At 32.6% G+C, this 144,179-nt stretch overlaps 6 protein-coding genes across 6 annotated transcripts in view; 2 read left to right on the forward strand and 4 right to left on the reverse strand.

Moving 5' to 3' along the window:
* LOC134264293 (uncharacterized) overlaps nt 1-5,252 on the forward strand; it is a 21,438-nt gene extending 16,186 nt beyond the window's left edge. Inside the window, exons 4-5 of the mRNA XM_062746594.1 lie at nt 4,847-4,984; nt 5,164-5,252. Of these exons, the coding sequence (XP_062602578.1) occupies nt 4,847-4,984; nt 5,164-5,252 (227 nt within the window). The remainder of the gene's footprint in view (nt 1-4,846; nt 4,985-5,163) is intronic.
* Nucleotides 5,253-54,339: 49,087 nt separating this feature from the next.
* On the reverse strand, nt 54,340-60,023 carry LOC134264288 (uncharacterized). Its single transcript, XM_062746590.1, has 4 exons — nt 59,840-60,023; nt 58,249-58,307; nt 55,239-55,376; nt 54,340-55,037 (listed from the first exon to the last, which is right to left on the reverse strand). Exons 1-4 carry the CDS (start codon nt 59,974-59,976, stop codon nt 54,607-54,609), a joined length of 765 nt encoding a protein of 254 aa, XP_062602574.1. The 5' UTR covers nt 59,977-60,023; the 3' UTR covers nt 54,340-54,606.
* Nucleotides 60,024-63,190: 3,167 nt separating this feature from the next.
* On the reverse strand, nt 63,191-71,777 carry LOC134264289 (uncharacterized). Its single transcript, XM_062746591.1, has 3 exons — nt 71,044-71,777; nt 69,886-70,015; nt 63,191-63,722 (listed from the first exon to the last, which is right to left on the reverse strand). The coding sequence occupies exons 1-2, from the start codon at nt 71,750-71,752 to the stop codon at nt 69,948-69,950; spliced, it is 777 nt and encodes a 258-aa protein (XP_062602575.1). The 5' UTR covers nt 71,753-71,777; the 3' UTR covers nt 63,191-63,722; nt 69,886-69,947.
* Nucleotides 71,778-89,302: 17,525 nt separating this feature from the next.
* On the forward strand, nt 89,303-108,461 carry LOC134264294 (uncharacterized). Its single transcript, XM_062746596.1, has 13 exons — nt 89,303-89,356; nt 89,511-89,712; nt 90,703-90,810; nt 95,882-95,948; nt 96,302-96,456; nt 97,968-98,057; nt 99,772-100,311; nt 101,134-101,361; nt 101,478-101,972; nt 102,440-102,694; nt 103,026-103,259; nt 105,982-106,103; nt 107,078-108,461. The coding sequence occupies exons 1-13, from the start codon at nt 89,303-89,305 to the stop codon at nt 107,540-107,542; spliced, it is 3,015 nt and encodes a 1,004-aa protein (XP_062602580.1). The 3' UTR covers nt 107,543-108,461.
* A 4,549-nt stretch (nt 108,462-113,010) lies between these two features.
* LOC134264291 (glioma pathogenesis-related protein 1-like) lies at nt 113,011-118,675 on the reverse strand. Its single transcript, XM_062746592.1, has 6 exons — nt 118,614-118,675; nt 117,540-117,719; nt 116,927-117,056; nt 116,308-116,414; nt 113,575-113,687; nt 113,011-113,169 (listed from the first exon to the last, which is right to left on the reverse strand). The coding sequence occupies exons 1-6, from the start codon at nt 118,656-118,658 to the stop codon at nt 113,070-113,072; spliced, it is 675 nt and encodes a 224-aa protein (XP_062602576.1). The 5' UTR covers nt 118,659-118,675; the 3' UTR covers nt 113,011-113,069.
* A 9,885-nt stretch (nt 118,676-128,560) lies between these two features.
* On the reverse strand, nt 128,561-133,960 carry LOC134264292 (uncharacterized). The gene is made up of 6 exons (XM_062746593.1): nt 133,684-133,960; nt 132,248-132,626; nt 131,759-131,997; nt 131,101-131,376; nt 130,622-130,712; nt 128,561-129,716 (listed from the first exon to the last, which is right to left on the reverse strand). The coding sequence occupies exons 2-6, from the start codon at nt 132,621-132,623 to the stop codon at nt 128,647-128,649; spliced, it is 2,052 nt and encodes a 683-aa protein (XP_062602577.1). The 5' UTR covers nt 132,624-132,626; nt 133,684-133,960; the 3' UTR covers nt 128,561-128,646.
* Nucleotides 133,961-144,179: the final 10,219 nt, after the last annotated feature.

Below are 144,179 nucleotides of genomic sequence, written 5' to 3' on the forward strand. Positions count from 1 at the left end.
ATTTAATTTTTAAATAATTAAACAACTGTGGATGTAAAATTGTGCTGCTTTTTATGAGTTCAAATTTGCCGCTCAATAATACATCCCTAGTAACGGAAGTGATTTGAAACAAGGGGACGTAATCACTGATACACAGCCCTAGCAGCCATGATGTTTGTTTACACGAGGTAAGAGCGATCTACTGTTTGAAATTAAAAGTACATTTATCAAATGTAGAATTTTCCATGTAATTCCATGGACTGGAAATGCGGGATTGCATCGATACAGATGAATCAGCTGGTTGTCAAGGGGGTGTGTCCCCATACCAAACCAGGTTATTACCTTTTATTCTTGTGTTCCTTTTTGGAAATCAACCAATGAGAGACTAGAATATAACCAAAATTAAATTATTGTTATATATTTTTCTTATTAAAACCTACCACCAACATATACGCATGCCTTATTAGGTAAGGGGTGATATTTTGGTAAATACCTAGTGCTTTTCACAATCTCTTACTAGTTTGTCAGTGGAGAAGAGGTATTGTTTTTGTCGTCCTGAAATGGCATTATTTTATTGAAAATATTTTATTTGAAATATGAAATAAAGATTACAGAAGTGTTAGAATGGGTCTCAATTAAAAAAAAACAATAGTAAGAAGAAAAAGTCAACACCAAGGATTTTTTGTTTTGGAAACATTGGCGGTTATTTTTTTTTGAAAATGAATTTTTCGTACAAAAAATAAAATGCTGCTTGTTATAGTAACCGTCATTGCTGAATAAAAACAACAAAGAACAGCAACAAAGGACTTTGATGAGAATTCAATCAACTGAATCAGGAAATTAAAAATTATATCGATACTCGTTGATGTCGAACGTATAGTATAGTCAATTCATTGCAGCTTTTAAACTTGTAACTTCACATCAGATTTGACGTCTTGATGTAGAAGAACACAGCAATTGCATGATTACGTTACCTTACAAGTTTATTCAATAACGTGTCACTAAACCTCTATTGTAGAGATAAGAACTATTTAATAATAATTATATTACCTTGCATTAATAAATTACCAGAACTCTCTCTCTCTCTCTCTCTCTCTCTCTCTCTTTTAATTCAATCAAATTCAATGAAACATCCTCTTTCTGTGAAAAAAAAAATCATTTTTGTTTTTGGTTCACCAATGTCTAGTTAATGAAATTAAATGTAACAATATGAAAGAGAAGCACCCAATAATAAAATAACTTTTAAACTTGAAGCTATTTCAAAAATGGTTTTTGCTGTTCCTGTCTTATGCGATAGTAAGTTGTCCGTCATTCCCCCAGCCGTCTGTCTGTCTAGCTGTCTGTCAATCTTTAAACAATTTTTCAACATACTAGTTTTTGTCTGAATTCAGTATTACTTGGCACACAAGTAGATTACACTGGAATCATCCTCAGGTAGTTGAGATTCATGCTTGTTCAAATCATGATCCAGGGGGTAAGGCGGGGCCACAATAGCCGATCAAAGTTTTACATAGAAATATATAGGGAAATTCTTTAGAAATATCCTTCCCAAGAATAGCAAAGGCATAATTGATCATATGTTTATGGAAGCATCCTCTGGTAGTGAACATTCCATTTTGTTCAAATCATGACCTTGAGGGTAGGGCAGGGTCAAAACATGGAATCCACGTTTTACATAGAAAATGTAAAAAAAAAAAAAAGAAAATCTTTAAAAATCTTCTTTTCAAGAATAGCAAAGCCATGATAAGTCATGTTCATATGGAGGCATTCTCAGGTAGTATAGATTCAATTTTGCTTTAAGCTTGACCCCTCTTGGTACGGCTGTGCCACAGTGTAAGTTCAAATGTAAAGGGCAATAAAGCCACATGTAGTCAGAGAAATATGCAAGCATCCTTAGTTAGTTTAGATTCAAGTTTGTTCAAATCATACTCTTTCTACGATACCAATGAATCAATTCATACTCTAAGGATTGGTTGGGAACTTTTAAGTAATAAACTTTTTTCTGATTATTTCCTAGCCATATTGCTCAGGTGAGCGACGTGGCCATGGATCTTTTGTTGTTGTATAAATTGTGATGTATAGTTTAATTATTTTATTGTATTAAATATAATGAAGGATTGAATTCAAAATATATCAACAACTCAATTGATGCTTTCCTAATTATACAAACAGAATACAAACAATATGAATGTGTTGAAAATTTCGGGTTTTTTTTGCTCACAAATGAAATTGAACCAGTCTAATGTGAACAACGATAAACCATTCATTTCTGTAAATGACGGGATTACTCTCTTTGCGGCAATATCATCTAAAGTGAAATCCAAAAATTGGTCAAATTAGTTTATGATTTTTACGGTGTCTTTGCCGCACTATAAGGGAAACCTTCTTACTTTGTCAATATCCCCAGGTCTGATCAATTTGCAACAAAATCCAAAGACGAAAAATCCATTAACAAATTAATCAGTGGACTGATGCCTTTTTAGTTTCTGTGTGCGTTACAATTGAAAAAAAGATCCATCAGAGGCCCCGAACGTATAAAAATACATGAGTTTTGTGAGGCAACTTTACAAATCACATGGTGATTCAGCCGGGGGGGGGGGGGGGGGGTGCTTATGGCAAGTATTTTAGAATTTCAGAAACAAACAGCTGAACTTCCCTGGCAAAACAAGTTGATGAATTGAGGGTAAAATGTATCTAAATGCACCTGCCTTATACAGTCAGATCTTCCGTACCAAGCAGACGGGGAGTTTTAAATCCTGCTTCACTGTTAAATAAGATGACAAATATAAAGCCACCATGTCCCTTCACATCAGTCAAATATGCAGGGTACAGCACCCAAAACACAAATGCAGGTCTCAACAATCAACAGAGTCACGCACTTTCCCACGACAGTTAACCGAATGCAGGTGGTTTCGCTCCCTTTCCTTGTTCGCTCTGAGTGGATTCGTCCCAATTGAGTTTACCCATATTTATTAATGTCTGCTTGTCCGGTGATCGCTTGACCAGCAGTCTAATGTTGAGCAGCTAAATAAACATTAAAGAGGCCGCCCGATTTTAACAAACATGTATATCTATAAGGAAGTTTATTCAATATACCACAACATTTTACAATGGCTACAATTATTTGGAGCTCTGTATTCATCGATATCCATGAATAAACTATTTTTTTCAAACTGAAAAACTATGGGGAAATATAAATTTGTTTTGTCTTTTTTTATATAGGCCCTACTTATTTATCTTCGTGATGAGAATGCCCCAGAGCAGGATACCCAAAACAGCCTTTCTTTGGACACAATCTGGAAAGAGGAAGCGAGGTAGACCAAGAACAACATGGAGAAGAAACCGTAAAATCAGAGTTAGAGGAAATGGGCTACTCGTGAGGGCAGGCACAGTATGTGGCAAAGGATAGAGGAAGATAGAGGCAGCTTGTTGAAGCCTTATGTTCCATCGGGGACGAAGAGGAAAAGTACCTAAGTAAGTTTATCTATTTAAATAAATGAATCGGTATATATTGCATTAAATCGGGGAGAACCAACCTGTTACCAGTAAACCAAAACAAACTTAGTGAAGAATTAGAGGGTTATGACAAAAATCTGTAAACATCTATCAGCAGAAAGTCTCAAATTTGGTTTTTATCTAAGTTGTACATGTAACTCTACACCATCTTTCCCTTTGTCCCATAACCATTTTTCAGCATTGAATCATGGTGATGTCATAAGTGCACATATCCACAAAAGCTTAGAGCTGAATGACATTGCAGGCAACTTTTCTTATCCTTTATTTGATTTCTGCGTATCATCCCCTATAGGGTGTTGCCCAAGTATGAAACCGGGCAATTCCGAATTATTTATGACATCTTATCCTCGGGAAATCCAGTCAATTTTTATATTTTAAAGAAAATTCATTTGAACAATATTACTCCATTGACTGGGTTATGCATCTTGTCTAACAAGATACATGAATTGAGCCCATTGCAATTGTCCCATGGCAAGAACAGATTTTCAAGACTTTTAGAATTATCATAGTCAATCCAAATGACTAACATTTGTTGTATTCTTCATGGCGAGGCCAATTCATTTTTGATGAATTTTTGCAAAGGGGACTAGTAGTTTCTGTCGAATTTTTGATCAATTTAGAATTGCATTACAGTGGAAAATGTAATTTAGATATCAAGCTTGGGAGTATGTCATATATTCTTGATGATTTTTCTTCGTTGGTCCCGCTGACTCTGACAATTGCAAGAACGATCTCACAAATTTTCTTTTCCTTTGCAAAAATGGGGTACCCATTAAAATGTCAAAGACAGACCCCCCACTACTATAATTTTTATTAAAGGCATAGAAATTGACCCGGGCAAAATGGAGGCACGTCTACCTCCTAACAAAGCAGAAAAATAAGGAAAAACTTAAGAGAAATGAAGAACAAAGCACATATCACATTACATTATCTACAGTCTAGGATTGCTCAATTTTGAATCCTCAGTGGTAAATCCAGGTATGACTTTCCATAAACTTTTAATTGACCTAAATTGTAAATTCAAAGCCTTAATTATCAGTTAATTAACCTAACAGAAGAACAAAAGCAGATATAAACACTTGGCTAATCGTTCTCGATTCATTCAAGGAGAAATCTGTTTTCAGTCCCCAAAAATTACTGCTTGATCACTTTACTCTATATACGATTTACGGATGCTGCTGAATCTATAGGGTTCGATCGCAGCCATCTTGTTTATGAATGCTTTGCATCACCTTAAACTGATCACATGACAAAATATCAAATAGCTATTAAGATAAAATGTGCATATCAGAGCGAAAAACATCCCCAGGAAGCACAACATAGCTGCGTATCATCTCGTTTTAATTTTAAGACTGTGTTCATTTCCAGACCACGATTAAACCACCAGCAGACGTCAATACCAGTGAAGTCCTCAGCAATTTAAGTCAGCAAGCATACCACCTTCTGTCAGCAGCCTTGACGAACAAAACCAAGTCTTCCTACAAAAGAGGTTGGAATTTGTTGCTACAGTTCAAACCCACCGTGACCTCACTACCAATATTCCATTTAGTGACATCCAACCTCATTGTTACATGTACCGTTAAATATTCCCCAAGTAGCCCATTATCTTATTTATCAGCTATAAGTTATGTACGTTATGTAAGTTATGTAAAATTCTTGGTCTTTCAGATTCATCAGAGTCATCATCGGTTTGCAAAATAGTGAAAGGATGTCACCATTTGGCTACATGTACTAACAAAGACACCAAGTTCCATTAATTGGTCCCATTCTACATAACTTAAGTGTTTACATAAATGAGTGCAAAATCTAATCTATAGAAAATTGTTAAAGGCCATTTTTCGATTCGCATTTCAAGTCTTTTTGCGCTTGGGTCAACTCGTGTTAAAAACCAATGGTTCGCTGAACACAGTCATTCAAAGAGAAGAAGTTTAATATGAATTTTCCAATAAGTCCCCATCTGCAGTTACCTTGTTAAAGAGAAATTTCAAAACAAATAAAAAAGACCCGTTTAATCGTTCCAGATTCACATGAAAGTTTTGGATAACACTGACATATGCCTTTTTTGGCATTATATCTCAATCTTGAAGCCTTCAATTAGCAGTCTTGTCCCCTCTTCAAATTCATGGGAGGTGACCCAGTTAATTATGCGTTTGTTTCCAGATATTTACACAACAGTCTTATTCATTAGCGTACACCCTACCCTCTATAAAAGTCATAGCTTTCGCATGGGAGATGCAATTCAGGCAGCCCATCAAGATTTTTCAAAGAATTGCATACAGAAAATAGGCAGGTGAAATTCATATGCTGTATGGAAATATATCCGTTTGCAAAGCTTTGTTACAGTGGCTGCAGCGTTATTGTTAACAACCTACATGCACGATCACGTTACACGAACTACTCCGCACGATTAACGCACGATACAACCTGTTACAGGAACGATCCTTCACGCAGACGATTCTACACGTTACACGATCTTACACGATATCAAATGCACGATTCTTCACGCAGAATGGTTCAAAATATTTAAAAATGATATATTCTCAAAACGAAAAAAGACAAAATTCCTTTATATAAGGTTCAAATAATTATTTTTATTATTTCATTGAATGAAAAAATATTTTAAAAAATGAACTGGGCGTTTCTGGAAGTACATACATCTATGTATGACTTACCAATTATTTCTAATTGAAAAGAATTATTTGCCTATTTATATCTTTTCAATAGTTTTAGCTTAAAAAGAAATATTAAATACGTAAATCTTCGACTTAAGAAGACTGAATTTCCTTCTTCTTTTAGAAGATTTACATGTAGGCGGACCGTGAATTTTGATTGAATTAGATTTCTTAATGCGCGGTAAGGGGGATAAGATTGAAAAAAAAAAGATATTAAGATGAATTTGATCAGAATTTATGCGTATATCTTTGTTTTCATTTGTTAATCTCTGAAATTCAACATTTTAGAAATCATTTTTTATTAAGAAATTTCAAATTGAAAATGATTGAACGTATAAGCCCCGTATATAAACACCGGTAGAGGAAACTCTGACAATCATGTCGCGTAAAAAAAACATACGCCGAATAAATATTGATGTAAGAATTGTTTATTTATTTATATGTAAAAATATAAATTTGGATGTCTTTATTTAAAAAATATCTTGACCTTAATTAATTACCAGTAAACGCAATGAACATCAAAGAAAAAAAACGGTTACACTTCTAAGTACGGTTTATCACAAAAAATCACGCTATTAGCATTAATAAGAACATAACAATGTATGACTTTCTATATTACTTATTAAAGTAATTCCACCCTTCTATGATGTCATAGGTTTTATTCAAAAACTGTTATTAGTTTTAATTCATAACTAAAACAACAGTATCTCTTGGAAGAATGCTTTACAATAGGTGTAATGATAAATATTGTAAAGTTAAAGAATTTTAAAAAATGCATATTTTTTTATATTTAATCAATTATTCAATCTTTAAAATAATTATGTTGAAAAGGGCAATAATTCCTTCTATAGTCTTTTCATTCAGGCATTTGCTTTATTGATCCCTGACATTCACAATTCAATTTTTTTAAAGTAGGAAGTACCTATTTAGGAACACTCAGCATCAGAAATATGCATTTTAACCAGTTTTTACATATTTTTCGTAATACTGTTCACAAAAAAGTTCGATTTTTTATATTGACATACACTTCTGTTTATTTATGTTTCGCATCTTTAATAATATGGTGACCTATACCTCTTTGCAATAATTGAAAAGTTTAAAGCATATTTAATGAAAATAAATGCAGTTTTTGTACTCTGAACCTATAAAATTGTGAGGATGGAAACACCTTAACAGCGATAATTAGTTCGTTCCAATTTTTATTATGTAAGTCGCGCTTCATTTATTTTATTTTAAACGCCAAATGTATATTAAACAAAAACATTCCAATAAAAACTTACAAAAGGAAATTTACACGTTTCTTTACGCACGATCACGCACGATTAAAACTGCAAACGAATGAGTCTGATACACGCACGATCTTGCACGTTACACGAACGATTGTACACGATTGGTTTGTCAACAATAACGTTGCAGCCACTGTATTACGATGTTAATTTGTAAAGCATCAGCATTAAATATATTATGTTTGGTGGATCCTTCTGTATTTTTTGTCTCAATTTGTTTCCTTTGTGTTAACCACACAGGCCAGAAGTTAACTGCTGTGTGAATTTGAATCTAGTCCTGTAAGACCCTATGGTTACATACTGTCACATAGGTCAAAAGTAAACTGCTATATGAATTTCTTAAGAATTTTTTCCATTGTGCCTTACTCGTGAATGTACAGGACAGAAGTAATAACTGCTGTTTTAACCTGTACAGGTAGAGTGATGTGCAAAAATTGATGCAACTTTTCACGAAGCTTTTTATGTTTGTTTTTATTCTCTATGCATTTTGAGATGTAATTCTAAATAAACTCACTTTTTAAATCAATTAGGGTTGATACAAATTATATGGGGTATGATTTCCCCTTGTACCCAGTTTCAGTTACCTCCCTTGTTTTAACTTGCTAGAGTGTTCATTGTAAACAATGGAGAACAGACAATAAATGTCAGAGGAGCACAGAAAACTGGTTTAGATTTGTACCTACGAGGTGAAAAAACAAAGTGATTTGACAAAAACATTTTCTTTGATTAAGTCAACAATTTCTAGGCTTGTGAAGAAATCTAATTATGGGGAAGGTATGGGAAAGAGCTCAAATAAAGGTAGGAAGAGGCTGATTGATGTAAGGGGTGACAGAATTAAGACAGTGAAGAAGAATAGAAGACAGACTTTGATATAATATTAATTTGGATAATTTTAACCAATATGTTACGCACAAAGTGTCTGTTAGGACTGTTCTTCATTCTCTTGGACTTTATAACACAACGTTAGGAAGACCTTCACTGTGTTCGACGTTAACCAAAAAAGACCGTGTTCAATTTTGTAAACACATTAAAAATTGATGACTATTGGAGAAAAGTAATTTTTTTCAAATGAATCTAAGATCGTGATCAAATGGAAATTGTCTGTACTGTATGTGTGGAGAACTCAGTGTCCAGAGTGTGTTGTTCAACATGGACATAAAGTAAAGTTGAGCGAGAAATCTGACTTATTCTGGAGGAGGAAAATAAGTTCCAATAACTGGAAATATGAACTTTGAGAGGTTTATAGATATACTGACTCTGGATGAACATTTCTGGGCAAAACATTTTGGAAATTCATTTTTTTTTCCTGGATGACAATGTCACTTGCAATGCCTCGCGAATGACTACATCTTGGAAATGTGAGAATCATTCAGATTGTCTTGACTTGCCATCACAATCACGTGACCCCAAGAAAAAAAAACTGATAAAAGATTTAAGTCAAAATTATGATTTTCTATAGCTCTTTATTTATAATACATATAATAGGATATTAAAAATTTGTAGGTTTGTAGAATATTTAACATATTATGGTAAGTATTAATTTTGCTATCAAAATTATTCAAAAGCTATATAGATTTAATATTTCGACTTAAGTTTGTTCACAGTTTATATTATGGTCTTGGGAACTGACCTCAACATCATTGAAAATGTTTTGCTAATATTAAAGATTCGACTGAAAAAATCACTGCAAGCAATTAAATCTATAGATGATTTTATCTCTGAAGTAATGGAATGTTGGTCCTCTCAGACTGTCCCTTATATCAGTAACTAATATCAGACTATTTCAAGGAGATTAATTACTTGCTGTAATTTCTACAATAGGCCACATCACTATATTCTGAAAATATCAAGTAGGTATTTTTTATAGTTTGAAAAGGCAAGAAATTGTGTCTTAGAAACAATGACGTTAGGAAAAAGTTGCATCAATTTTGACACAACGCAGGTAGGTTAAGGTCACAACCAAATATTCTACTTGCCTATATGATATGACGTCAAAGAAAGCTATGTGACGTGAGATTTAGAGATAACAATTTCTTTAAATCGATACCTTAGATTGATGTAAGGTCGTAACAACGAATCAAAATATGTATAGGCATAATATAAACGGAATTATGTCATTTCTGGGTCTCTGTAGTTATCCCAGGGGTTAAATACCAAACCCGTGACGTTATAACTGTTGATCATGCAGTAGCAGAGAGGAAATGAAACGTAACGAAAATTCATGTAAACAAACACAAGAAATCGGAGTTTAAAAGTATTTACAATGAATATCATGTGTGATTCATGTGGGAATAAAGCTTATGAATAAGGTATGGTAATATAATTCTACAATTTTTTCGTAAAATTAAAGCAGGGAGTGTATTTACTTGCCGATGAGCCTTTCCTCTGTTGTTCGTAACAAAAAAGATCCAAAAGTTCAACACTTCGCCGCATACTTTGAAACATAATTTTTGTTTCTATCGAAAATTCATTCTAATTTTTTTTTTGGAAAGTGCTGCTAGAATCGTATGGTTAACGGGAATTAATGCATTCTTTTTATCTTATGAACAAAATGTGAAAGTTGTGGGAAGGTTTCGTCCGAAAGTGTTGAATGATTATTTCTGTGATAGTAGGATTCTAGCATCACTTTTCATGGTACAGAGATGTTTTTACATAATTATTATTACAAATTGAAATTAATTTTCCCCGGGGTAGTGTTGAACTTTTCACTTTTTCATTAAGGTATATTTTCTAATTATTGACGTCACGTGGTGACGTCGTGATGAAGTGCTTCCTGTAATATAAGTTCCATTGAAGTCTGTAGAATACATAATTACAGCAAAAGTTTTATCCTTGACTGTTCCGATTTATTAGTGTTACATTATTATAAAAAAGTGCTAATTCGCCGAATTCTGATCCATGTACTGCCTTAACATACACGCGAATTTTATTTCTTATCACTTTCGACTCAAACGCCAGTTCCTACATATAGTTTTTATTCAATCTGGCTGTTATATAATAAGCAAAAAGTACAAGATTAGATATACTGTTACTTTGTCGTATTTGACTCATCCTGTGACTTGCTATAACTTTTACTTGTTTTGCAAATAATAGTTTATAGACTGCCAGATTTTGTTGATCTTACTAGTCCACCTGTTTTGGCGTTCTGTTTTGCTAACAACTTTTCATATGAATTTTCATTTGGTGGAAGCTTTTTGACAAGTTTGTGGTTGATATATTTTTCTTTGTCAAAATATTTAAGCTACGAGGGTTGTCCCGTAAAATCGTGGACAAGTTGTCTCGCATGAATAATAATCATCACTGCGTTCTGAAATTTTCACTACATCTTAGTACATATTTTCTGAATAAATATAGCAAATTTCAAATAGATATATGCATATATAAATGATTTATAAGATTTAATATTACGTATTGTATCGCCTTACGGCGCACGGATGATAACGTCAAAGTGCCTAAAACAGCGTCAGGTACCTCAAGTTTCATCTTTGCACTATAAATAAAGTTGGATAAGTCCCACTTAAATTTCGAAATTTCATTTGAGGCACACACGTAAGTCTACAAAAACAATTGGGGAACCAATCTGGCACAAATTTACGATCTTCTGATGATTTATTAGTAAGATACGGACAATATTCCAACATCACTCAACTAATAGACAATCTTATATTGACGCGGTCAACATTGACAGCGTCTTTAGCTATTACAATTGTAGTTTGTCTGTATGCCTTGCACTACCTCGGGACTCGATCAAGAAAGACTTTACTCAGTAAACTCCCATTTCATATATATACTAAAGATTTGGCAATTTTTTGGGATTTCTTCTTCTTCTGTATTCATTTAAAGTTTTATACGGCGTTATTAAGCCATCTAAATCATAGCGAACTGATCTCCGGTGCGCCGTAACGTCACCAAACGTCGTCATTTTTCGTGTGTTGTGTTAACCACTTTCCCATTTTAAATGCCCAGGAAACTGTCAAAAATTGACCAAATGCATTGAAAATTTTAAGAAGACAACAAAATGAATTGTGGAATTGAATAAGGGTAATTTTAACCCTAATCTTATCTATTTAAATCTTTTGTTTCAAATCAATACTCATCTATTCTCTTATAAAACCTTCGTTTTTTGACCGTGCGCCGTAGGGCCTTACCCTGTGCACATTCAAGCATTATAAAATCTATATTTTTGTGTATATTTTATCCAAAACATTATAATTAACTTAAATCTGATAAATAAACATTCCTTTAAAATTTCAGCTTATAACGTCCATTATTTTTCGAGAAAAACGCTTTGTCCACGATTTTACGGGACAACCCTCGTAATTTGATGATTGTTTGCAACAGGGGAGATACATGTACGTTGCCCAATTTATTTGTTCTTTGTACTCTGTTACATGTATATTTCAAGTACAAGAGTAGCCTAGCCAGATCACTAAGAATTACATAAATAGTAAGCATTTCAACTATATTTTAAAGTTGCACATATAGAAAAACATTTCATTGGTAGACTTAAAGGTACATGAAATTATCAAAAAAGATTATAACTTATGCATACATTTAATTAAATGATTAAACAGTTTTTATTATTTATAATTGAATTTTACGATGTTGTGTTTTAAGGACAGGTAACTCAGGTGTGAAAAATGACCAACTAAGTTCCAATTTATGGTTTATCTTTTATATGAATGACATATAGGCTGCTTCAGCATTGGCATTGGTATGTACACAAAATGGTTTCTTACGTTGTTTTGTACATAAAGGCGTTGACCAAAAGAAGGAGACTGTCTTCACTTTACCTGAAATAACAGGGTCAAATGAATGGGGATCAGACTATATTCAATATTTTAAACTATCTTTGACGATTGTTATGGGGATAAAAATTTAATGACATGGTTTTTGTGTGTGTGCGCGCACTTTTGCGTTTCCTATATAAATATATATATTTTTACAAGTAAATTAAAAAATAATTACCTTATTTGTGTTACCTAGCACGAAGAAGATATATAACAATAACCGAGTATAACAATATAATCAGGTAGAACCGAGAGGGAGGGTAGATTTTAATTTTTATTTTGATAAAAAAAATTACTTATTAATCTAATTAATCTAATTAAACGGTGTCCGCAACTATATAGTAATTTAGTTTAATATCAGTGCTCAATCTTAAAAACCACTTGATTCTATTCACAGCAAAAAAAAACACTTGGGAAAATCTGAAAACTCACTTGCGTATATACAACCTGTGTATATACAGTTTGATTCCTCTGACTTGCTCTAAACAAGTTTCAGCAACAAGTCATCGTTCATAACAGCGAACCCTAGGGGGAGTTGAAAGGCCTATAAATAGTATTCGGTTCATTATTGACATTATAGCTAAAGGATTTGTTATGCTATAAAACATATGTGACATAATTCTTAAAATCATACTTTTGACATTTTTTTTTTCAATTAGAATATCAAAAATTGATTTAAATATACTTGTAATCACATTGATAAAAAAGTTTCTGGTTGTTATTTCTTCTGCCTTTCAAAGGTGACATAGTACAAAACGATGAAGACGTATTAATTGAAGTTGTCAAACAATTAACTGCATGAATTTTCTATACTTGTTTTATTTTAAAATAAGGTTTGAAGAGAGAAAAAAAGAGACTTGATCATTTATTGATTTCTTATATGTACTATTAGTTAATAATTCATACAAAAAGTGTTGGTTCCGAAGAGATTGGAAATATGCATTCAAATGATGGAGGTTTGAATTATAATACATGTATTTAAGTTTTTTTAATATTTGTGCTTAAACGTGTGAAAACCAGGTTAATCCTAAATATTAAATTAGGGGAATCAACATTTCAAATATATTTATTTATTGAGCATATTTATTGTAAAATGCATATTTTACAAAAAAGTGTAATGAAATCAGGTGTTCTGAAGTTTGAAATTTTATTTCATGATTTCAAAGCAGTGTTCAATTATCAAATTATGCTTGCACCTCCCACATCCTTGCCCCTAAAAAGAACCAAGAATTGAGGAAATATTCGTAACTTAAAGTTGAAAAAATGTAAAATTCTGAAAACTTTTAATTTTCAATGAAACATTGAGGCTTCTCCAGGCTGTGATCAGGAATATAAAAAAGAAAATTCCTGAGCATCAGCACACTTTTAAAATCTTTTCTCTTTCTTATTCGAGTATAAATATTTTACACAGCCAATGTTGGTGATAGGCCTTCACACTTAATAGTTTCATAACATTCATAGATTTCACGTTGCATTTGTAATTTTAAATGATCTAATCCTGTTTGAAAATAAAATTTATATTGCATATTACTTTGAATTAGTTTTGAAAATAAAATCTCTAATATGTTTTTTTTTTCATATCACGTGTATGTAATCGTAAAAGTAATACATGATACATTTGGTAGTTTCAAATGCATTTGAAGAAATTTAATTGAGCATTGTCAAATACTTCATTGATATGCTGATTGTGTTTTTATTACTTTGTCGTATTAAATTTATTTATTATTAGTGCAAACAAAATCAGCAGTCGAGGATTATTATTTTATTTGTTGCTGTTGCAAAGTATCAAATCCAACTGTAATTCATATAATCTTTTCTCTTCTTATCATCAATATAAGTACAAAGTAGTAGAGCTACAGTCTTGACAAAGACTTCTGTTAAAAATATTCCAGTCATGTACGTATCAGTGTGACATTCTAGATAAATATAAACTAATTTCAGCCATAGGGAATGAAGGTCATTCCCCTGAATTGATGTACAGTTAAAAATTCAAATACTCATGTAGTGGATCAGTATACCTTTTTACCAGGAATATGTTGATTTTGCTTGAGTGAAAAAATCAACAAATTCAAGTGTGCATCCAAATTGCCTCTTATTTCTACTAAAATATCTCAAACAAATAATTCTTGATAAAAATATTATCACTGAAGCATTTCTTTAAATTGTGTACCTGTTTTTCTACAGTATATCTCTTAGATTTTTGCATTTTCAAGAGTGTAAACTCCATTAATTGATAATTTAAATTTACAAACAAAATTCATTTCAAACTAAATAAAATATTTTAAAAAATAACTTTTTTTGAGATAATGAAGAGCTATATTTCCCCAGATGGAGCTTGTGTACTATGAGGTACAGATCCGTCGCCATATATATATTTAATTAATAGTAAGAAACTGCTTTTTTGATAAATCAACGATATGCCAGTGTAGTATTGCTCTGTATCTATGTATTAACATAAGATAGGCGCGCATCTGTTCCCTTTGAATCCTAATTTTAGATTAAAATAACGAGTTGCAATTCGAAGATTGGATGTAAAAACACGAATATAACGGTAGCCAGCTGCGCACGACTGGGTGTGAAGCGATCACCTCACATCCGATGATTACATTTAGTCAACACTACTTTGTTAGTCCGTTATTTTAATCTAACTGTTGATCTAATAACTAGGTTATTTTGGTTAGAAATAATTCTAGTTCAAAATTATCGTAAACGATGGTAGTTTGACATAAATCTCTATGCATGCTCAGTTTTATACCATGTGCACTGGTCATAATAGCCTAACGTTAATATACTGTTTTTATACCTGACGGTTTTCGATGTACCATTTACATTAACATATGGAAGTATTGTTTTAGCTCACCTGAGCCGAAGGCTCAAGTGAGCTTTTCTGATCAAAATTTGTCTGTTGTCTGTCGTCCTTGTCGTCGGCGTAAACTTTTCACATTTTCATCTTCTTATAAAGAACCACTGGGCCAATTTCAACCAAACTTGCCACAAAGTATCCATAGGTGAAGGGGATTCAAGTTTGTTAAAATGAAGGGCCACGCCCGCTTCCAAGGTAGATAATAATGAATTAGTGAAAAATAAATGGCATTTTAAAAAAATCTTCTTCTCAAGAACCACTGGGCCAAGAGAGATGAAACTCAAGTTGAATCATCCTCAGGTAGTGTAGATTCAAGTTTGTTCAAATCATGACCCCCGGGGCTAGGGTGGGGCCAAAATGGCCGACCAAAGTTTTACATAGGAATATATAGGAAAAATCTTTAAAAAATCTTCTTCTCAAGAACCTCTGCACCAAGAGAGATGAAACTCAAGTGAAATCATCCTCAGGTAGTGTAGATTCAAGTTTGTTCAAAATTATGACCCCTGGGGCTAAGGTGGGGCTAAAATGGCTGACCCAATTTTTACATAAGAATATATAGGAAAAATCTTTTAAAATCTTCTTCTTAAGAACCACTGGGCCAGGAAAGATGGAACTCATGTGGAATCATCCTCAGGTAGTGTAGATTCAAGTTTGTTCAAATCATGACCCCCGAGCTAGGGTGGGGCCAAAATGGCCGACCCAAGTTTTACATAGGAATATATAGGAAAAATCTTTTAAAATCTTCTCCAGAACCACTGGGCCAGGAAAGATGGAACTCATGTGGAATCAACCTCAGGTAGTGTAGATTCAAGTTTGTCCAAATAATAACCCCCGGGCTAGGGTGGGGCCAAAATGGCCGACCCAAGTTTTACAAAGGGATATATAGGGAAACCTTTTAAAATCTTCTTTTCAAGTACTTCAAAGCTATGATTAGTGATATTTATATGGAATAATCCTCAGGTAGTGTAGATTCTAGTTTGTTCAAATGATGAATGCCAGGGGGGAGGTGGTGTTAAATTCAAGCCCAATGTGCTCAGGTGAGCGCTGTGGCCCCTGAGCCTCTTGTTTACTCATCTAATTAAAAAAGAGAAAATAAATTTGAAAAAAAGCAAAAGTCGATTTCGTTTTATTTTAAGGAGAGGGAATAAGACTTTACAAGAAGCTGTTCAATCTGTCTTTCCGTATGCATGTACATGTAAGAATGAGTTACCTGGCACAAGAGAGCAAAGATACAGTAAAAGAGTCAAGTGTGATACAGATCAGAGTGAAAATGTTTCCAGTAGTGAATGTGTGGTAAATGAAGTGGTGTTGGAATTACATGTAGTGCAAGAAGTGTAGATTGTGAATAAGAATGTTGTAAAAATGATACATGTAAAACAAGCTGCATGATCAATCAATTTATTGTGATATTGGAGAAACAGTGGGTTTTTTATTGCAAAATCGCAGCATAATGATAAAATGGTTAAATATTACAAAGGTTCTCGAAATCATGATCGTTTCATGATGTTTTTTTTTCAGTTCTTGGTCCCACAGCAAATCATTTGAACCTTAAGAGCAACTTACTTTACTCACAAGACCAGGTTATCTTTAGTTTTGATGAAATTGAGACAAGCAAAAAAAGATATTGAGTTTAGTTATTTGTTTCAAGTTAGTGAAAGAACTGTTTCAAATAACATTGATATATTGATTAACTTGATGTACTTTCAACTTAAAGAGCTTAACAATTGGCCCTCTAGATCAGTAATAGATGAATATATGTCTGATGACTTCTTTGCGAATTAAAACAGAAACAAGTCTAATACTTGATGTCACCGAGGTACAAACGAATTAGCCCCAGAATGCAAATTTCCAGGGTGCTACATTTTCCAAATATAAGAATTAAAAAACACTAAAATTTATGATTAGTTGCAAACCATATGACGCTATTAGTTATATTTTAGATGCTTACTGTATTGCAAAAAGTGACAGGTAAATTATTGAACGATCTGATTTGTTAAAAGAAAAGGACAAATTTCAAGACCTTGGCAGTATTATGGCCGACAGGGGCATCATAGTTCGATATTTTTTTTTTTTCTTCTCGTAAGATTCCAATAAACACACCAACAATATTTTTTTAAAAAGCCAGTTTGAGGCACAATATGTCGCCAAAGACCTAAGAATCGCCCCCAAGCGTATTCATATGGAGAGCTGAATTGGACTGGCAAAAAATTCAAATCCTCAAAGAAAAGGCACCTACAGCTCTTTAATTAAAGGCTCCAGATTTTTTTCATTTGCTTTTTCAGTCTTGGATTTTAGACCTCGCATTCTTAACAAATATTCATAATAAAGAACCAAGATTCCAAATAATGGTGGATACATCATTTATTACATGCTGTATTTAAGGAACATTTTATTGTTTTCAGTTACAATTTCATTATTCAAGGTAACATCTTCACCTACTAGGTACTACTTCTTAAACTTTCACTTCTAATACAGTTTTGGTCTTAAACAGCAAATGAATAATGATATATGATGTATGATACTTGTAGGAGTCATCATTATTTATATAAATAATAAATGAAAATTTAATTAACAATAGCTTCAAATGCAGATTGATATTACCAATTTACATTTTTTCAGCAAGAAACTTTCGATAATTTTTTTTTATAAAACAACTCTAGCTTTGGTAACATGCAACCAACCAGTAATCGATCTAAACATTAATTTTTCCATTAAAATATGTAACAGATGTGTAAACAACAAAGAAACACGTCTTTTTACATACATTCAGCTGCCCTTATCCCTGCATGTAATTATTATTTTTTATACAGTATACCAAAGTATTTATTTTTCAATTTCATCAAGTATCATTCAAACGATTTCTTTTTTTATTTTAAAGAATATTCTATTCAACAGTATTTTGCACCTTTTGAGCTTCATCTATCTGAAATTCAGTGAATGGCGGATCCATATTATCATGGTATAGTACTACAATGTTCAGAAAATGCCTTGGGCTTATGTACCTGAGCTTGTAAGATTCAAAGGTTTAAAATAAGTTGGATGTAAAAAAAAAATCTATGAAATGACACATCATTAGTTCATCAAATATATATTCCTGCAGTGTTTTCTTTAGAAAGGCATATACTGAACATATAAGTAAGTGCAATTAAACATTGTATTCAAATTAACTTTTTGATCAATTTGAATTTCATTGTTAACTAATGATGTACATGGATTGGAAATTTAGGCTCAGATGAATTAATCAAAGGAGTTTAATGTTGAACACAAAAACACATTTTTCATGCATGCAAAATAATCTTTCAAACGTTCAAAAATAACCGAAAGAGCTGTAATTTTTTTTTTATTTCATCGATAGATCATTGAACTTTAAAACGAAAGTGATACAGGTATCTTTAAAATATTGTGACACATACCTCAGTGTTAAAGTTGTATATATATATTTAATAAATGATAGCATCAAAATCAAAAATTATGTTGAAAGTCTTTTTGTATCCCTGAAACTTGTGTGAAAAACAAAAAATCTCAAATATTTTACATACATATTGTCAAATTGACGAAAAAAGGAAAGAAAAGTAGCTCAAGTTTTAAAGATTTTTTTGGCTGTTAAAAAGTCTGAAGATTTTCTGTACATCCCCTAAGAATGGCTATTATATGTGTTTATCGCAATTTCACCAAGAGCAAAACAACAGCAGCTGCATTAACATGTTTACAGGTTCCATTGGGGTCCTTCCCAGCAGGACATTCACAATCTGATTTTTACGATAATTGTAATATACCTGTTAAATACAGGCATATATTTTCAACCACATAAGAGTTAATTATGTTCCCCAAACGAAGTTAGGGAACATATTGTTTTTACTCTGTTTCTTCTTCTCATTATTATTATTATTTTTCTTCCAGGGAAAATTTTGTACTTGAGTGATCTTGCAAACTACACACCTGACTAAGGTAAAATGTTTTTAGGGTCAGTCGACATGTTATGTAGATTTGCCGAACAAAGGTCATTTTGCGCGCACGTGCTTGCAAGAGCGCGCACGTGCAACACTTGAAATGACCGATTTAATTGATATAGGCATATCTTTACACATTTTTTATGAAATGCTTTGAAACTCATAATATAAGGATATATTTGTGGCATAGACAATATGACATGGTCAAAAGAGCAAGATCTTACGCGCATGCACGTGCGCTTCGCTCAGATTGGCTGAAACTAAAGTCTCTATATCTTTCTTGTTTTTGGACGAAATCCTTTGAAATTTTGAACATAGCCATGCATTAAGATATCCTACAATATGATGTATAGCAATTATCACGAAAGCACGTGCATGCACATGCGCTGCAATCTGATTGGCTGAAACTTTAAATAGCTATAACTCCCTTGGTTTTCAACTTAACAAGATGGGATTTGGAACATAGATAGATATAATGAACTTCTACTAGAAGGTTTGTCACCATGCACATGTATACACTTAAGTGTACGTGCGCTGCAATCTGATTGGCTGAAACTTTAGACAGCTATAAGTCCCTTGGTTTTCAACCAAAGGGGTGGGATTTAGGACATAGATAGCTGTAATGGAGTTCTACAAGAAGGTATGGTCACCATTCCTATGTATGCAGGTGCGTGCGCGTGAAATGGGTAAAATCAAAAATACACTTGAATGAGCGTTTTTTTTATACTTTTGGATTAAATACTTTAATGTTTAGCATATTAAAATATATAGATTGTGTAGACAATATGCTATGGTCATTACGCACATGCATGCACATGCGCACGAGTGCAATGCTAAAATTTGAATAAACTTGGCGTTGTTAATGTCTCAAATGCAAAGATTTTGTCCTATTTAATGAAGCTTATAGGGAATATGGCACCAAAAGGGAGATGGGGAGCGTTTGGGGAACATCTGTAACGGTCCCCGTTACAATCAGCACTAGTTTTTATTGGCTTTACATTCACACAATAAACACACAATGATTGAATTTGCTGAAAAACTACCTTTTTCTTCATTGCAGCTCTGATAGATTTTGTAAGGAAAAGGTCCCCATTTTACAGTAAATGCTTAGTGCTTCAACTCTCTTCGATTCCAGATATAATTTTCCTTTCACAATGGCCTTTGTATTGCCTATCATTAGTCTGTCGATTTCTTGTCTTCTTAGAAAATATCATAAGAATTCCAAAAAAATATGAGTGATACTCCTGCATGCTGACATACTTATATCTGATATAAAACTTTCAAGACTGTTCATTTTATGTGTGACATAAAACACATTTCATACACAAACTTACTTCGTTTCTTTTGATATCCCAATTCATACATGTAGCGAGGCCAGGGGGGTTTAAGCTTTTGATAGACCCTATTAACGACGCTCGATCTTGATATTTTAAGTCTTAAACTTTTTTGCCAAGTATATTTTAAGTTTCTACTTATATAGCTTAATTAGAATTCAAATAAAATACTGGCGGTCAATATTCTCCTTCTGCGCTGCAATACATGACCTTCTGGCACTGAAATTTGTTTCTTAATTGAAAATTACATCTTCGACATTTTCCCTAGATATGAAAAAGAAGACATTGACACCTTGTCAGAATGGATTAAATGTATCAGATCCATGTTAAAGTCACGTATTAAAAGATTGAGGGGCAAAATGAAAACCATCTATCCTTCTGTGTTCAATAAACCAGAAGTGAAAAAAGAATTAGATAGATTACACGATCAGTACGTACTGCTTCCTGCCGACAAAGCAGGTAACAATATTGTCTTCGTTTGTAAGGCTCATTATATAAGTTGCATTCTAGAAGAACTTGGATTTAATTCTACAGGTGGTAATCCTACTTATACATATACTTCTCTTTCTAAGGAAGAAATTCTTCAAAATCACCTGTCAGTTTTGAATACTTTTAATATTCCACAGAGCCAAAATGAATTTAAACTACCTTATATATATTGGATTCCGAAACTTCATAAGAATCCTTACAAACAAAGATACATTGCAGGTTCCAGTAAATGTTCAACCAAGCCTCTTTCGTTACTTCTCACTAAAATATTGACAGTAGTGAAGGAAAAACTTCAAGAGTACTGTACAACTATATATTCTAGAAGTGGTGTAAATCAGATGTGGATACTTAAAAATTCAAAAGAACTTTTGGACAATTTGAAATCACAAGACTTTACAAAAATCAACAGCATAAAAACTTACGACTTTTCAACTTTATACACAACAATTCCCCACGACAAATTAAAATCCAGGCTTTTTGATATTATTGACAGCTGCTTCTTCAACAAAAATGGAACTCGTAAGTTTACTTACCTCGTCATTGGTCATTTGAAAAATTATTTTGTTAAAACAGATTCTGATTGCACACATAAGTACTCTGAAGTTGACACCAAGAAGATGCTTGAGTTTCTGATTGACAATATCTATGTGGTTTTTGGAGACCAGGTATTCCAACAATCTATTGGAATTCCCATGGGTACAAATTGCGCCTCGTTATTAGCAGACTTATTTTTATATTCATATGAAGCAGAATTTATGCAGAATCTTTTGCGTGAAAAGAAGAAAACACTTGCTGTGTCCTTCAACTCGACATTTAGATATATCGATGACGTATTGTCAATTAATAATGATAATTTCCATTCCTACGTCGACACGATATATCCTGGTGAGCTTGAGATAAAAGATACCACAGAGTCCGACACTTCTGCTTCATACTTGGATAATTTACTTGAAAAAGACACTAATGGTAATCTAACAACCAAGCTATATGATAAACGTGATGACTTTAACTTTTCTATCGTCAACTTCCCTTACTTATGCAGCAATATACCTTCATCAGTTGATTATGACAACGAGCACACAGCGGGTGTGACCGGTCAGCAGGGGATGCTCACTCCTCCATGGCACCTGATCCCACCTCTGATGTTTCGGAGGTCCGTGTTTGCTCTGCTCTTATTTTGTATATTTGTTTAATGGACGTTGAGATTGAATACTGTTCGTTATTTCCATATCCTTCTCTGCAATATTGTTTTCCAGTTAAAGCAAGAAACAAAATGAACTCCAAGTCTGTTTTAAAAAAAACATTTTAAAATTGTAACTAAGAAAAAGTTTAAAATCACTTTGCATAATCAATTATTTGACCTTTCTGCTCTAATAAAATTTGATTTTTCTGGCATTGAAAATTTAATAAGCAAGAAAATTATTTTAAAGTCTTTAACTTTTTTCAGAATTTCAGCTAAAAGGTCAAAGTTATCTTGAATACTTAGAAAAGAACATTAAAAATTGGGGGTATATGATGTTAATTTGTGTATATTACTTAAAAAAGTGTCAAATTTACGTTAAATTTGGCTCAATTTTCCCCGGGTTTTCAGAATATATTTGCTATATTTGTCGCACTTTGTTGATAGAATTCATAAGAAATAATTTAATAGATATTTCAGAACCAGCATGACACATTTTACTGTAAAAAAACAGCTTTGTATGCAACCAGCATTGAAAAATAGGAATCCAAAATAAAGAGTACTGTTATAGTTCAAAAGGGAAAAAACTGATGATTTTCATCTAAAAATCTTCCGCCCCAAAATATAGTCCCTAGTTTAATTCAACTTAAATGGAATTTAATCGCGGTTTTTTTTTTCATTGAATATAGTTGAATTTGCATTGTAGAATTCAGATTTAATGTTAGAATTTTAAAATGATGCAGACTTTTATAAATAAAGGATATGACCAAAATACACTAAAAAAACTCAGGATCGAACTTCCTTAAAGCGTATTTTATAGATTTTTTTCTGCAGACCATTCAATTATCTGTATTTCATACAATTATCGTGACCTCTTTGCACTCAAAGTTCTTCACATTCAAACAGATATGAGGAATAAATGCGGAAAGTATTTTTTTAATGTGGATAAAGAGATTTCCCGACGAAAAACTAATCACCAAACTTATTCAGTAAGTAAGTGACCTTGATCTTACTATGTGTGCATGTTTCAAGAAATTTTGAAAAACTTGTTTTCATAGCATTTTGCTTGGTTTTCTTTTAGACAGGCATTTAAATATCACATTAAAATGTGACAACAACAGTAGTTTCATATTTCTTTTCAAAGTCATTTTTTCAACTCAGAAAATATCATTTTTCAAGTATTAATGAAAATTTAGAAAGCAATAATATTATTTGAATGTATTGACAATTTTCTGAATTGAAAAGGAGTGGTTAAAATTAACTTATATATTCAGAAAATGAAAAAAATACCGTGGGAGTCTGTGAGGTTTTAAAACATAGATACATGCATTATTAAAAGGTGCTAAGTTTAAGCATAAATCGGGCTACTTTTTATTTTGCATAATTTACAAAATTTGATAATAGAATTAAGAAAAATGATTTTATATATAATTTACGACCAGCATAGAACATTTTACTGCACAAGAATACTATGTGTGTAGGTTGATTATAAAAATAGAAATCCAAAGTTTTGAAAACTACAAAGGAGGAAAATTTATATTTTTCTTCCAAAAACAAAAAAAAAATCTGCTACAAAATATAATTCCTCATTAAATTTTTTAATGAATTTCATCATGGATTTTAAATGAATATGGCTAAATTCGCATTATAAAATCAAAATGCATTGTAAGAAATAAAACCATATGGGGAATATCGTTAGACCGAGGAACATTATCTCGCAAGATTGAAAATATGCAGCTTCAGCTTAATTCTACCTGTTATAATCAAAACATTTGATGATAGACAATGAAGTGGGTGGGTACAATACGACACAAACAGCCGATAAAAAAACACTTGGTGTGAAACTTTAGTTTCAAATTCATTTTTAACCAGCTCAGTTTCGCTGGATGCATATTATTACAAATTGACCAAGAAGACAAATAGGTTCAAATTCGGTATAGTTTGGAAATAAAATATAAATCAAAATTTTCTGTCCTGTATTTCAAGGAAATACAGGAAGGGACGTTTACTTGATTTCTATCTGGTATGCTTTATGTGTGTGTGCGTTAAGGAGGGGGGTTACAACTTTTGAAATACCAATAAATAAGAAAGTTGTCAAACATATTTCATTGAAGACAATAGAAAACATAATCTGTCTCAACAATGTTTGACAGCCCCCACTCCTTCTAGAATCAAATGGCCAGAAAATAATAATCCCTATAGCGAGCTACTTTAGCGGGGTGCTAATTTGGGCTTATTTTGGCGTTTTGATGATAGTCCGCTAAAATTTTATCGCTAAAATAGTCAATACTCTTCTTAGTGTCCATCTGCAAAGAGCTGAAACCCTGCACCCGCTAAAATAGCAGGCAAAACGCCGATTTTTACACCCGCCAAGAAAACCCGTTATACGGTATGTCCTCTATGTCTTTTACCAGTGTACTTAAGATTATATATCATAGGATATAAATTCATATCAAAATAAATATCAACCAACATGATTGTATTTGGGAATTGAAATTATTTGTCTTTTGGATCATTCATTCACACTTTGCTTTTGAAAGCAGCTCATGTGCATTAAAAATAAATTTTAAACAAGAACTCCAATCCAGTGTTTTCCCGACCGTCCGCGTCGAATTGTACCCGCCATTTCATTGTCTATCAATACATATTTAGATTGTAACAGTCAGAAATGATGTAAAATAAATAATACTTATTTTGCCAGATAGTATTCTTTGGTCTTAAATAGAGGTCAAGATCGACAAAAACTGCTGAGCTAACCTTGTTAAAGTTCCAGTGAAGAATGGTAAATCTTCCAAGATTAGGGTTCTTATCTCTGTTCAGTTTAAGTCTGCTATCTACAAATCACCGTATTCAGTGTCACTAGGAATGATATTTAAGAGGGTAAACTGACAGCATTTTTAAAAGATTTTAAAAAAAAATATTAGTGAACGTTAAAATGTTGTATTTCGATACCACCTCCGGATTGAAAAAAACATGATGGTATTTAACAGTAAAACGCGATACAATTACGTGGCGATGTTTTTGTCAATTCAGACAATAAGACAGATATGTTAAAGACGAACCACATACTACTTCGAATCAAATTCAATTGGGTGGAATGGTGATATATTCTGATAACAGTAAGTCAAAGAGAAAACATTCATTTTCAAGTATGACTTGAAAATTAATTCAAACTGCGATTGTTTTTTTTTTTCCTTTCTTACGATATATTCAATTTGGAAGTATATTTTTATAATTATACATTAAATGATTTATCGGCAAGCCTTTTTGTTAATTCTATTTTGATACTAAAAGCAACATAAACTAGAGGTACTGTGAGCAATGAGCTCACTAAATGATACCCCCCGCCTCCCACATGGTTATAACTGGTGCAAAAGTCCATGTTTTCCTGTGGCCGGGAAACTCAAAATATGTGTCGGATCAAAAAGTAAAATAGGAGGTACACAATGGCAATATATATTAAAAGATTCTGTGAAAGTTTCATCAAAATTCATTCAGCGGTATGAGAAAAGTTGCGGATAAGAGATGGGTACCCCAAAGCGTAACAGACGGACGGACGGACGGACAGACGGATGGAATTAACGATTACTATATACCCTCCCGCTTTTCAAGCGGGGGTATAAATATAGTAAATTAGTCGGTTGCTTTTCTTAAATGTTAAATGTACTGATACTTTATACGGAATGACCGTTTTTATGCAGCCTTTATTTACTTGCCCAGTCAACAATCCCTAGCATTTACTCTTAAATTCATGAAGTTTAAGAACCAAAACCTAAATGAATCGAAGGCTTACTCTTTTATGGCATACTTAAAACAATGCATCACAGAACTGTCCCAGCATGTACCAACTAAATTTGATAAAATGGCTCAAGAGTATAGGGTTGTAAAAAAAATGTTGAAAAATGCTTTTATGTCGGTATGCAAAAGTTTAAAACAACAACGAAAACCGGGGCTAAATAGAAAAAAGCAAACTTTTGGACCAAAACAAATATGAACCCGACTTTATTAAATGGGTGGTGTAAGTATATTACAAAGCATTAGATTTGTTTCACAATAGTTCTGGCATGAAAGTTATGGCAAAAACTGATAACAACTTAAAAACAGATTGATCTTATAATTTTATATCTTATAACAAGTCACCTAGAATCTTTGTGAATCCATTCTGCTCTAAAATTTTCAGATTTTTTTTTTGTATATACGAAAAAAACACTAGACATACATTTTTAAAGTTCCAGAATTGGGATTAAGGTATACCTTTTTACTAAGGATGACTTAAAATTCCACTGATAAGAACGAAAAACCAACTGTTGCACATTGTTCACCTATGATTCTTGTATTAAATTTCAATTTCAAATAACGAGGTTAATGACCTACTTTTTATGCAAGTGGCCCCAAATCAAAATGGTAAAAATTAGCATCTATGATATTGCCCCGAAGTGGCCCCGAAGCAAAATGGTAAAAATTAGCCTATGTGATATTGCTGAATTCTTGTCATTTTGTTTGTCCTATGGCTTGGTATATTTTTCTACATTTTATATTGCAATTTTAGCGCCAAGATAACATTTTCTAAAATTTGTTTTCATCTGTAACCCAGTGTTATTTGTCTATATTTATTTGCTTTTTTTTTTAAATATAACTAACATTTTCCAAGTCTATTTCATTTCCTAGTTCTTTGGAGAAAACATTCTAAGAAATATCCACTCTTCGGAACTTGTGACATGATATTAAGTCTCCTTCAAAGAAAAAAATTGTTTGTATCATCTGTCCTTAAATATAAATTTATCATATTGGTACAAAAATGAAGGTATTTTCACTGGGAATACGGTAAAATAAGAAAGTAGCCGATGCTTTTAGTTTTTTCCGTTAGTACGAAAATCTCGAAGGTCAAGGTCAAAAGGTAATTGCCAAGAATACACATATTGAGTATGAAAGCCCTACCAAGATTAAAATATTTTAAAAATTAGTTAAACCCAAAAGTCTAGATCAAATTTATTGATATCAAATGAAAATCGTGTCATAAGGATTGAATTTTTAAAGTATTAGAGCACTAGCCTTGAGCCTTTCAAAGTATGGTTAAGTTTCATGAGTACAGGAAGAAGGACATGGAAATAACGAACAGTATTCAATCTCAACGTCCATTAAACAATACATAAAATAAGAGCAAACCGAAACATCAGAGGTGGGATCAGGTGCCATGGAGGAGTGAGCATCTCCTGCCGACCGGTCAAAGGTGAAAAGGACAATCTTGTTATGAAAACTCTTTCCACAAAAAATACATAATATGAAGTCGAAAAGTCCCGGTTTCTACTGCCCAAAGATATGGTCAAAGGAAAAAAAATAGATTTTTCATGTGAAAGTTGGTCAAACACCAAGGTCAATGTCAAAAATTCAAATTTGGTGGTACATGTACTTAAAAAAGGTCTTGTAACAAGTAAAACATATGTGAAATATTAAAATCAAAGCTCCACAAAATCAAAAGTAATGGACAAAGTTAAAGTTTTTGCGGACAAATAGACAAAGCGGCTGATAGAAAGACAAAATCAATATACCACTCGAAACTTCGTTAACCGGGCATAAAAATAACATCGCTTTAAATTCGTATCCTACAGTGTATATTGTCATTTTGTTGGCGTTTTATTTCCTTGAATGTGTATTTGTGTTCATATATTTTTGAAATACATTGATCAGCACAACTGACATCGAATGTCTTTGGATTTTTTTTCTAACCAGTCGCATTCGTTTACCCTTTTAGATAATTTTTTCCTTTAACGTATCGTGTTAGGTTTGACTTAGCATTTATACACAGTCCCTGAAACGTTCTTTTTTCCCATTTTTCCGTTCCCTCACCGTTCGTTCAGCGTGCGTTCACTGTTCGCTCTCCGTTCACAGTTCCCCGTTTACCGTTCATCGTGCGCTTGCGTTCAGCGTTCACTATTTATTGTCATTTGGAATTCCGAAGAGAAAGGACTTTTCTTTTTTGTGGTAGGGTTTTACATGTTTTTTTTTTATTTAACAACTAACATATCTTGTTTGAAGAATTTTTATTTTGCAGCAAAAATTATAGTCTTTAAATTTTTTATCATAACTTAGTACTTTCTTCATGAAATTTCTCTGGAAATAAACGTTGTTATAAGCATATTGAGTTCCTACATGTATACAGAACGTTGCTATAATGTTAAACGTTCAATTAGGGCAATATACAAATACTTCAAGCACTGCAACATTTTGCTGTTATGTAAAAGACGACAAATTAGTAATGGCTGGGTAATAATCAATGTCTTTTAATTAACCAATAGCAGCAAGTATACAAAAACATATTTCTAACATTTATTTAAAAAAAAAAATCGAAAACATGTTAGGACAAATTCGGAGAATATGAGCAGTACTGCAGAAATACAGTCAATTAAATACTTTTAGAGCGAACTAGTGATAGTGTGTTTTGAAAAAAAAAATTAATTGTTTAAAATCTAATGCATCACAATTTTTCTACATTACGTACGTAGAGTCTATGATTAGAGAGGGAAAATTCCTCCATTCACCGTAACTAGATATATGTTTGTCATTCAATATGATTTTTTCTGAATTTAAGCAAAATGGTCAATGTTATCTTGAATACTTAGACAAGAACATTAAAATTGGGGGAATATGATGTTATTTTTTGGATATTACTTAAAAAAGTGTCAAATTTACGTTAAATTTGGCTCAATTTTTCCCCGGGTTTTCAGAATATATTTGCTATATTTGTCACACTTTGTTGATAGAATTCATAAGAAATAATTTAAGAGATATTTCAGAACCAGCATGACACATTTTACTGCAAAAAACAGCTTTGTGTGCAAACAGCATGGAAAAATAGGAATCCAAAATAAAGAGTACTGTTATAGTTCAAAAGGGAAAAAACTGATGATTTTCATCTAAAAATCTTCCGTCCCAAAATATAGTCCCTAGTTTAATTCAACTTACATGGGGTTTAATCGCGGTTTTTGCATTGAATAAAGTTGAATTTGCATTGTAGAATTCAGATTTAATGTTAGAATTTTAAAATGATGCAGACTTTTATAAATAAAGGACATGACCAAAATACGCTAAAAAAAAACTCAGGATCGAACGTCCTTAAAGCGTATTTTATAGATTTTTTTCTGCAGATCATTCAATTATCTGTATTACATACAATTATCGTGACCTTTTTGCACTCGAAGCTCTTCACATTCAAACAGATATGAGGAATAAATGCGGAAAGTATTTTTTTTAATGTGGGTAAAGAGATTTCCCGACGAAAAACTAATCACCAAACTTATTCAGTAAGTAAGTGACCTTGATCTTACTATGTATGCAAAGTTTCAAGAAATTTTGAAAAAAACTTGCTTTTATAGCATTTTGCTTGGTTTTCATTTAGACAGGCATTTAATTATCACATTAAAAGTGTGACAACAACAGTAGTTTCATATTTCTTTTCAAAGTCATTTTTTTTACCTCAGAAAATATCATTTTTCAAGTATTAATGAAAATTTAGAAAGCAATAATATTATTTGAATATATTGACAATTTTCTGAATTGTAAAGGAGTGGTTAAAATTAACTTATATATTCAGAAAATGAAAAAAACCGTGGGGGTCTGTGAGGTTTTAAAACATAAATACATGCATTATTAAAAGGTGCTAAGTTTAAGCTACTTTTTAATTTTGCATAATTTACAAAATTTGATGATAGAATTATGAAAATTGATTTTATATATAATTTACGACCAGCATAGAACATTTCACTGCACAAAAATACAATGTGTGTAGGTTTATTATAAAATTAGGAATCCAAAGTTTTGAAAACTACAAAGGAGTAAAATGTATCTTTTTCTTCCAAAAACAAAAAAAAAATTCTGCTACAAAATATTATTCCTCATTAAATGTTTTTAATGAATTTCATCATGGATTTTAAATGAATATGGTTAAATTCGCATTATAAAATCAAAATGCATTGTAAGAAATAAAACCTTATGGGGAATATCGTTAGACAGCGGAACATTATCTCGCAAGATTGAAAATATGCAGCTTCAGCTTAATTCTACCTGTTATAATCAAAACATTTGATGATAGACAATGAAGTGGGTGGGTACAATACGACACAAACAGCCGATAAAAAAACACTTGGAGTGAAACTTTAGTTTCAAATTCATTTTTAACCAGCTCAGTTTCGCTGGATGAACATTATTGCTGATTGACCAAGAAGACAAATAGGTTCAAATTCGGTATAGTTTGGAAATAAAATATAAATCAAAATTTTCTGTCCTGTATTTCAAGGAAATACAGGAAGGGACGTTTACTTGATTTCTATCTGGTATGCTTTATGTGTGTGTGCGTTAAGGAGGGGGGTTACAACTTTTGAAATACCAATAAATAAGAAAGTTGTCAAACATATTTCATTGAAGACAATAGAAAACATAATCTGTCTCAACAATGTTTGACAGCCCCCACTCCTTCTAGAATCAAATGGCCAGAAAATAATAATCCCTATAGCGAGCTACTTTAGCGGGGTGCTAATTTGGGCTTATTTTGGCGTTTTGATGATAGTCCGCTAAAATTTTATCGCTAAAATAGTCAATACTCTTCTTAGTGTCCATCTGCAAAGAGCTGAAACCTTGCACCCGCTAAAATAGCAGGCAAAACGCCGATTTTTACACCCGCCAAGAAAACCCGTTATACGGTATGTCCTCTATGTCTTTTACCAGTGTACTTAAGATTATATATCATAGGATATAAATTCATATCAAAATAAATATCAACCAACATGATTGTATTTGGGAATTGAAATTATTTGTCTTTTGGATCATTCATTCACACTTTGCTTTTGAAAGCAGCTCATGTGCATTAAAAATAAATTTTAAACAAGAATTCCAATCCAGTATTTTCCCGACCGTCCGCGTCGAATTGTACCCGCCAGTACCCGCCATTTGATTGTCTATCAATACATATTTAGATTGTAACAGTCAGAAATGATGTAAAATTAATAATACTAGTTTTGCCAGATAATATTCTGTGGTCTTAAATAGAGGTCAAGATCGACAAAAACTGCTGAGCTAACCTTGTTAAAGATCCAGTGAAGAATGGTAAATCTTCCAAGATTAGGGTTCTTATCTCTGTTCAGTTTAAGTCTGCTATCTACAAATCATCGTATTCAGTGTCACTAGGAATGATATTTAAGAGGGTAAACTGACAGCATTTTTAAAAGATTTTAAAAAAAATATATTAGCGAGCGTTAAATTCTTGTATTTCGATACTACCTCCAGATTGAAAAAAACATGATGGTATTTAACAGTAAAACGCGATACAATTACGTGGCGATGTTTTTGTCAATTCAGACAATAAGACAGATATATTAAAGACGAAACACATATTACTTTGAATCAAATTTAAATGGGTGGAATGGTGATATATGCTGATAACAGTAAGTCAAAGAGAAAACATTCACTTTCAAGTATGACTTGAAAATTAATTCAAATTGCAATTTTTTTTTTCCTTTCTTACGATATATTCAATTTGAAAGTATATTTTTATAATACATTATTTGATTTCACAAGTGAGTAAAGGCTGCATATGGAGATTTCTATGCAAAGTATTATTTAAATTCCATAATTGCTCTACATACCGCACAGAAAATGTTGATACTTGTTTTCTAATACATTTTTTATACCCACGACATGCGATAGCCGGTACACATTATGACGTCATCGACCTCTACTACATAAGTTAATAAGAAACATCCATAAAATCGCTTCGGCGCAACGGCATACCTTACTTTGTTTTACAGAAACAAGGTATAAAAAACGCAGGATATTCCATAGATTTATGATATTGCTGCACAAAAGTCGGCACTGCAATTGTTAAGGTACTATTTGTGCAGTTTTAAATTTTAACAGGGTAAAAATTCACCGTCCTGTGTAAGTTTCTTAAAATTTTTATCAATTGAGAAAGTGCATAGGATTTGTGCAGCAATTTTAATAATTTTAAGAATATTCTCCTTAATATTATACATTGTTTATTTTAAATTAGATAGGATATGCCCTTGCGCCGACGTGATTTTTTTTATGTGATTTATTACCTTCACTACTGGACGAAAAAAGTGCTGAGAATCCCAAATTTCACTGATAAATTCTGATAATTACTGATAATGTGCTGTTCTTGCTGATAATTACTGATATTTACTGTTATTATTACTGTTGTTGCTGATAATTTTAGTTGTTGCTGATAAATACTGATAATTACTGTCGTCTTTTACTGTGGAGTCTGATAAATACTGTCGAGGTACTGTCGCTGCTGAGAATTGCTGATAATTACTGTTGAGGTACTGTCGATGCTGAGATTTACTGATAATTACTGTGGTCATCGTTTTTAACCTGGGAATGGATTAAAATAGCCTGAGAAAGGATTATTTGTTGTTTTTTTTTTAAAGTATTTTAACAAATTCATTACAGTCAATTACAAAATAAATTATTCTAAATAAAAAAGTCACATTTTATTAATTTGTTTTCAGTTTTCATATATTAATTTCATTATAATAATTTTTGACCATAATGTTAACATAAGCTTTCATAAGTGTTTATGTTTTTTCTTTAAATTTCTCCTTACACGTAGATGACATTATCTGAGGAAAATTATTCTGTTGTATTTGCAGTGGTTTTTCTTCCCAAGTACTTTTTTAAAAAGTTTAATTTTTGTTAAAAAAAAATCTCATCTCATATTTTTTCTCACATGTATGTGTACTGTCATCAAAAGCTTTTTGTGGGTTTCTTTAATACTTCAATACAGTCAATGGTTTTAAATTTCAATTTATTTTACCGTGTGGAGAACTGAAAATGCATGAGCACATTAAGTTGAAAACACCCCCCCCCCTTTTCAAATTACTTTTAAATTAAGCTCTCACTTGAACAAGACAGTATTAAATATTTTTCATAAAATCTAGTCTTGAAGCGTACACTTTGTTATTTTATAGAAGAATGTGACAAGGTTGAATAATTAAATTGAAGTATCTTTGATTATTTTTTTGTCCCCCGCTTGAAAAGTGGGGGATATTAATTTGGGTTTGTCCGTCCGTCTGTCCGTCCGTCCGTCCGTCTTTCTGTCTGTCTGTAACGCTTTCGTTTCCACACGATATCTCGAGAACCCTTTCAGCTTTTGCAATGAAATTTAGCATAGCATTTCCCTGTGGACTAAAGAAGACCCCTATTGATTTTGAGGTCAAAAGGTCAAAGGTCAAGGTCACAAATAAGCAAATTCTGTCTGTTAAAACAATTTCGTTTCCACACGATATCTCTAGAACCATTTGAGCTATTGCAATGAAATTTTATATAACAACTCCCTGTGTCCTAAGTAAGACCCCTATTGATTTTGAGATCAAAAGGTCAAAGTTCAAGGTCGTAAATTTATACATTCTGTCTGTGTGTAATACTATTATTTCCGGGCGATATTTCAAGAAGATTTTGAGCTTATGCAATGTAATTTTATATCAAAACTCCCTAGGACGTCTCTCGCCCCTCTCAAAGTGCCCCGCCCCGTTTGTTTTATTAGTATTTATAGTATTACATGTCGCTAATTTTAGCGCAAGGGCATGAGGAGAGTTATTGCGTATAAAACAGGTTCTCGGCGGACTTTATGTTCTTATTACATCTATTAGAACTGTTTAATAAAGGATAAATAAATCAAACACCATGGATTGTGTAAAATTTTGAGAATACCGAACATGAAAACATGAATATATACATGTATGTGACTTCACTTCTGCATATACTTCGCACCTTGTAAAGCGATTCCGTGGTCTAGTGGATATGTCTCTCGCTTCAAGTGTGAGAGGTCCCGGGATCGAAGCTCGGTCGAACCTTTTTTTTTTTTTTAAATACTTTGTTTTTTACTAAATGATAGTATTCAGCATGTGAAATGAAAAATTTATGAGGTTATAAAATCATCATTACAGTGTGATAAAAATTCCATATAAAAAATCTTCAATACACATAATGAAGAATAAGCAATCAAATCTTTATATGCATATTGACATACATGTATTTTATTTGCTTTAGTATACATGTATACATTTATTATTTCTACAAATTCAGTCAGGGGGAGCCGACTTTTTCCCTAAGCGGGGGACACGAATTCTCTGAATTAGCTTGTTTAATATATTATGTAGACAGCGCGCTCTAGTTCTCCAATGTCCTCCCTGCGAATTTTATATCGTGTCGCTTTCTAGCTTTCTTTTCTCTCAATCTCTTTTAAATTATTTGTTAAGGCTTAAGGATTGTACACTACATGACATAAATCTTATGCAGAGTGATTTTCAGTCAATGAAATATACGTCTTTATTTAGGCTAATTCTTTTTTCAGTCATTGTATGCAGTTTTAAGTCTATGGGCATATGGCTTCTAATATTATGCGCCACTCCTTAAACATGTTATATGCGGTCAGTCAGTTAAAAAACTAAATAAAATAAATCATAACTTGAATAAACTTTTTCCATTAATGCAAACTTTGTGCTTGTTGTTATCGAACATACATGTCAACCACGTGTAAAAGTTCTACTTTCGTTTTGAATCGGGTCAATTATTAGTACATTCTGCCATAGGGATATCGTTACGGCTTGCGTTTTTGTAAAATTAAAATTTTATGCAGTGATTATAATTTTTTATTTAATTCCATTTTTCTCCGACCCTTTGTATAAACGAACAGTACAGACTTGGTGCTTATTTATATGATTTTACTTGTTGGAGCACAAAAAGGAGGGGGTGAAATACTGTTTACAATTAAGTGGTAGCCGATAGGGCAAGGTCTGTTCTTTAGTTGTGTGTTTTAAAAGTCATGCAAGTTATGATATAATAATTATACTTATTGAATTTTTTATATGCGTGAATAAAATTATTTTAGAGAATCAATTGCAATAAACCATACAAATTTCAGAACTGAAGTAATTATAACATTTATTCATGAGTGCGATACACAACGTCATGTTTCTGACATTCAAAATCCATACATTTAAGGGTTTTTTTTTCTCGGATTAAGCGAAGTGGAGTTTCCCTGCATCTGAATGGGGAACAATTCATGCTAATATTAATTCAAAAAAGTGCTTCACTAAACAATCTTTCTCTTAAGTTTATATCTATATGATTGTATATTTTGCACACTTTTTTTTTTAAAAAGTGAAGTTTTGTTTAGTTTCTTATTCACGCATGCCTTTTAGACCTACTGTTATGTATAAAATCACATACATTTTATATGTTTTTGTGGTCTATGTATACTAAAGTAAAATGGTAAAAAGATTCAAATAAATGAGTGATTGATTGAAGAAATATGCGTAAAACTAAAAAATGAAATTAAATACTGAAGAAGATAGATCTTTGAGAATTGAAATAATAATGAAAATAAGTCTGTACAACGTACATAATGTACATGTATATATCTTCTTTTTTTCATTATAGTACCAAAGTGTTCTATTCTAAATATTTTTTCTATCAATTTTATTCGTCATGAAATTCAATATTACGGAATTTTCTTTTCGTGCGACCATAAACTTTAAGATTGTTTCAAAGTAGCGAGTACATGTACAGTGTAGGTAGTTTGTTTATTGAAAACACCGGTAGCCGCAGACGAAGAACAATAGGTAATTAGTGCCCATTGTTACGCTGACCACTACAATTTGCATGGAATATACTGTCAAGTTGTACCACGTTCTACCCCGGGGCTGAAGACATGTACACAATACAGCCAAATCACAGGTCGATCACCGATTTCTGATCAATTGAAATCAATTTCAAGGTGTTTTCCTTTCAACTTTTTACCATGCAAAATTAAAATCGATTAATTTGATCATATACGAATATAGTAACATATTAAATTAAGTCTCATTTCAGTTTTTATTTCCCATTCCATAAAATAACATAAAAAAATTAATGAGATTTCAAAACTGATTAAATAAAAAATGATTTTGTATCTAAATTTTAAGACAAATTAAACACATGTACCTTTGTACTAGGGATTCTTAACCTCTAATTTTTAATCAGCTCGCCCCATTTGCCGGTTGCACATGCATATATACAGTGTGTACTTGTACATATGAACATGTGGAGGAGTTTAATTCTTGGACGATCTACAAACGTCTACATAACATTAAAATAAATGAATAAATAGATAAATTATTAACTAAAATCAGTGCCCACAGATTGAACATATTCAAACTTGTCTTCACCTCTTAGTTACTTTTTAAAAGGGATTAAATTTCTAATTTCCGAGCAAATTTTCAAATATTTCGACAAAAAGAGACCAGAAAACTGAACATTTAACAAGATAAATATAATTGTTTTCGAGAAAAAAAGGCCTTCAAAAACAAAATGTTGTCCAAACTCGACCAGTTGACCTAGTGAAAACGGAACAAATCCAACTTTTCTAACCTGCAGGAAAATTTTTTTATCCCGATTTTTTTTCCCATCCATTAAGAACGTTTTCCTTATTATTGAAAAAAAATCACCGATCTCCCTACATAATTTTCTTGAAGTCGGGAAAGGCGGTGATGGATCTTTTTTAAGATAGCATAATTTTCTTTTTATTTACAGTTTTTTTTTTCAATAAGATCTTATGCAAAAGAAAAATTCCATTTTTTTTCTGCCGTTAATTTTTTTTTATTAATTCTATTTCTATATATTCATTCCATTAATAATTCATTTGATTATTGTAAAAATTTTCACAAAGTTAACGTATTGTAGAAATTGAGATCAGCATACATACATACAGTCATGTAATTTTGCCACAAGCAGAACATTTAAAAAAAAATATGAAAATTTTGCCATGATAATTCAAGTAAAAGAAAGTAATAATTGAAGGTTTTTATAGCCCTCTGTTTTATTTTAAACCAATTCGAGGTTAAAAACAATTACCACAGTAATTATCAGTAAATCTCAGCATCGACAGTACCTCAACAGTAATTATCAGCAATTCTCAGCAACGACAGTACCTCAACAGTAATTATCAGTATTTATCAGAAACAACAAAAAAATATCAGCAACAACAGTAATAATAACAGTAAATATCAGTATTTATCAGCAACAACAGCACATTATCAGTAATTATCAAACTTTATCAGTAAAATTTGGGATTCTCAGCACTTTTTTCGTCCAGTAGTGCTTGAATGGGAGAGAACTATGACGTCATTATATGACGTCATGATGTGCACTTGCATTAATAAACTGTGGGTACTAAGTATGTATAAGAAAATCATTTTGAACTTTCTCTGTACATAAAATATACAACTTATGAATTTTCATTAGCTCATTTGCATAGAAATATCCATTTCTAGCCTTAACTTACTTGCGTTATCGGCAAGTAATTTTGTTATTTCTATTTTGATACTAAAAGCAATATAAACTAGAGGTACTGTGAGCAATGAGCTCACTAAATGATACCCCCCGCCTCCTATATGGTTATAACTGGTGAAAAAGTCCATGTTTTCCTGTGGCCGGGAAACCCAAGATATGTGTCAGATCAAAACGTAAAATAGGAGGTACACAATGGCAATATGTAATAAAGATTCTGTGAAAGTTTCATCAAAATTCATTCAGCAGTATGAGAGGAGTTTTGGATAAGAGATGGGTACCCCAAAGCGGAACAGACGGATGGACAGACGGACGGACGGATAGATGGAATTAAGCGGGGGGTATAAAATATAGTAAATTAGTCGGTTGCTTCTCTTAAATGTTAAATGTACTGATACTTTATACGGAATGACCGTTTTTATGCAGCCTTTATTTACTTGCCCAGTCAACAATCCCTAGCATTTACTCTTAAATTCATGAAGTTTAAGAACCAAAACCTAAATGAATCGAAGGCTTACTCTTTTATGGCATACTGAAAACAATGCATCGCAGAACTGTCCCCGCATGTACCAACTAAATTTAATAAAATGGCTCAAAAGTTTAGGGTTGTAGAAAACAATGTTGAAAAATGCTTTTTTGTCGGTATGCAAAAGTTTAAAACAACAACGAAAACCGGGGTTAAATAGAAAAAAGCAAACATTTGGACCAAGACAAATATGAACCCGACTTTATTAAATGGGTGCTATAAGTATATTACAAAGCATTAGATTTGTTTCTCAATAGTTATGGCATGAAAGTTATGGCAAAAACTGATAACAACTTAAAAACAGATTGATCTTATAATTTTATATCTTATAACAAGTCACCTAGAATCTTTGTAAATCCATTCTGCTCTAAAATTTTCAGATTTTTTTTTTATACGAAAAAACACTAGACATACATTTTTTTAAAGTTCAGGAATTGGGATTAATGTATACCTTTTTACTAAGGATGATTTAAAATTCCACTGATAAGAACGAAAAACCAACTGTTGCACATTGTTCACCTATGATTCTTGTATTAAATTTCAATTTCAAATAACGAGGTTAATGACCTACTTTTTATGCAAGTGGCCCCAAATCAAAATGGTAAAAATTAGCCTCTATGATATTGCCCCGAAGTGGCCCCGAAGCAAAATGGTAAAAATTAGCCTATGTGATATTGCTGAATTCTTGTCATTTTGTTTGTCCTATGGCTTGGTATATTTTTCTAAATTTTATATTGCAATTTAAGCGCCAAGATAACATTTTCTAAAATTTGTTTTCATCTGTAACCCAGTGTTATTTGTCTATATTTGTTTGCTTTTTTTTAAATATTACTAACATTTTCCAAGTCTATTTCAATTCCCAGTTCTTTGGAGAAAACATTCTAAGAAATATCCACTCTTCGGAACTTGTGACATGATATTAAGTCTCCTTTAAAGAAAAAAATTGTTTGTATCATCTGTCCTTAAATATAAATTTATCATATTGGTACAAAAATGAAGGTATTTTCAATGGGTATACGGTTAAATAAGAAAGTAGGCCATGCTTTTATTTTTTTTCCGTTAGTATGAAAATCTCGAAGGTCAAGGTCAAAAGGTAATTGCCAAGAATACACATATTGAGTATGAAAACCCTACCAAGGTTAAAATATTTTAAAAATTAGTCAAACCCAAAAGTCTAGATCAAATTTATTGATATCAAATGAAAATCTTGTCATAAGGATTGAATTTTTAAAGTATTAGAGCACTAGCCTTGAGCCTTTCAAAGTATGGTTAAGTTTCATGAGTACAGGAAGAAGGATATGGAAATAACGAACAGTATTCAATCTCAACGTCCATTAAAGAATACACAAAATACATGTAAGAGCAGAGCAAACACGGACCTCCGAAACATCAGAGGTGGGATCAGGTGCCATGGAGGAGTGAGCATCCCCTGCCGACCGGTCAAAGGTGAAAAGGACAATCTTGTTATGAAAACTCTTTCCGCAGGTAGGTTAAGGTTACAACCAAATATTCTACTTGCCTATATGATATGACGTCATAGTAAGCTATATGACGTGAAGTTTGGAGATGTCAATATCTTATAATTGATATTTAAGATTGATTTGAGGTCGTAAAAATTCATCAAAATATGCAGAGGCATATCAAAAACAGAATTTTGTCGTTTTGGGGTCTCTGTAGTAATCACAGGGGTTAAATACCAAACCCGTGACGTCATAACTGTTGATCATGCAGTAGCAGAGTGAAAGTGACACGTAACGAGAATTCATGTAAACAAACACAAGAAATCAGAAATTAAAAGCATTTAGAATGAATATCATGTGTGATTTATGTGGGAATAAAGCTTATGAATAAGGTATGGTAATATACTTCAACAATTTCTTCGTAAAATTTAAGCAGGGAGGGTGTTTACTTGCCGATCAGCCTTTCCTCAGTCGTTCGTAACAAATAAGATGCAAAAGTTCAACACTACGCCGCAAACTGTGGAACTTAATTTTTGTTCCTATCTAAAGTTTTTATTCTATTGTTTTTGAAAAGTGCTGCTAGAATCGTATGGTTTACAGGAATTACTGCATTTTTTTCGATGTTATGAACAAAATGTAAAAATTTTAGAAAGGTTTCGTCAGAAAGTGTTGAATAATTATTTCTGTGATAGGACAGTAGGATTCTAGCAGCACTTTCCATGGTAGAGATGTTTTTACATAATTATTATTACAAACTGAAATTAATTATCCCCGGGGTAGTGTTGAACTTTTCACTTTTTCTTAAGGCATATTTTCTAATTATAGACGTCACGTGGTGACGTCGTGGTGAAGTGCCTCATGAGTATAAGTTCCATTGAAGACTATAGAATGTATAATTATAACAAAAGTTTAATCCTTGACTTTTCCGATTTATTAGTGTAACATAATTATAAGAAAGTCTCAATTCGCCGAATTCTGGTCCATGTGCTGCTTTAACATACCCGCGTCCACAAAAAATACATAATATGAAGTTTAAAAGTCCCGGTTTCTACTGCCCAAAGATATGGTCAAAGCAAAATAAAAATAAATTTTTCATGTGAAAGTCGGTCAAACACCAAGGTCAATGTCAAAAAGTCAAATTTGGTGGTACATGTACCTAAAAAGGGTCTTGTAACAAGTAAAACATATGTGAAATAAGAAAATCATAGCTCAACAAAATCAAAAGTAATGAGCAAAGTTAAAGTTTTTGCGGACAAATAGACAAAGCGGCCGATAGAAAGACAAAATCAATATACCACTCGAAACTTCGTTAACCGGGCATAAAAATAACATCGCTTTAAATTCGTATCCTACAGTGTATATTGTCATTTTGTTGACGTTTTATTTCCTTGAATGTGTATTTGTGTTCATATATTTTTGAAATACATTGATCAGCACAACTGACATCGAATGTCTTTGGATTTTTTTTTCTTACCAGTCGCATTCGTTTACCATTTTAGATAATATTTTCCTTTAACGCATCGTGTTAGGTTTGACTTAGCATTTATACACAGTCCCTGAAACGTTCTTTTTTCCCATTTTTCCGTTCCCTCACCGTTCGTTCAGCGCGAGTTCACTGTTCGCTCTCCGTTCACAGTTCTCCGTTTACCGTTCATCGTGCGCTTGCGTTCAGCGTTCACTATTTATTGTCATTTGGAATTCCGAAGAGAAAGGACTTTTCTTTTTTGTGGTAGGGTTTTACAAGTTTTTTTTTTAATTTAACAACTAACATATCTTGTTTGAAGAATTTTTATTTTGCAGCAAAAATTATGATCTTTAAATTTTTTATCATAACTTAGTAGTTACTTTCTTGAAATTTCTCTGGAAATTAACGTTGTTATGAGCATATTGAGTTCCTACATGTATACAGAACGTTGCTAGAATGTTAACGTTCAATTAGGGCAATGTACAAATACTTCAAGCACTGCAACATTTTGCTGTTATGTAAAAGACGACAAATTAGTAATGACTGGGTAATAATCAATGTCTTTTAATTAACCAATAGCAGCAAGTATACAAAAACATATTTCTAACATGTATTTTAAAAAAAATTCGAAAACATGTTAGGACAAGTTCGGAGAATATGAGCAGTACTGCAGATATGCAGTTAATTTAATACTTTTAGAGGGAACTAGTGATAGTGTGTTTTGAAAAAAAATTAATTGTTCAAAATATAATACATCACAATTTTTCTACATTACGTATGTAGTGTCTATGATTAGAGAGGTAAAATTCCTCCATTCAACGTAACTAGACATATGTTTGTCATTAAATATGATTAAGAGTCCCCCCGCACTTTGAATAGTAATTAGTATTAGGGCTTTCAAACTTCACACATGTAATCCTTGTGAAATTTTCCTTATTGGATACTATAAACCTTGACCCTTTGACCGTGGAGTTTGACCCAGTTTAAAAATACGACATTGACCACAATATTTGAAGAGTTAAAACTAGGGATTTAATACTTCACATATTTAATCCCTATGACAAGATCTTTCATTCGATATCAAGAACCTTGACCCTTTGACCTTGACTTTTCAGTTTGACTTACATTTACATAAAAATTACAAACTTTTAGTTAAGCCCTAATTTTTAAACGGTAGATACCATGAAATTCATGTTTTAAATATCAATTCTTTTTCCCAGGACCTTTCATTTGAAATAAACATTTTTGAGCTTTTGATCTTGATTAGAAAAAAAACTTTAACCTTGAACGGTAAGGGCAAGCGCTTTCATATTTCACATATGTAATCCTTGTAATAAAACCTTTCATTAGCTATCAAGGACCTTGACCCTTTGACCTTGGACTTGGAGTTTGACCTACTTTTTACAAAGTTAAACCTTGGTCATAACTTTTGAACGGGAAGGGCCAGTACTTTCATACTTCCCATATGTACTTCATACTTTGAGACAAGGCCTATCTTTAGAAACCAACAACATTGACTCTTTAACCTGGACAACGGAGTTTGTCCTACCTTTTTAAATGTTAACCTTGATCAATAGACTTGAACAGGTGGTTCTTGTTTTTTATATTTCACATTTGTATTTATTGTGAAAAGGCCTCACTTTAGGTACCAATATTTGAGAAAGCTAAACCTTCGCTATGGTGTCATACGGAGGCATCAGTGTTTCACAAACACATCCTGTTTTATTTTTTTCTTCAGAAATGTGGACATCAGACCCAGAAATGATAGAAAATAAATGTTAAAACTTAAAAATACTAATTTTTGAAATACTAATTGACTCTTTGCCTTCGGCATGTTCGGTGAAAGGAGATTTCCAAACATCCACTGTGTCAATTGATCTTGATTTGCAGGTCACCCGCGTGGCGCAGTGGTTAGAGCGTCTGCTCTAGAGTCGCGAAGTAAGGAGTCAATCCTTACGTCGCAGGTTCGAACCCCACTGCGGGACGTGGTGACCGGTCCTTCGGATGAGACCATATAGACCGAGGTCCCGTGTCGCAGTAGGTATTGGCACGAAGAAGATCCCTCCCTGCTCAGTGGCCCTGAGTGCCGAGTAAAGGACAAAATTTGCAGCTCTCCGCCGACAAATGGTGGCGTCTCCATATGAGTGAAAAATGCTCGAGAGGGACGTTAAACAATATACAATCAATCAATCACTCATTCAATATTGATTGACAGGACAATCACGTTGACTTCGTGTGAAGTTTAAGAAGGAAAATAAAAGCCGATGATTACGGTCAAATGGTTTTGTTAATCTTTAAAAAAATGATTACTTTTACTGTCTCGAATATTTAGGAAAATAATAAGAAATTATGTTTGTTACAACATATTTCTGAGAATTGAGGGGGCCATTTTATTTTATAAGTAGTAGTTTTATCTTCTTAAGTCCATATTATTTTATTAATTAAAAGAATAAACAAATTTACAATTTAGGTAGATTACATGTAATTTTATTTATACTACACGAGTCGGTAACAAATACACATGTTTTACGGCAATAAAAAACGTGTTTTCAAAATATCGATTCAAAACACCATTACGTACATGTATGTGCAGAAATAAAATGTTAATATTTTTTTTTATTTATCTTTTGTTTATTTTTTAGCCCTGGAAATTAGAATAATAGAATAATTTCAATGCAAGAAAATGATTGGCGGTATTCCGAATAAATCGTTAATCTTGCGTTCACCGTTCCTTCACCATTTACTTTGCGCGGGCATTTGCACTCCGTTCGCGTTCTACATTCACTTACCATTCACCGTTTACACATGGCTCAGCAAGTTGCCTTCTGTGTTCCCACATCGTTCACTTGCCGTTTGCCCTGCGTTTGTTTACCGTTCGTTCACCATTTGTTCAGCTTTCGTTCACCGTTCAGGATGGAAAGTAGAATGTTTCAGGGACTGTAGGTGCTGGTTGGTTTGACGGAATGTCCTTGCCTTAGCAGATTGTCATTCAAACACTTTTATAATCTGGACCCTTTTATAAATTTTGAAATGAGAAACATAGTGCCGTCATATTTTGCATATATATTTCATTTGACAAGACATGTCTAAATGTACTCTAAGCGTTTTGGGCCCGTCACCATGACCCTTAACTACTCTTCAAAACATTTATCTTTCCTCATAACAACTACATGTAGTAAAAGGATGTTTCCGAGCATACTATAACTTTTTACCACCTCAACTTTGGCTTTCTTATTTATAAAAATAAATTATAAATTATTTGATTTTTACTTTTGGATGACATGTGATAGGATGTTCATATTTTTGCATTAAATGCCGTAAATAACAGAAATTGCATCTACTAAGGCATCGAAAGTGGTAAACCTCGATTCTTGTTTATTTTCAAATTTAGTGAATGATTGTATAATATTTTGCTTATAAGACTTTCTATTTTTTTTTATCTTTTAGCAAAAGAATCAGAAATAAATTTACCAAAGCAAGCTATATATATGTATACATTTACAATATTCTTTTTAGGGTACAATATGGTACTACGACAAATATGATGATATTCTCTGGGTTTTCCGCTGGTTTAATGGTTTTTTGTCATCTGTTTTCTTGGTGTACATGTAGTTTCAAGGTAAGAGTTTTTTTTTTAGACTTTATATTTTTGTTAGTTCACTGATGTACAAGGATTTAAATAAACATTAGAAAAGCGCAAAACCTTTTCTTTCCATTGACCCTTTCTTATTTCTATAAGCTAGATGTGTATCTGTATTCTTCTAAACTGGGATTTTATTTTCAAAATCTCTATATGTTTACTTACCTAAACATAGTGCAGTTTTTAATAACAACTCAACATCTTAGGGTATCAGATTATCACGACATGAAATTTATTGGACTAAAGCATTTTCAATTTGATTATTAATTATCAAAAATAAGGGTAATTTACCAATAGCTGGTAAAATAAAAAAGCTTCAACTGGGAAGTTTTTTATTTTACATCCGAAATTTATCAAAGTAATGGTTTTTAAAGGAAAAAAAATGTTTACGAGTAGATTAATAACAAAGCTTGCTTAAGGGTGGAATTTTCAACATCGTAAAAAAAGTTAAATTTCTCGCTTTTTCAATTCGTTAACTGCTTGTTTGATAACGATCAAGATCCCAAAATATTAACAAATACCATTCTTTGTTTGTATCATAAAATAAATGGAGATAGCAAACTGTATTTAAGCTCATTTGTTTAAACAATACAAATCACTAACCTTAGAGGTTAGAGTAGGAGTATTGAATGAGTGAACATTGCCTGCTGACCGCCCGATTGAAATTCCGAGTCCAGTCTTTACAAAAATACTATATTTAATTATCATAGTTAACTATAATGATAACTTTAACACTATGAACACTTTTATTTACTATAGTGAACACTTTGATTCGCTATTGTTAACATCTTGACACTTCGATTTAATAAAGTGAAGACTTTGATTCACTAAAGTGTAACTATGATAACTTTGATTTAACATAGTGATCACTATGGATACTTTGATTTACAATGGTAAAAACTTTGATTTACTATAGTGATAACTATGACACTATAGTGTACTTAGGAAACTTTCATTTACTATAGAGATCGCTTTAACACTTTGATTTACTATTATAAACGAAAGTATATTTTTTGGTTAGGGAAGGGAGACAACCAAAGAAGACAAATTAGGTTGGGGTCATTGATGATTTTACTTCTCAAACACCACTTGCCCAGATAAATCTGGAACCTATGTGAAAGGAGTCTGGGATTTTTTTACATTCTGAATTGTTTGAATCATGACCCACGGGGATGGGATGGGACAACTATAGTGAATTAAAATTAACCTTGATATATGTTGGAAAAATGTTTTTTTTGAAAATCTCGTCAAGAACCACCAGGCCAAAAAAGCTAAAACTGCAATATATAGTGAAGATTCTTTATTATTAGAGTAATGGCCACTGGGTGTAGGGTCGGGCCACAAAAGGGAATTCATTGGCAAGTTTTAACATTGAAATACGAAGGATTTTTTTTTTCAAATAATCTTTATGCGAGAAACTACTAACCAGAACCACATTGCCAGAATATAATGACGTTTTCTGATGTATTACTGCATAGCTTATAATTAAATTATTAAGATCATGTTAACTGGGGTAGGTTCAAACAATCACTTGGCCAGACAAGCTGACACTTGCGTGAAAGTTTCCCGAGGTACTGTAGATTTAAAATTGTTCAAATTCTATCCCTTTTGAGCCACGATATTGTACGTATTATAAGCAGGTACATCGAGTGAAGGGAGGCATGACAAAATTTACCCAGGTAAGTGTTGTGGTCCATAAGCCTTTTAAAAACATATAACAGTTAATATGCAGAATTGCTCCCTGATCTGAATGTTGGCTTGTACATTTAGAATTAGTTCTCGAAAATTTGATCACCTGTCGTTTATTGCTCAAGAAAAACGTTTTCTCTGTTGATTTTTTTATGTTTCACAAAATTGTTCTCAATGAGTTGTGCAAGTATATTATTCGATAATAGCATCAAGTGTAAACTGAATTATCTAATTATTAACAACATGTCCTTGAAAAAAAAGTTTAAAAATATTACATTGTTTACAACTGACAACATCTTTTCATTATATTTCTTAAGACACGAATATGTAGAGAAGCTAATGCGTCCTTGCAGTACGTGCAAAGTTGCCCAAGCAACTCAACGGAATATCAGCAGAGATCCCTCTTAAAGAGATGCTCAGCAATATCATACGAACCTTGTTCAATTGTTCCTTTGGAATATCACTGCATACCTGATCATGAGAGGAGGAGACTGATTAAAGTTTGTGCTCCGAAAGTTCTAATCACAGGTAAAATATTATTCATACTCAGATGTATTTAAATATTCTCTGCGCCTAAAAGCCAAATCAAATGTTTTGATTTGTATTTTTTCCTAAAAGTATCATATCTTAAACATTGTAAACGTATTTCACTCCAACATCATCGAGTAGTTTTATTATTTGAGCCGTTCCAAGCAAAAAGCCCCCCTATGTCAAAAATTTTCGAAAATGACTTTTTTCATGAAAATAATGTCGAACTTTAGGTGAATATAACCTGCAGATATTACAGGTGTATCTTGCCCCGTTACGGATTTGCAGTTATAATGCAATTATGCAACATTTATAGAGCTGACGTTATATTTCATAAAATTTTCTCTTGTAACGATGTAATTCATCTAAAAACTTATTACTTATACATGTATGCAATGAATTGGTATTGTATTGCCGTTCTGACTAAAATATGTGCTTATTGTGTTCAAAATATGATTTTTTTTTTTATGAAAAAGTTTAGTTCATTTTCTGTGATATATTAATTGAAAGAATGTCAGTGGAGTTCAAATTTGCTGACTTTAATTAGAGAGATCAGTCGGAATCTTTTAAAATTAGCAACAAAAATTATTTTAGTTGCCATTAATTCATTTTTGATGAATGATATTTTTCTTGTCCAAGATTTTCCTTCGAAACACTGACCAAGAGACAAAATTAAGGGACAGGGACTTGCGCATTTATGAATGAACACGACACTAAGATTTCGTAAAGTATGGTATATCGATGTAAATGATGAGTACCATTAAATCCTTTTTTTTAAATGCTCAACTAAATATGCAATTTCTTTGCTTAATTATATCCTTATTTGTTACAAAAACATTAGAAGGAAGGGGGATGAAAGAATCAATACTAGTAATAGTATTAAATGCAATTTAGACTAGATGTATACATGTTAAATCTGTTATATTTGAGTAGTTAGAGTGTACTTTCCTGATTTCAAATTAGGAAATGACAAATTAAAACAAAACCTTAAAAACTGAGAAAAGGGGTAGGCAAAATGATATAATTCAGCTTTAAATAAAAAAGTATGTTTCATACAGTACAATCACATATAAAGGAGAAGATTGACAAACATACAGCCCAACCTATTACTGACAACAAAATGATGAGTCGATCCACTTAATTGTCGCATATATCTGTGAAAGTTGGTCCTATACCTTCTCATTATTTAAGTCATTCTCAAAGAGTTATATGCGATCTGATCTGAATTTAAAAAGAAAAAAAAACAGCATACGTGTCACATGTAGTTTGACAGGTTGTTATGAGGCAAGTTTCACATCTCAACACTTATATTTATATCATGAAGGTCCTCTGAAATTTTACCAGTGAGGAAGTCAGGGGCCTATTTAGAGCAGCTTTTAAAGTTTTCGAAGCATAGACACAATTGTATCACATTTGATAACCATCATCTCGTTGTGTTTTCTTCATAATCAAAAAAATACACACTCGCAGACACACACAAAACAAGAAAGCAGATTGTGTTTTACGTGCAAAATCCCCTCATTTTTCAATGGATTGTCTCTCGAATAAAGTGCTTCTCATATATTAGTAGAAAAAATAATGTACCCTATTCTACCCATATATTTTACACACATACAAAGAAGTTCCATTGTATAGAAAGGGGAGAAATGCTGGCCATTCTCTGTCACTTCATTAACATCAAATTTTCGAATATGTGACCACCCTTACCATTTAACAAGTAGTCCACGTGTTCCGGAAGTTGGGGGGGGGGGGTGAGTAGAGTATTTTTGTGTTACTCTTTTAGTTAAATTAAAGTGGAGACCTTCGGAGGAGACCGTATAAATCGAGGTCCTGTGTCGCAGTATGTGCTGGCACGAAAAAGAGCCTGCAATGCTCAATGGCCCTAAGTGCTGTGTATAGGAAAAAATTCGTAACATTACGAACATTTATTTCTATACATGTGTGATGTCAAATAAGGTACTTTTCAGAACATAAAAAGATAAACATATAATTATGTATTTATTTCCATTTATGCTGTATTTCATATACATGTATTCTTATATTTTTTAAGGGAAGGGGGGGGGGTGATACATAAGTATTAACAAGTTATCGATCTTTTCAACACATAACATAAAGGTGAATATCGGATATATATTCAATTAATGAACGTTTTAATCTGACTGAACTAGAGTCATTTTATTCCAAGAAGTTCTGAGTTTACAATAAATGAAAAAAATACCCCGAATCTATAGATGTCATTGGTGTGGTTTTAACAATTCTGCCCTTCAGTTTTGATTGGTATAAGTGCCTGCGCAGTTTTCTTGGTACATGTATGTGTTTAAGTCCAATCAATTTTCACCAGGACTTAGCATTTTGAAAAAAAAAATCAGACTAGTCTAAGTCTTCCGAGTCTTCATCAGAACAATTCCCTCCTATTAAAATTATTTTTTAAGCTTTATTTTTTTTTTAAATATTTTTACACTTAATATTATCATTGCATGTAAATATTGTTTGCCATTGGTGAATAAGAAAGAGTTATTGTGAATCTGAATTTCAAACAACAGTTGTATGGTTTATTAGTTTTACCGAAAACTTAAATTGTACATAGAACAGAATAATTGTCTATGTGTTGACTCCGTTCACAGTAGCTCAGTAGGTAGAGCGCTCGCTCCGTGATCATGAGGTCGTGAGTTCGACTGACCCAGTCGATAAAATGAATAGCAATTGTTCCTTCGCCATGCACTCGGCACTTTAAAGTGAAAGTTACGGGTCCTTCGGATGAGACCTTAAAAACCGAGGCCCCGTGTCAGCGGCAGGCGTTGGCACGGGACAGATCCCTCACTGCTCAATGGCCCTAAGTGGCGAGTAAAGGAAAAATTTAAGCCCTTCACCGACATACGATGACGTCTCCATATGAGTGAAAAATTCTCGAGAGGGACGTTAAACAATATACAATAAATCAATTAATCAATCTATGTGTTGACAAATTTTATTGATTTTGTCAGCATGCTATTAGGTCCTTTGTGTTATGTACACATATGTAATATGACAACAGTCAGAGTCAGATATGTTCTGAAAAATACAATAGTCATAACATAAGAGAAGATATTCAGAAAGCTCAACTTAGAAAATTCTGAGATTTTATTTAAAAAAAATCAAATAGTTGGAACTTAGTCAGTGCGCGATAGATTTTTATTGCAGTTTTTGTTGCAAAACAATGACGTCGCTTTTTCAATTGTGACGTAAAATTCTGTCAGATTGCATAAGGGGGGGGGGGGTTGCTTGGAACGGCTCATTTGAGAGAATCACGTTATTTACTATATTTAGCTATATGTTTACAAATGTTTTTGTGCTATTTATCAATTTGCATTAAATCAAGTATGGAACAAAAGATCTAAGCTTTAATGATAATCAGTGGGTTGTTTGAAGATTTATATATAAATAAAATGAACGGAACTTACTTTTTATGATATAAAATCGAATTGTTTGCTTTAAAACATTTAGTTTTGCAAATTGTTATTTCTTTCGTAATACAGAATTTTCTTTAGAAATAAGATTTAAATTAAAAAAAATTATGCATAGATATGATACATGCATATCAGTTTTCATAAACAGATTAAATTATTGGGGTTTTTTTGTCAAAAAGACCTTTATCAACCATACTATTTTTCGCAAGTGTCGCATATCAAATCAAATATTCCAATGAAAATAAAAGAAAACCTACATCAGTGACATAAGAAAAGTAACTGTAGAGAAAAAAGACAAATCTGATGGAAGTATTCAATTTCTCTTACATCACTTTTATTTAAGAAATCACTTATTTCAGTCTCAATAACGCTTTTTTAGGACATCACTGCAGCCAGTTTAACGTAGGAATCGGACAGGTAATAGAAGATGTTAAAAAATGTGACGTCTGTCCTTTTAACTATGATTCCACTGAAGGATTTAAGTGTACGTATTGATATATTTTAGATAAATGTACAATAGTTATAACACATTTTAACACAATATTTAAAACGATTTTGAATTTCAAAATATATAACAAATGATAAATTTTATTAATTACTGATGCAAAATGTCGATTTGCTGTTAGAATTCCAAGGACTGGCATATCAGAGAAGCATTTTAACTTAAAGAAAACCATTATAACGAGGCGTAGCACAGGACGTGGGACCACTTTTGAGCAATGGCTTCTAGAAATTATTGAAACGTACATAAACAAGAATTGTACAAGTAAAAACAGGTTTCGTGAAAATAAGAAATTATAATTCCTCTTACCTAGTATATTTAAACAGCCGTCTAACCGTTAAAACGTTCGTCTCTGAACCTAAAGGTCGAGAATTCGACTTATGATATTTAAGCACACGTTCTGGACTTAGGTTGAGTTAATGGTAACTTAATGGGGGTGTATTTTTTTTTACTTAAAGGCAGGGGTGGGGTGATGGTAAAATGTAATGGTAATTGACTGTAATTAACCAAAAAATTCGATGTAATTGAAAATAATGCGTAATTGGCCAAATTTACAATTGCAAGTTATTGTAATCTAATTAATTACTTAAAAGGCATGAAATTCACAATTACTTATCATTAAATCACACTAAATTTAAAACTGTGAAAAAAATAGACCCCCTCCTTCATCTCACGAACATTATTTAAAAAATGCTATCTCATCTTTTGGTCGAAATATATTGATACATGTGGTAAGATTTTTACAGAGAATTCTAAAATTCTTAAATAGTCAAATTTTGCTTTTTCTGATTAAATATTGCCCTTTTTCACTTTTTAAAAAAACTTATCTGTGTAAAGTGTTCAAAAAAATTTACATATTGATCTTTTGATGAATTGATATAATTGAAAAGAAGTACTCCAATGGCTTCTATTCCTGATATGTTTGCCATATCTTCAGCTTGTGGTTAGAGTTATTAACATGTGCTAATTAGTGCCCGGGGGTCATGTCCATATTCTTGTACGGATATTTTTCATACATTTTGACTTTGTCTTTTGGTATTTTTATTTACATGTACTTTAATTAAATTGTATATAGTTTGGCGCATAATAAGTCTAATTCCAAAATTTTGAGATATAGTTTATGATGCTGTAATTAAGAAATATTATTGCAAAAACATCCACTGTACGTTTTGCAAAAAATTATTGGAAAGTTTTAAAATTACACCTTTTTAAACATAAATTAAAGTGAAATCCTGAGTAAACGTTTGCCTAATCAATCTTTATCTCTTCCTCTCACAAATATCATTGTTAAAAGAATCTTTAGCATGTCAAGAAAAATTTTCAAGTATTAAATTTAGGTTAAGGAACACAATATTTTAAAAATTGTTTTTACATTTTTTTAAAATATTATTGTAAAAATGTTGTGAAATAATCTAATATAAATATTAAGAAATGCATACGTCCATTTACTTTTACAAGTGTTTTCTTCAATGTAATTTGAAATTCAATTAATTGCATTTTGCAAAGTAATTGCAATTTTGTTAATTAAATTTAAAAATCTATGTAATAAAATTTGTAACTTAATTGAAGATTTTGGGAAAGTAATTGTAATTAAATTTTTTACTTGATACCATCCCTGCTTAAAGGTAGCTGAAAGGTGTTTCATGGTGACTTAAAGACAACTATTTAGCTACATACATAAGCTGCCATTTAGCTAAACTTAAAGGAGCTGTTTCATCTGTGCAGCTAAGATATCTTTGAATGCTTATTTTTTGCCATTCTCGGGATTCTTTAAGCTTATAAATATTTCATCAAATGCATGTCTTTGATTCGACAGCTTTTTTTTGGGGGGGGGGGTGGAGAGAGAATATTTTGCTTGCCAATTGTTACATTTTTTTTTAAATGTATTGTATAAGTATTTTAGCCAATCTTACTGCCTCACTGACTACCCTTTAATCGACTTTCAATACTGGTGTATTTTCTCTCCTTTTAACAAAACGAGATATTGAAGACAACAATATTTTGTACAGATAACCAATGTTATGAAGACATAGTAATACGATCCTCGACGAATCGATTTGAGGAAGCACAATCAAACAATTTATTCAACAAGACATCAACAATTAAAACAACGTTTACTGCACCAAGTGAGCCACTCACAGGAAAGACATCGAAAGAAGGCCCAAGACTTATCGGGTATTATTTAATTGACGGAATTAATATTGTAACTCAAATTCAAATAACTAGGTTTCAAAATGTTATATACAATAATCTATCATTTAATTGTCCTGAAATTCAGGAAATGCATAAAAATATAGTGTTTCTAAAGCTTCATGGAAATCAATCTTCTAAAAAATTGACAGGTATATATTCTTCTTTTTCAGAATGATGTTTTTCGCGATTTGCCTTATTTGTGCGTTTACTGTAGCTATAGTCCTATTAAAGAAGTAAAGTGCCTAAAGAAATGTCAAAAGACTGTTGCACGCTAAATTTATCAGTGCGAACGTAAGTTTTGTGATAAGACCAATAATTCCTTTAAAGAAAATATGATGATGAATTCGAGTTGTAAGGGTGAGTGAGGGTGTGTGTGAGGGTGTAAAAGGGTGTGTGTGTGTGTATGTGTGTGAGGGAGGTAGGGTGTGTGTGTTTGTGTGTGTGTTTGTGTGACTTCTAATATATCTGTTTCAAATTTTTGCTGTGATTATCTCTCAGTTTTGTATAAAAATTATGTTTGTCTCACAGTAAAATGTATTAAAAAACCTGAATAATTTGAGTTCTCATTTACTTTCATCACAAAGGCTATGTATCTCATTTATTTCAAAATGGTTTAATATTAAATGTATGGTACTTTGAAGCATATTTTCATCAACACTTTCTACACGAGGAGAAAAAACAGTATGAGTATTGTGAATACCTATTCCAGAGATATCTCGAACTTTGTTCCACTGAAGTGTTATAATATTATAAATAATGATGAAAATGGTGAAAACATCGTGAATTTAATCGGATGATTTTCATGAGATCACTAAATGGTCGCAGTTTTTGAAACTCTAGTGAATCGTCTGTTTGAAATTCATGTACATATAAACATGTAATATTGTGAATATAATACAGTGCAAAAAATATCAATTTTAATTCATAAAAGACCAGAAATCTCTCTCTCTCTCTCTCTCTCTCTCTCTCTCTCTCTCTCTCTCTCTCTCTCTCTCTCTCTCTCTCTCTCTCTCTCTCTCTCTCTCTCTGAAACTTCAATAAGTTCTTTAAGAACAAAAATCTTTTGCGATTTACTGATGATTTGTTAATTAAATTAAATTTTACAATATGCATGATATGACAGAAGAAGTCCTGGAGAAACAATATTATTTCTGAAGTTGAAACTATTTTAATGTAGGATTTTTTAAAATACAGTATTGACTCTAAAGCGTAAATAGATGAAAAAATTAAAAGTAAACTATTTCATTTTATTTTCATGGCATTCACATAGTATTCATTGTGTATATATAATAAGAAAATTATAAAGTTAATTTAAAGGTCTTGTATTCAGTCCTTATAGTCACAATGAAATTTGTTCAAATGAATTAATATATAAACCGTGAAATGTATGAAGTCACACCTGACGCCTCATTTTGCTTAATATCAATTTTCGACAACTCTCTGAGTAGATTTGCAAATACGAATGCTCATTTCGTCATGAGCATATATTTCCATTCTCTGTTAATACTTTGAGAGAGAAAAACACCAAAAACCGCTTATTTTGTTTCATTTGACAGACGTTTTTTTCCCAAAAATTTCCTACACTGAAAATAAATTAAGTGGAAGACAAATCATATCAAAATTTGAATAAGTGCATCATTATTCAGCTTTATGTACGCCTTTTATTTTATCTCCATAGTTAATACTTATCCCTCGTATCATTCATAAATTTGTACTTTGTTTGCCCTTTCCCGAGAGCGAAATGTTACATTTAATTTCATGTTGCCTCCTCTTGTGCGAAATCATCATACTGATTACTTGTTCGTTCAACGTTTTCTGAATCTCTAGAAAGGTGAATTGAATAGGAATTTTGTCCCTTTTGGTATGTAATGGTAACGTTAGCAATACCATTGTAAAGATTTTCAGCCGGCATCATCTGGTATACATGTTCTTGACCATCCCTATTTCTTCTTTTAGCATAATCGTATATTCTACTCCGTTTGCCCAAATCAAGTAATTGTCTTTTAATCTCTTTTCTCCATACCCATAAAATGTTATTAATAGCAATGAACATAATGCTGGTCAAAGAAACAATTACTAGTAGAACTTTTAATGTCCAAATATTTTCTCTATCCTGTACGTTATTTCCTTCGAGTTCTGTATGTCCATTTATTTCAGTAAAATTTGGGCTTCCATTTGGATTTAATGCTGCATATATAAATTAGGTATCATACTGTAACTATGATTATTATACCGTTTATTAAAAAAGATAAAGTTTCTTTACATTAATAAGAATAGTTAGTTAATATTTTAATACGTATTTTATAGTACTGTTCTTAATAGATGTATATACTTATTTTAAATGTAAAAATGTTCATTTAGAAAAAAAAAATGAAAAAGATGAATTACCTGTACTATGCACAAGACAACCATAGAAGGGGTCGCAATGCAGTTCTGTGCAAAAACATTTTTCTTCACATGCTTCTCCATAGTAAGGATATATGCATTTTTCAGAACAGTTGTGCCCAAAGTATCCATTTTCACAACCTTAAAAATTGCTTAAAATATAGACATGTAAGTACATGTACAAGTTTGACCTACTTTATTTTTTTCATAATGATAAACTTACATAGTACACATTGTTAACTTTTTCATAGTGTTAAAGTTCCTTGGGTTGTTTTCATGCGATGACTTTTGAACAGTGAAAGATATCAACTTCATATCTGGTATGCATGCTCAACCAGTTAAGATCCTTTACGTTGCACCAAGGTGGATGACCTTGTGACCTTGACTGTGACCTATATGCTAAAACATGTTTTTCCGAACTCTTTCCATTACTTCTGAACCATAAAAAATGGAGAAATCTTAGTTGGTATACACACTTCGCTTATTGAAATCTATCAAATGACAGCAAGGTCAATGACCTTGTTACCTTTACTATGACCAAAAAACAGAAAGCTAAAAATATCTCTTTCTAACTTTCGCCATAACTTTTAAACCATAAGATATAGAGACATCATCCACTGAATAAGAGCTCTCAAATGTCTCCAAGGACAATGCCCTTGACTGTAACCTATATGCTAAAATAGCTTTTTCGAACTTTCATTCATTTGTTGCCACCTGGAGAATAGTGATTCACAATCACGTCTTGTTTTAAAGTTGCTGTTTCGAGACTATAAACTGTTTCATACAAAAAGGTGTTTTAGAATAAAAACCAGCAAGCATATCGAGCAAAAATTTTTAATGGGAAATGGCATAAGGAAAAAAAGGTTCAAAATCAAAACAAAAGGTGTGAAAGAGAAAAGCAGTTAAAAATAATTTTTCGCAGAATTTGTGGTTAAACATTTTTTTTTATTACTTGTCATCAAACAAAGTTTTTAAGGTAGTCCGATCCTCAACTCTATAAAATTAGCAGTTAAGTAATCAAAAATACTCAAAAAAGTATCTCTGAATCCACAAAGTTATGTAAATTTATCCACAGTATTTCTTTAAACTTGAAGATGAAAGTTAATCATATTTTATAGGGAAAATTGTCAAATCTACAATATTTTTGTAGAAAAAGCAAATTGGAATAAGCAATGTATTTTCTAATTGCAAATTGATCGATTGTTCGATTTTATATATTGCAGAGAAAATAACTGTTTTCTTCTAGATGATCTTTAACATTTTCAGCAGTGACATAGACCATGTAAACATGAAATCATCGTCACATAAAAAAGTGTAAAGCGTAAACCATTGTTATGAAATGTTTTCTGCGTCGTATTACCGTTCACGTAGCTCAGTCGGTAGAGCGCTCGCTCCGTGATCGGGAGGTCGTGTGTTCGTATCTCGGCCGCGACTGACCTAGTCGTTAAAATGGGTAGCAACTGTTCCTTCGCATGGTTTGAAGTGAAAGTTGCCGGTCCTTCGGATGAGAATTTAAAAACTGAGGCCCCGTGTCAGCGGCAGGCGATGGCAAGATAAAGATCCATCACTGCTCAATGGCCCTGAGTGCCGGGTAAAGATCAAAATTTGAAGCCCTTCACCGGCATACGGTGACGTCCCCATATGAGTGAAAAATTCTCGAGAGGGACGTTAAACAATATACAATCAATCAATCTACGTCGTATTGAAACGCAACACACCTCTTCTTAAAGAATACCAGAGAGGGAAGATATGTACATAAAACACAGCATTTGAACTCACCATGCTACGGGAATATATTTGAAAAATGAATTTTATTTTTCAAAATTAAAAGGACATGAAAATAGTTGCTTCTCTCCGGCATATTTCATGAAGCTGCACAAAAGTTATATTATTCAACGATTGTTTTTTTAAACAAAATAGTACTATAGTTTTGACATCAAATGTGTCATCATGTCAGCACAATGGAGATAGCGCTCATCCATGTACAGGATAAAAAGAATTATTCTTTCACTCGCAGAGAATCTGAAGGAAAAAATTTCTAAATTATTATATAATCTGCCAGATAATATAATTTATGCATGAAGATATTTATTTCATAATATATATAGCAGATATATGTTCTATGAACCAACATCTTTTCATTCAATGTGTACAAATGTCTGACCACGCCCCCACCCCCACCCAACATCGCTTAGTGTTAAAAGCATGAGGAATTTGGACTTGGACGACTATGCACTAGTTTAGAATACTTGTATTTATGCTAATATAGTAACAAACATGTTTTGACGTTGAGAAACTGAGTTTGAAAAGAATGAATGTTATTAGTATTTTCATGACCATTGATTAGTACATCATATATTAGTCTCGGGAAAATTCATTGGGAAATTTTTTGACTAGACGTAAAAACTGCTATTGAGGTGAAAATATGACTGCAATATGAAATTTGATTTACAATTAATATTTCCCCCCAAAACGAGGGCATTATCACATCTATTAATAGTTCCATATACACTTTTTTATTTTCAATAAATATAAGCTTATTATTCAATATCTGGAGGAAATGATATAATTTGTTTCAACTTTATTGCCTGTATTGCATAATAAAACATTCATAAATATCCAAAGATTAAAAAATAGTGGTAACCATGGCAACCATAACTTCCTTATAACCCTTATGACCATGGTTGATACTTTGATTTGATAGCATCATTGACATAAGGCACATAATACGTAAAAATTAGAAATATTCATGGATTTTTTGCACGAACCCTTACGTTAATTTTGGTTAAAGGCAGAAATGAATAAATATACCCCCTTTCCATTTTGGGGTACTAATGAAAAAGATGAAACAATAAACTGTTATGACAAACTTAAAATTTAAAATCGGTTGACCCTTTGATTTTAAATCTAAATAATATCTAAAATCAATATGTACTTAATTTGGATATCAAGTAATATTGCCAATATAGAGAGGAGTTGGATTTGTTAATGATTGATTAAGTCTGAAACGTACCAACGCAGGAGCTACTTCTTTTATCCCAAGAAGTGTTTGGACAGCATCCTCTGTAAAACCTGGAAAGAATAAGCAGTATTCCAACTTGTACCAAAATGATATTATTGGCAGAAAATGATATCATTGACAGAAAATGATATTATTGACAGATAGTAATTCAGTTAGTTATGAGTAACTAGGGCCTATAATAATTCAATCTGAGCTTGTTCTTTGATACCGTTCTTATATTTTGTAGAAACCGACAATATGCACGTAGCTTCATAGGTATGTCATCGTCCATTGGAATATTCTGTCGGAGGCTGCAAATTTATACGTCTACGCAATACTGTCGGCGACAATAAGACCGCGGAACATTAACTGGCAAGGTTGGAAATATGAAGCTTATATCATTTCTATCTGTTTCAATAAAAATATTCAATGATAGACAATGCAATTGGCGGGTACAATTCAACGCGGACGGCCGAGAAAATATTAGATTCAAATTCTAGTTTGATATTCATTCTCAATCCACCTCAGTTACACTAGAAGTCACGTTATTACTGATTGACCCAGAAGACAAATAATTTAAATTTCAGTATACATGTAGTTTGAAAATGATAGATGATACATAAATCAGAATTTTCTGTCCAGCACTTTTAAAGAAATATATGAAGGGACGAATATTTGATATATGTTTGGTATATTTTATGTATGTGAACTTTTTTTTGGAGGGGGGGGGGTGAATGATCTTGGAAATAAATAGGAAAGTTGTCAAACATATTTAATTGAAGACAAAACAAAAGCTCTTGACATCCTAAAAAAAAATTGGTACAAAGCATGATCTGACTTGACAATTTTTACACACACACACACCCTTCCCCCATCTTTTAGAATCAAATGACCGTCTCTTGAAAAAGTGTCTTCTATGACTTTAACCATGGTCCTTAAAAATTATTAATAATTGAAATTATTTGTCTTTCATATCATACATTCACATTTTGCTTTTGAAAACAGCTCAGGTGGATTGAAAATGAATTTCAAACTAGAATTTCATTCCATTTTTTTCTAGGCCGAAATGTACCCGCCCATTACATTTTCTATCATTGAATGTTATGAAATGACGTAAGCTGCATATTTCAAATCTTCCCATTTAATGTTCCGCGGTCTTATGTGCCCTCACTACAGATATTGACTCATACCTTTCAGGTTTTAACAGTTTATATACACATTTCCATACAGTGACGGCACGTGTTATTTTAAAATTCACGTGGTAGGAAGTAAACAGATCTAAATCTGTTTTACGATCCTTGATTTCCAGGCAGATTCCAACTACGTTGATTAATTTTGTTTGAGGAGTGGATATTTATTTTTCTCAAACTGCAGACTTCAACTTTATATCTTATTCCTTAATGATATATTGGGTAAATTAGGATAAATAAAACACATGATTTACAGCCGTACTATCGCTTTAATTAAATTTCTAAGTTTTTGTTATGGCTAACAGGATCAGAAATAATCATACATTTTAATGCAAACAGTTGTCAAACCCCTTTGTTATAAATATTTAATTATACATCGGTATATCCATAGTACTGAAAAAATGTTAACATACCCGAGACAGGGACCTTCTCCACATAGAGAAATCTGCAGATCAGAAATGATGATTAAGAAAACAATAACCTTGTTTGCAGACATTAAATTCATTCCGAATCGCATTATTTTACGAAATTCTGGGTGTATTATTTTCATTCAATAATAACCACAATTAGACAACACCATTAAAGCATTTGTCACATGCAAGTCTATAAAAGGAAGAATTTGTCGTATTTGAAAAACAAAATCAGCTTCAAATTAAACATTTAAATCCTCGTGTATAGAACATATTTTTCTAATATGCATGTTTTTCTTCCGTGTTTGTGTTTCCTTATAATTATATACACTTTTAAAATAATGAACATATTCAACCATGTGTTTAGAGAAATCACAGTTTAATCTATGACCCGATATGGATTATACAGTTTCATTTGAAAACTAGAGTTTTCCAAGGAACGCATGCGTCCCCTGCTTTGAGCTTTTTTATGGAATCCGATGTAACCAAAACTAGAAGTGGTTATCCATTTATATGCCACAAGCATATACAGTATTTCATACAAAACAAGATGTGTTTGTGAAACACTATACGCCAGGCGGCAACAAAGTTCGGAGAAAGCTATTTTTAGCGTTAAGGTCACACTCAAGGTCACATTGTCATTGACCTTGGTGTCATTTAAAAGAGCTTGATAAGTGGAGTATGTGTGCCTAATATGAAATCTCAATTTCTCCTGATTCCAAAGTTATGGTGAGGATTCAAAAAAGCTATTTTTAGCATACAGGTCACAGTCAAGGTGAAAAGGTCATTCACCTTGGTGTCATTTGAAAGGACCTATTTAGTGGAGTATGCATACCAAATATGAAGTCTCTATCTTCCATGGTTCAAAAGTAATGGTGAAGGTTAAAGTTCGAGACAAACAAACAAATAGACAAACAGACAGACAGGACAAAAAACAATATACGCCCAGGATCTATCGATTCGGGCGCATAGAAATCTAGCTTGAAAGTTTATAAAGTGACAAAAAAAACAAAACTCATTCTCACATAGTAAATTAGACTGCCCGAGAGTCTGTCAATTCAAAAAATCCTCAAAGGAATCATTAAGTTGAAATCATAATAATTAATTATTTATCATTTTACATGTGTTAAATACGTGTTTCTATGTCTCTAGTTTCAATACTATAGGTCATCGTTGTGATACATGTATTACGGAAAATAAAAAAAAAGTTCTCATGATTTATTCAGAAATTAATAGAAGTATTATATTAAAGGTTTTTTAATGCAAAACATCTGCAGAACACTTATGTCTATGCTGACAGTGACAGATATTAAAACAGGATGCCCATTGGCCACATCGCTCACCTGATCACTGTGGCTTAAAGCAAAAATCAATTCGGTAAATGCATAACTTGTCCTGACCCGTAAAAAGGGGTATGGTTTTAACAACTGAAAATCTACCCAAACTTGAATCTTTACTAACTTAGGATGATAACATATTTGTTTAACCTTAACGGCTTTCTCCATATAAGTTTCAACTTTTATTGTTTTATTTTATAGTTCCACGCTATCCCCTGGAGTCATGATTTTAACAAATCTGCATCTTCAAAGTATCTGAGGATGTTTCCATTAAAAGATAACCTAACATGATTTTGCTGTTCTTGAGCGTGTTGGTAAGACTTTCCTACTTTTTTCTACGTAAAACTTTGGTCCTCCACTGTGGCCCGCGCTAATCCTGTGGGTCATGATTCAAACAAATTTGAATTTACTCTACCTGGGAATATTTCCATATAAATATCATTAAACATGACTTTGCTTTTCTCAAGAAAATGATTTTTAATAATATTATTCTATACATTTCTATGTAAATCTTTGACCGTCCCTTGTGAACCCACCTTACCCTCCGGGCATCATAATTTGTATCTTAAATCTATACCACCTTAGGATGCTTCTATATAATATGACCAATCATGACTTCTCTATTCCTCATCAGAAGATTTTTAAAGATTTTCCCATGTAAAACTACCAATCATGGCTTTCCTGTTATCCAGATTTTTTCCTATATATTCCTATGTAAAACTTTGATCGTCCGTTTTAGCCCAACTCTACCACCGTGGGTTATGATTTAAACAAACTTAAATTTACACTACCTGTGGATGCTTACATATAAGTTTTATCTTTCCTGGCCCAGTGGTTCTTGAAAAGAAGTTTTGTAAAGATTTTTCCTGTATATTCTTTTATACATGTAAAACTTTGATCGTCCTATATAACCCCATCCTACCCCCAGGGATCATGATTTGACCCAATTTGAATCTACACTGAGGATGTGTTCAAATTAATTTCATATTTCCTAGCCCAGTGGTTCTTCCATGAGGAGAAGATCTTTAAATGATACCACTGATTTATTTAAAATTATCTCCCCTTGGAATACGGCGTGGCCCTTCATTTAACAAACGTTAATCCCCTTCATCCAATTAAGAATACTTTGTGGCAAATTTGGTTGAAATTGGTCAGGTGGTTTTTGAGAAAAAAAGTTGAAAAGTTGAAAAGTTTACAGACAGATAATATCAATCCTATGATCGACTATATGCTACCGATTCGATTTTATAAACGATAGAAAGTTTTACAATTTGGCAACACTATTCGATATGCATATTGCACATAGACAGTTTAATGCATGTGTAGCACAATCCTAAAAGCTGGCAATGGACTTGATGTAGGCATCATGTGGTATATTCTTTCCTTTAACTTTTCTTTAGACAGCACCGGGATATTTTTTCTATTGGTTTAAGGTATTCATCTCGGATGTGCAGATCAAAGCTGTTTCACTACAAAATAAAGAAAAAAACCCAGCAGCAGAACTTCATTCTTTACTTAGCAAAAAAGGGAACATTCTAAAAAAAAAAGGTAGTGGGAGGGCGGGTTTTTAAAGTTACAAAACATTTCATGTATTTTATTGCAAGCAGTTGTTATGTGTCTTTACCTTCGAAAGGTTCAGGAGAAAGGAATGTGAATAACAATCCCGACCTTTTATATACTACACTTGATGTGTCAACCGAACCCGACCCTTAAAAGCCAACATTCAAATAGCAAATACTTGGGACCTATAAACTAGGATATAGGTCCCTTCAAATATACTTTTCTTGTAAAATAAAGGCATCTATTTTGTATACACAAATAGATGCTATTAATTTTGAAATATGCTCAATTTGAAGTCATTTTAAAGGAGTTGTCTTACCGACTACAATCATAATGAAGTTAGTTCATAATGAATGAAGCTTTTTTTCAATGTCATACAAATTAACATAACTTTTAATGATTTTTTTTAATACCACTTCGCGGTATATGAAGCGTAACTATCACAGGGTATGATAAATTGCACAATATAAGTTAAAATAAGCTTCATTCTTTTAAAAATATATTTTGTTAATATAAACTACAATATGTTACACATTTCTTTGTTGTTCTTTTATTTTCGAAATGCATATTACAATAAGATCAAATTTTATATCCAGTAAACGATTGATCAGCACCTGTTGAGTCACTGCTGCTAAACATAGTTCCTCCTTGAATGATTTTTACCCATACTCTATCATTTTTGTTCAGCTTTAACGCTATGGAGTTAGTAGAAATTCTATAGGCGTGGTCACGTCTTCCATATAAAAGGTGTTTAGCCATCTCAACTCCATTTAATTGAATACTAAAAAAAATATCTTGATTGTTCATTTCCTGTGTGAGTCTGACAAAGAACACGTAAGTTCCATCAACAGGTGCTGTGAAGATACCGTTTTTATTGTTATATCCACCGCCGACATTACAAAGAACGTGAAGAAAGACTAGTGTCTGACCATTAGAAGGGGTGATATATGACGTTATTGTAGCACTAAATGCTACAGTATCAGATGTACCTGAAAACATTGAAAATAAATCATCAATCAGCAATAACTATTGTTAAAATACGTTGCTTGATTCGTTCTATTTTTTAACAACTTGTATTTAGTTTGTGGGTGAAATAAAAACAAACATGATCGGAAAATTTTATAATTAGCTCAAAATTCAATATAATTTTAAATATTTACATTTCCAATGTTTTTTGCGAGACAACATTACAAATAATTAATGTACTGTATCTGTAATGAATGTAATGCTTTATTAAACGTCACGTTTTAAAAAACATGCAGGGTGGCACTAATAGAGAAAAAAGCGGGGCTTTTAGCACTTGGAATGGCGGAATCAAGAGCATGTAAGGAATGCATTTTTTCTTACAGTTGCATGAGGAAATCGTCGAAGGCATTTATGCATAAAATGATCACGCAAGCCAATCGATTAATCACATCACGAAATCGAAAAAAAACGAAAACGATACCATTTAAAATTCAATTCCTCTAGTAAATGTTGGCTGCGTAAAATATAAATTGAAGTTAGACACATGCATCACCTATATTCAAAAATGTATTTAATTTTCAATTTTAGAATATAAAACACGAATTCTGCAGAGTACATGTACGTTTTTATGCGAGAAGTAAAATTCGATTTCTTAAAAAGGGGACCTGTCGTTTTTTCGATAATAAAGGAAAAGCAACTTTATATATTAAATATGAAAAACATATATATTGGAAAAGATTCACTTTATGGAAGAAAATATATTATGTATCTCGTATTTTATAAAGGGAAAGAACATTTTGATTAGCAATCTTTTCAATTTTTAGAAAACCTTTAATTCTGAATAACTACTTCCACCTCAATCCCCATACACCAGTGCTTAGTCTTTTGACGTCTGGATTGACAGACATTGCACCAAGAAGGGTATTTCACACTTGCAAATACCGTAAAGTGGGTTATTTTAGCGGGGTGCTAATTTTGGCTTATTTTGGCGTTTTGATAGAAGCCCGCCAAAATCTTAATCGCTAAAATATTAAGTACTCTTCTTAGTGATTATCTGCAAAGAGTAGAAACCCTGAGTCCGCTAAAATAAGTTGCGCCAAAATTATTGGCATACCTTTGAGCAGTCTAAACGCCAAATTTTACACCCGCCAAGAAAACCCGCTATACGGTATTAAAAATCTTTTGACAAACTCTATCTCGATTGACTGCTTTAACTCCAATTCTTAATTACATAATGCCATGGTTCACTTTCTTTTTGCTTAATGAATGACTCTAATTCTTTGCCATATTATCGAATATAATCCAGGTTGGGTCAGTTTACGCTTTATAAATCGAGAGTCGGATTATAAAAAAGCGTAAACTGACCAAACCAGATTGTACTCGATAGTATGGCCGAGGATTAGTGTCATTCCTTATAATTTAATTTTAAGATAATTAAACAACTTTGGATGTAAAATTGTGTTGCTTTCTGTGAGTTCAAATTTACCGCGCAATAATACAACCGAAGAAACGAAAGTGATTTAAAGCGATGGGAGGTATTTACTAATACATAGATCTAGCAGCCATGATGTTTGTTTACATGAGGTTAGAACACGTAACCGTTTGAAGTTGAAGGAACATTTATTAAATCTGAAAATTTTCATGGATTCCGAGGACCTGGAATGAAGGGATTGTATGGATAGGATGATTAACTAGGTCGTCAAGGGGGTGTGTCCCAAAACCAAATCAGATCATACAAAATAATTTGCGTTCCTTTTTTATAGTAAGCGCAGTGCAAATAGAACATTATGTTTACTTTTACGGACATCATATAGAAATATATTATTACAGAGAAAGATTTCTTGAAGAAATAAATGTAAAATAAAATTTTGGTTTTAATAAATTGCTTCTAAAATCATAGCTCCTTTGATATAGCTGATGTAGACGGACGAAGCACAATAAAAAAAGCTAAAAACTGACGTTAAGATTCTTAAATTTTCCTCGCTGTCTTTCTATGATTTGCAATTTTTAACAATTAACGTAGGTATAACTTTCTTATAGATCTACACACGTACTGAAATTTTTGAAGTAATGTAAGATTGGTGTCCCCTGCTTCCGGAAAAACAGGTTTGCCTCGCGCGAAATTTACAAATTATTGAATGTATGTAAATTCGAAAATTCCTTAAAAATGTGTACAGAAGTTTCTTTTCATATACAATATTTATCACACGATGATATTTATTTTATGCGAAAGTTTGTACACTTCATAAGTCTTTGATTCTTTATTTCACGCGTTAAACATTTCATTTAGTACTATTATTTAGCAAATCAAAAAGGAAACATTTTTATTTAACAAACGAGGCTCTTGTTATTGCAATAAATAAAATCCAAACAGTAGCAGCTCTATAGGTCAAATACATGTATACACGTTTATTTCAGTGAAGAATCATTTTTTTAGATAAAGTCTCATAACTGCATCGATATTCGTATGTAAAAAGTGCGTTATGAAAATTTGTTTGCACTAACGCTGCGGCTAAATGTATGAGACAATATCTTTTCAAAAATAATAATTCCTTGCTTATATTTAATTTTAATAATACTCTTTGCCTTGGCTGCAAATGTGATGTATATTTTAAAACTCATGTATTGTCCTTCGTATAAGCTTCAGTCAATGAAATAGCCAATGCAACAGCTTCTAGTCAATGTGAGAGTGATTTTTGAATTTCGCTAATAATGCCGCACTTCCTCGACGTTCAACGATTGTAACGTCAAATTAAAAGCATACTGGCACATTTTGACCCCCTTTCCGTGCCTTGATGCCTTGAATGCCGTACATTTCCATTCACTTCATATCATATGCAACAAGAGGCCCATGCGTCACATTGCTCACCTGAGTAACTTTGGTCATTTTGTCATTTCATAGATTCCCCACATTGTAAAACCTAATTTGACCTTGACAATCCATGTCATCCAGGGTCAAAATTAAAATATGTCATTTCATAGATTCCCCACATTGTAAAACCTAATTTGACCTTGACAATCCATGTCATCCAGGGTCAAAATTAAAATAATTCAGAACCTATACTACCCAAGGATGCTTCCACATAAGTTTCAGCTTTTTTTGTCCAGTTGCTTTTGAGAAGATGATTTTAAAAGTTTTTTTTTTCTAAATATTTCTATATAAAACTTAGATTCCCTACTGTGACCCGCCCTACCCCTGGGGGTCATGATTGAAACAATTTAGAATCTATACTTCCCCAGTATGCTATCACATAAGTTTCAGCTTTTCTGGCCAATTGGTTCTTGAGAACATTTTTTAATTATAATTACCAGATTGTGATATTTTCTTGATTATTTCCCCTTGGAAGAGTACTTGGCTCTTTATTATCAAATTTTAAATTACTTTTACCCAAGGATCCTTTGTATCAAGTTTGACTAAAATTTAAACAGTGGTTCTTGTGAAGAAGTTGAAAATGAGAAATGTTTACGGACGGACGGGCGGACGAACGGAAAACAGGTGATCAGAAAAGCTGTCTTGATCTTTCAGTTGAGATGATCTAAACATGTGTAATATAAATGTATCACGTTAGACATTGTCAAAACTGTGCACAAAATATGGTACCTTACTTGGACTTTATGAAACCTTTAGACGTCTCTTGTATGCCATAGGGAGCTGTTAAAAATATCATTGCAAGTCAAAGGCTCCTTGAAATTTTGTGTGGAAAGAAAAATAATACAGATAGGAAGAAACACAACCTGACGGACGATCGGGAAAACTGATGAACATCAATATCGATAGCCGTCCCATGTCGTCTATAGAGAAACGACATGTAAAGTTTAAATGCTAAAAGTTTTCTTAAGAATTCGCGTGGAAACGATAGTGTTACAGACTGATTGAAAAACAAACAGACGCATGGACAGACAGACCAATCTTATGTCACCCACTTTTAGCGGGGGACAACAACTACTTGTACAAAAAAGACATCTCATGAATTGAAGGATCAGTGTCCTGTAGTTTAATATATATGCAAAACGACTATCTAAATCCAGTGTAGTCTTTAATGAAATAAAATACATGTAGTCAACCAGGGTATACCCAAAAACATAAATTGAGGAATTTAAGACGGTTAGACATTAGTAAATGCAAACCTTGAGTGATGAACAGGAATAAGTTCATCGACGAAAATTTTATTTGAACTGTTAGGAAGATAATTGAAAATAACCAACACAAAACAATATTTCAGAAATATCTATATGTTTGGGATTTGAAATCCTTATTTATGTACATGTACTATTCCAGATAGATAGATTTTCTCCTGAACCAGAAATGGTAAAGGGTCATTTAAGCTTAGTGTATATGGTAAGTCAATCAGTAAATTGTAAAATTCTTACCTAAATGTAAAAAAAAAGTTCTCTTTTTTTTTAAAATTAATGCTTATGACGTCGAAGATTTATGGCAATTTGACTTCATGATATAGCCAGTTAAATAACATAAAATTGATCTCAATTTACAATACTTTGATATAGAACTTTGATTAACACATTAAATAAAATATTCATCTATATTTTTAAAATCATTTCCCTACGCATATTTCCCTCATTATGCCATCACATATGTTTTTTCTGTTAAAGAAGTCCGTGCAATATTTGATCGGCCCTCATTCTTATCTGATAAAGGAAAACAGATAAACATGGTGCGTTAGGTTATCTTATTATAATATAATGTTAATTAATTGAATTGATAGACTTCTCCAAAAAAGGATATCCGTGCATGATATTTGTTATTGATGAAATATACATATAGAAAAAACCAACAGCAATTAAGCTCAAAACCCAATTAAACAATACATGTCACAATCGCGACCCTAGCAAACACGCACCTACAATAAAATATCAGAGATGGGAACAGGTGCCGTTGAATAATCAGTATGCCCCGTCGACGGGTCTCATCTGCTAAGTGCTCGACATGGTAGTCTGTATTTGATACATGTAATTTGCCCATTGTTTCTACCATAACACTCAAGAGATCTTGAGGAGACTTTTGATTTTCTTGTTTTATTAACTTGTCTTATCCATAATTATGTCAAAGAAATATTGATAGTTATAGCGGCAAATACCGTAAATAAACAAGTTTATGAGCAAAATATAAATTATTCATATGACAATCTACCAAGTAGAAGTAAGCCTCAATAATACCTCAATAAACACTTCATAACGCTTGGTAAGGCCATTGGAATGACATGAGGTCAACAACCTAAAGAACAGTCGTTAATTTACATACCCAAAATACGAGTGTAGGAAATCATTGATTTGAGTAATTTAATTGAAGTTATTAGAATAATCACTGGCAATTTCAATTTCAACTAGGTAATGAAGAAGGTATACATTTATGTTGTTACATTTCGGCACTCTTTTGCTGGTATACACATGTTTAGTGTTCCTCAATTACAGAATTCAGCATGTGATAAGATGATAAAAAATTGTGTTATTCTCTTTTAGTTCATGATATTGTGATAAGGTTTTACAAACCTAATAAAATTTATGTAGTTGTGATATTTCTTATGATTTCAGAAATGTCTTTGGACGTTTGGATATCTTCATGCTCCATCCGAACTAATGATCTTGATGCCCCCATGATGATAATAAAGGGTTTAAATACATATAAGACTTTCCTCGGGTATAACAACATTTTAGAACTTAGGATCTTGACCTTTCAGTCAAGTGACTTAAACCATGGTCCTTAGCAAATGTCAGATTCATTTTCTGGTGCCATTCGCGGTCACTCAAAAAAAATATCTGTCGAAAACAAAGACTATGAAATCGTAGATTGTTTTAGGGTAAACTTCCCTTACTTCAGGAAAAGAATTTTTTAGGATGGGTTTCATTTCCTTCATTTTTGGAGAAGTGTAATATTATATTTCTAGATTTAAAAAAAATTGTAGAGGATATTAGTTATTTTCATTCAAGAAATATATTTGATTTTACAGTATACTATGTTTTATAATACACTTGTAAAATCTATATACATCTCGATATTTGTGTTTAAAATTTCGAACTTTAGCTTAATTAGGCTAGAGCCCATGTACATGTACCATACATCCCTATTTTTACCTTCTCTATCAAGTAATTGAGTTAAGTCGCTATATTTTCTCTTACTGACGCCTACATTTGAACTTGATATTCAGTAATTATAGCAATTATTCTTACCGTTCATGAAGACGTCCACCTTTGAGAGGAAAGATTCAATGTCTTTAATAGATGATGTTAATTTATTGTTTTTGTTCTCTAACCCAAAGTATTTTTTTCCTCAAATTTAGTACTTCGCTGTCAATATGGTCTGTAAAATAAAAAAACAAATCTTATTAGTCCCCTACCGTTGAAACTGGGGGGGACTATAGGTTTCCTCTCCGTCCGTCCGTCTAGCTGTCTGTCCGTCTGTCTGTCCCCGTCAGTCTGTCCCACTTGGTTTTCCGCACTTTTTTTTCTAAACGCTTGCATATATTGAGCTGAATTTTGGTATGTGAATGTATCTTAATGAGTTACAGATCAAGTTTCAATTTCGCTTCGCTTCATTGATTTTTTTACAGAACTATGGCATTTTGAATATTTTTCATAATCGCTTAATTAAGATCGGGTTCGAACTGCGCTAACTTCCGATTGTCAACAAAAATATGAAGCGAGACGATGGAGAAATTAGTTGAATTTTCGTCTTAATGTGGATTATTTTATTAGTTTTAAGGCATTTACAACTTGGACATGACTTTTGCATATTATAAAATGACATCCTGAAGAAAAAGGGGAATCCGGTAGGGGACATGTATTGCTTATGCAATACTCTCAGAATGCTTGTTAGTAGATAAAATACCTTTGAAAAATGTAATGCTTATCATATTGAAATATAAATTGTAAGTCATTCCTTTTATACATTGTAATAAACCTACATTTTATACATTTTTATTGTAAAAAATAAAGTAATCAAAATGTTTAGACATGAAAGATCTTGCAGGAAAATCATTGAGCATTTCACTGAAAGAAAAATTATAATAAAACCTTTCTTCAATAACAACCTCATTGAAAAACTAAGTTTCTTAAAATGAAAGCAAACAAAAAATATAGGATTTATTTATCAATGCAAATCACATTTTCTGGGTTTCTACAAATTAAATTTTCTTGAAGTTATCATTTCTAAACTATCCTTGAATTTTATTTACAATTTCTTTAAGATAAGTATTTTATATATTTATTCATAAAATAAAATAATTAAACTCAAATTCATGATGTTGAACTAATGTTGCAATGTTTTATCTGATCATAGAGTTTTATAGTCTTGGGGGATATATAAAAAAAAAGGGGGAAAATGATTACCTTTTAATGTATTCGAAACATTTATTTGCTGATCTTTCAAATCTGCATTAATGTACGCCTGTTGATGCTTATCCTGTTCATATTCTGTCGAGAAATTTTGAATGCCTACGTTTATTTGCAATAATTCTTGATTGATGAGATTTGCACTGGTGTTAAAAGTTTGTAAAATACTTGAATTCATAGATTCTGTTTCTCTCTCAAGGTCTAGAATTGAGAGAGAAATGTACCTAACCTCCCTCTTAAAATTCTGAATCTCTTTTGTTATGTTTGCAAAATCACACTGACATACAGTCTGGCCTGGGATTGGAATACTATTTAAAGAAACGTTCACATGTTGTTGATGATACATTATCGCTTCCTTTAGGTTGTCATTTTCTTTGGTGAGTTTTGTTATGTTCTTAAGTAGTTGTTGATTCAATGCGTCCTGGTCAATTTTGGCTTGCTTCAGAATACTTATTTCCGTTTCAGCTGCAGTTTGGTCCTTTTTCATTTGTTCAAATTGCTTTGTTAAATCCCGGACATTCCTTTCTAGTTCCATCCTCAGTGTGGTTTCTTGAGTAAGGATCTGATGTAATAATGCTGCATCACTATGAACATTTTTCTCGGGAGAATTAGATGCATATTGTGTGGTGGATGTTGAACTGGGGCTTAAAAGTCCAAAGGTGAAAACAGCGTTGATTGAAATCAAGAAACTGAAAAGAATCGTCATTTTATTAAATCACGCTAATTCTACACTCACAATAGTTCAGGTACATTTGCCTGAACAAGCACTTCGCATTTGTATTTCAAGTGTTTATCTTAGTACTGCGTGGCCGCATATCATAAGTCAACATTTTTAGTAGGCCCATGATTAAAATATTCTGTAAAAATACTGATAACAGGTGGGTAAAATAATGTCAGTCATGTGGTCCAAAGTACTCTTGTACATTAAAGTCAGTATAACTAAGTTTAAAAATTGCAGAGATATTAAAAAGAAGCGTGTTTTCTATTCTTAATTGACTTATATTAAAGCTGAGCACAACTTATGACATCTACCGCTATATTTTACATTCAACAACACTCTCCCTACAACCCCTATATAAGGAGCAGGGGATCTCTTAACAGATAATTATTGTTTTTCGCTATAAAGGTCGGACGAGTGAATATGTACATCTTTTCTGCTGTGCTACTCGGTCGCAATGCGATTATTAAATTTTACGCATTTTTCCAAAACAGGAGAAAACCATCATGACAATTTACACTTGAGACACCATTTACAAAAAAGCAAAGCACTTTAAAACAAAGAATAATCGCAAGAAATCTAATATCACGCAAGAAAAACTTCATGTCGGCCACGAATTTCAAGTGTGCAATCGGGTGTAAAGAAATCGAAAATGTATATACCCATCTGACAGTGCCTATTTATGAGAAGTGTTCAGCTTCAATTGACCAAGAGATAAAGAGGAGGCATGTTAAAGCAACACATAAGCGTTGTGCTTGCGATTCTGATAAGGAAAATATGTTTTAAAGACATTTTAATGTTTTTGTTCATCATCTTTTATTTTATTTTTATTGTAATGTGATAACAAATAAAATTAATGGAAAAATATTGATTTTATTTTTTTGAAATATAAACTTTATTTCATTCCATCCTTCAACTACCCCTTGCATTTGGTCTAATTTAATTATTCCTCACTCAAACAAAAATACTTATTTTTTTTCTTCAATAAAAGTTCGTAACGTCAAAATTTAAGGAGGGAAATAATTTATATTTATAGGAATTTAGCAATATCATACACAGCAAAATGCGAAACCAACGTAAATTTATAAATAAAATAATTGGTCATAATTAATTTTGTAGTTTAGAGAATCTGAAAATGTAATTATGTTAATGGATGATATAAAATATAAGATAGCGACAGAAAAATTCAGATAGTAAATGTAATAAGTCAAAAGTGACTTATGTGACCTAGATATTTAAAACAAATTTGTGAGATTGTATTAAATTGAAGATAAATAAAACTATACACTGTGTTACCTTTATCTCTATTAAAAATTTATGGAAAGGGCTTATATAGGCTATGCCTGCTGCCCAATCCATTAATGTATTTTACATAATAAAATATGTTCAAATCAAAATCTCTATTAAAAAAAACCTTTACCCATTCTCTATCTCTAGTTAAATCTTTTAAACTTTTAAATTTCAAAATTTCTCTACAGCACCAATTACGGAAGTATGGCGTCCATGGGTAACAATTTCCGACGCAGTAGCTTTGGTCCAGCTGTTCTCCGAAACCTTTGAATTAAGATTCCGTCCAGATATTCTGAAAAAATGGGTTTTTTTAAATATTTGAAAATTTGTGAAACAACCGAATAACTTTGAAATGTACGAAGTAACCAATTCTTTGGTTTCTTGAGATTTTTGCACATCTACATGTATTCCCGTTAGTAATTGTAATTAGGAAATTTCCTATTGTAGGTCCAAACTACCCCTAAAAGCCATAAATTAACAAGTTTAAATATTATACTAACTGAGGAAACTTTAACAGAAATTTTCTTGAGAGGTTTTTAAATTTTTTTTCAAGATATATTAAACTTTATTGTAAAATTTTCTGTCAAAACTTGCATATAAGACATGTACAACAAAGCAGAACAAATCATTAAGATCGAAATTGGCTTTTCTGACTATATTTAGTATTTTCCTTTTGTGTCTGAGATGTAATTGCACAGCATTACATGAGTTAAATGCAGGTATAAAAATTATTGAATTAGATTATCTGATCTCTTTTTCAGTTCATTATCTAGACTTGGTATAATTAATAGGTGTACAAGGACATGAGCTTCAACCACCACCTAAGAGTGATAACATTTAAAATCATATAGAAAAACTATCTACATGCGTTTTATATTTTTAAGGATAGAAAATAAGTGTGTCACTCTAAAGGATAATTATGTCCTCGTGTACATGTAAAATACCAATACTTCATGTAACTCAATTCTCTTTGCCAGATAATCAAGTGGACGTAAAGTAAATAAAGCAAAATAAATTGAAAAATAAAAATGCAGCAGTATCTGACCTACATGTTCATTTATTTTACATGTATGTACAAGTAATATTAAAATAGAAAATATGCAGTCGTTATATGAAAGTGTGTTTAATGTAGAGCTTAAATTATATTTAGACCATCCATTTATTAACCTACATGTAACGTGTTGTTGATAATATACGTGTCAACTATCATGTGTTTATTAATCCACGTGGAACGATTAGCAGCACAAACCATTTGTGAACTAATATTACACACATGTGTTATCCAACCGCATGTTTTTCGTACGTTGTGTGAAATATTTGTGTTTCACACACATTATTCATAATTATGTTTTGCAACATACAAAAATCGTACAGTTGTATTACACGAATGTGTTACATACTTTTGAAGTATAGACAAGTATATGCTACAACGTGTTACGAGTACGTAAAATAATTATCTGTGTAGTCATTCAATGAAACGTGCAGATATAATCTTAACGTCGTGCTTTACTATGCAATGATCAGGCACTCCAGTATAAAAATTAGTTATATGCTTGACAACCAATTTGTATAGATCGTAATTTTAATTAATTTAAATAGCGTAGAGAGTATTTAAAGAAAATATTTGCACAGAATGTATTGTACATATAAGGTTTTTTAATGAAACTTCTTATCCAAGTCCATCAGGTTATATACTAAGGATTTTCTATGATGTGCGTTGAGTCTCCTTCAGCAGCTGTTACTAACAAATAGTCCAGCAAAAAAGAATCCAACTCGTTGCAAAGCAACGAGTATTCTTTCGTTGGAGCTGCGTAGAAGGAGAAATGACTTTGAGTCAAGGTCAGGCCACATTCTCTTGATAAGCATTCTTTAAAATTGTGGATATCATCTTTTGTTTTACTATTACAAAAGATAGCAAAGGAATGTTCGTGACATTGAGCTTGTCAAAATGACCTTGCGTCACATCATGAAACACGCTAGTGATGATCATCTCCCATGTGTTACGGTACCGTATTGTTAAATCCACACATTTTTTTACAGAAAATGCATCAAGCCAAAACATCTTATCTCAATGACCTTGATTCAAGGCCACGGTACACTCGTTATGGTATGATATGATCAGTAATTCAAACCTCAAGGTCACGGAGTCAAAAATCAGTGTATTTCGAAAAATTTTGTCTCAGGTAATACAAAAGCCTAGGGTGAATTAAAAGCCCTATCTCTTCTCATTCATAAGGTATGAATATTGTTAATGTTTTTGAAAAGCAGGTCAAACTTTAAGGTCAAGGGGTCAAAAATCATAGTGAATTTTAAAAAGCCTTGTCACAGGTAATACACGTTTATGAAATTGAAGCTTTCAAAAGTTATTTTTTCAGTACGTCAAGCTTCAAAATCAAGGTCAAGGAGTACAAAATCACAGTTTTTTTAAATGTCTTGTCACAAAACATGCACATGTGAAATATGAAAGTTCTATTTCAACTCATTCAAATATTATTATCAAATTTAAAGTTTTTGTGACCAGACTGGCTGACGAATAAGGTTTATTATTATACCGCATTATAAATATTCTACAGAACGCGTTATCTGATTGGTTCTAGGTTATCACGTGATCGGGCCGTACAACTTCATATTTCCCGGCCGTCGGCACACTTTTCATCATATTCCACCTCTTCGGATACCTAGTTTATTTTCCCGCAATAATTATCGTTCATTAAAAGAAAACTCCCGAGAGTAGTAGCTTGGTTTACATCACAAAACTGATGATAATGTGTTGACCAAAGGGTTTTATAGTAACTTTACTGTAAAAAATGAAAGTGAATTTGAGAGTGGTGCCGAATTTGAAAGTTTTTTTTAAGGTTTTGCTTGTTTCGGTATAATAAACAATTTATTGCATGAATGTTCGGGAAACATGTAGACTTATTCAGCCAAGAAATATCATATTTCCCTCTGGCGAAGCCCTCGGGAAAAATGATTTTTCTTGGCTGAATAAGTCTTCATATTTCCCTCACTATCATGCAATAAATGTATAATGTACCCTAAAAATAAATACATGTAATTTGAATAAATTGAGAAATATGAATAACAAAAAAAAGGAGAGAATGTTAGAATATAAATTATGTCTCCTTCTTGATATTTCTTTAAAGACTTATAAATAAATTATTGTTCAAGTACCTGCATTACATGTACGTTGCGGATTCAAGACGCGGAGACGGGTTCTTTCGATGGTCGCGTTACGGGGCTGGATCAATATAACCTGATTCCACCTCTGATTTTAAAAGGTCTCTCTTTGCGCTGCTTTGATTTATATTGTATGAACTGTCTTGTTGGCCTGAAATATTGTTCATTTTTTCCGTATTTTTGAGTATGCCCGAAGGCCGTCAATATTGCATATATCGTACATGTATAAATGTCTAGCCTTTCACTTGCTGCAGAAATGTAGAATGATATAGTCAGACAAGAGAGCTACTGTGCCACCCATTGAAAAAAAATGTATATCTTTTGCGCACAAAAAGGTGCATTGAAGCCATATTCAATATCCGTGTTTTTCAATTGCTGCACTCTTAAAATGTTATTTACCGTGTGCATATTCCTTCACTTTTTCCTACAACAAAACATTCCTTTTAACCCTTTTTATAGTCCTAAGTTGGGGATAATTTGTTCCAACGATCTTTTTGCAGATGTCAAGCACAAGTACTTGATAGAGGTCTCAGGAAAATTTCGAAATCCATCTTATCTGCAGTTGATCTCAGATAAGAAATTAATTCAGAACCGAGAGCAACTTTTTGTACGCAATCAATATATGTCATTGTAGCTCTCTGGTCATCCATCTCACTTTTTCTTTTTATATATATACCGAGATTTTAATTATATATTTCGCATTTCCTTTTCATATATCGAGATTTTGTTTACATGTTTCGCATTTCCTTAGTTTAAATATATTGAGGCACTGTTTATATATTTCGCATTTGCTTTATATATTGAGGTTTGTTTTTGTATATTGCTTTTCCTTTATATTAACAAGTTGGCACTTACGGCCTTCCGTAATATCCATTTAAAGACTGAATTACTTTATGCTATTTTGTTTGTTTCAATATTAAAAGGAAAAGTGAAAAACACAGTACAATTCATATGTATTTAGGTCAATGCGCGATCGATGAAAGGATTACACAAAGCAGTCACTATCAGGGTCTGGGAAAAAATTAAGATACATGCATGAAAATGACTGTGAATTATTTTACGTTTGAAAGCTCTGTTTTTTTTAAATAAACAGTGCTACGTTTGATATTAAAAGAAGGAACGTTGACTTTTTCCTTTTAACCATCTTGTTTTTTTTTTAAATTGAATACAAGGAGTAAGTTGTCTCTGAATAATCTGTAAGGCATCTAGCTAGAGAACACATTAAAAACCAAACTATTAGCATTCAACTTGTTTAGGTACACTTTATATTATTTTCATCTAGTTTATTTCAGTTATACATGTTATACGCATAAAGAATTTTTCTTCATTTGTCGAATGAAATCCTTTACCAGTACATTCATTAAACTCCCCGCTCATTTATTACATAAGACTCAAACAAAATAACCTTTAATGAGATCAAAAAGATGTTAAGTCACAACGATAGCTTTTTTTGAAATATTTACCGTTTTTGAGCAATAACTTTCAAGGGCCCTTGATCCCTAATTTGTGGTACCAGCCTCTTTTTAATTATGTCAAATGAAAGATCTTTAAATTGTGCACAACTTTTATTCAACATGTCATAACAAAATATTATTGTTTAAAAGATACGTAGGGAAATGTATGTAAATTTTTGCGCTTCTGGACGTTCTAATTTATGACCCCTATCTAGCGAAGTCATGAACGCTGAAATCAAGAAAACAAAAACCTATCTGCACAACTTCAATCCTTCATTTGTTCAAATGCACTAGTATTTCTGCTCCAGCTTTTGTAGTCTCGGAACCTTTATCTTGAATTGAATTAACCCAAATTTTTCCATTCCTTGGGAATAATCCCATTATGTAACGTCTACAAATTCTAAAAATTTGAGCAAAATCCGTTGATAAATGAGCGAGATATGAGGTCTCAAAGTCGGCGTCCAGGACGCAGAAGAAAAAAAAAGAATTATAATCTTGACCATCAGAATCAGTAGAAGGTCTTCCGTTTCCAAGGTAAGACCTAAATAAGCAGAACAGTTGTTGCTTATATATTGCATCGCATACATTTTTTCAACCTTTAATTGGTATGATTGAACGTGAAGATGCAATGAAAATAAGTTTGAAATTTCACATTTTATTTATATATCTTCCTGTGTGTTCCAGTAAATTAATTCATATATTTTTGCCCACGCTTCACTGACTATGGTATTAAAAACCAATGGTATATGAAGACGACTTACACATCACGATTTAAATCCTTACGAATTTTGTAGATCAAATTTCGGTAGTTGTCATAAAGTGCTTCCTCGTTGGATTGTAATTCATATTCATTTGGGTGATCATTTGGAAACAACTTAAGAAGTAAGAAAGGATTGATTACTCAAAGGTATTACTAAGTAAATAAGTTCTGATTTTTGTAACTTTCGTTTTTAATGCTTAAGATTACACATATATTTTAATTGTTTATGACAATATGGAGAAGTAAATATAAGGAAAAACCATAATTAGGGTCTTCCGTCTTCAGCGGAAGACCCTTCTATTATTCTTCGGTTTCTTTTTTACCTTTATTATTATTATTAAGGTCTTCCGTCTCCAACGGAAGACCTTCTTGTTATTCTTCGGTTTCTTTTTCCCTATTATTAAGGTCTTCCGTCTCCAACGGAAGACCTTCTTGTTATTCTTCGGTTTCTTTTTCCCTATTATTATTATTTTTTTTTTCCAACCGATTTTTGTGCACGCGATTTCTCAGAGATGGCTCGACCGATATAAACCAAATTTGCATATGTAATAGCTATTCAATCGATCTTGATAGGTTTTTTAATTTTTTGATCTCATCACTTCCGGTCGTGAGATATGGGCAGTTTTATGATTTTTAGAGGGTCTCCTTGTCCTGGAAACTCCTCCGGAACGACGTAAGATATTGACTCAAGATTTTCAGTGTAAGTAAATGAAGGTTTGCTGAGTTGCAGGCAAGCATTCAAATCTTGATAGCGCAAAAGGCGCCGAAGCTCGGTAGAGCCTCAAAAATATCTCAGAAAAATCTCACAAAATTTGACTTCTTTTGTTTCATATCTTCTTATCTATTCATAATTTGTTACAACATATAGAAGAAAAGTTGTGCAGATTTACAAGACCTTTCATTTGATATCAAGAAAAAGGGGCTGACTTCCCAAATTAGGGGCTAAGAGGGGCCAAAAGTCTTTCCTTTACAACTCTTTAATGATCAATATTTTGTTATACATTACAGAAGCAAAGATATTTATGTTAACAATTTGCAATAATACATGATAAAATTTGGGTCACATGTTACGTAATTAAGGGTCAAAAGGGCCCAGAATGTCAAATCTTTGACACTTTATATCTCAAAAACGGAGAATATTTTGATAAGCAATATTGAACAAAAGATGGTCAGAATAATGTTCTAAACAATATGCATACTTTGAATTTTTGTAAAACGGCCCCATTAGGGACTTGGAGCGATGGCCCCTAAATATTTCCGTTCAGCATATCTCCACAACGAAAAGAAATCTCTGAATAAATGTTGAACAAAAAATCTTCAAAATCACAAGACCTTTCATTTGATATCAAGAAAAAGGGGCTAGCTTCTCAAATTAGGGGCTCAGAGGGGCCAAAAGTCTTTCATCTATAACTCTTTAATGATCAATATTTTGATATACATTACAGAAGCAAAGATATTCATCTAAACGATTTGCAACAATACATGATAAAATTTGGATCACATGTTACGTAATTAGGGGTCACAAGGGGCCAGAATGTCAAATAAGTGACACTTTATATCTCAAAAACGGGGAATATTTTGATAAGCAATATTGAACAAAAGATGGTCAGAATAATGTTCTAAACAATATGCATACTTTGAATTTTTGTAAAACGGTCCCATTAAGAACTTGGCGTCATGGCCCCTAAATATTTCTGTTCAGCATATCTCCACAACAAAAAGAAATCTCTGAATAAATGTTGAACAAAAAATCTTCAAAATCACAATACCTTTCATTTGATATCAAGAAAAAGGGGCTGGCTTCTCAAATTAGGGGCTCAGAGGGGCCAAAAGTCTTTCATCTATAACTCTTTAATGATTAATATTTTTTTTATAGATTACAGAAGCAAAGATATTCATCTAAACGATTTGCAACAATAGATGGTAAAATTTGGATCATATGTTACGTAATTAGGGGTCACAAGGGGCCAAAACCCTATATCGTTGATGCTTTACGTCTCGAAAAGGCGGGAGGGGGGGGGTATATTTTTATAAGCCATATTGAACAAAATATGTTCAGAATATTGTGATATAAATCGGTAACTTTAAATTTAATGAAGGAAAACTTAATGTCATTCTCTTTTAACGAAAATCTCAGTCATAATCACATCTCATCTTATCGAGAAATTCAACGGAAGACCTACTCGTTGCTCGCAACGAGATCTCATCTAGTTATTATTATTTTTTTTTCCAACCGATTTTTGTGCACGCGATTTCTCAGAGATGGCTCGGCCGATATTCACCAAATTTGCATATGTAATAGCTATTCAATCGATCTTGATAGGTTTTTTAATTTTTTGATCTCATCACTTCCGGTCGTGAGATATGGGCAGTTTTATGATTTTTAGAGGGTCTCCTTGTCCTGGAAACTCCTCCGGAACGACGTAAGATATTGACTCAAGATTTTCAGTGTAAGTAAATGAAGGTTTGCTGAGTTGCAGGCAAGCATTCAAATCTTGATAGCGCAAAAGGCGCCGAAGCTCGGTAGAGCCTCAAAAATATCTCAGAAAAATCTCACAAAATTTGACTTCTTTTGTTTCATATCTTCTTATCTATTCATAATTTGTTACAACATATAGAAGAAAAGTTGTGCAGATTTACAAGGCCTTTCATTTGATATCAAGAAAAAGGGGCTGGCTTCTCAAATAAGGGGCTCAGAGGGGCCAAAACTCTTTCCTTTATAACTCTTTAATGATCAATATTTTGTTATACATTACAGAAGCAAAGATATTTATCTTAACAATTTGCAATAATACATAATAAAATTTGGGTCATATGTTACGTAATTAAGGGTCAAAAGGGGCCAGAATGTCAAATCTTTTACACTTTATATCTCAAAAACGGGGAATATTTTGATAAGCAATATTGAACAAAAGATGGTCAGAATAATGTTCTAAACAATATGCATACTTTGAATTTTTGTAAAACGGCCCCATTAGGGACTTGGAGCGATGGCCCCTAAATATTTCCGTTCAGCATATCTCCACAACGAAAAGAAATCTCTGAATAAATGTTGAACAAAAAATCTTCAAAATCACAAGACCTTTCATTTGATATCAAGAAAAAGGGGCTGACTTCTCAAATAAGGGGCTCAGAGGGGCCAAAAGTCTTTCATCTATAACTCTTTAATGATCAATATTTTGTTATACATTACAGAAGGAAAGATATTCATCTAAACGATTTGCAACAATACATGATAAAATTTGGATCATATGTTACGTAATTAGGGGTCACAAGGGGCCAGAATGTCAAATAAGTGACACTTTATATCTCAAAAACGGGGAATATTTTGATAAGCAATATTGAACAAAAGATGGTCAGAATAATGTTCTAAACAATATGCATACTTTGAATTTTTGTAAAACGGTCCCATTAAGGACTTGGCGTCATGGCCCCTAAATATTTCTGTTCAGCATATCTCCACAACAAAAAGAAATCTCTGAATAAATGTTGAACAAAAAATCTTCAAAATCACAATACCTTTCATTTGATATCAAGAAAAAGGGGCTGGCTTCTCAAATTAGGGGCTCAGAGGGGCCAAAAGTCTTTCATCTATAACTCTTTAATGATTAATATTTTTTTTATAGATTACAGAAGCAAAGATATTCATCTAAACGATTTGCAACAATAGATGGTAAAATTTGGATCATATGTTACGTAATTAGGGGTCACAAGGGGCCAAAACCCTATATCGTTGATGCTTTACGTCCCCAAAGAGGGGGGGGGGGTATTTTATAAGCCATATTGAACAAAATATGTTCAGAATATTGTGATATAAATCGGTAACTTTAAATTCAATGAAGGAAAACTTAATGTCATTCTCTTTTCACGAAAATCTCAGTCATAATCACATCTCATCTTATCGAGAAATTCAACGGAAGACCTACTCGTTGCTCGCAACGAGATCTCATCTAGTTATTATTTTTATTCTTTTTTCTTCTTACAAAATTTGTGCAGACGATTTCTCGGAGATGGCTCGTTCGATTTGCTTCAAATTTTCACAGTCGATGCGTTTTCATCTGAAGTTAATTCCGGCAAATTTTTTTTTGAAAATTCACTTCCGGTCGGGAGTTATCGCCCTTTGATCAAAATTTGGAGGACCTCCTTGTCTGTGATGGAACTCAAAAACGGCTCAAGCTAGAAAGCTGAAATTTTTAGTGATGATAGAGGACATGTTGCCACGTTGCAACATGGTCAGGATATTTTCCGGAAGTGCCTAGTATGGAAGCTCGGTAGGGGTCAAAATTTAGGACACGTTTTGTGAGTGATTTTTTGAGACATTTTGTACCATATCTTTTAAAATATAAATATTTTGTTAAAACATACTGAACAACATTTGTGCAAAATATCAAGATCTTTCATATGATATCAAGAAAAATGTGCTGACTCATCAAATTAAGGGCTGAAAGGGGCCAACAGTTTTTATTCAATAACTTTTTAAAAGTCAATATTTTGTGATACATTACTGAAGCAAAGATGTTCATCTCAACCATCTACAACTATATATTATGATTTCCATGTCGTATGGTACATAATTAGGGGCCACAAGGGGCCAGAATGCTAAATCTTTGATGCTTTATATCTCGAAAGGGAGAAATATTTTGATAAGCAATATTGAACAAAAGTTGTTCAAAATAATGTTCTAAACAATATGCAACCTTTCATTTTTTGCTAAACGTCCCCATTAAGGAGTTGAAGGGTTGGCCCCTAAAAATTTCTTTTTCTAATATCTCAAAAACGAAAAAGAATTTCTGAACAATTGTTGAACACAAAATGTTCAAAATCTTAAGATCTTTAAGATGAGATCCCGAAAAAGGGGCTGGGCACTCGAATTAGGGGCCAAGAGGGGCCAAAAGTCTTCAATCGATAACTCATTATCGGTTAATATTTTGTAATACATTACTGAAGCAAAGATGTTTATCTCAACCATCTACAACTATATATTATGATTTCCATGTCGTATGGTACATAATTAGGGGCCACAAGGGGCCAGAATGCTAAATCTTTGATGCTTTATATCTCGAAAGGGAGAAATATTTTGATAAGCAATATTGAACAAAAGTTGTTCAAAATAATGTTCTAAACAATATGCAACCTTTCATTTTTTGCTAAACGTCCCCATTAAGGAGTTGAAGGGTTGGCCCCTAAAAATTTCTTTTTCTAATATCTCAAAAACGAAAAAGAATTTCTGAACAATTGTTGAACACAAAATGTTCAAAATCTTAAGATCTTTAAGATGAGATCCCGAAAAAGGGGCTGGGCACTCGAATTAGGGGCCAAGAGGGGCCAAAAGTCTTCAATCGATAACTCATTATCGGTTAATATTTTGTAATACATTACTGAAGCAAAGATGTTCATCTCAACCATCTTCAACTATATATTATGATTTCCATGTCGTATGGTACATAATTAGGGGCCACAAGGGGCCAGAATGCTAAATCTTTGATGCTTTATATCTCGAAAGGGAGAAATATTTTGATAAGCAATATTGAACAAAAGTTGTTCAAAATAATGTTCTAAACAATATGCAACCTTTCATTTTTTGCTAAACGTCCCCATTAAGGAGTTGAAGGGTTGGCCCCTAAAAATTTCTTTTTCTAATATCTCAAAAACGAAAAAGAATTTCTGAACAATTGTTGAACACAAAATGTTCAAAATCTTAAGATCTTTAAGATGAGATCCCGAAAAAGGGGCTGGGCACTCGAATTAGGGGCCAAGAGGGGCCAAAAGTCTTCAATCGATATCTCTTTATCGGTTAATATTTTGTAATACATTACTGAAGCAAAGATGTTCATCTCAACCATCTACAAGTATATATTATGATTTCCATGTCGTATGGTACATAATTAGGGGCCACAAGGGGCCAGAATGCTAAATCTTTGATGCTTTATATCTCGAAAGGGAGAAATATTTTGATAAGCAATATTGAACAAAAGTTGTTCAAAATAATGTTCTAAACAATATGCAACCTTTCATTTTTTGCTAAACGTCCCCATTAAGGAGTTGAAGGATTGGCCCCTAAAAGTTTCTTTTTCTAATATCTCAGAAACGAAAAAGAATTTCTGAACAATTGTTGAACACAAAATGTTCAAAATCTTAAGATCTTTATATGATATGAAAAAAGAGGGCCGATTCCTATAATTAGGGGCCGTTAGGGGCAAAAGGCCGATTTTTTTAAAGACTTTAATGTTCAATGTCTTTTTACAGATTGTGGTAAATCATTATTTTAGAATGAAAATCGCAATCAAAATCTTATCTCATCTCATCAAGAATTGGACGGAAGACCCACTCGTTGCTCGCAACGAGATCTCATCTAGTTTCTTTTCTTATTATAACTACCTGTTTTTTATGTGAATAGTATAGACGTTTCTTTGTACATCATCATTTAACCTGTTTTAACAACCACGTCATAGCTTAGTGAACAGATAACTATGTTTTTAGCAAAACCTGTAAGAAGATAAGCATAAGAGTTACAGCAGAATATGTGTTACTTATACTGATTTATTTTGAAAAAGGATCAGTCATACATGCTTCTGATGCAGTTTTGTTTACACGTTTGAGTTTTCTTATTAAAAAATACCTTGGGTGAGATCATTTGAATAAACTTACAATTCTTAATTTTCATTGACTCCAGCGTTCTTAAAAATTAACACCAGACACTGTTTTTTTTGTGACGACATAATCTAAAGCTATACTATTGTTTATTTGATCATTCTATCAAATTTGATCGATTAACATAACAAAACATGAACATACAGCATTGGATTGTGGGTCGGCTGAAAGCTCAAGTATGCTTTTCTGATCATATTTTGTCCATTGGCCGTCTGTCTGTCTAGCTGTCCCTAACTCCGTCTGCAAACTTTTTCCCTTCTACCAGAACTTGATCTATTTTAACCAAAATTGTCACTAAGCATGCATTGGTGAAGTGCATTCTAGTGCTTCCTATAGTAGGGCCAGACTCTTATTCAAGAGGATATCATTCCGAATAACTGAAAATGTTGTGTCATGTTTTAAAAATCTTCTTCTCAAGAAGCACTGTGCAAGGAAACATTAAACGTATGGGGAAACATTCTCCGATATTGTATAAACACGTTTTTCAAACTCCTGGGGGTAGTTTGGGCCACACAGGACAATCAAAGTCTTACATAGAAATATACAGAAAAAATTAATTAAGATCTTTTTCTCAAGAAGAGCAAACCCATGATTGGTCATACTTATATGGAAGCATTTTCAGGTTGTGGAAATTCAAATTTCCTAAAATCATGACCCCTTGAATAGGGAGGGGCCACCATGGACGAGTAAAGTGTAATAAGGAAATTATAGGAAAACTCTTTAGATACCTCCTTCTCAAGAACATCAAAACTATGATTGGTCATATTTATTTGAAAGTGTCCTTAGCTAGTGTATGTTTGAGTTTGTTCAAATCCTGAAAAGAGCGAGGTAACAAGTTACGATCAAAGTTTCACAAAGAAAAATATATAAAAAATCTATATTTAAAAAGATCTCTTTTTCAAGAACGTGGCCATGATTGGTCATATTTATATGAAAGCATCCTCAGGTAGTGTAAATTCATGTTTTTTTTTAAATGATGAACCCCGGGAGTGTGGTAGGTAACAAGGGATGATACGAGTTTAAGAATAGTACGATAAATCTTTTAAAATCTTTTACTTAAAACAACAAAGCCATGAATAGTCATCTTGTATAGAAGCATCGCCAGGTAGAGTAGATTCAAATTTGTTCAAATCATGACGCCCTGGGATAGGACGAGACCAAAATCGACGAACAAAGTCTTACATAGAAATTCATAGAGAAATATTTTTACTCAAGAACAGAAAAGCCATGATTGGCTGCATTTATATGGAAGCATCCACAGGTCGTGCAGATTAAGATTTGTTAAAATCAAGACTGGTGTGCGGGTTCGGGGGGGGGGGCAGTGGATGGTACATGTAGGACTATAAATTTAATTCAAACTTAAAAGGTAAAAAAGCCACACTAAGTTAAAGAAATATGCAAACATCCTTATCAAGTGTGCTTTGAAGTATTCAAGTTTGCTCAAAACATAGTCCCACCTCTTTAAGTGTAAATAGGTACCACTTATGAATTTAAATTTTCATTTCTGAAAACAATTTTAACATATTTTCATATATACTAGTATCAGTCTGAAAAGTATAAGAATTCATTTAGAACCTTTCAAAATATTTTTGAAGCTTATACATAACGAATTGTAGGATTTGTTTGAACGGATTTAACAGGAACAACTTGGGTTTTCACTATGCGATAGTTCGCACAAGCTAAAAAAAATTATAACTTTTTTAATAAATTTAATAAAGCGAATTTTAACTAGAGGTACTGTGAGCAATGAACTCACTAAATGATACTCCCCGCCTCCGAAATGAATATGATGGCAGTGTCCATGTTTTGCTCTGGAAAATCACAAATATATGTCAGATCAAAAAGTAAAATGCACAATGGCATTATGTAATTAAGAATCTGTGAAAGTTTCATTAAATTTCCGTCAGTGGTATAAGAGGAGTTGCGGATAAGAATTGGGTACCCAAAAGCGTAACAGACGGACGGACGGAAATAGCGATTACTAAATAGCCTCCCACTTTTCAAGCGGGGGGTATAACAAAGTTAAGAAATCACAGTTAACAAAATCCTATAACGATGTTTTAAATGGCATGCTTGTAACGTTATGATAAACTGTAGTTCATTAGTTCATTCGGTAGCCACAATATAAAAGAAAAGTATAATATATAGAAACTGTACTTTTGAAATCTTAAAAAGGCAGTTAAGAAATCCACTTTTCGTATGCATTTGTAGTATCATTCATATTTTGTAATACTTCGTAAAACTAGGAAAACATTACATTTTGAGAAACTCTGGAGACTAGGCGGAGGAATTATGAATTTATTTCATACATAATAATGAATCTCTACCGAAAATATCCAGAGAATAAAATTAAACACAATATGGAGGTCTCTTTGGAAAAACGTTTTGTCAATGCCTGTCAGTGATATTAACAATGCGACATTTAAGTACGGACACGACAAAGTCCAGACTTTAGGTACCCTTTCGAAAAGACAACATTTAAAAATTTTCCTAAAGTTTGGTGGGATTTTTTATTCTCATCTCTCAAATGATTATACAATAAAGGTCAGACGAAACGTTCCTCAAATTTATGTTTTGTATCTCTTAATATTGTATCAAAAATTTTTCAGATTTGTCATTCTCTTCTGATTTCTACATTGCTTTCAAAATGTTTGTAAATATAAGTACACCAAAACTTTTGAAAAAAGCCATTCATAAGATTACCCATAAGTGTTATATAAGAAATATGACCCTTGTCCAAATGCCTGGTAAGGTACCCTAATTTTTTGTGAGGAAACTTGTTTAGGTACCTTTACTTCAATGACAAATTCTTGGGAAAAATTATATATTTTTGAGGAACGTGTCATCTGACCTTAATGGCTTCTTTTAGTGAAAAAAAACTGCAATGTGCTTTTTGCTTTAAATCAATGAGAATGCAAACATGGAAACGGGACCACAAAATATTACTTGAATATGTTTACTTAATACGTAAATAGCTGGGTCATATCTTGTAAAAGGACATTTCCTTTAAATCATGATATTGCAAAATAGGACGTTTCTTTAACTTTATTTTTTTACTTTGGTTCTAGATTTTGCTCTAAGGAATTACAACATTAGTTATGGATGTATTAAAATAAGTTTTACTCGCGTTGTTAAACCGTTGCTTGCATTAAATAGTGCAGTACGTGAGAAACTTGAAAGTGTATGTATTGTAAAAAAAAATTAATTGTACTTTTTTATAGAAGAGAAAATAACAAAGGACATGCCTTTGTAATTCTTTTTGTGTTCCGATTTATATCTCCTCCCCAAATAAATTTTATATCATAAAAAAGAAATATTTAACTTTACCGCTATATTTGAAGACTTTTAAGCTTACCTTGGCAGTAAGCTCAAATAAGATTATGAGTATGATCAAAATTTGTCCGTCATTGACGTCGTAGTTGTCGTTGTCGTCGTTGTAGTCTTTGTTGTCGTCGTCGTTTTTACATTTTCATCTTCTTCTCAAGAGCAACTCGGCCAATTTCAACTAAACTTGCCACAAAATATCTTTGGGAAAAGGGGCTTCAAGTGAGTTCATATGGAGCGCCACACACACTTTCAAGGGGAGATAATAATGAATTAGCGATAAATTAATGGCATCGTTTAGAAATCTTATTCTCAAGATCCACTGGGCCAGGAAAAATGAAACTCATGTGAAAGCATCCTCAGATAGTTCAAATTCACGTTTATTCAAATCATGACCCCCGGGGGTAGAGCTGCCACAATGGCTGATGAAAGTTTTACATAGGAATGTTTGGAGAAAATCTTTAAAAATCTTCTTCTCAAGAACAGCCAGCGAAGCCATTATTAATCATATTTATATTGAAGCATCTGCAGGTTGTGTAGATTCAAGTTCGTACAAATCATGACCCCTGGGGCTAGGATGGGGCCACAATGAACGATCAAAATTAAACATCTTCTGAAGAACTGCAAAGCCATGGTTTGATATATTTATTTGGAAGCATCCCTTAATAATGTAGATTTAAGTTTGCTCAAACGATGCTCCTTCCCCGTTACCCGTTCTCCAACACTCAGGCATTTTATGCATTTTAATACTTAACTAATTGTAAACACAATTACTCTAAAGTAGATATTTAAAGGTTGTTCGAGTTTCTTAACTACGTATCTAATTAGTTGACTTTAAAAATAATAATGACCAAATTACACATTTTTTCTAAATAACTAGAAATGTCAAAAGTTTATGAGAGTACAGAGAACAAAGATGCATCCCCCAGTAATTTTGTACGTTATTCATAAAAGAATATATAGATTTTCCTCATTTAAAGAGATATTTAAAACATTACTTTTATTGATGAAGGTTAAGCCCTTAGAAATCATAATCTTTGAGAACAAAAATCCTGTTTAGCTTATTATTTGTTCTTTTGTGTTTTCAAAGATGCCACAGATGATGTATAAGAACTTTGGACACATTGTCTATTCGTGCCCTCAGAATGAAAAAGAATTCACTGCATCAGGGGACAGACTTAATTGTTCGTTGGACGAAAATGGACGTAATCAGTATGTCTGTGCTCCAGATAATGAGCAGTCAATGTTGGTGGAATTCTGTTTCAAAGGCTTAGTCGGTCTTTATGAAAAAGGTACGAAATTATTTCACAGAACTTTTTATATAGTTCTGATATAGGTAATCTTTTTTTCTATACGTCTTCTAGATCTTTTAGTACAAAGTTTATTTTCTAGACAAACGTCAAGAGTAACAATATTTTTGAATATGGAGCTCTGTCGTACTTTTAGCAACATTCGAATATAGGAGCCTCTTCTGTGATAAGACAATCAATTTCACTTGAACCCTTGTTGATAGATTTCACCGAAAATGACTCTTTTTTTCTTGATAGTCAATGCATTATGATGTTATTAAATTATTCACATTTCTGAAATATTTCTTCAAAAGTTGTCAAAAAATGGTGCTATGCTTACAATTTATATAACAGTCAATTTTGTTTGCAGTTTACCCTCTGATTGGTTAATAACCAAAAAGAAACACTGATTATTTTATTTAATTATGCCTAACCTAGTTTGGTAGGGAACACATTTACGTCCCACTGAAAACCAGCTGAATCATCTGTATTAATACTTTTCTCTCATTTACAGTCCTCTGGATGCATGGAAAATTCAATATTCAATAAAACAACTTTTAACTTCACACAGTAACTCGATCTTACCACATGTTAGCAAACAGCATGACTGATAGGCCCATGTACATCTATCAGTTTTTACCTCCCATTGCTTACTTTTATTTTTGTGTTACTGAGAGGCAAATTTGAATTCATGGGAACATATCACAGGTCAACAAAATGTCATGATCTTTCGATGTCACTTTTGTATAATATAAATAATTGAAATTCCATAGACATTTTAACCTCTTTTTCTAAACTAAAATAAAGATAAATACAAATTGGCATCAGTTTATGTTATGATATAAAATTTTAAAATGCAAATTCTTCAAAAAATATTGATATGGTTGTCCTAAAATTTTAGACAGACGGAATTTATACGTTTCAGTTCTACCTAGAGAATATTTAATTTTTATTTTCAACACATTAAAATATACACTGTATTATTTTATTTAGGTAATTGTTTGGAAGTGTTGGATAATGGCTATTTGAACCAAATCAGCTGTCGTGATTTTAGAGAAGGATGTCCTACTAATCACTTCTTTATTTCTGACCTATATAAATGTAAGTTTATTTCTTTATTTGATTTCATTTTATCTACCGTAAATCTGAAAAGTTTCAGATTTCGCAAAATAAATCGACGTAAAAATTTCCAGATTTACGGTATATGAAATATATGGGGGGAAATGAACGGAATTCAAACTCAAAAGTCACTTCAAATTACTAAATTTTGAGTGGAGCAAACACGGATGTCCAAATTATTAGGGTCGGGATCATGTGCCTGAAGAGTGAACATCTACTGACTAAGTCCAAATCCGATGTGTACTTCTTACCATAGTCGTGAAATATCGGTGTATTCCGTCCACAATTCTATGTGTAAAAATATCCTAACACTATCAATTAGTATGAGGAACATCACACAGCATTTGATTTTATAGTAGATGAGAATTTTATTGTATCGGCAATAAAACTCACGAAATGATGATTTCAAACAAGACTGTTGGTATTCTTGTTTCATCAACTTGTTTGTTAGTAACTAACTGTTGTTTATATTGTTCTTGCGTAGAGCATGTTCTTTTGTGTCAACATCAACCGAGAGATGTAAACCCCACATGCAGCTTATGAGTGTATATGTAGTTGCATTAGTTAGTGAAGTTGATAAATGAGGTAGGATTACAATAAAATTGTTTTGTTCTATTACCTTTTACTTCTTTCTTAGTAAAATGTCAAAATACGAAACAAATGTTTTAGAATTTTTGATACCTTTTATTTTAAGCATACCATAATACATTGTGTCAACATATTAATAGAAACTAATATTGCTAATTGACTTTATATTTATTATACATGTATTTTGACATTTATACGTAACATATTATATAAACTAAAAACTACATTTATAGCGTATTCTGAGTAAAACACACATTGTGAATAAATTTGAATTAAATGGATAACAGAAACATTTCATGATCTTCAATGACATTGTAGATAAATTGGTAGTTACCAAAACATGCACACACAAAATGTTAATACTTGATATAAAACAAACTTTTGAAAGAAATCTCCCTTCAAGTAACTTAACTTTTTAGTTTGTTAATGTATTGAAATCGTGCAGTTAGAAATTTTTTGAGAATAGATTTCCAATTGTATTCGAACAATTTTTTTTCACTGATTTGAAACCTGGAATAAGAGGTCGCCTGTCGCAAGTTACCAGTTTGACATTCTCCTACAAATTGACTCATCAAACAAGGCAAAGGTTGATTGATTGATTGATTGATTGATTGATTGTTGTTTAACGTCCCTCTCGAGAATATCTCACTCATATGGAGACGCCACCACTTGCCAGTGGAGAGCTGCAAATTTTTTTCTTTACTCGGCACTCAGGGTCATTGAGTAGGGAGGGATCTTTTACGTGCTAGCACCTACTGAGACACGGGAAATCGGTTATACAATCTCATCCAAAGGAACCAGTATTCTTTAGTAAAGTCAATATATACAGCAAGGTTAAGTACTCTTTGTATTTAATCGCACCTCTGGTTCTCAAACGTGGTAAAAAGATTTATTTTTTTTCAATTGGTAAAGAAATTGACAACATGTTGACTTTACATTGCAAAACATGATCGTATGTGACATCAAACTTCAAAATCAGGGTGTTCTATATCACGATTCTTTTATCTGACCCCTTCATCCCCAACTCATTTTTACTTATTTGGAGCGATGAAGTGTATCACTACTAAACCTCTTCAATCAGACTATTTTCTTACATTCTCCTTTTCACGGATTATTGTCCGCCATGTTCTTTTATTTGGTCGTTATATATGAGGCCCCCAATACATGCCGTTCACTTAATCACTTTTCAGTGTAATCAGTTGTTACGGGTGTAGACGGGCGTTTGTTACATAGGTATTATAAAACTGTGACAGGGCAAAAGAATTTGTGTGTTTCTGGAGGCAAAGAATCTTTTATTTTTTTTACCAAAAACATACATTACTTGTACAGGTCAGTGCAGTATAGAAATAAATATAAGTACAAATGTACTGCAAGAATTTTTTTTAAAAAGATAAATCTTAAAATAATCTTTGGTAACCAGCATGAGTACGTGTCGTTCATTTCCAACCGCTTCCCATAATGATTGTACTTGAAAGGTGAAATGAATGCGATGGGTATACCCAAGTGCTGATATCGGATATCTTAAAATAAATATGTCTATTTATGATTACTCTTCAGCTTTATGTACTAAATTAAAAGCGTTTTATATGAAGTTTCCTTGATTTACTTCATATTTACATAATTTATTTGTTCTGATTTAACATGCCTGCATTGATCATATGACGGTAACTCGTACTTATAATTTTCTGAAGAGTTTTAAGTAAATCAAGTATGCTTAACTGATCAAAATAAAAATTTTAAACTTCTTTGTTAATAGAATCAACTTATCGTATCCGCGTGCACCAGAAATGTGCTTGGAAAAATTTCTTATTCCACGTGGATACCAAATATATCAGGAAAAGTTCGATTCTTATGCATTTGTTTTGTTAAAAACACGTTTTGATTGGCTAATGCACTGAAGTTTGAAGCAGCAAAACGAGCAGTACCGTGAGTGAAAGCTTTTCATTGTGGCATCATAATGGAACATTACAAAAACACAATGCTCCGTGACGTATTTTAATTAAAGAAACTCAACAAAATAAGAAGTATTTACAAAATGCATGGATTGCATTAGAATAGGAAAAACCGATCTTCTAATTTGGTTTTTGCGACCATAAATGCTGATTTAATAGTCGCAAACTAAGTTTTTCTCTAATTTAACGACACATTTAAAGGTATTTTTCCCAAAATTCCGTAATTTGCCTCAAACAATCCCTCACCAATCCCTATGTGTCTTTACGCTACAGTCTTTAACATTAGTGACGTCATGTATGATCTCTCAATGCAGCGAGATCAGTTACACGTTTATTACAAGGTAAACACTGATAAGTTGAATCACATAGAATCATATCACAATCATTGCATGGTAATGTATTTTTTTAAGTAGGAACTACAAAAATTGTTTTTGTGTTTAGAAGCAAAGATTCTCTGAATGCATTTTGCATTTCGTTTGACAGTTTTTAATTTTCTTGTGACGTCACAGTTGTGTTTCCCGCACTCTGAAAATATAAACACGAAGCCTTTTAATTAAGGTGTAATATCCCTTTTAAAAAAGAGATTACTTTTTGAATACATATTTCGATGAAATTTAATGGATTGTCTTGTCAGAATGTGCAACATTCTGTAATGAGGACCATTATATAGTCATCTCTCACAACTCCAATCTAATCTACAGATGTTGATTTCTAGTTTACATTGTCAAAATTTTTATTAACTATCATAATTTGCCTGTAAAACTGTGAAAATAGAGATATGTCTGTCTCTTAATCTATCAATCTTTTAATTTCAGATGCAGAATTGTTCATGAACATTTAATGAATATTTCGTTTCGCTAAAAATATCTTAAAGGGAGATAATGGAAATGTAATTATTTTTTATGGATAATTATTATTTTAAAAGCACAGAAAACAATTTGATATTCTGATTTAATAGCAATGCTTCGTTATGTTTTCTAAGCAGAATTAGAAAGGTATGATGTCGACATTACAAATTAATTATTATCATATATACGTCATACTTATAATTTTATTTTGAGTTTAAAAAGTATTGATATTTCTAATTACCATTTTAATAAATACTCTTCACATCATCATTCGACATAATATTCATTTCTGAAAAAAGTAAGCAACACCTCATACTTTTAATAATTTTCCATTTGAATCTAATAGAGTATTGTTTCTGATGAAAATCAATGTTTGGAATTTAAAAAACGTGAAATTTGTAACAGAGGGACATTTCACGTGATACAACTATGTCTTATGTGATAATGAGGTAAGCTTCATCTCACTATATTGTTGATTACTACAAAGAAGCACTTCAGTTCAATCGTAAATTTAAAAATAATTATGGACAGAATAATTCCCAGATAACTTTTTTGTCATTGAAGCTTTCTTTAAAAGTGGGTAATTTAGACAATTTATATACATTGTGAGAAAAGAATTAATGCTTTATTTTGTATTTTAAATTCTATCCATATTTCGAATATTTTAAGAGGTCGAATGGACCCATAAACACGAGGAATCAAATCTTTATACACATACCTGTTCTCTGCGGAGCGATATTTATATGGAGATATAGCTTAAATAAGCCAAGAAATCTAACGAAAAAATGCTTTGAAACGTGTATGACATACTAAATTAAAAATATAAAAAACATTAAAAATAATTCATTGATTTTTTAGCTCAGGCCCTGTTCTTCCTTAAATCTTTTTACCTTTAATTATGGTCACATGTACATCTTGCGAGTGAAATATCCCTTATACCTTTGTCACATTTCCCGACCGTTTACCGTACACTGGTGGTAATTGGTGGTATAATTAGTGGTGTGAGCGATGCCCTAACATCGGTCCACATCGGCCTCGAGTCCTTAAAGTATCAGTCACACTATCCAGCGATGGGGTATACGATGGGCAACCGATGCTTTTTTTTTTTATACAAGTGGCGTGGTTGCCGACATTGGAGAACATTGTTCGTACGTGGGTCGACCGATGATCAACGGATGTCTGTTGCTAACCACCCAATCCCCCGACGACCTAAGATTCAACGGATACTTGACGATGCTCTGCCATAAGTCGGCCAATCCTTAAAAGATATGTTGATAATGGCTTGAGGAGCGATGTGGAGCATCGGTTGAGACATCGCTGATTTTTTACTACAACTTATTTTCTACCGATGACTCCTACCGATTCGCCAAATAACCTCAGTAACCGTCCGATTACTTTAGGTGTCCGGCCGGCAACCACGCATTTTTTATCTAAAAAAAGGCATCGGTTAATTGTTCAGTGTATACCGCATTGCTGGAAAATATGACTGATCGATACTTAACATGGTTTGTGTCGCCAATTCCTAATGAAAGATGGGTTCAATGTAAATAATTTTTTGAATATGTACTTTCAATTTTAAAGTGAGAGTCAACAGCAGGAAATTCATAAATTTCGAATGGTTTTTTAAACACAAAAAAAAATCCATTACAAAATGATTTTTTGTAGTTCCAGCTTGTCATGAGATAAATCCACACATGAAATGTTTCTTGGCAGATCCTGCTTGTCCAAATATGTATGTTAACGATTTCTTCTTTTTCTTTTATCTTTTCTTTAATCTAGCTATGGAATATTTTGCAGGGCTTCGTTTTCCTGCATAACATCAAAATTTGTTTAATAATATCTAAATATTATTATAACTGCTAAAAACATTTACAAATGGTTTGTTTTAGTAAATAAAAGTAATTTCAAATGCAGAATCTATTTTAATTGCAAAGATATTCATTTTTGTCAGTAAAACTGTTTTAAATAAGGTAATATTAACTGCTAAACTGCAGCAGTGATATATATTTTTTTCAAATAATGTGCTCTGAATCTCCTTCAGATTCTGCAGAGTTTTGCTTCTTACGATTATTTCTTATTTCACAGAACTGCAGCAGGTACAGATGATGGAAAATCTTTGTCTTCCTCAAGTATTTTAGCAATCACATTGGGATTACTTATTCCCATTCTGCTCATGATAACCATAGCGGTGCTGATTGTTTTGAAAAAATGGAGAACGAATTTAACTCAGCAGACAGGAGGTATTTCAAAACTAATTTATGTTCTAAGTACGATTGGAAAGCCGTAAAATAAATAATGTATATAGGGAAATTTTGGCCCCATTTTCCCTGTAGATAGTAGGAATATAAATATTCACTGTGTTGAAATAAACATATATAAAGAAACAAATGATTTTGGATGTTATTACAATACAATTTAATAATGTACGATAGACAAGGCAGGGTAACAGTTGAATCTAACGCCTTAATTAATATAAAAATCAGAACACTGGTAGAATTGTGATAGTTTGTAGTTCAGAAGTTAAAATGATCCTCATTTTAATACAAGCACTAATTTTGAGTCAAAGCTTACATGGAAGCCACTAGAAGGCGCAGAAATATGACATTTTCTAGAATGTCTTCAATTCTGGTGAATTTCATCATATTTGGAATACATTTCTCTTCGGAAAACAAAGAGCTCAAGCTTTCCTATCTGAGATTTTTACACATAAACTGCATCTGATATAAGTTTATAAAATATATAAATTTTGTAGATAGGCAAGCGCGTGCTCTATGTTTTTTCGAAAGAAAATGTGCTGAAAAAGTGATGAAAATTTGCATAAAAATGAGAAATGACGGAAATTGACCTTTTTCTTGACCTTGCTTTGACCCCTGTATATTCTGAATCTTAAAACCAATACTCACTTTGTCTTAGGGCTGACAGAAGTTTTTTATTGATAAACTGTTGGATTATTCTGAAAGACAGCCAAACCTGGGGGCCAAGTACTGCTCTTACCCTATCTTGTCCTTTCAATAACATTTGACAGAAGTTGTGCAGAGGAAAACTGAATCAGTTAACCTCAAAAGGGGCATCCTTCAAATGGGATATATAATTAGTTACTATGGATTGAGATTGATAATTCAAGAATTTTTAAAAAAAAATGATTACAAAGTTTATCGAGAAAAAAACTTTAAAAAGCTTTTTTTTTAATAACTGAAAGACGGTTTGAACTGATTTACCCTCCGTGTGTTCAAATTTCTTGAGACAGATAAATGTACATATATACAAATGTAGTCGAGATATATATTTATATATATTCATATAGTCATAGTGTAGGCATTAAAGTGGAATGCTTTGAAGAATACATTTTTCAAGAAGAAAATGCTATGATTTGCATCTGAACCCTATTTTATGTATCTTAGTCTATGCTAAAGTTTATTTAAACAAAATGATGAGATCCCAAGTAACCTGATGTACACTTAAGAATCATCAGTCGGAGATTTTAATCCAAGTGACAAATACAGAAAAAAACAAATTCAAAGCATTTTATCTCTCTTGATATTAACAGGTTTCAATTAATTTACAGGAGTTCAATTATATTTCTAAAAGGCAATATTACGAAAACATATGTTTAAAAGAACTATACAAGCTAAGTCTTGATTCCCACTCACATTTTACGATGATTATACTGATACATTAGAAAGAGAAAAGTATACAATACAGACGGAAAAGATTGAATATTACAACGTTTGATATGCCATTCCTTTTACAGTTCCCCACGATAGAGAACTGCTCATTCCTTATACCGACTCAAGTAAAAGAGATGCAGAAATTCAAAATGGAATCCACACAGGAAGTTTGGGTAGGAATTGGGTACCGTTTTAAAAAATAGCATAAGATAGACACCAAAAAATTGATGCATGTAAAATGCTTCAAAAGAAATTTGTTGGTTTATTGTATGCACAAAACAAAAACACACTTTCAAAAATGATGAAAACTTTTGAATTTTTTATTTTGTTTGAATTGATAATGAAACTGTTGGTAGCATTTTAAATTCTACTTTTAGTAATAATATTCCAGTTATCGTTGTTAGTATTTCTAATTCCCTTGAATAACCTTTGGTCGCATTTTTAAGAATTCCCTAGTTTTTCAAAGTCTTTAAATTAAATACATTGGATATTGATACTGAGTCTCGCAAATTTAATCGCCTCTGAAATCAGTTTATGTATCCTGTATAGCAACGTACAAATTTAAATGAGGTGAAAAAAATGAAGGCGAATGTTGGCATCTATTTCTATAGATTTTTTTTTGTTTGCTTTACTTGAGAAAATATACAGTGAGTGAACTACGCATTCGAATTATTATTTTTTCTCTCGTCTTGCTTCTTAACCTATGTAATCATTATTTGACAACATTATGATTCATATAAAATGTTGTATATTGTTCAATTTATTGTTATTATTTACCTTAATATTTTCTCCCTTTAGATGACATAATTTTCCGCTATTTGGGAGACTACAGTGTTTGGAAAACAAAATTATCAGGTTTGTATAAATGAAGATGCATTCTTTTTTCAAACATTTCCAAATAAGTTAGTTTGTAGAAATATATATCCTTTTTTTTCTATATTCACTCTAACATCTACATGTATATCTGTTCGAATGTATGATCATCTTGTAGGTCTTGTACAGTGTACATGTATGGATGTAAGAGGGGTTATTTTGTATGTTTTAACTGTTTAGTGTATTCACCGCAGATACAGTAAACCAACTTTTATTCGTGGCGACTTTTTTTTGCGATTTACTAAGGATAAAGTAATTCGCAACGATTAATTTTCGTGATCAAGCTTTTTTAGATCCGTTACTTAAAGACATATACACTTGAAGGACCGGTTCGCGGCAAGTAATATTCGCGTTGACGAGGATCTCGCGAACTTCGCAAGAATTTCTGGCACGCGAATAAAAGTTGGTTTACAGTGCTTTCCATTAGAATGCTTAAGCTGAAAATACCGATATTTAATTTTTTTTTTCTTTGTAACACAGGAAACGCATGTTCATTTTATTTATTTTCTTTCGGATATTTAACAAAACGACGTGATAAATGGACAGACTGTGAATTTCATTGTCGACATGCACTGCATACACAGGAAGTACTATTGACAGGAGACTGCATTAACTTTTTAATATATACGAGCATTGTGAATATTGTGTAATAAACACTTTTAAAGAGATAGAATGTTTTGAAAAAACATTTCACATTGGCTATCAGATTTGTAAATAACAACTTTATTTTACCATTTTTATCAGATGAAAGAATTTGATTTTTCTAGGCCTCCTACATTTAATAACTTTATAACTTCCAGGAGTAATGCATATATCTATTCACACGTGTATGAAGTGCTTCTACCAATTGTTTATTATCTTAGCTGCTGTTTTCGATTATGTGATTGTCAATTTCCGGTTACATTCAATTATCTATAAGGTTGTATTAGATGAGGACAATAAACAGTCATACTCAGAATATGATAAATACCTCAGAGAGTGTTCTTTTCAATAATGTCTTTCAAAATATTTTAGATGCGTTTCAAGCAATGTCTGGCGAAGAGGTATCCGTCCTATTTTGCTTTTTGTGCTCAGACGCTGATATTCCTGACTTCACTGACATATTCTGGCTTAAGATATTCAATCAGATTCGTCTATACTGCGATAAGGAAACTAAACCCAGTGACAATCTTAGAGTGATTAGACATAAAAGTATTCAGAAAGAAAATCTAACAAGTGAGGATGCTCTCCAGACTCTAGAAAGACTTAAAACAACTGAATTTCTTTACCATGATCAGAATGGGCTTCACATCACTGAGGATGCCGCAGATGAAACTATATACTGTATAATTCAGCGTTCCCCCTTGCATAGCGACTATAATCTCTTTTTATTCAGTTTCACCACAACTTTGAAATACTTTAGATCTCATGGATACCACAGAAATTCTCAAGAAAAATGTGTGATAAGTGGAAGCTTGGTCTGTGATACTATCATCGTATATCGTCTACAGATGGACATTCTAATACATAAAACTTTGGAGGACACAAACATTTTCTCTCGTGTTTTTCAGATTTGTAAGTTTTAAATTACATAAATTCTATAAAGATAGAGGGGGAAATGATCATGCTTTGGAATATCTATCAACAATTATTTATTTTTATTTTAAAACAAATATTGCCCTCATCCGGCAATTTATTTGCGCATATGTACACATAAAAGAACGCTAACCAAGTAGTTAAAATTTATATTATTATATGAATATATATAATTTATATGAAGAGCCGTAACGGCGAAAGCGCTTAGTGTAAAAAAATTAATCGTAAACTTGTTTGTTTATCTTGGATTTAATTTTGATTTATAACTTAACCTATACCTAGGACTTCTACAACATTTTCCTTCCTCTCTCTCTCTCTCTCTCTCTCTCTCTCTCTCTCTCTCTCTCTCTCTCTCTCTCTCTCTCTCTCTATATATATATATATATATATATATATATATATATATATATATATATATATATATATATATATATATATATATATATATATATATATATATATATATATATATATATATAAAACTTACTGATCACCATATTTATGTGATGGGGTAATATAAAATTAAAAAATAAAAAAGACTCATATTCTGACTTGGAGCACATATGTATTTCGAAGCATTCATACACATACATTTTTACTAAATTTATTTTTAATTAGAAACTTTCACGATACCACGTATTGAATGAACATGCAATACTGAATATATCAAATCGACTGTAAGAAAGTTTATATCTAATACTTGATGTTTAAAATCTGCAATAAATGCAAGTTTAGTAATTATGAATTTTTGTGTATAGAAAAATAACAAACTAAAAATAATCATCATTTTGGTATCTGCAGTGAATATTCCTGAGTCTATATTAAAAGAAGATGTGAATCAACGGAGAAATTTTTTAAGGGATTTGGAAAAAAGAGGAGAGGTTGTCCATTATAGTGGAAAACCACAGACATGTTTACAGGTAGAATGGATTCCTAGATTCTGGAGGCCTGGCATTGTGCGATCCTGTGTAGGGCCTCATCCTCAAATGGATATTTACATCATTAATAACAAGGCTTACCGAGAGCAAAGTAAGGTTTTAAAAAACTTTTTTTAAAATATTAATCTTAACCTAATCTAAACTGAGGTCACATATTTTTTTAAATATATATGCTGTCATTTATTTTTGTAATCTTTATATTTTTAGGTGAATATCACCACTTTTCATGGGATGTTAAAAGTCAGCTCTATTGCCTCCTTTTTATGGATAACTATGCTCTTGATGTCGACAATGATTCTCATAAAGCTGTACTAAAGAAAATCAGAGAGAAATATTGTGCAGAAGAGACTTTATCTGATGATTTCGATCTTTCTCATTTTCCGAAATTTTGCGTAAAATCACGAAGCAATACTGTGACATTTTTATCGGACGACACACGGCATGACGTCTTGTATGCGTTTGCAACGGAATGTCTTTTGGACGATGGTGATTTGGAGTTTTTCCTGACAACTGCTTCTCGACATGTGCTTTCCGAATACTGTAGGTCTTGGAATTATAAGAGGAAGGAGAAAGAAAGGTGCATTTTTATTCCAAACAGACCAAGGCAATTGTACGAATGTTTTATTAACAAGCTAGGACTTGACATTATAAAACACTGCACCGTATCGGACCAAAATATTCACGGGAAGATATTTGAATGTCGTGAGTATAGTTTCGTCCATTTGCATTTGCAATGCTTTCTTTAACATGTTAAAACAATATCCAAGCAATGCGTATTTAAGTCTGTGTCCTTATATTCATTTTACGTTTTTAATACTCAAAATGAAATAAGTTTAGATAATTAAGAGAAGCTAGAGATTCTGATTTACGATTTTTTAAGTCGTTGGAGATCAGGTTTTCCAACATTCTTTAGTTTTTGGAATTCCCATGGATCACTAATTGCATCCCAATATTTGTTTTCATACTAAGAAAATGTATTCAAAAACGTATGTACTAGGAGGAAACAGCTCTTGATGTGGCCTTACTGACTTATGTATGAATGAATGTGTCAATCAAAATTAGTTAAATTTCTTATAAGTAACCTATAATAAAACTCAAATACAGGGTTAGAAAAAAGATACATTTAGATTTGGTTATGTCCGTAAAAGACGTTTTCCTCTTTGACATAGTGAAAGTCCCAGAAGAAATATTACAATGGGGTCAGGAAGCCCGGAAAGAGTATGTAGAGTGTGCAAAGAGGGGGACACAAGAGATCCACCACGCCAGAGGGATGATTGTGGGGTGTGCCCAAGCTGGAAAAACAACACCGCTGAAACGTCTTTTACGATGTAGCAATAAGGAAATTCTGAATGTCACTCCAACAGAAGGACTTGAAGTCCACGAGAAAATACTTCAGATTTCTGATGATTCCAAATCACTCAATGGTATGAACCCATATATTATTTAAAAGAAGAAATAAAACTAATTTTTCACAACAATGAGTGGTTTTTTTTCTACCTATCCAACTATGAATTTGATTTGAATGACAATTTTTGCATATTCCTAAGTGTAGAAATACACATGGAGAACTTTGAATTCACTTGTTTTATTAAATTCACAATAAATTTAAAATTTTCTGTAAATTAAAGTGTGCACATATCTAGTTTTAGAAATTATAAACGATTTCTTTAACAATTTCTTATTTTAATTTCTATCTCTAACAACATAAAAAAATGTCACCTTGAAAATAAAATATTTTTTCAAACATGATTATAGCAACATCATCGTCGAAAAGTGGAAGAAATGAAAATACACTAGATCATAACAGAAAAACGTTAAGTTTATTTGACTTCGGAGGACAGTGTGCCTACTATGCCTGTCATCAAATCTATTTGACCAGGAAAGCTTTCTATATTATTGTGGTAGACGCCTCAAAGAACCTCGATGATAAAGTGAATAGGGAAGTTTGTGATCAAAATGGGACCTTGTTTTCCGAATGGACGTACGGTGGTAAGGCAAAAACTTCATCTTGTTTAATTAGATTTCATTGCATCTATGGAATATTTTGGGGACCAACATATTTTTGCCCTCATTGTCTGTGTATATGATAATAATCTCCATAATTTGAAAGATATCAGGACATACGAGGGCCGTTCAAAAATTACGCGGACTGTGCTATTATTTACTCTTACAGACGTCATAGAGTTATGAAATTTCACTGAAATATGTATCTCAAAGATTCCAATAAATTTTGAGCAAAATTCCTGTATTTTGAAAACATTCTACTAAAATTATCGGTATATTGATATCGCTGATGGAGAGGTACGGAGCACGACAAAAGATTTAAAGCAAAAGCATGCGGAATTCAAAATTTAACTCATTTATTTTCTATAATTCGCAATATTTTTCGACAATTTTCTCAAATGTATCTTTAAATTGTTCTATTATTGTGTATTTGGATTTCTGGCGTGATATTTGAAGTACTAAAAGAAATAGAGTGATTTTCCTCTGATGCGATTCCCTGAAAAACGACTGTGAAAATGACGTCTCCTGTATTGACGGCGCACCACACTTTAGTTAAATTATGTGTAATGCTCGAGATATCGCCAACAGAGATCCAAAATATGAATAATAAAATATGTAGTAAACTAGGGTATTCGTGACATTCGTCCACAAATAGCAAATAGGAATTTTAGACCATTAGACCTCTGAAAAATGGCTATACGGGAGGACGGGAAGAAGATTATCGACGAAAACTTCATCCGCACCGTAAAGAAAGTGATTGAGAGTAACCAATATCACACTATATTTCATTATACCTGCAGTTTATAATACCTGCAGTTTATTAGTTTTAAAACAAAAAAAGAATATTCTTTACTTGTTTAATAGATTTAAAGCTTGACAAGAAATGGTGTTTGGATGTTGAGTAGATAAGATAACTCAAACTGTACAGGTACTCTTGGGAAAATGTTGAGAAAATGAAAGCTCAATCACATATTTTTTTATGATGTCTGTGACGTCGAAGATATTGCTGCTCTGTTACTTAATGATATGTCTTGAAGAATCACTAAAAATTGATACCAATTTACAACATTTTGATATGAAATTTTGTAGACCATATAAGTAAAGATTTTTCTATATTATGTGCGACATTTTGTCCGATTATGACGTCAAATATTTTTTCTGTGCAGCAAGTCCGCGTAATTTTTGAACGGCCCTCGTAAACATTAACATCTGCTTCACCTGAATAGATTATTTTTAGTTTCCTTTTTATTTCAATGTTAAAAAAAACTGAAATCCTTTTCCCGATCTAAGCAGAAATCTATAAATCCAATGAAACAATATAAACTAGGAGCAGAGGTTTCTGCTCGGAAAAAATGTTGTAGCAAACCCTTCCCCGGATGCTCCTCTGAGTAGTACACATTTATACATATTTAGATAATTATGGTTGTCGGACTCCACCATTATTTAACAAAGCAAGAGATGATGATAGGAGATAGAACCATTTCACGCTAAGTTTAGACTTTCAGTAAAGAGTGACATTCTCGACGCTACATGTTTACCGCCTGCCAAATGGCGAATAAATTCTCATTGGTTAAGAAATTAATTACATCAGGAAATTTTAACTGTTGTTGACAATGATGAGACGACTTAAGCTCCACCTCTGTGCACGATGAAACAATGTAACTGCTTATTCGATTCACTAATTGGCATTTACCCGAATTTCTATCCCATGTATATTTCAACAGTGAAAGAAAGCTGTGTAAATTTCAAATGCTAATTTTGTAACGTCGAGAATACCACACCCTACTGAAAGTCAAAACTAAGTGTGAAATGGTTCATAAAATTACTTAAAATACCTTATTAAAGAGAGATGTTTTTTTTTAAATTTTCTAAAGGTGCTAAATAAAGTAGAAAAACAAAATTTCGGAAGGATAACTTGACAGAAGTTTTTAAAGGTGGGGAGGAAGGTGGTTAAGGGTAGAGTTATTGACGTTAATTTCCTAGACATCGTAAAAGCTAAATACTGTATTTATTTTGCAAAAGAGCTTCCGATTATTGAAATAACTTCCGAAGTGAAATACGTAGTTGTTTTTCACTGTTACAGTAATAAATACATTTTTGGCAAAAGAATTTCTAATAAAATTTGCTTTCAATAACAATTTATTGAATGCATTTAAATACATTTCAAAGATGTAATGTATTATTCAATTACATTTCAATGCCGTTTAAATTACATTTCAAATTCTTTATGTTTTTTAAGAAAATAAAATACCCGAAGTATGTAAAAAGATATTTTATATTTGATGATTACCAACACAGTTTATAGTATCAACACACTGCCCAGGGCAATTGGAAATTATTAAATAATATTGCTGCCTTGAAAATATTCACGAACACTTGTACATGACCTTCACATTTTTGGGAAATAAAACGAAAGTAGTTGATTTGTATTTAATTGCATTCTTTTAAGTAATTAAAAATAATTTATTTCACTTTAAAAAATCAATGTACATGTAACTGTATTGACAAAATTGTTAATGCATATGAAAGAATTTCATTACATTCCCATTGACAAGTAATTGACCCTACCCTTGACAGGTGCATGGATTGCATATTACCAATGCCCTGAAATCATTTCAGTTATTCTATACGAAAAAGGATTTATTAACAGACTCGATCTGATTAATGGTGACTGCATTTCATCAATTTTTTTATCATTTTATTTCAGACTATTTCGTATTCTGGATGAAGTCCATATATACATACTGCGGTGAAGAAATTGGAAGTACACTACCAAGAATAATTATCATAGTAGCAACACACTGGGAAAGCAAATATTACAAGTACAAGGTATCAGCTCTTTCTTTCTTTCTCTCTCTCTCTCTCTCTCTCTCTCTTTCTCTCTCTCTCTGCGTGAGGGTGAGGATGTATGTGTAAGTGAGGGGGGGGGGGGGGGTAAGAGAGATGATGTGTGTGTTTGTCTCTATCGGTCTCTTTCTTTAAGGTTTCGTCAAAGGTCCAAAAATTTATTTTTACAATAGCCCCAAAACTATGTAAGGTGTAAAGTTAGAACTTTAATAATTTATAATTTTTTTATTGATTAACAGATAGAAAGTATCACTTGATAAAAAAAATACTTAGAATAATATCTTTTGAGAAAAATTCTTCTTAAAAATGCATATATTTTCAAAAAAATATACCTAATTAATTCTGTGCTTTTAATTATTACCATCACTGCAGAAACAAAACATGTTAATCAATGAAGAGCAAGTTGGACTTGGATAGCCTCTGGAAAGTTGTTTTCCCTGTTTATTTTGTCCAAACGTTACGACGAGAAAGTGAAAGTACACTTGAAATGGCGGATTCTATAGGGGCCTTGTCTTTATACATGTCATGCTTTCAAGAACAATCTTTCAGAGACCATTCACGTCCAACTTGCCCTTCAATGTAAAACATATATTATTTCTACAATGTTGGTTTTCACAAAAAGGACAGAATTAAACATGCATTTTTTTTAAAATATGCACAATTTCTGATACAATTTTTCTAAAAAAAAATATCTTTTTAAAAATATTTGTTATCAAGTAATACTTTCTATCTATTAATCAGTGATATATTTAAAAACTATAAACGTTTCGACTTTATACCCCACATAGGTTTGGAGCAATTGTAAAAAAAATTCTTTAGACATGTTGACCTTTGACGAAACCTTAACTTACAGCAAAACACTATCTAAACAAAACGGATTTTTTCATGGGCTATCAAATTATCAGTTAGTATTCAAATAAAGTGACTGGCATTTTTTTCATTTATTTATATTTCAGAATGAAGAGAAATTTATAGAAGCTCTACAAAGCAAAATTCCTAGAAATTCACATTTACTGCAATACGTAGGAAAGCACAATTGCTTTTTTACAAAGTTTTCTCTCAGAAGAAACCGATGTGATGTTTCTAAACGGTTTTATCTAGAACCCTTGGATGCTTTAGAAAGACAAATCATAGACATAATCTTAGAGAAAAGGTGGGAGGTGGATATACCGAGAGAAATGAAACTCGATCAAAGAAAAATTAAATGGAAAATCTTGAAAGAGCAAGATATTGAAATGAAGATTCCGAGAGAAGGTTCGCTGGATTACACTCAGACACAGGCGTCTAAGAAGACTATGCTACGGTATTTTCACGACGCAGGAAAAGTTCTGTACTTTAACGAAGAGGGTTTAGAGGATTCTGTCATCATTGACATACAATGGTTTATAGACGCCTTTAAAAATATAATCACAGACAAGTAACATTTGAATGGAATTGATGTTACGATGGAAGATTGGGACGAGTATTATAATACTGGGCATCTAAAGGATCGTACTCTTGAAGCAATCTGGAAACGTAACGATGATGTGTTAGAAAAGCAACTGACTGAGAGCATCAGAAAAGACGACAAGCATGAAAGCTTAGATGATCCTGATTTTCCAAACGATGAGGTTTATTTCATTTTTAAAGAACCATCTGCTAGTCTGGAAAGCGAAAGCACTCTTCAAACAATGCACAATTTTCAATATCATCGAAACGTTCTTTTGAATTTTATGGATAGACTTGGATTAGTGGCTGCTGGTTCGGAATCTCACTACATACCTTGCATGAATCGTAAAGAATTTGATCAGGGAACTCGAAGGTCGCTTCAGGAGATAAAAAACAAATCCTCTATTTTAGTCTTCCGCTTTAATTTTTTGCCTTACTTTTTATTTTTTCGCCTTGTTGTTGGCTGCATGCAAGAAGAAGGATGGGTTGTATGTAAAAACAGGAACGTGTCTTGTCTCTACAGAAATGTTGCTTTGTTTTCTTTTATTGATCATCGTATTGCAATTGCAGTTACAGAAACGTCTATTCAGCTTCAAGTTTATCAGCCAGAGTCATCCCGTTTACTGGATGAAGAGAAAACTGAAGATATTGGAAGTTTTGTAGAAAAAATATTGAAGAAACTTTCAGGTACATTTCAAGAAAAAATTGAATTTGAGAGGGGCTTTAGTTGTAAAGTGGAAAATGAGCAATCAATAGCAATGGACATAGAAGAAAGCTTTATTCCGGAGAAAGATATTGTACCGGGAAAGAACAAGGTATGTCCAGTGCATCAAGGTGAGGATTTCCATTTTATTAACACGGAAAACTTAACAAAATACTGGAAGAAAAGACATAAAATATTATATCGACGATCAAGCAAATGACGATGTTACATTTTTATGATGAACCATAAAAATTGAATGATTCTTTGAAAACAATAAAAAACAGACTCTTTAAATAAAGTTTGAGAAAAAAAGATTGCCTTATAGTATGTCGTTCGGATAATATGATTGTGCATAGTTTTGTAATTGAGCAGTTTGTAGCATTTTTCTTATAAAGCAGGGTTGATTCAAAAGCTCCTAGAATTTCTTCATATTTTATTTATTTATTAGCGAAAGCTTGTGGGTGAAAATTGCAAACGAGAATATAGACACTTGTTGCTTTTTTTTTTTAAATAAAGAATATTTTAAATATTTATGATTCGCGACGCCGCGTCAAACCTAAGAAGTAGACATAGGTAGTGACTGTTCTTTCACTGAACACTCGGCATTAAAAGTCACTGGTGTTTCTGATATGACCTTAAAAAGGTATGCCCCATGTTGTGATAGCTAGGCGTTGGCACGATAAAGAACCCTCAATTTGAAAGCCTCTCTGCTCAAAGACCCTTAGAGCCGAGCATAGGTCTAAATTTGAAGCCCTTCACTGGCATACGGTGATGAATATCATACAATTAATCAACCAGTCTATGGCAATTGTCATAGAAAGGGATATTTGTAAATGCAGGGAAGACATATACTCGTTTATATGCATTTAAATTCTTTATACGTGTACGTCAAATGAGACTAAAACCGATATATGTAATATATGAGCATTATAGCATAATTATGTTTCCTTGATCTCTTATAAACCTTTGTGTGAGAGGTTTACTGATATAATTGGATATTTAGTTTATTAATTGATGATTATTTATCATCTCTGAATTGTCAAATTAGGTAAAATTATTAGGTTTGTGAACATCTCTGGAACGCTCTGAATTGAATGCGTATACAACTGATAAAGGATGGAGAAAAATGCATAAAGCATTGAAGTGGTTTTTCATTCGCATAAGACATTTGAGAAAAAAAAGAACTTCCGTTGAGGTTGATTAAAGATATGACTGCCTTTTGGAGGGTCCGTTTTTCCTCGTAGACAAGTTAAGCGTGAATAGATGTTGACCGCTGACGTACTGTGCTACATTGCTATGAAATCTGAATCTGAAATTCGAAAATCACATTGAAAGATAGAGACTACAGTACTTTTGATACATAGCTGAAAAACGAAGATACGCCTGTGCTAGAGAAAATGCCCAGATTTTTCTATAGCAAAAAATGGAGAAAAGGCAGCATTCTGTAGAAATATTTTAATCGAACTGGACATATTGGTGAGATGCTTCGTTAATTAAATGTGACATGACACACTTAACTTGGCGTTACTCTCCGGAATTTTACAACTATACTAATTTTCAGATAGCTCGTGTTTCCTAATCGGTAATTGGGATGTAGTGAAATATTCCACCATTGTTGTATTATGACTCTTTATAATAAATATGCCTAAAATCACGATAATTTTTTTGGAAATTCTACAAACTTCTGGACCAACCCTCGTATACTAGTATAGTTAAATAGTGTTGAAACAATTATTGTTTATTGTTTATTTGAATCATTAAAATTGCAGTGAAATAATAATAGCATTTTTCCATGTACCTGAATGCTATTATTCTGGTGCTGTTACATGTAACTTTACATGTATATGATGCAATGTGTAGTATTTGTAACTAATTAAGTCATAGAAATAAATGGAGAATACGAATGTTGTTCACACTGGTCAGTATTTCAGGACAATAACTGTGAAAAAAAATTAAACAAGATCCCCATGAGTCACATCGGTCACCTGAGTACTGTGGCGAGGGGAAAAAGCAAAAAATCAATCCAGTTTTGAAAAGCTTAAATTCATAATTAATCCCTAGCTTTCGCTAAAAGAGTGAATAATTTGAATTAACTTGAATCTACATCAACCTAGGATGCTTACATATTTGTTGACTTGCTGAGGCCTTTTCCCTATATGTTTGAACTTTCATTCGGCTCTACCCTAACCCAGAGATTCATGACTTGAAAAAAATGAATCTTCACTATCTGAGGATGTTTGCATATACACACATGTAAATTTAACCAATCGTGTTGTTCTTGAGAAAAATTATTTTTTAAAGATTTCTCCTATATATATTTTTATGCAAAACTTTGATCGTCCATCGTGGCCCCGTCTACCCCCGGGGACCAAGGTTTGAACAAACGCGAATGTACACTATTTGAGGATGCTTCAATAAGAATTTGAATAATCGTGGCTTTGTTGTTCTTGAGAAGATGATTTTTAGCTCTACTGGTCAGAGACCAGAAGAGCTTATGCGATAGTAATGCGTCCGGCGTCCGTCCGTCTGTCTGTCTGTAAACAATTTTTCAAAACGCTACTCCTCCTACAGTTTTAGTCTGATTTCAATATTACCTGGCACACAAGTAGACTACACTAAGATACATAGAATATTGCATCGGTTTTTAATTTCAATGAACGGTGTTGCCATGGTTACTAAAAATAGAATTTTCTGTGATATTCCTTAAAAACGCTACTCCTTCTACAGTATTGGGCTGATTTCAAAATTAATTGGCACACAAATAGACTACACTAAGATACATAGAATAGTGCATTGGTTTTTGATTTCGATGAATGGTATAACCATAGTTACTAAAAATAGAATTTTCTGTGGAATTCCTTTAAAACGCTACTCCTTGTACAATTTTAGTTTGATTTCAAAATAACTTGGCACACAAGTAGACTACACTAAGATACAAAGAATAGTGCATCGGTTTTTAATTTCGATGAACGGTGTTGCCATGGTTACTAAAAATAGAATTTTCTGCGAAATTCCTTTAAAACGCTACTCCTTCTACAGTATTGGTCTGATTTCAAAATTAATTGGCACACAAATAGACTACACTAAGATACATAGAATAGTGCAACGGTTTTTGATTTCGATGAACGGTGTTACCATGGTTACTAAAAATAGAATTTTCTGGGAAATTCCTTTAAAACGCTACTTCTTCTACAGTTTTAGTTTGATTTCAAAATAAGTTGGCACATAAGTAGACTACAGAAAGATGCATCCTTAGGTAGTGTAAATGCAAAATTTATAAAATAATTCAAAACAACAAAATTCATAAAATAGTGCATTGGTTTTTGATAAGTACAAACCAGTAGAGCTACAGTCTCGACAGAGACTTCTGGTTAAAGATGTTTCTTATATATTCCTTTGTAAAGCTTTGATCGTTCATTATGGCCCCACTCTACTCCCGGGGGTCACGATTTGATTAAATTTGCATTTACACTACCTAAGGATGCTTCGATATTAATATATAACCAATCATGGCTTTGTTAATCTTGAGAGTAAGATTAAAACCTCTACTATATAATTCTAAGTAAAACTTTGATCGTTCATTGTGGCCCCACCCTACCCCCGAGGGTCATGATTTGAACAAACGTAAATCTTCACTACCTGAAGAAACTTCCACATTAGTTTCATTTTATATAATTTTTTTCAACCCTTACCCTTCTCAGGAATCTTGGCCCTTCAATTTTACAATTTAAACTACCCTTTACCAAAGCATGCTTTGTTCCAAGTTTTTTTTTAAATTGGCACGGTGGTTCTTGAGAAGAAGTTTAAAAATGTGAAATGTTTACAGACAAACTGATGGACGACGGACTACGGATGAAAAGTGGCGGTATGTATAGAGTGATGGGTGTATGTGTCCATTTCTCAGTTCAATGCATTTGCCTAGGTCCGTCCGTGACATTTGAGGATAGCCAATGGAAATTTCTGAGAATTTGACATTATAATGCCTTTTGCACATTTTGAATTTGGTATGACAAGAATTGAAAAAAAAACAAAATTACTTTAATGTACAAGGTAAATGAAAAGGGGTGTGTTATTTCTCTTTTCATCCTCGGTGCCGTCGCTCTGTAGGTTCTGTGCGTTTCCCTCTATGTTCAATATTGTCTCCAAGGGAGCGTTCATTATTTTCAACAACACAAAAGGAATCGAACCTAGGTATAATCGAACTGTACCTATCTAAATCCTTTGTGGATATAATTGAACCTATCTTCAAATCAAGTTACCTATCTTTAAATCAATTATACCTTTCTTTTAATAAATTAGAGATACGTATGATTCAATTGAACCTATAATTAATAGATTTGAAATAAGTGTAATTCCATAAAAGAAAGATACAATTCATTTGTACCTATGTAGAATTATTCAGAGATAGGTATAATTATTTACACCTGTCTTCAATTCAATTGTACCCATCTTTAATTCAATTGTACCTATCTTTGATTCAATTGTACCCATCTTCAAATGAATTGAAGAGAGGTACAATTATTTGAAGTTATGTGCAATTATTTGAAGATAGGCACAAAGATTTGAATATATGTTAATTTGGATTTCCATAAATAATTAAGCTAAAATCAAATTATAAAAACAATCAAAACAAAACAATTTTCACTGCTTCTACATCTATTTTAATCCCAAAGTTTTACAGAGTAACAACAAACAACTGTATATATCTAAAGAAAAAAATCTTGATGAAGAAACGTCCGTTTTTTGTTTTTCTTTTTTACAATAGTCATATTGGTTAAAATCTCAGATTTTTTCCCCGAGGACTGTTCGATCCGATGTTAACTGTTCGGGACACACAAATCCTCCTTGCAGCAGTCATCTGGACATCCGGAAAAGCTGCTACCTTTAGAGTACGGGTCTTGTCCTACATAGTTTCCTCTGCAAAGAAAAGAAACCTCAATAACTATATTCGAAAAACGTTTCGATGAAAATTTTTAATCTCTGCATTGGAGTTTTATGGCACATTTCATTTTAATATTCTGACACATTTATTTTTAGTCTCTTTAATTTTTTTTCAGAGGAAATCGGAAATGGTTTTTATTAATCTTTCACGTCAAATATTATAGCGGTGGTGTTTCAAAAATGACTTTCAGTCTGCAAATCATGTAAACTTTATGAATGAGTCGTCGTTCAGCTGTCTTACCAAAATAAAAAAAATCCCTGTCTTTCGCAGTCCCTTTCAGGGCTTTATTGACACTGTATGATTTTTTTATTCTATACAAAAAACAATATTTAAATGTTGATTTAATTTTTCGTGGGACTCTATGTTACATGCGCACTTACCCTTCTCCATAATTGCAGACGTGGAAGTATACGTTGTTCCAGCCACTTAAGCCATCCATGGAGGAACAGAACTGTACAGCGCAGCCCAGGTACTCCGAGTTATACCACACAACCTGTTAATGTATAAGCAATTTTTTAATCTTTTAAAAATAGAACTAATATAAGGGAAATCTTGTTTGTGACTTTTCTGTAGTTCCTAACATTATACCTCAGTTTTATGACAGACTGTAGCTACATGTAGTTACGCAACGGTGAAACGAACCATAAGATGAGCAATGGCAATAATTGAAAATGGAACCTACTATAGGTTACTCTAACCTGTCGATGTACGTATTACATAATAATTATGTATTTATGTATTAGGCAACGTCTGTTAATTTTTCATATCAATACGTAGAATAATCTAACTTTTTAGAAGATTTTCGAGTGTTACGTATTTGGCTATGGTAAATATGTCATTGCAAGCTCTCACCTCGAGCTCCCCGTCCCCTCGCATTTCCTATTATCTATTGATATCGACCACATTAACGCACTTTGAAAGAATGTGTATGGCTTGCTCAATATTCTTCAAAATCTTAGGTATGATAAATATTTGAACCTTTTGCAGGCGCGTAGCTAGCATTGAAATGAAGTGTACGCAGAAAATGGTCGGGGGTCTGCATGGGGGCCACCCTGAGGCCCCCAGTGGGTCCAGGGCGAAGCCCTGGTGGGGGTCCAGGGGGCGAAGCCCCCTTTCAGCTCCTGGATTTTACGAAATGTTTCAGTCATTTTCCTTTAAAAGAAATCACGCTACATCTCGTTTCTCAAGCAAACACTTAGCTAAGTTATACGTCCATGGATACTTCAGGAAGAGAAGGATGATTTAATCAAATTAATTTACGAATATATTGGTATTAGAAAAAAAGTTTCCAAGTGTGACAAGATTAAACAGAGAAGTAATTTAATAAGTTATTATTGGAGTTAAATAAAGTATTTCAAAATATAAACGGGGGTGCGGGTCTTTATATATTCTGTTAGCTTAAACATGCAATGTGAGAGTACTTAAATTCTTTAAAATGGTACCATCAGTAAAAGAAGATATTCATAAATGATCTATATTTATATTAACTTTGTTCAATAATTTGAATTTTACCTTCTTTTTTTTGGTTTATCGATATTTATTCATCATTACTTTAACGGATATTCTTGTATAGTCATCCAAAACCCTTGTAACTTTTTCTTTAAATCAATGTCACTTAGATCGCTTTCCTTCATCAAATACATGTATTTGTCCGGATAATCAGGATTACGCGGATTAACAGTTGAAAATTTTGATTCAACAATATTTTCTTACTCAAGAATTTTGGAATTCAATTTATAAAAGACTGGATTATAACGATATTCTGAACAAAATTTGAATAGAAACAATAAGACGTAAAATAACTTGAAAGACAGATAGTGCCTCTTTTTCTCCGAATAAATGTCTCTCTTTCTTTTTTATTTTTTTATTTTTTTTTTTTTTTTTTGAAAATGATGTGTACGCACTTGCGTACTTGCGTATAGGCAGCTACGCGCCTGTTTTGGATAACTTTTCGGTGATAAGATCATTTCTGGATGTGAAAGTGAGCGTGTTTGATTTTTCATACTTTGAAAATTCTTTCTGTCTTAAATGTTTTACTGTTCTTCATTTTTTCCAGTTTGCATGCATTTAATGTAAACTAAAATTTATAGAAAGTTTTCAACGTCACACCAGTTATATTTTGGGTGTAGCATAGGCAACAGTACAGGGGGGAGGGGGGTTAGTCACACAAATTTTTGCAAATATACATAATATAGGAATTATAATTTGGGGCTTATCTGGGGTTTTGGGGGGTGTTACACTTTAAATTTGATATTTAAGTAAAAAAGAGTTGATCTGACAGACATTGTATATACTCATCTTCTACTTGTTATCGATGATGGTTAATCAATACATGTAAATTAATTACAACGTAGTTCGAAAGATATGACTATTACAAATTCATTCTCTCAATTACTAAAATCTAAGTTTAGCATTTTTGTTTGATACACATATTTTTTTCAAAGTGCGTAAAATGTCCACATGATTAAAATGCTGATGTACATTCTTAACGCACTTTGAAATTTTTTTTCAAAGTGCGTTGAGTGTCCCAATTTTAACGCACTTTAAAAACTTTTCAAAGTGCGTAATATTTCAAAGTGCGTTGCCACACCCGTCCCACCATGACGTGTACGTTTACAAATTTAAGCTGGAGTGGGGATATATGCCTAGAAACCTATCAGTAGTGAGAGAAGCTGGCTGTTATATACATGGGATCCAGGATTCCATTCCCCGATCCAATATTATATGGTTTTCAACATCCCCTCGCAATGGAATTGGAGGGAATAAAGTAACGCAATCATGTACTTCACTTGTTTGCATGCCTGTGTTTGTGCCAATAGTGGGTGAGTTACATGTAGATTTCTGTTCGAAACAGAAATGACAGTATTCGCTTGGGGATCCATGTCTCATGCAGTCTTGATGTACTGATATGTCATTTGCAATCTCTCACCAGAGGGCGCGCTCCACAAGCTTCACTTACGGATTTGGAGGGGAGCGTAAAACACCCTCTGGTGAGAGACTGGTGCCATTTGCGACCTTGTGATGCCCTGTATTCAATGTCATTCCTGCTTTCCATACTATGCATAAGTATTAGGAACGGGGGATACAAAATAAAAGAGAAGTATGATTTTTACCTGCGTGTAGTGGGTACAGATTCCAGAACTACAGGATCTTGTATCAAAGTCGTACTTGCTATTCTCGAGCCACCAATACTCCACTGAACGATGTATCTTTTTCTTAGCTGTAGAATGAAATTAAGGAAATCAACGATTATATGTGGTCGATCCTACTTCTAAATCGGACAAACTATATTTTTTTTACTTTGTCAATATGGCACGAATACGCCGTCGTACCTTTACAAAATACAATCATGTTAAAATTTGAGTTTAGATATATTGGCTATGCCCCCCCCCCCCCACACACACACACACACACTCAAAAAAAAAAACCCATAGAGGTTAAAAAGGTTATTTTAAAAGTCACCAATTAGACTAAGAATAAAAATTAAATAAAAACAGAATATAATTAAAAATAGAAGATACGATTAAGTTTCCAGAGAACAACAAATTTAAATTGGATTAACAATTATTTTAAAAGTAAATGCATTTATATTGTATGTGTTTATAATGAAAGAAGAATTTTTAAGGTATGTGAACCATATAGTACAAGTACACTACAGGTGAGTCAACTTTTTGTGGAAAAAAAGAAGAAATCATACAAACACATGTAAAATCTGAGAATTTTTCTTCTTACCCGAGTTGATGTACTTGTTCTCTCCGACATAATTGAATTTGTTCTGCGAGGAAGTCCGGGCGCCATTGTGAGCCCACTTACACTTGGCGGCGTAATCCGAGGCTACGGTGGCTAATTCATCGCTCCATTTCTACAAAAGATAAAGCGCATGTGTGACATACTGTTCGATAATTTCCAATAATAGGTGATTTTATGATATTCAGTGGCGTATTCAGAAATCTTAAAAAAGGGTAGGGGATCAAGGTAGGGGTCCTCAGCAACACCAACAAAACCATTGATTTATCAAATTTTGTGTATTGTTGGACACAAAACGGGGGAGGGGGGCAATTGGCCTCCTCTAAATTCACCAGTGATAGTAACCCCCCATCTGCAATGGATTAAACCCATTTGAGTCTTTTCTTCTGTCATGTGCATTGAAAAGATAATAAAAGAAATTAAGCAAGCGCGTAGGTTATGCAGGCTGTATGCGTTATACTTTTGTGCTTTAAGAATTCCTTTTTTGGTTTACTTGTTCGCGTACATCAAAGTTTACTTATAAAGATATTTAGCTGAACTTTTCATTCAGAGGGTGGGGTGCAGAAAAAAAGGGAGTGGGTAAATAGTCACTAAATACCATGTATCTGATGTTTCCGGCAGTGGGCGTGGTCTGCCTTCGGAACTCATTGTGGGCGTCCACGTACTCCTGCTTCTCGGAATCCGTCAGGGCGGACCTCTTCACGATCTCACGCTTGTTTTCCGTCGGCGGATGGGTTTCTTCATCCGTCATCTCGCCGCCATTTGACCTGTCTACTTTCTGTGGAAAGAAAAAAAAATAAGTTCTGTAATTTTTTTTTATAATCATGAGTGAGTTAAAATTAAGAAAAGAATTTCTGCCAAAATGTTGTTTTTTTTTTTTTTTTTTTTTTTGCAACTTCTTTTGATTTTTTTTTTTTAAATTTACATCCTTATCTTTACTACAAGAATATATTCTTTTTTCTCTAACGTATGGAATTGATAATTATGCATATGTGAATGTAGGTTTCAGGCAGTTTTTAAAATCATTAAAGACAAATAATTTTAAAAATATTCTAAAGAGAAAACAAACATCTATACACAACTTTACGATTTCATATGGATAACCTTTCAATTCTTTTACAGATTTTGTTCCCCGAGGCAAGGGCAATTTTGGATTAGATGAACAGATGAAAGTTGTTCTTTATAAAGTTAATTAATTAACTTTTGTACATGCACAAAACTGTCACAGACACCTGTTTTTGTAATAAAATTTTCAACCCATATTATTTTATGCAATGGTTAAAAAAGTATTACAGTAACAAATGATGCGATAACTGTTTACAGTTTCTTATACTACTGTCTCGCTGGGAAAGAATTCGTGTACATGTAACAGTTACTGCGAATTCAACCACGAAGTTTAACATGGGCACTAATATTTTACCACCACCACCAGCCCCCCATCCCCCCTTTCAAAAAATATTTAAATAAGTTCGGAAATTAACGGATCTTTCAATTCATTCTCAAACTACATTAAATTCTAATTTCTTTAAAATTCGACGGGGGTAATATATATAGTCAAAAAATCTCTTTTGAGTTCTACACTATTGTGTATCATGCACTCTTTCCAGACAAAAAATCAAGATTTCATTTCATTTCTAAATTCAGTATATGCCAGGTTTTATTTTAACCTTACCTTTTCTTCTTCTACCAGGTCACTCAGCAGTTCTCTAAAGACCATTTCATCACCCTAGGCGACTTCGATTCGTACCCGAGTACGTACTCGAGTTACTTGAGTTTCAATCGAACGACCATAGTTACTACTCAAAATACGTCATATGACCTTATAAACTATACCCAAGCTAACCCAGCCATACAGTAGGATTACTAGAGTTTCGATATGGCGGCGTCGAAAGAAAAACCCGCAACGTAGGAATTATTTTTTACTAAATATTATGTTTAGCATCGCTTATCCTTAAAAGCAAACTTCGAAACGCACTTTCTACATGAACGCTTTATAATTTATATGAATATGTGTTTATTTGATTAGATTTTTCAGGCTTACTGCTCGATAACAACAGAGACATAAATTCAAATTCGAAACCAAAAAAGTTCAGAGCTGAAAAAGAAAAACATTTCAACTGCAGCAAAAGCTATAGAAAAAATTAACTCAACAGATGATGTCAAATGTACCTATTCGACCGCCTTTTAAAACTCATAGAGGAAATTTATTTTATTTTCGCTACTCTTCAAACTCATATGAGTTCGCTTGAAAACCACATGTTTGTGTATACATCCGGTCATGTGACGTCAACCAAGAGTTAATACTTATACTCGGGTATGAATCGAAGTCGCCTCCTGAGGCATGGCACATATAAAGTGTATGCTTAACACGATCAACAGTAGGAACTTCAACATTCTGACGAGATTCAGGTATTCTCTGCAAACACGATCGTGTCGGCTGCTGTTATAAATGTCGTAATTGGCCGAAAGGATAAAGAGTTAGACTTAATGTAACCGAAGGCCTGGAATTCAATGTGCGCGATTGAAACGAAGATGGCCGATAATATTATGGACGTGTCAGGTCAGATATCGGGGTGAAATCGTGCGTTTTATTGGGTGGGAACTCGCTTTTCATTGGGTAGCGAATGTCACGTACTTTTTAGGGTATACATGTACTAAGTGAACAGAAAAAAAATAAACGAGGAAAATGTTCATGGTTGAACAAATGAGAAAATGGAGTCGAAAAATAAGTTTCATCCTAATTTTAGATCAATTTACGTAAATTAAATTTGCCGATAGTTTTAAACAAATATGAATTTTTTTCGACCAGCTTAAAAAAAACAACAAACAAACAAACAACAACAAAAACAAAAACAAAATTCAAAACACATTATTCTCTATACAAGTGTCTTATTCCGTTTAATTGAAAATTTGTTTTCTAAAAGATTAATATTTCATGTTCAATAATTCATGAGCTTGGAGACAGGGCTACCCACAGGCACCAAACTCACTTGAGTTTTTGAACCCCTATAGTATATACACTATAAGGAGTGAAAAATTCAAGCCAGTTTGGTGCCTGTGGAAGCACCTTACATTTACATTACAAGAAGGGTATACCTTTATTATGACGAATCATTTTAACTTGACTCACTGTTTGTTTGTTTATTTGTTTATTACTCTCAGACCAGATGAGGTACATGTATCATAAAATTTAATATTATTTTGCCGACGTATAGTATACAGTTATATGGATTATCTCTTTTATGCCTTTAGCCACCCCTTTCTCAATAATGAAATCAGATGTCCCTTTTCTAGTTTGTAATCTTTTCAATTAATTTATTCATTTATTTATCTACTGGCTTGTCAAGGACTTCCCTTTACAAATGAGAGCAGAGTTTTACATGTTACTATTTAATTTATTTTATAAAAAACCTTATTTATAACTTATTTAAGAAATTCGCAAAATAAACTGATTAGAGAATTATTACTGTAACGTTTCTTTCCCTCTCGCATGTGACTAGATACATGTACGACAGCTAACTGCTTAGTGCCATCTGTTCACTACTTACTGCAGACTGCTCATTGCTTACTGCAAACTGACACTGCTCAAAGATGATATTGTCTGTTTTGTTAAAATTTTTAATGCCCATACTAAGTAAAGACGAGATCACCCGTGGGTTTCCGACGATGACTGCAGACTGCTCATTGCTTACTGCAAACTGACACTGCTCAAAGATGATATTGTCTGTTTTGTTAAAATTTTTAATACCCATACTTTGATCAAACCTTATGATAGAGTAAAATGATAACGCAAATTGGCGGATCCAGGATTTTTTTTTCACAGTGGAGGAAAGGAATGAATAAATAGGAAGAAAGAGTATTCCCTTTAGATACAATATATCTAGGAACAAGGTACAGTTACTGTTTAAAGTTTGTCAATGGTCGAGGGGATTTTCGCTTTGCAATCGAAATGTCCCCGACTTGAATCCCTATTGAGCCTTTTTTATCAATTACTTTATTATAGAATTTAGCATCTGAAATGAAGTTCTGACGCATGACGTGTACAAACTACTGCAATATATTAATTATTGTGTACATATATTTTATTATAAAAGAATCTTTATATCCATATTGGATATTTTTGTTTTCTTCAGTGCAAAATTTAATAAATCTGCAAACCTTGTAGTTTTCACCATTGAAACTGTCAGGATGGAAAGACCTTTCATGTATTTATTAATATTTTTCACATTTATAATGTTGATTTGCAGATTTTTTAGACAACAGAAATAGAGGGTACTTGATTCGATACAAACTGTAAACTTGATACGAAACTAAGAAAACAGAGGCGAGGTTGTCGCAGTTGGCATCTCTGGGCCTGTATAACACAAGTGTTTGTGGAAACGACCCTCCTTTTACGATGCACTGACTTCTATGATTTTTTTAAATAATAAATTTAATATAATTTACTTTATTTTATTATCTCTTACATGTACATGTACTATACCTTCCTGGTAAAAATTCTACCTTAAAATTCGACACACTTCCTCTCTTAATTTGTTAATTTGGGGTGTTAAGTTCGTTCCATGATAAAATATTTTCAAAAATTTCAAAGAAGTGCGTAATTAACGAGATTAATTTTGAAGTCTTACTAAATCAATAGAGTGTGCTTTAGATTTATAGCAATTCATTCCTAGCAGGTATATAGTTATAGGTTTTTTTCCATATGAAAATAAATATGACATCTTTAAAGCACCCGAATGACAGAATTGCTGGTAATTTTGAGTGAAAATATAGGATAAATTACTTTTTTTTTCTTCATAGCTTATTTTGCATCAGACAAACTGATGAGCATAGCAGATATAAGAATATAATTTCTTTTATTTTTAAAGGTATATCATTTTGAAATTTTTAACTGATTGATAATTTTTGCATAGTATTTGAAAGGATGCTCTGACCTGTGTGCTTAATATACTGGCCACAAATATGCGTCATCCCTAATTTTTATACACAAACATCCTCTGTTTTAATACCTGTCCTTCCCTTATTGATTCAACAAAAGACAGTTAAAACTTTAACAGTAGCAAGAATGGACTCTGTAAACATGAAATATCACAAATTGTAAATATTTCTCCATGTATTCCTTGTATTGTCTCCTTTTATTTCGAAAATAAAAGAAGTTTGAAAATGAACTTTCTTAACACCCTTTATTATTTATGGGGGTAATGAATATGATTCATAAGCTTAGCCACCTTTTTTGCAAAAAAAGACATAATGTAGAGATTGAACATTGGGGCGTAGGTTAATCCCCCACTTTTAACAGGCACGTTGTGCACAGTTTAGGTCAAAAAGGGGTAAGTGGAAGTGTATGGGAAACATTTGGTATTAAAAGAAGTTTGATCCTCGATCCTATTAACACCCTACCCCCAATAGAATTTTCGGTCTTTGGACACATTTTCCCCTTTTTTTTCTTTTTGAGTGTCAAGTTTTTTTTGGTAGGTTTGAATATATATTTTTTTCTTTACACTTAGCCCCCCCCCCCCCAATTTCAATTTGCTTCTGACGGCAATGTCATTAGAATTTGCATGTGCTTCAGCTTTTAAGGTGTTTTCTTATGGCCAGAAACATGCACGCCAACGATAAAAGGAATTAAAATCATTTGGTAACATGTCCACTATCGATATGTCTTTTGAATTAGACTTTTAATTTAGTTTCATTAAATTTCTCTGTCATGTCATATAATTAAATTACAGTAAAATAGAATTCACAACCTATACGTGAATAATCAGGTTGTTTGATATAAGGTACAAAGTCTTTTTAATTATGTTCCCCAAACGAAGTTGGGGAACATATTGTTTTTACTCTGTTTCTTATTATTATTATTAAGGTCTTCCGTTTCAGACGGAAGACCTTATAGTGATTCTACTGTTTCTTTTTATTATTATTATTATTATTTTTTTTTCCCCTTTTGTAATTTCTTTTTTTGACGATTTCTCAGAGATGACTGGACAGATTCTCATGAAATTTTCAGGGATGATAGAGAGTGAAAATATCTTACAATTGTAGTTTTCAGTTTTTCAAAACTGACTTCCGGTCGTCAAATATGTCCGATTTCCGTTTTTCCAAAAGTGATCATGTCCGGAAGATATCTCAGGAACGATAACAGATTAAGACATAAAACTTTCAGGAATAATAGATCATGAAAAGTAGATTTGTGCAATCCGTTTAAATCCGTCCTCCGTCACTTCCGGTCGTCACAGGAAGTGATCTAAGAAATCAAAAATTTCAACTTTTTCTTTGATGAAATTTGTTTGCATCAGATTATAGTATCTTATTTGTACTTTCGAAATATGTCGGTCCCACCGGAAACAAAAACGACAACTTCCGGTTATAAGAGAAAAACTGCATATTTTCAGTATTTTTCTTTCCCATAAATATTTTTTATGGATGAAGTATTTTTAATCATTTTTGGATATGTTATTCAGACTGCAAATGTCTACAGTAACGTCAAATATTTTTGTAAAATTCACTTCTGGTCGCGTGGTTTCCTGTCCTCAAAATGAGAAGTTATCATAGCTAGATCTCGAAAACGGTAAGAGATTAAGAAACAAAACTTATAGGAGTAATAGATCTTGATGAGTAGGCAAAATCAGTCGTGCTAAGATCGTCCGCCGTCACTTCCGGTCGTCACAGGAAGTGATCCAAAAAATCAAAATTTTCAACTTTTCGTTTATGAAACTGTTTTTGCAACACATTATAGCATCTTATTTGTAGTTTTAAAATGTTTCAGAACCACCGGAAACAAAAAACGACAACTTCCGGTTAAAGAGAAAACTACATAATTTGAGTAATTTTCGTTCCTATGAATATTTCTTATTGATAAAGTATTTGTCATGATTTTTAGATATGTTATTCAGACTGTACGTGTCTACAATAACCTCAAATATCTTTGTAAAATTCACTTCCGGTCGCGTGATTTCTTGTCCTCAAAATGATAAGTTATCATTGCTAGATCTCGTAAACGGTAAGAGATTAAGACACCAAACTAATAGGAGTGATAGATCTTGATGAGGAGGCAAATCCATTTTGGTGAACATTTTACGCCATCACTTCCGGTTGTCACAGGAAGTGAACAAATAAGTAAAAAAAATAAACTTTTCTTATGGAATCTTTCTTAGCAAGACATTATATCAACTTATCTGTAGTTTTTAAATATGTCAGTCCCATTGGAAATAAAAACGACAACTTCCGGTTATGAAAGAAAAACTGCATAAATTTAGTATCATACTATCTCATATTTTTTTTAAAAAAAGAGCAGTTGAAATGATTTTATGACATGTTATTCAGACTGAAATGTCTAGAGTTACCTCAAATATCTTTTCAAAAATTTACTTCCGGTCACGTGATTTCTTGCCCTCAAAATTAGAAGATAATATAACAATATCTTTTAAACTGTAACAGATCGAGACACTAAACTTATATGAATAATAAACCATGAAGATTGGCCAACAAATATAGGGTAAAATGCGTCCGCCGTAACTTCCGGTCATCACCGAAAGTAATAATAAAATTGAAAATGATTTTTGTACATGTTATTAAGACTATAATTGTCTAAAATAAAGTAAAGAAACTTAGTAAATTATACCTTCGGCCATTTGTTTTCTTGAAATCATTTTAAATATTATGTGCCTTTTTTTAACGTAGATAAAAGCTCATTCATGCAGATAAATAGAGGAGAACGGAAGACCTTCTTTGTTGCTGTAGCAACAAGAGTTTCTAGTTCTTATTATTATTATTATTTTTCTTCTTGGGAAAATTTTGTCCGCGAGTGATCTTGTAAACTACACATCCGACTTAGGTGAAACCTTTTTAGGGTAAGTAGGCATGTTATGTAGATTTGCGGAATCAAGGTCATTTTGCGCGCACGTGCTTGCAAGAGCGCGCACGTGCAAAACTTAAAATGACCAATATATTTAATTGATATAACCGTAACTTCTCTATTTTGTGACGAAATGTTTTGAAACTTATAATGTAAGGATATATTAGTAATATGCACAAGATGACATGGTCAAAATAGCAAGATCGCACGCGCATGCACGTGTGCTTCGCTCTGATTGGCTGAAACTAAAGTCTCAATATCTTTTTTGTTTATTGATAAAATCATTTGAAATTTTGAACATAGTCATACATTTGGGAGATCTACAGCCTGTAATATAAGATTTTTCATGAAAGCATGTGCATTCACACGTAGATAAGAGCTCGCACGTGCAACACGAGAAATGTACAATATAATTGATACAGACGTAACTATTAAAATTATCGATGAAATGCTTTGAAACTCATTTTATATGTATATATAAGTAGTATGCACAAGATGACATGGTCAAAATAGCAAGATCGCACGCGCATGCACGTGTGCTTCGCTCTGATTGGCTGAAACTAAAGTCTCTATATCTTTCTTGTTTCTTGGCATAATCCTTTGAAATTTCGAACATAGACCTACATTATGAAGATCTACAGCATGATTTATAAGAATTTTCATGAAAGCATGCGCATGACCGCGTCCTGAAATCTGATTGGCTGAAACTTTAAATGGCTAAATCTACTTTGTTTTTTGACGAAATGCTTTGAAATTTAAAACATTGTCATGCATTAGGACATCCTACAATATGATATAGAAAAAAAATCATGAAATCACGCGCATGCACGTGTGCTGCAATCTGATTGGCTTAAACTTGAAATGGCTATAACTCCCTTGTTTTTCAACCAAACAGGATGGGATTTAGAATATAGATAGATGTAAGGGACTCCTACAAGAAGGTATGGTCATCATGCACGTGCACGCACGTGCATGCATTTGGAACGAGTGAAATGAAAAATACACTTGAAAGAGTTATTTTTCATACTTTTGGACTGAATGCTTTAATATATTGTATATTAAAATATGTAGATAGTGTAGACAAGATGATATGATCATAACGGACATGCATTCACATGCGCACGGGTGCAATGCTAAAATCAGAATATTATTGGTATCCTTCTGAGAAAACGTTGTTAAAGTCAAAATGCACAGAGTTTGTCTTATTTAATGAAGCTTACAGGGAATATGGCACCAAAAAGGAGTTGGGGAGCGTTTGGGGAACATCTGTAACGGTCTCCGTTACAATTAGCACTAGTTATGATTATTATAAGCTGCATAACAATTTTAAACTGAAAATCTTACTTACACATACTCTGTTTAAAAGGGAATAGGTAGCGCCCATGGCACTTTTAGTGGTTCAATTGCTCTGTTCTTAGCTTAAACGTTTTGTATGCGTTGCAAATTTCTATGGTTTAGTTCGTGATTATAAATGAACAGGTATTTTTCTTTGGAAAATTTATTTTTCAAGAATGTTCCAAATCATAATTAGTAATTATTGGTTGTGATTTAATTTGAACCTAACTTACAAGTACCGTATATTTTGGCGAAAATAGAAATGGCAGACTTAAAACACTTTTACTTTTTAATAATGTTTTCGTATATAAAATTTTTTACGACCTAAACGAAGCGAAATGTTGTATAACAGCAGAAAAAATAGAATTTAAAGAAAAGAGAGGACAAGAAAGAAAAAGAGAGTGGTGTGAGAGAAGGGGAGTGGGGATAATGGTATTGGGAGAGGGAGTGGGGAGAGAGTTTAGAGAGTGGGGAGAGAGAGTAGGGAGAGAGAGTAGGGAGTGGGGAGAGAGAGTAGGGAGAGAGAAGGACGGGAGAGAGAAGGAGAAAGGGGGAGGGAAAGAGGAAGGGAAAAGAGGGTCAGGAGGGAGAGAGGATGGGGGAATAAAGGTGGTAGAGAGAGCGGGAGAGGAGAGAGGGAGAAACTGAGGAGAGAGTGGGAGTTGGAAGAGTAGTCTAGGGTAAGAGTGGAAGATGAGAGACGGAAAGGCACCTAACTTTACTTATTTTTCTTTTTGTAGATTTAATAACTACTAATACATGTATTAGAATACCGCTGTGTTATAAAAAGTACCAAACGACTTTCATAACAATAAATAATACTTAGTAAAATAAAAAAAAACGGAGTGGGACACTGAGAGGATTGAGAAAGGCCCCAAGGACTTATAATTGTATAAAAATTCGTTGCAAAAACTCAAACTCTTCTTGAGATATCACACGGAAACAAAAGTGTTACACATAGACGGAATGAGAATGTCTTCATATTAATACAGCATACGACTTTGCTGGTTTTTTTCCTATCTATTAATTCGTAATATTTTTAATTTACTTCCCCATTTTTTCTCTCCTTACCCCAATGGGCCAGAATTTGAACAAATTTTAATCTTCAATACATGAGGATGCTTACATGTCGTTATGACTAAACATAGCTCCACTGTTCTTGGGATTTTTCCCTATATTTTTCTAATTAAATCTTTGATCCACCATTGTGACCCCATCCTACCCTTGGGGGTTATGATTTGAACAAATTTAATTCTACACTTCCTGAAAATGCTTCCATATAAATACTAGTATCGCTAATCATGGCTTTGTTATTCTTGAGAAGATTTGTTTTAATAAATTCTTATGTAAACCTTGAATCCCCCATTGTGGCCCCACCCTACCCCGGGGGTTATTATTTGATCAAATTAAAATCTACACTACCTGAGGATGATTCCATATAAATACCACTAATCATGGCTTTGAAGTACTTGAGAAGATTTTAAAAGATGTTTCATATATATTCCTACGTAAAACTTTGCTTGGCCATAGTGGCCCCACCCAACCCACGGGGATCATGATTTGAACAAACTTGAATTTACACTACCTGAGGATGCTTCCACATGAGTTTCATTTTTTCTGGCCTACATGTAGTACTTAGTTCTTGAGAAGATTTTTTACAGATTTTTCCTATATACTCCTACGTAAAGCTTTGATCGGCCATTGTGGCCCCACCCTACCCCTAAGGGTCATGATTTGAACAAACTTGAATCTACACAACCTGAGGATGATTCCACATGAGTTTCATCTTTCCTGGCCTGAGTGGTTCTTGAGAAGATTTTTTTTAAATGCCATTAATTTTTCACTTCATAATTATCTCCCCTTGGAAGAGGGCATGGCCCTTCATTTAAAGAAACTTGAATCCCCTTTGCCTAAGGACCCTTTATGGCAAGTTTGGTTGAAATTGGCCCAGTGGTTCTTGAGAAGTTGGAAATGTGAAAAGTTTAAGACGACAGACAACGGACAAATTTTGATCAGAAAACCTCACTTGAGCCTTTCGCTCAGGTGAGCTAAAACAACAAAAAGAACAAAGAAAGAACCTAATATCATTTTGAACTTTCTTGTTGGATTTCTTAAAAATTGAACACCCATCTCTTCTGGATTTTTTTCCAACCTTGAACTTTCAAAGATTACATTTTATTCTATCAAAAAAAATTCCTTTCTTAATTCTGCACATTTTCCTTAATGTTTTACGCTGATCGTTAGTATGAAATATTGTTAAATTTTCTTGAAAAAAAGAATTGTAGACGTCTCGAAAATCTCGCTTTTTACAATCCCAACTTCTTTTCACTCATGTTATCAAGAACTTTAACAGAATTTTAAACAGTCTTTTAATGATGTTTTGAAACAAACATGAGTAAATTTTTATTGATGCTTTGAAACAAACATAAAAAATATTTTCTTTCATTCTGATTGCCTCTGCAATATTCCAATAATACAAAATACACAAATATTCTGGACATTCCCGAAATGTAAACTACGTCTCCAGTTCTGTCATCATCAATTGATGAAGTTCTTCCTGTGACGTATACACAGACGACAACATCAGTGTTGTCTCATTTGGATCAAAATGAGGTCTGTCGGAAATAGCATTGGGCAAAAATCGCACATACAAGTGTTCCATGCAGAGGCAATCCGAGTAACTCCATTTAATGAGGAGTGCCGAAAGGGTTTCACAATTAAGTTTCATTACAAAGTTTTCAAAGTACATTTTGACACGTTTTTCCTCCATCTCGTTAATGCTGTTGTCTGCGGCTGAGAACATGTAGATTGTCTTTTCAAATAAGGATAAAGCGTTTGGGGTGAGGAGGGAATAAAATGTGAACACGTCCTGTTCCTCCAAATGACCGAGAAAATCTGACACAGTAGACTGTAGTCCACTCCTCATTTCAAACAACGCCCAGTACGACTTCTGCTTTAAGTAGTAGTTTGATATCTGTAACAGAAGTTGTTCTAGATTCCCGGGCTTTGGTCTCTGCGTGTTGCCATATAAGCGAAGAACTTGATACAAGCTTCTTGTGGTCGACAGAGAAAATTCGGAACACCCCGATCGGATTTCTCTTTTCGCCTCAGTTATTACCGATCTCTCTTGATCAGACATGGCTCGATGTAGTGACGTCAGGAGTTGTCGATCAGAACACGTATTCAGTATGATAACGCATGCGCAGGCCTGTGATAGTTTTACGGGCCAATAGTCTAATAGTATGAGTCCGTGATAAAGAATTTGACCAAGCGTTTTGAATAACTCCGGATCAATGGATTGGTCTATCATTGGGACTGATTCTTGATTGCCTGCGAAAACATTTGCAAATGCTTCCCTCCAAAATTCTACGAACATCGCATATGGTGACAACAATATGTGCCCGGACTCGTCATTATATGGATGTTCCTCGAAGCAGACGCTAAAATCACTCTGAAGTATTGCCGGGTTTCTCTGGTAGATTTTTATAACATCTGCCAACACATGTGATCTTCTGATATGAACTATAGTCTTTTCCTGGATTTGCAATCTGAGGAATTCAGATATTTCAAATATCTTGCACCTTGCTGTAATGAAATATAAATGACTTGAATTTTGAAATCCAACACCACAAAGTATCTTTTAAGTTCTTAAATAAAAAATATTCTTTTCCTATCTGCTTTTTGGGAATTTTCTTGCACTTTGATACAAAGCTAATGAAATTTCTATTTAATTTCTTTTTCTAGATTGACAATGAAATACTTTTAGACTAGAAGTAAACCAAGGTCAGTTGATCCGCTCATTATACAAGGAGTAAAAGATATTCCGTTGAGGTTCATTTTCTGGGGGAATTTTCAAAGCTATATATTCCTTTAACCTTTGGACAATCAGAGACTTCGTATCAATATAGACCCTCAGAAAGTCGATTGTTGAAGTGAAATTAGCTGAAGAGAAGATCTTTACGTTGGAATACAAATCAAGTTTAAACAGACCACGATTGAAGTGCAAATATGATACCATTGCATTGCTACAACGAAAAGTTGCCGACACGTTATGGAAACCAAAACGCAATTTCCAGGTTTGTAATTGAATTTTCAAATCAGACTGGTAGTATTATGTTATCGAACAGTTTATTGGATAATTGAAAGGTCACCAGGAGCTAGATGACCTTTAATCGGATTTCTTCAGAAGTGTCCGCGGACTAAGGCTGCTGGCCATAAAACTTAAACAAGCTCACTTTTGATCAGACTCAGTCTCACTTTTTTCCAAAGGAATAAGTAGTGGAAAAGTGAAACTGTAATTAAAAGTGAGCTCATGTAAGCTTCATGGCCCCAAGGCCTGAATATCTAGATTGTGGTAAATAATGAGGTAATTTGACAATTTCGCTTATCCTTTTTTTGTATTTATTAATGTTTGTCTAATTTCATAAAAAGGCAGAATAATTCTTAGAGTTCCTATTCTAAGATATTCCAGATAATAAAACAATGTTTACCTTTGCTTTCGATAGATGAGTTGGTTCTGGAAATGTTTCGTTCTGTGACTTGCTCTGCTTCACATTTTATAACGGTGTTTGTCAAGTCCAACTAAAAAGATAATTCCCCATTTTAAATTATAAACAGAGCTGCATACATATGAATGATATAATTTTCATATTATGTTCTTTTGAATACGTTGATTCTTCTTTATGCTTTTATGACATTTTTAGTTACGGTTCAAGGTGAACTCAAAAAATATAACAGCTTTCGATTTATGATGATTTCGTCACTTATCGTTGAAAAACATTTATAATTTGTGTTTGAGTCATGCCACGAAATAAATTGATAAACAAAGTAGAGATTTGATCTACCAGTATTGAACAGGACACGGTACCAGTTCAAGACTTTACGTATCAAGGACATTGTTTTCACGAAATTTAATCTCCACGGACACTAATTAAACAATTGTAGTAATGTATTAAAAACTCAAACTCACGATAACTTGTTGCTGTACCATTGGTGGAGACGGCGACGGATTTCTCTGAATGACGTGGTGCTTTGGTGACGTCACTTGAAAATTTGTGGATGACGTGGCGATGGATGATTGAGAAGCCCCTTCAACGCTTCCCTCACTGATTGGTCTTGGTAACTCTGGAGGGGTTCCGATGAGAGGTATTTGGGTTGGGGGACTGGTCGTTGAAGACACTTGATGCATGAAGTATTCCTCCCCACACCGGTACAGGACCTGAGGGGGGCGGTCCTCCTCCTTTACCTCAAAACAGTGAACAAGAAAAATCTAAATTAACATTTTTTTGTGGAACAGCTCAAGGATTAGATCACTCCATTGTGATTTGAAATAATTACTACGTGGTGGTTATTCTGAATCATTATTACTCGTGATGGAGAATGAGAATTCATGTGTACAATATTTTTTTTTACAATAATGTCATGAATGGCCCTTTGTTTTATTGCAGCCGATTCGAGTTAAATTTTGTCATCTTAAAGTATTCCTCTCACGAACGCCTACTGCATCTATAATTTGCTCATTGACTATACCCTTGAACTAGTTAACAATCTTAATTTGTGTATCAGCTATGTATATACTTAAAAAAACCACGACCATAATTACCGTATAAAATCCTCCGTGTACTTACATACGGTATGATAATGAGGCTGCCTTGATATTTGGAGTCTTTGATTGCTCGGGGAGTGCATTTGGTGAGGCGGATCAAACGGCGTTGTTTGTCTATCTTGTAGATTTCGAATTTCTTTCCCTTCAGGCTAGGGTACAGAACCTCCGTCAAATGTTTTTCAAATTCTGGAGGTGTGAGGGAGAGGCTGAGTTCAGTTTTTCTGGGAATTTGGTTGGAATCATAATCCTGAGCCGGATAGCCTTTAAAGAAAAAGAAATATATTTTGTAATTGAATTTTTGAATTAATTGATAAAAAGTAACAAATTTTAAAAATATTTTTTCCTATCTTTAAACTTTTTCACTGTCGATTCACAACTGCAAGAGAGAAAACAATCTATGTTTCTTTTTCAGAATTCATTTATATTAATAAAAAAAAATATAAATACATATTTAAATTCTCTTGGATATAAACAATATAACTAACATTTTTCAACATTGTTATTTACGTACCATATCCCATATTTTGGTGCTCTTGCACCAAAGCCTTCTCTGCTAGATCGGCGGATGAGAACTTCGGAAGCTTTGCGTATTTATCTGGAAGACAGTACATGGTTCTTCGGAATGTCTCTTTTTCTTTCGGGCCTCTCTTTAACTGTTCTTGTTTCTTGAGCATGCGCCATGCGTTGATGAAACCTGGGTGACTAGTGTTCGCAAGGTATCGATTTGGCATAAGTTTATGACCCGGAACCGAACGTCTAATCAACACAGGAAGTGGTTTTGGTGCTATTGTTGCTAGGGTTTTCTCTTTTCCTTGATTATTAGCTTCCGATGTCTCTTCTACTATCGTGACGTCATCATTTTCGTTTGTCTGATCGTCAACCTCCATTGCCTGTCAAATAAGTTGAAGTACATTAAACAATCGTGGCTGAAATATTGCTGACTAAGCGTAAAACAACAGTAAATAATTAATCTTTCATTTAAAAATAGCATAAGATATACTACACATGTACTCTGTATAAATAGCATTAATAAAATGAAGATGGCCAATCAATTTATTTTTTTTCTAAAAATAAATTTCGTATGTATCATATGTTGAGGCTTGTTTATTTTTAACGTCCTTTAATTAAATTGTTTTTTTTAATGAATAAATAGATATATTGATATAGTATGTAAAGGGTCGGATGTACCAGCTGTGTTCGTTGCGAATTCCATTACACTGTGATAATCAGATTATTCTTAATTTTTACAAAATAAACAAACACGCAATTTATAATTTTTATTAAAATAATATTAATTCTACATAACGACTGAAGTGAAAATTTAAAAAAAATTCATTGAATTAAATTTCTTGATCGGGTATAGCTTGTACATCTATGAATAGCTCTGATAAACGGATTAAAAATCAGGGACATGTATGATAGTTTAAATAAACATGTTTAACCAAAGACATTTTCTTTTTTCAAATTTTATTAGACTTCGTGCAGTACGTAAATTTGTTCGATGAAATGTTCTTTATCAATTTATTTTCTTTATGAACATGATTAACGATACACAAAATGCGCGCATTTAAATCTGCAACAGCTGCCTAACGTAAACAAAGAAACCCTCCCCACGTTTTGTTATTTTTGGAAGTACAATGTAAATTGATATTTCACATCATATATGCGTAGGTCATGAGTTTGAACATGTACATGTATGCCTAACATGCTTTTAAAATCCAAATCTCAAGCATTATATACTTGTATATTGTTATGAAACAAAAACTTAATTTTACAAATAAAACAGGATTTTCACTACAGAAAAATTTGTGTTGTGTTTATCTTAGATAAAAATAAATATGCCCCTCCGGTCGACCCAGATATTATTAAACCCTATTTACAAAATACAGCGAAATAGCAGTGCACAATTTTATAACAGCTAAATTGTAATATATATAAAGCTCTTACCTTAGTGATGCAGTGCTTCTTCAACTAGGAAGCAAAAGCTCTTTGAACGTGTTTAATAATAAGCTCCCAGCAAAACGGCATTAGGATCACCGTGGATAATTACATTTCAGTGGCTGCTATGGAAACGAAGTCGGATCGTCTGCCTGTACGTCGATAACGAAGATGACTCATCCATAAATAATGTTAGCAGACGATAAAATTTCCTGCAATCGACCTAGTGAGAGAGAGAAGAAAGAAATAACCATGTCGTTTATCGATCTTTCCGTGGCTCGCTGACGCCGATAAAGAAGTTTCCAAATAAAATCGTAATTATCTAACGGTTATAAACTATTTTCATACAGCAGACGATGTTATAGTGAATTGGGCGCTTTAATAAACCGATTAAGTTATAAATAGCGCGGACCCTCAGAGGTATTCAAAGCTGACCAGGTGAAGAGAATTTAATTAAACACCCGTAAAATCAGATTTTTATCCTCCGTTGTTCCCGTTTATAATGGAGGCCTTTATTTTGTTTTGTTTAGATGTTATATTACAATGAAACGCAGTCATGCCAATATCTGTATTGAATACGACCATCTACTAAATTAAAAAATGAATAAATCTATGCTAAACTAATGCAAATTAAACATATCAATATTGAATAAACTGTTTAGAAATCTTAAATGGATTAAAATTGTGCAGTATAGGTAATCTTTTCTGCATTTATTTGTATACGTGGAAAATGAAAATTAACCGCCGATATTTCAAGACAACAGTAAAATTTATTGTGCTTTTTGTTGTAGTTTTCTTTTTAAAGTCTGGATCTAGCCTTAACATTTTATTATAATATTATTTTTTTCATGATTATTTCAAAATTATATGTATCAAAAGAATTTACAATGGATCCACGAGGAATAAAAAAAAAAACATTGATAAAACAACTGTTCACTATATATTATCGTCTCTTGATCGACCCACTTCATATCACGAACTTTTTGATTCGATAATTTTTTAACTAATAACAGTGAAAGTAACACTTGACGGAAGGAACAAAAAAGAAGATTATTAGATGTAAAAAGGATCTTAAATTTTTTAACTGATTTTTTTTATTATTGTACCGTTGTTACATGAAACAAGAGTTTAATAACTTAAATTTTGATTCTCCTGTTCTCTTCTTCTTTTTTTTTTTATACACTTACCCATTTATATCTATCTATTTTGTGGTTCAAAATAAGTTGAAATGTCATATAATTACATAATTGATCGATCTTTGATTGTCCGTTGCCAAATATATGAACTCGATGTTTCTGTCACGGAGGTGACCGAGCAATTATAACTTTTTAATTCCACTGAGTATATATCCAATTCTAATTAAGATATCCTTGGTTAATAAATCCTTGTAATGCTAAATCCAATAAAAAGTCAATAAAAAGTGCACTAATTTATTTACATATATACAATGAGGAGGCATAATACAAACGAAAGATGTTACATTTATGCTAGCATATGTACTGTCTAAATCCTAGCAAAGCACTTCCCCCCTTCTAAAAATGTCACACTTATTATATACTAATCTTAGCTCCAATAGATCATTATCTAAAACATTAGCTCCATCCTATTAATTAACTAACTCCAACTCTACATATATCTTTATCAAATCCTTATCAAACTGTCATAACCTAGCTTGACCTTAACTCAATACACGGCTCCCGATTCTACGAACAATAGCTCCCATTGCTCCACTCATTAAAGACTCATTATTCTTGACCACACTAGACACTGCTCTACTTTTAATTACCCCAACACAGCTTGAATAGTCTGGGCAATGCATCCAAATGTCTGTAACTCTGGACATTTAATCATAAATCACTTCATTACTTTTGAGCCTAAAATTACTACTCATCATTCCTTCCCCTCTTTTTAAGTAACTGTCCTCAGTTTACAACTACTATTACATTAACACTACAACTACAACATGTCCTCTAAATGGAAACGTTTATCAAAAAGAACTAACCTACTAAAACAAATCTATACACCTTAAAATCCATTGTAAAATCTAAATTTCATTGATTAGTTTAAATCATTATCTTCCCATGAGCATCTCTTCATCACCTACTTAAGTAACAAACCCTAATATATATCAATAGATGAACCACTAAACATATATCAACACAGTGTAACATCAGTTATACAATTTTAAAAAATATTTAACTGTTCATAAGAATGTATTGAGCTGTCCATAGTATCACAGATTATAAGTTAAACTGTTCATAAAAAATATTAATCCAAAGCGAATAATTTATCAATTCCAAAATAAGTCATTTAGTCCAAAGGCACATCAACACGTAGTACGAGAAAATTCACAAAATTTCAGCAGACACGAAACGATTTCTCAAATTGTTCAAATGTTCTGGCACTTCATTGATGATATTCGTCGCAATTTCAGAAAAGTCAATTTCTTCTGGTATTAATCCTTTACTATAACTTATTCCAGTCTCTCTTTCGATAGATTGATGTCCATCTGCATAGGTATGTTGGAATCGTTTTAACGATAAGTTTATACACATCAATTCCACGGTCTCGGTGGGGTTGAAGTCATCATCTGGTCCTTCTGCTTCTTCTTCCCGCTCAAGGTCATCTGAACTTTCAGGGTCTTCAAGGTCAGACACATCTTCTTCCTCATAGTTAGAATTCACTTCATGGTTCTGGGGCTCGTCTTCCTCTGGATTTATAAGAGTTTCCATTGTTTCCTCCAATGATGTTAATGATAAGTTGCTCACAGGAGAATAATAATTTGTAAAGAATTCTCCAAAGTTCTCTTCTTCTTCATCTGAAATGTCGGAGTACATGTCGTTCTTGATGGCTACAAACACTGGAGCAATAGTCATCAACTCTTTCAATTTTTGAAAAGCCTCCTCACACTTCTGATCCCAGGAAAACAATGTCTCCTTGTGTAAAAGTTTATTTAACGGATCTGCAGTCTTCGCAAAGTTAGGAATAAATTTGCGGTAATATGAAGCCAGTCCCAGGAATGCTCTTAAAAATCTTATGGAAGTTGGTCTTGGAAAGTTGCGCACAGCTTCTACCTTCTTAGGATCTGCTTTCACTCCTTCTGATGATATAATATGTCCGAGAAATTCCACTTCACTTTTGAAAAACGAACACTTTCTTCTCTTCAATCTTAAATTTGCTCCCCTTAATCTCCTGAATACTTCCTCCAATCTTTCAATATGCTCTTCAAATGTATTTGAGAAAACTATGATATCATCAATATATGCCAAAGCCATTTTCCACTGTATTCCCGATAAAACCAAATCCATTAACCTCTGAAATGTACTAGGACCATTGCACAATCCAAACGGGAGACAATTAAACTCATATAATCCTTCCGACGTTACAAATGCAGTTTTCTCTTTATCCTCTTCACATACAGGTACATTCCAATAACCTGTTAATACATCCATGACAGAAAAGTACTTCGCTTTCTGAAACACTTCTAACATCTCATCTATTCTAGGCAAGGGATACACATCCTTCCTAGTGACTGCATTCACTCTTCTATAATCTATGCAAAATCTATAACTTCCATCGGACTTCTTCACCAACACTACAGGTGATCCCCATGGACTACTTGAAGGTCTTATAACTTCTTTTTCTAGCATACTCTTAATCTGTTTCCTTACTTCTTCCTTCTGTGCAAATGGTATTAGATAAGGTCGCTGTTTTATAGGGTGAGCATCTCCCGTGTCAATTTGATGATTGACTAAACTTGTTTCTCCTAAATCATTATCATCCTTTGCGAAAACATCAAGATATTCGCTAAATAATTTTCTGACTTCCTCTTTCTGTTCTTCGGACATTTTTCCTACATCTATATTTAGATCCTTCAAAATGTCTCTTCTCTCCTTTTCTTTCTCTGGTATTTCATTGACTGCATCATTGTCGTGAATTTCACACACTTCACAGAAACTTCCAATATTCACTTTTTCATGTAGAATCACAGGTTGACTTGATGAATTTACAACTGTAACTGCCATCAATTCACACGCTCTGCTTAATACTCTTGCTGGCATAACACTATACTTCTCCATAAAATCGCTCTTAGGCTCCACAATTCCAATTTTTCCATAAAATTCTGGACTGACTCTTGCATTACACACTACTTGGGATCTTTCAGGAATTTCAATTGTTTCCGCCAAATGAACAGAACATCTAACATTACGGTTTTCCCTCAAAAACTTGACATAATTTCCATTCCAATATACTGAGCCATCCTCCATGTCAAGAACTGCACCAACACTTTTCAAAATATCTGTTCCAATAATCACATCATAACAAAGGTTTCTTGCAACGTACACATTATGTTTGAATAATTCACAGTTAACTTCAATTTCACAATCAACAATGCCTATCACATCAATAGCCTGACCAGTTGCTGATACTATACGTCTGTCTGTCGAAGTCAATTTATTTCTCATTTCTGGGCCAATAAATCTGTCACTTATCAAGAAAAAACAACGGCTCCTGTGTCCAACATTAGAACAGCATCAATTCCAAAAATTTTCCCTTTTATTTGTATTCCCTGGTAATCACCTTTAACTAAAGAAGGTACTTTCACAATATTTTCACATTTTCTTTTTTCACATTTTGTTTCATCACTGTTTTTACATAAAATCCTTTTGTCAGAGGCATTTTCTTTTTCACTGATGACCGCCTTACCCTCTCCTAAGGAGGTCTGTTTTAGTTTAAACCTGTACGCTGCGGAATCCTTACAAATTTTCTTGGGGTACTTGTTGCAAATCGACATTCTCTGGCAAGGTGATTATTTCGTCCACAATTATAACAGCGTCTTATCTGACGATTTCTTGACTCATAACTGCCTTGAGGTGGAACATGGCGAGTAAGTCCCACACGTTTCATTGATGTAAGATTAAGACCATCTAGCTTTCCTGCAATTGTATCCAACTTCCCTGTCATCTTCTCAAAAGAATCCATAATAACTTTCATTTCGTTTGCAACTACGTTGACTTTAGCAGGTTCTGGTTGGCTACTCATTATCAGTTGCTCGTTACATTCTTCTCTTTTTGCAATTCTAAAAGCCTGCTCAAAACTTTGAGGATCTGCCATCATGACATAACGACGTAGCTCAGGACGTAAACCTTGCAAGAAATGCTCCATGACAAGCCTGTCATGTTCATCTAAAGAAACTCCTCCATGTGCACGTCTAGCCAACTTCAAAATAGCACTTCCATAATCTTCAACATTTTCTCGAGCTAGCTGTTTTCTTTGAAATAATTCTGTGTAATACATTCTCTGCAACTCTTTTGGACAAAATCTCTCCTTCATGCGATCAAGTAACTTGTCAAAATCTTCTTGGACATCTTGATCTAAATCTTCGTAAAAATCAGCTGCACGACCTCTCAAATATGCAGGTAGCATTTCAATTTTCCTCTCAGGTCTCCATTTGTTAGCACGACTTATCCTTTCAAATGTTTTGATCCAACTCTCGAAATCATCTCCAACATCTCCATAGAATTTGGATGGCGTAACATGAGATTTTGATTCTATTCTATCATCAGTAGCCGCTCGCTGACTAGTGAACATCCTAGGTGACGAAATCGGAGATACACTTCTTTGCCTTCCTTTTGTTCCCATTTTTAACAGAATTCACAAATTAATCCAATGAATGTTCACAAATAAATCCAATGAATATTAAATTCTTTCAAACACACACACAATAATCCAATTTTGAAAAAGACACAGGTTCTGATATACTTCCAGTTCAAGTGAATGCTGGAATCCCACTTCTGACACCAAAAATATGTCACGGAGGTGACCGAGCAATTATAACTTTTTAATTCCACTGAGTATATATCCAATTCTAATTAAGATATCCTTGGTTAATAAATCCTTGTAATGCTAAATCCAATAAAAAGTCAATAAAAAGTGCACTAATTTATTTACATATATACAATGAGGAGGCATAATACAAACGAAAGATGTTACATTTATGCTAGCATATGTACTGTCTAAATCCTAGCAAAGCACTTCCCCCCTTCTAAAAATGTCACACTTATTATATACTAATCTTAGCTCCAATAGATCATTATCTAAAACATTAGCTCCATCCTATTAATTAACTAACTCCAACTCTACATATATCTTTATCAAATCCTTATCAAACTGTCATAACCTAGCTTGACCTTAACTCAATACACGGCTCCCGATTCTACGAACAATAGCTCCCATTGCTCCACTCATTAAAGACTCATTATTCTTGACCACACTAGACACTGCTCTACTTTTAATTACCCCAACACAGCTTGAATAGTCTGGGCAATGCATCCAAATGTCTGTAACTCTGGACATTTAATCATAAATCACTTCATTACTTTTGAGCCTAAAATTACTACTCATCATTTCAATTTATAATATTTATAGACTTCTGTCTGCGAAGGTAAATATATTGAACAAGTGAATTTTCAGATTAGATAGATTGAGTAATCTGGCTGGCTAAAATCTGAAAACACCCATTTTTGAATTTTCAAACGCAAGAATTACATGTGAATCAGAGAACATAATGATTATATCAATACAATGTAAGGTGTGCCAGGAGGAACAGAAATCGAAAAGAGGGTTTTGCAATGGATTACATTACAAAATAATCCTATATAATTTTCATTGCACGTAATTAATTGTTTAAATATGAAATTAACTAGAGGTTATCAATTATAGGCACAGTGAATTATAATTGGCCTTAGCATTCTTTTCTACTCTGGTAAATGAGCTAACATGTACTGTAAACTAACTTATTTTCGCGAAGACTTTATTCCGTGATTTAGCAGAGGAAAACTAATTCGCGGCGATTGATTTTAGCGCTCAAGTCTTTATTTTGAACAGTTGTTCATATACACAGAAACATTAATGACCAGTTCGATAAATATGACGGACTCTCACGAACTTGACGAAAATTTTTCGCACGCGAATTAAAGTTGATTTACAGTATTTTGCTGACAGACTGGATTTCAGCAGGATAGTTTTTGGTAAGTAGCTATAGAAAATTGAGTAAAAAAAGTATAAGATGGTTTGTATATCACTAAAAATTATCAGACCTCAGTACAGTGTACTGTTGTCACTTGTTTAGTTGATGTCATTGAAAAAGATCTTATTTATAAGTGTTTTTTCCTGGTTCTTTTTACTTGATTTTATATCGCTTTGTATCAAGATGTATCTGTGTAACAATCATTTACATGTAGGATATCTATATGAACAGCCCTTGAACTAATAAGTTTTAAAAGGAGGTAAAATAAGACTCACGAATATTTGAAGTAAAAAGAAAATCCTCTGTCAGAGACCTCCATTGATCAAAGTTACTTAGTAAATTTTTAGAAAAACAATACGAATTGCAATTGAAAATTAATAGTCATTACTTACATTTTTAAAAGTAATCCATTAACATTGTTAGTACTTATATATGATTGAGATATATTTAAATTTCCATTAATAATAATTATAGTAATGAATTATTTTTATATGAATTTAGTTTCCTTTACAAATAACACCTTTAGATCTTGCATATACAAAATTTAATGTTTTTCAATTTACAATGTTAATAGAAAATTTTCTTTTTCAAAAATTATCTTGTACGTCATGTCATATTGAACACATTCCATTCATTTATTACAAAGAATACCATATTGATTGGTTATTTGTAAGAAGAAGGTGTAGGATATTTACTGCATGCATCGGAAATAGCTTCATTTGAGTCATAAAAAGATCCTGTATTATAGGGTATAAATACTCTTTCTACATAAAAGTTAAAAAAAATAATAATGGAGTGTTTAATAAGTTTCAAAAACGTCTAAGATTATTTCTGAAAATCAAACGATCTGGTATAATACTAATATATGGTAAACAAATTTGATTATTTATTCCACGGTGAATGCTCTGGTAAGTTAATAGTTCCATATTCTGTATACGTATTTAGCAATTATAGAAACACGTAAATATGATTTACATGTAAATGTATATAATGTTTGGCAATCTGAAGTGTGCAAGTTATGAAACATGTGATATGCTGTGTGGCATGTCAGTAGAATCTAAATTCTAAAAACATAGCTTGGATAAATATGAGGAGAAATATTTTCTAGATCATATTTCATCAAATATATCTAACAAACATGCATTTATACATCAAAATTGTCTAGCAGAACTAATGCACAATACTCTGTATATGTTATCAGCATGTTTAAATCGCCCTTGTGAGTATAATTTTATACTTTATAACGTTTTCTTTGGAAGGAAAAAAAAAGCGCATGATGTGACAAAAAGTACATTAACTTGATTATAATTATCTTTTTTCAGAAATAGACGTGAAAAATCTACATATTAAAATTCAGCGATATAATACGCCTCAACTATAACTTAAAACCAAAATCAATAACAGGATAACATAGTTTTCACATTGAATTTCTGGAGAGTTATCTCCATTTGACCTATAAAGGACTGATTAATTTTTAGTTTTAACCACATTATTTTGATATAAAATGGTACAAATGTATTTGAATAATTAATTATCTCATACAAAACATAGATAGTTCCATGGCTATAAAAGGAGTAAGTTGCCGTTACCGAAAGAAAACCTGTTTTGAAAAAATGAAATAAAAGCAATTGGACGAGATTAATGTAAAGAAGGTTAGTTGCTTTAAGTTATTCATTTTTAATTTACAATTAAACGTTTACTTAGAAACATCCATGCATACAACCCATACGTAGGAAATAAATCAACCTTTGTTTGGTTTTTTTTTTTTTAATTCATTTATATCATTCCATAAGTTTTCAATTTTATCTTTATTGAAATTTGACATATATATGTTTCTAAACCAATGAATTTTCGCAGTGTTGGGACATAAATAAAAAAAGAGATTTAAAAAAAAGAGATTTAACAGAACGACATTTAACCCCGGACACGGCATTGTCAAGACCATTCATTGCAATTTCTAATTGTAATATCCAAATATTGTTTGTATCACTTGGTGGTACTCCTTAGCTTTATCACAAAGTGTCATGTTGAAGGCACAAATATGTCCATGTTTAGAGACATGAATAAATTAAAGTCAGAATCCCATGGGAGAATGGTGGGATTTTTCAGTCCCACCAGCTATCTCACCATTCTCCCATGGGAGAAAAAAATGTTGGAAGTGATATTTTCTCACATTGGGATTTTTTCTCCCACAAATAATTTGTTCAAATAGGATAAATCCAACGAATAATGTCAATGAATCATTTTCTCCATACGTTGTTAAACATAGAATATATCTTTTAGATTATGATGAGTGTTTTGTCAATGTCATGATTTTTTGGGATATATTCCATGTTTCACAATGTATGATAGAAAATTTATGATCGTCAATATCCGGGGGATTGACCCCATTTGAAGAAATATATGGGAGAAAAAATCCCAAATGGGAGAAAATATCCCGTCTGACATTTTCTCTCCTATGGGGAAATGGTGGGATAGGTGTAAAAATCAAACCTTCCTCCCATGGGATTTTTAATTTTAAGACCTCATATCTTTAGAATAGTAGATGTTTTTGAGTTCAACACAAGACTCGGATGTACTGCCCAGAAATCCCAACAAGTGATATAAAAATATTTTGGATATCATAATTAGAAATGTTAATAAAAAGGCTGGACTATGTCCGGAGTTAATTCAAAATGAAAAACAAACTATTACTATGCATGTTAACGATCTTATATAAAGTTTAAATTAGATATCCAAAACAAATTAAAATTAAACATACTATTTTTATATTAATAAAGAACGAGAATATCATGAGCAAAATGTATCCTGATATAAATAAAAAAAGTGCGTATATCTATTTGCTATAGTTTTGAGAATTGTCTTAAAATTTAGCATTCCTTTTATTCCAAAAAATATATTGACTTGTATACTAAATCGCCGTCGAAAAATGATATTCATGAAACAAAAGTTACATGTATCAATGCTTAAATATTATCAATAGTCCTTTATGTTCATGGGGCAAGTATCAAAATGTTTATCATTTCTTTTGTTTATAATTAGTAAGACTATTAAAACACTAACCACCTGTTAATACTTGATACATTTGTTACTATCTTTATTTTAGGGTAATGAAAAATTATTTAGAAATCAATGAAACAATATTTTGCTGCTGCCCATTAATGTTTAGATGGATTTTAAAATTCAAAATACTTACTAAGATCGTGCACTTGTTAGAATTTATATTTCTATATGTTGTTTAAATGCATGACATTTGTTGTATTTCAGGAGAAAACAATAAGTTTGTTTAAAGAACTTCAATTCTTTTTGATTCAATAAAATATGTTCAAAGCAAAACGAGATGAAAATAAAAAGTTAAAGATTCATAATTATGTATAATTATTATTTGGTTTCAAGGTCTTTATATATAATTTTTTTTCAAAAAACATCAATACAGCAGATTTACTTTTTCTCTCTTTTTTTAAAAAAAAAAAAA

Source organism: Saccostrea cucullata, unplaced genomic scaffold (assembly GCF_032062105.1).
Source record: "Saccostrea cucullata isolate Sc308-1 unplaced genomic scaffold, CSIRO_AGI_Scuc_v1 ctg412, whole genome shotgun sequence".
Taxonomy (NCBI): domain Eukaryota; kingdom Metazoa; phylum Mollusca; class Bivalvia; order Ostreida; family Ostreidae; genus Saccostrea; species Saccostrea cuccullata.

What these genes read in the sequence shown, in the direction of transcription:
- LOC134264288 (XM_062746590.1), bottom strand. Translation starts at nt 59,976, where the DNA reads ATGAAAATAATACACCCAGAATTTCGTAAAATAATGCGATTCGGAATG. An exon ending in GGAGAAGGTCCCTGTCTCGG is followed by an intron (nt 58,308 to 59,839) that starts GTATGTTAACAT and finishes TATTCTTTCCAG; the next exon opens with GTTTTACAGAGGATGCTGTC. An exon ending in AAGAAGTAGCTCCTGCGTTG is followed by an intron (nt 55,377 to 58,248) that starts GTACGTTTCAGA and finishes GCAATTTTTAAG; the next exon opens with GTTGTGAAAATGGATACTTT.
- LOC134264289 (XM_062746591.1), bottom strand. Translation starts at nt 71,752, where the DNA reads ATGACGATTCTTTTCAGTTTCTTGATTTCAATCAACGCTGTTTTCACC. An exon ending in TGTTTCGAATACATTAAAAG is followed by an intron (nt 70,016 to 71,043) that starts GTAATCATTTTC and finishes TTTATTTTACAG; the next exon opens with ACCATATTGACAGCGAAGTA.
- LOC134264294 (XM_062746596.1), top strand. Translation starts at nt 89,303, where the DNA reads ATGTCAAAAGTTTATGAGAGTACAGAGAACAAAGATGCATCCCCCAGT. An exon ending in CTCTCGTGTTTTTCAGATTT is followed by an intron (nt 100,312 to 101,133) that starts GTAAGTTTTAAA and finishes TGGTATCTGCAG; the next exon opens with TGAATATTCCTGAGTCTATA. An exon ending in TTCCGAATGGACGTACGGTG is followed by an intron (nt 103,260 to 105,981) that starts GTAAGGCAAAAA and finishes ATTTTATTTCAG; the next exon opens with ACTATTTCGTATTCTGGATG.
- LOC134264291 (XM_062746592.1), bottom strand. Translation starts at nt 118,658, where the DNA reads ATGGTCTTTAGAGAACTGCTGAGTGACCTGGTAGAAGAAGAAAAG. An exon ending in GAACAAGTACATCAACTCGG is followed by an intron (nt 116,415 to 116,926) that starts GTAAGAAGAAAA and finishes TTCATTCTACAG; the next exon opens with CTAAGAAAAAGATACATCGT. An exon ending in TCTGTACCCACTACACGCAG is followed by an intron (nt 113,688 to 116,307) that starts GTAAAAATCATA and finishes ATACATTAACAG; the next exon opens with GTTGTGTGGTATAACTCGGA.
- LOC134264292 (XM_062746593.1), bottom strand. Translation starts at nt 132,623, where the DNA reads ATGGAGGTTGACGATCAGACAAACGAAAATGATGACGTCACGATAGTA. An exon ending in GCACCAAAATATGGGATATG is followed by an intron (nt 131,998 to 132,247) that starts GTACGTAAATAA and finishes TTTTCTTTAAAG; the next exon opens with GCTATCCGGCTCAGGATTAT. An exon ending in CTCATCTATCGAAAGCAAAG is followed by an intron (nt 129,717 to 130,621) that starts GTAAACATTGTT and finishes ATTTCATTACAG; the next exon opens with CAAGGTGCAAGATATTTGAA.